The sequence below is a fragment of the Lipophrys pholis genome, assembly GCF_963383615.2.
Source record: "Lipophrys pholis genome assembly, chromosome: 1".
NCBI classification, from domain to species: Eukaryota; Metazoa; Chordata; class Actinopteri; order Blenniiformes; family Blenniidae; genus Lipophrys; species Lipophrys pholis.
Window position 1 is genome coordinate 6,472,373 of NC_137635.1, and position 104,722 is coordinate 6,577,094.

Sequence of the window (104,722 nt, forward strand, 5' to 3'; positions counted from 1 at the left end):
AGTGATCCATCTTTCTCTTCAGCCTGACATGCCACCACTCTTCCTCCCGCTGCTGACTTTGCGAGCTTATTTTTGATTATATTGCAGATATCTTTAAAACATATTGTAAAATAAATGATCCACTGTTAATGTAAATGCTTGAACTTAGTAGGCTTGTGACATAAATTAATTAGATGCAGACTCAACTACACACACAGTTGGGGAGCACTGCTGCATGAATAAATTTGCCTTGATGCAACTCAAAATGAGACAAGGCTCCTCTCAAATTATTTTGCTAGTCTGAAATATGAAAATACTGAAAACACACTTCCCCAAACAAACAATTAAAAGAGCTGCATTACTAAACTATTCCAATTTGTATGGGAAATCCATGTAATTATACATTTTATAAGGACATCAAAAGGTTTCATTATTAATTAAAATTGATATATATATTAGTAAGTAGTATAAATATTGATAATAATAATAATAATAATGTTTTAATGCATTTCTTTCATGAAATATATTTCTTATGTCTTTGTAAAGTTTTTCTGTATCTCTTTAATTTCTTTTATTTCTTTGTAAAGCACTGTGAATTGCCCTGTGTTTGAATGGTGCTCTATAAATAAATTTGCCTTGCATATATATATTTTTTATATCTTAATATATAAAGTAAATTAACCAGAAAGAAAGAAAGGAACGTGCAAGCGCAGCAGAAAGTTACGTGTCGTTTCGTGTGTCCCACTCTGACCTCAGGAAAACAGGAATGCACGCGGGTTTTCCCACTTCTTTACAGGCTCGTGCCTATAAGGCCTGGTTCCGTCTGACGTACCTGTTCCACTGCATTCTCACGCTAAGTTGCCGAGATGTCCACGGTCCCCGCGCGCCGTCCGCGCGCCGCCCACGCCTCCAGCCCTCCTGCATCTTTAACCGCACCTGCCAGGTGTTTTTTTTTCTTCCCAGACTCCTCCTCCTCCTTCTCTTCCTCCTCATCCCGCGTGTATAAAGCTTGCGGCAGCGGCAGGCCATCCGCAGACTAAAGCTGGATCAAGCAAAGTGTCACCGTCTTCATCTTCATCCTCATCCTCAACCATGGCTGAGCAACGCTACGTGCTGAGCGCGCGCATCGTGGGCAGAGTCCACAGAGACACGCCGAAACTCAAGGTAAGCCCATGCAAACATTTGATTTCCCTTTTCTTCCACGTTGCAATTAGTTTTTAAATCACTGCATTTATTTATTTATGTTGTTGTTGCACCTCCACAGATGTTCATGGTTTCTGTTCTGTGGTCCGATGAAGCAGAAGTGATTATCTACAGGTCCTTCAAGGATTTCAAGAAATTTCATGTAAGTAAAAAATAAACGTCCCAGAGGTTTTCTACACTAACTCATCCAAACCTAGTGCTGGATTTTACATGTTTGTTTTTTTTAACATTTATTTTTTCCCAACAGGGAGACCTGAAGAAGAGGTTCCCCAATCTGAATCCTTTCAAGAAGACTGACCGACTCCTCCCCAAGTTCAGGGGTAAGATTATTTCAGCTAGATGGCAGAGAGAGTAGAACATTTGAACCAATGTGCAATTATTAAAAAAACAAACCAAGAAACCCTCTCCTTCCTATCAATAATCTTGATTGTTGACATTTTTCCAGGGAAAGCCCGGAGGAGCAGCCTGCCACAGAAAGGCTCCAAGAAGTCCGTGAAGAGGATGAAGTTTTTGGAAAGCTACTGCGAGAAGCTGATGAAATGCGCCCCGAACGTGACCCAGAGCTCGGAGGTCACTCGCTTTTTCAACCCCAAAGATCAGGACATGCAGCCGGACTTCACCAAGAACAGGTGGGTTCCTGGTTCCTGCCGTGAGAGGGTGAGGGTCGTTCCTCGGCTGCGAGATTAACTCTAACTCGTTTCTCCAACAGCGTCGTGGTCCTACTGTCTGAAGATCTGTCCGACGGCATGGGAGGATCTGCCACCATCCAGCACGCCGGCAACGTCACACACCCGTTCATCACCCAGACGTACCGCTCCGTGGCGCCGTACGAGGCCAAGGACACTAAGAACCGCCCCTTTAAGGTCGCCATGGACGAGAAGGTGGACGTTCTGATCAAAGACCCCACAGGTGAGTCGACGACAAAAACGCCTCATTTTGTTTTTGTCAACAAGTGGGGATGGTTGTGCTTATTGACTTCGCTTCCTGTCCAGGTTGGTGGCTGGTGGAGAGCGAGGACAAGCGGCTGGCCTGGTTTCCAGCTCCGTACCTGGAGTTATGGGAAGGAGAGGAGGAGGATTGCAACGATGAAGTCATCCCACATGGAGGTGAGATGACGGTTTCAGTGCAGAAGTCTGTAAACATGTTGTCGTCGTTACAAACTCCAGGAGGCCCTGCTCTCTCCAGCCCATTTCAAACCTTTTCTCTCTCCGCTGTGACCGTCAGGTGCCCTCTATTGTGCCGTGAGAACTTTCGCCACGACGAAGACGGACGAGGTGGCCGTGTCCATCGGCTCCGTGGTCGAGGTCCTGAGGAAGTCTGACAACGGCTGGTGGCTCATCAGGTATCCTGCGCTTCATGTAATTAAATGTCGTAGAATGTACAGTTAATGACTGGTTTCAAGAACGTCTCCTTCCTTTTGCATTTCCTGTCTTTAGATTTAATGGCAAGGCTGGTTACATTCCGTCCATGTACCTGCAGCCGTACAACAACCCCAGGGCGGGAGTTTACGGCCTGCAGAAGAAGCTGCACAGCTCCACCCTCAACCTGGCCACCAGCAGCGGCTCCCAGTCTTTGTATTCACCCGGCGTCAGGGAAGAAAACGGCCCAGAAGACGTCTTCCCGTCGCCGTCCAGACTGGAGTCCGGCACCGTCGGGAATCTCCACAAGGCCCGGTCCCTGGACGTCCTGTCCGAGCCCTGGAAGCAGCCCCAGAAGAGCCGGGCGTCGCCCGCCCCCACCGCCACCAAGGGTGACTTGCGGAGGATGAGCAACATCAGCGCCGAGACCAGCTTCTCCGACTTCTCAATGAGCAGCGACGACTCAAGGAGCCCGACGGACTCGGCGCGACCCAGCCTCAGCTTCGTCAGCCGCAGCTTCAACAGCAGCACGGAGAGCACCGAGTCCGTGGCCTCCAGCGGCCAGACGGCGGCGGCTACGCCCAAGGTGCCGCCCAGACCCAAAACCGAAGAGATCCTGACCCGCTGCACCACCCTGACCCGCAAGGCGGCGCTGGCCACCAAGAGCCGGCTGCAGATTCCATCGGACGGCGTCCACGGCCGCTGAAGAGACGCTCTGCGGTCCGCGCTCTTCATCAGACTCTTGTTTCAAGAAATCCTTCAGCTCGACACTCGAATACAGTTTGTCTTTGTCTATTCTTTTATTGATTCTATTGATAAAAGGTCTGGACGGGACTGTTTGCTGAATACGGGAAGGAGGGGGGAAAAAAAAAACATTCCTCAAGATGTTTCATCCAATGCAGCTCCGTGTCCTCAGTTTTAATTTTTCACCCATGTTGAGATTATTTGTAGCTTCAGTGAAGCATTTTAAAGAGAACTGGGGGGAAACTAGAACGTGATGTGCACCTGTCTGCAAACGTACGTAATTCCTCTCAGCTTCCAGTTTCTTTTTTATTTTATTTTTTTTTAATTTATGGATTAAAACCTGTATTTGTTTATATTGGGAAGGCATTGGAACTTGCACCTTTTTTTAAACTTTGCTAGTTTGTCCGCTGGACATCTCCCTCTCCACGGCCAGATGACGGGATGAGGCAGTACTCCGGGTTTGACAACGCAATGCCAGCAAGGATAATAATTGATTTGGCAATTGTGCAATTAGTTCCCTGTAAAGCAAATGACCTTGTGGCCCTCTGCTAAACCACTTTGTGACGCAAAAACAACAAAGAATAAAGCCTTTGAGTGGCTGCGGTGCCATTAAGAAGGCGTTTTAATTAGCTGTTGATGTGGCGCATGGAAATGTTACGGGTGTGGCAAAAGAGGAATAATGTGCAAGTGTCCTTCCTAAATCTTTTTTTGAATTGTATTTTTATTTTTTTTAAGTCTACTTGTCTATAAAAATGTTCATATGTATCTTTTAATCTGTAAGCATTCACAATATATTTCCACAAGAAATTTGAAGGTCAATAAAGCCTAATTTGCACTTGAGCAACCGGGTGTCTGTCATTCATGGGGTTTACTGGGTGGCGTGTCTGTAGGTCCGCATCACTTTTCAAGTCTAACTACAAATGGCAGAGGGGAGTGGCATCCATCGCTTCTTTTTCCAAATCTGTCAAGGTGATTTAGCTTTGCATTCTGAAACGTGTCGTGTTGAAGCATATAGCGGCGGATAAAAGTCTGCACGTCTGTTCAGGATTGTTTTTTTTTGCTGCAGCTTACCTTTATGTGGTTCCACCCTGCTGCAAACGTTAAACTGAATCAACAAGCGTGTAAAAATACATGCACCATTAACCATAAAGGACCTACAACATTAACTCTTTCATCTGTCCAGTGCTGAAAAGATTGCATAGAGACGTTACAAACGCTCCTGCAGGAGTCACAGAAATCTCTTGCAATTTGTTTTGAAAGGGTAATTTCTTGTTAGTCATGCGTCTGAATGCCCTCTGGCTTGTTATTCTGTGCCGCAGCACCGAAATCATCTTAACTGGAAAGAAGACGAACGAATGAGAAAAATCCAGATTCTAATAAACATCGGCCTGTCTCTTTAAGAGAAATCTAAATGTGAATTATTTTTCTCTGCATGAGGTGAAATGCAATTTTAGAAAAAAGTCTGGAGGGAAGCAGTGCAGGTAGAAACGGGCAGCAGTGAAATGAATCCTGCAGCAAAACATTCGGTAAAATCTCCAGTGAAATAAACTTTATGTGCTGCCAGATATCAAGGAGGGTCAAAGGTCATTGAGAACCTCAAACGTAATGCTTTCAGAACAGATTTGAGGAATCTGATCTTAGATTAAGGTTTTGAAGGAGAAGCATGCAGAGGTTGTGAGCCACTGATCCACATCTAATGAAATCGTCCTATTTTACTCTGCAGTCGAGAAGCACCAATACCGATACCAAAACTGCACAGAGGGTAGTACTCGTACTTAATAGATGATGGTGTAATCATTAACTCCCTCAGTGCAGAAACATGTATTTTATGTTCTTTGGTGACCCTGAATTGCCCGTGAATGTGTTTGATTCTGTATGTCCGTTTTAACTGGGATGGACTTTTGACACTAATTCAGCTGAGATTAGATTTGGAGTCTGGAAACCAAAGTTGGAAAAGTAAAACAGAGAACGAATGGAGCTGCACACACTGCATACTTGGTGCAATTATTTTCTTAGTGAGAGTCGAATCCGCTGGCATGTAACGAAAGAAAGAGCCCTCTATTGTCAGAGATGTTATCTTAGAAAAGTGTAACGGAGAAGGCTGAAACACGACTTTCAGGACAGAACTGGTGTAGTTCCTCTCTGAAAAATAAAGTGTGTCGAGATAACGTTGGAGAGATCAGTTACAATACAAAGAGAGAAGAAAATAGTTGGCTGTTATCCAGAGGAGCGGAAACAAGTGTGCCTGTTTTGAGTTCCACAAAAGGTTTGTGTCAATAGCAACCGCATGACTGACTTCAAGCTGCAGAGATGCTTCGTGGAAGATATGAATGAAAAAGTTATCCAAAATATGATAGGACCAAAAACATCAACAAAGGAGTGAAATGTGACCAGGTGTCATCGTGAGATTCATTACTTTTCTAATTAATAAGAAAAAAGAAGTCAAATTTCTACCATTCTGTTGTTTCACTGGGGAGTCCTACAGTCGAATATAGTATTTACTGGGTTTGACAAAATTACACGATTTTCAGCACCAGTATTACATTATCAAGGTCGAGTTCATGTACAGTGGATTAACAAAATGAAAGAAGAAAATTGAAACGACAGAGAATAAAAACCAAACTCCACACACTTGTGAGCGCTGCCAGAGGTATTTTCCGCTCTGCGAGTACGTGTTGCTTCACTGAACTCAGGAATTTTCCAACGCTTTGTGACCGTCTCTTCACATAGGTTTGGAGTTAGTTTGGAGTGTCATCACCGGGAAAAAGTTAAATATGAATCCATCCCTGCCCTCTCCTCCTTCAAGTGGTGGATTTCCACAAAACAGTGACTCTAGTCAGCAGAAGGGGGCAATTCGGCGTTCTTGTCATGCTGCGTCAATTTGAGTAACCATCAAACAATCATTGCAGGGTTTGGCCCGGCATGGTTTTAAGGACAAATATGCAGAAGGATTTCTCTGTTTGATTTTAATACAGAAGTGTAGAGATTAACAGCAGAGATTACATTTCACACATTGAATGGATAAAGTTTCTCACTAAAGAGTCCCAATGCATTTCTAAAGTACAATTTAATAACTAAAATGTGAGTCTTATTTTTTTATTTTGAAAAACATTTTTACAGATCATGAAATTTAATTACATCACCATAACACATTTACAAGTCCCGAAACACATTTACATGTCAGAAAACAAATGAACAAAACACTAAACATTTTTACCAGCTGCGATACAAATTTATAAATATAATCTCTCCCGGAAGAGGAGGGGCACAAGTCTGGAAGTGACCCGGAAGTGATAACGGCAGCGCGTAAATCCGACTTGTGACAGAGCGATCAAGTCACGTCCATGTCCTGCAAACATTGTAGAGCCTGAGCATACAAACAACAAAACCGCGTTACTCGGTCCACATGTTGTCCACAAAACGGTCAAAACATCAGTCGGGCTCTTTCTATCTCGACCCATTAACGTCAAGAAGTCGGATTTACCTGATCCCGTTATCACTTCCGGGTCACGTCCGGGAAAAAAAAAAAAAAAGCTCAATTGTCATGAACGATCATGAGCTTCAAAAGCTCTTGCTCCTGCTCATCGGAAAATCCAGTACACATGTCAAAATACAACCATACAATACATTAGATTCCAAAAGTACAGTAAAAATGACACTTCCATCACTGGAAATGTGAATGGACACAAAATATAAAGTACAAAGTGGAAATTGATGACAATGCGGGAACAAAATTAAATACGATGCGATAGAGAAAGAAACTAACTTCCAAACACTTGTGAGCTGAGACAGAAATAGTCTTTACTCAACAAACGATCAACGTTGAAAAACAAGTACATGACAGAGAATTGAGTTAAATTAAATACACATGAGCTCTGACAGAACATGGGAATTTCCCAACACTTGATTGACCTACTGCCCTGACCGGCCCGCGAGCTGCTCGCTTATTAGTTAAGGAGTGGAACCATCAGGTCTCTTGTTCATTTCAGTACATCCTTGCTCTCTATTGCTGGTAGGTAACGATGGATGTTTTTTCGGGTTAAAAAGGGTGAAAATACAGTAATTTGGTGCTTTCGTCACGTTTCATCTCGGTGAATGACCAAAAGATGATAGGGTTTGTCATCTTTGTAACAGAACACAATACAGCATTTATATGAAAAGCTTTGACACAGAGCCGGTGTGACGAAACGCCAGCAGAGCTGCAAAGTTTCACTGACAGACTCTTTAAAATGTGAATGCATATCGTATGAAAGAGTGTCACATTACTGGGAGGGTTTGCCCTGCTTTGTTTATGCTGCTGGTTTCGTTTTTAGCATTGGTGTGTATGTGGGTGCATCTCTGTGCTTCAGAGTGAAATATCCCAACATAAAACAAAATAAAGGAAATTGTACAGAAATTAAAGAGCCAAACCAGCAAACTTTCTAAATTCTAAGTCATAATTTTTTCATTCATTAACTTTTCACATTTATGATTATTTGTGAATTTTGAATTACATTTCTACAATCCTTTTGCCACATCATGAAGTCCCAATGTCATACAATACAATGTGCAATTGAATGTGTTTTGGGAAATCAGAACCCATCATAATATTTTTAAAAACAGCTTTTCTATAAACAGTGTAATATCAAAGGTCAGTAAATGAAAAAAACAAGCGGTGAAAGGTGAGAACAGGCAAATTGGTGCCTTCGTCATGTGGCATTATCTTTGCATCGGTTTGGTGTGGCATGTCTTTATGACCTGAGAAACACAAGGCTGGGTTCAAATGTTGAACAAGCGGTGAGTAAACTTTTTGTAGCTGTGATGAAATGACAACACAGACTCACTGAAATCATGAATACGTCGCGGCAATTGCTGCCAAAAATAGAAAAGCTACATAAAAGGGTGTGAGACTCCTGAAAGAGTTTATTTCCTCCATTCCTTTTCGGTGGGGAGTTTGCATGTTCCCCCTGTGTGTGTTTCCTCCTAACACTCCACTTCTCTCCCACAGTCCAAAATCATGCATGTGAAGTTGACTGTAACCCTAAAGTGACCTTTAGACTGGCAACCTGTCAACACAATGTGTATAAAATAGTATTGGAAGATGGATGGATGGATGGATGGATGGACAAAATTGATAATATTAGTCTCACATGTAGTTACACTTTTACCGATGCATTTTTCACTTTTATGACCTTTTAAGATCAGTGGAAATTGCCACTATTATTTCCTAATTATTATAACAGAGAAGTTGTTCATTAAAACGGCACTGAATGAAACACAATGGTGTTTTATTAGCGGGTGTGGCGTTCTTAATAGTCCACCGAGCAGAGTGTGTACCCAATACGGTTGCTAAGGAATCTCACACACACACACACACACACACACACACACACACACACACACACACACACACACACACTCACACACACACACACACACACACACACACACACCCACACACACACACACACACACACACACACACACACACACACACACACACACACACACACACACACACACTAAGAAGGTCAGGAGGTTAGAAAAGAGGTGAGGCGTTGACTGTCAACCTTAATCCAATAGAAGATAGAACAAAAAATAAATAAATTCAAGAAACGATTTCAGCCAGCGGGCATTTCTTCTCCTGAAAGATATGAACCCCTGGAGGGGTGGATGGTCAGTCAGTCGGTGAAGAGGAGACAGTCTACCCACTGCACAGGTCTGACGAGAAAAGCCAGGATGAGCCAGACGCAAGGTTAAGGATTCAGTGAGGCAGGGCTGTGGGTGGAACTCCTCTTGGGTCATATAGTCCAGTGGTCTGAAAGCTTATTTTTGAGCTCTTATTCTTCTTCTGTCACAGTGCCCGAAGCCCAAGAACCGTCCAGGAACCATCCAGCAGGGTTCAGTGATTCCAGCCCTATGCACTTCCTTAATTAGAAATAATAATCAATCCTGGCTTGATGCACAAGGTGTCTGAGGCCTACTTCCTCTTCTGTCATTCATAAAGTCTTTGAATCTCTCCAGCAACAGCCACAGTGCCCCCTGCTGCCTGGAAAGTGAATTAGGAAAGAAAGACTTTCAGACGATGGGTCTGGTCTTCATGGCCGAGTAACGTCTACCACTCTGACCAGAGAATGGTAGACGTTGTGAAGGCCAGCATGATTCCAGCTCCAGGCCCCAGTGAAGGCCAGCATGATTCCAGTTCCAGGCCCCAGTGAAGGCCAGCATGATTCCAGTTCCAGGCCCCAGTGAAGGCCAGCATGATTCCAGCTCCAGGCCCCAGTGAAGGCCAGCATGATTCCAGTTCCAGGCCCCAGTGAAGGCCAGCATGATTCCAGTTCCAGGCCCCAGTGAAGGCCAGCATGATTCCAGTTCCAGGCCCCAGTGAAGGCCAGCATGATTCCAGCTCCAGGCCCCAGTGAAGGCCAGCATGATTCCAGCTCCAGGCAAATCAATGCACAATTGGAATATTTATCCACCTAAAAAAAATAAAATAAAAAAACTTCGACACAATCAACCATAACACATTGATCGTCAAACTGGAACAGTATAAGATCAGGCAAAGCAGTTCAAACAAATGGTGTTCACCTGGTACAGGAAATAAGGAGTTTTATATTTGATCACAAACACGGACATTCTAGTGGACAGACGACCCAGTTGGATTGTCGGATGACTCAACTACAAAACTACCAAGTCCCAGGAGAATATGGCGATATGAAGATTTTTTTTTTTCCTCTTCAGCACTGTTGAGAAAAAAGTCGAAATACAATGTCGAGAATAAAGTTTACCTTTTGAGATTACAAGACCCAACGCACTTTGAAAACCGTCCAAAAGGAGATAATTTCTCTTTGAACTCGCCAACACAGCGTAGTAATCAGCATTACGATGTTAAAGGGTCCGTGCGGAAAACAGTAATGAGCAGTAAAACTTCTGAGTGTTACTTTGGTTTGTTTGTTTGTTTTTCCCTTTGAGAGGACGTTAAAGTGTTAAATCTTCCTGCATTCATCTCACGTTTTAATGACAAATTCATTTGAGGGCACTACAAATGTGACCGGTCCGTCACGTACGCCCTCAGGTGAGGCCTGAAGTTGTCAACACATCACTTCTCGCCGCCCTGGCGCTCCAGCAGTAAAACACCGGCTCAGCCTTCAGCTGCCATACGACCGTGACGTCCGACGCGTCTAAATGTTATAGCTGAAATGTGAACCGTCTTGTATAATGACAGCTTGTGAAACCACTTGAAAGTAATGAGCTATTGAATAAAGAAAATCATAGCTTGCGCCAACAGCTTTAATTGCCGTTTGACAACGAGAGAATAAATAATTCAGTGTGTTTTCACTTCAGCACCTCGTCAGGGGATTCCCCCTGCTTTTCAACACAGGAGCAGTTATTGTGCATTTAAAGGGACAAACAATATGCGAGCGGCCGTTCAGCAACTTAGTCATTTCATTGACTAAAGAAGCTGTGAAAAAAAAAATAAAAATCTAATTTACCTACAGGTCAGTTTCTTTTTGCTGCTTACTGGAGGAAATGCCTTTGGTTCGAGTTTGTTTTCAGGAATCACTGTGAATCATTTGTTTACTTTTGGAGGCTAATCTATTGTCAGGGGCTATCTCCTTTACTGACAGTGATAAGGAAATAAAGTGGATTATAGCTCAGTAGCCAGCCCCGGATAGGAAGTTATCTATTACAACCCCATTGCCAACACACTTTTTACTGTCACCAGAGCAGTTTAATGGATGAACGAGAAAGTGTGTGTGTGTGCGTGTGCGTACGTGCGTGCGTGTGTGTGCTTGCATTCCTAAGTGCATGTGTGTGAGGGATTTACAGGAACCGGGAAACAAAGGCAGGTTTTAAAAGGTCTAATAAGTATTCTATTAGACAGCGATCAGTGTTCGCTGCCAAGTGGGAAGTTTCTCGTCTTGCACAGGTTAAAAAAAATGTGTGCAGATTATGCAACATGTGTCATTTTGCTCTTATGTCAGAATTGTTTTTAAGGGTTAAGAGTCAGCTATTCAGTTAATTAATGTCGCATGTTTCTTGTAGGAGTCACGGCCATTTGAAGTGATTCTTCCTGTTTTCAGCCGGTGTAATGATGGCTTTGAAAGCATGTAGGGGACAAAAACTGTAATTTTAGTTCCAGGTTAAATATGTGATGACTTGAAGTGTAATCAAAAAACACAAAACTGAAGTCAAGGTTTAAAACGCAGAGGATTTAGTCTGCACTAAGGAAATTAGTTCTCACGGTTAAAACTGAGTGGCAAATCTCAAGAAGACACAGCGCCACTACAATTACACCTTGCTGGCGTTTTGCAACAGAAGATATTGAAACTCCATTACCTCCCTGCATGATGACTTCTCCAGGTTCACTTCTCCGATATCAAAGTGGAAAGTTCGACAATGGTTTGGTTGTTGAGAGAAGGTCCGCCACATTCAAGAACGAAACCAGATTTTCATCCCCATCCTGCCAAACAAAATATTCATTTGTATTCACAAAATATATTCATCCTTCAGAAAAGAAACCTTTATAATTTTTCTATTCCTTTAAAAGAAGCCAGGATAAAAAATGGCTCCTCTCACAAGAACAGTGCAATATAGGAAAGAATAGTGCAATATGGCAATAGGTTGTTGCATAGTTGGTGGTTTGTGTCATTTGAGATGTGCAGAATATGATGGAACTGTTTGTCCAGGAGAGATTGGTCGAGCAATGAAGCACCCGTCATTGCGGGAGAGCTGGTCACAGTCCACCACGGGACAAAACACAGAAAGACACACAACCACACGTCTTCTGCCACAAATCATCATGAATGAATATTTTGAATTCATATGATTAAAAAACACTGAATGTAATTGTTTATGAAGATAAATGGAAGTTTTAAGATGTATCATAGTGTTTATTTATTTATTTATTCATTTATTTATTCATTCATTCATCAGCAAATTGTGCCCTGGAGTTACGTATGGTCCGCATAATGAAGGTTTAGGTCATTTGTGACCGGCAGTAAAAGAAGCCGGTCAGGCGGCATAGTTATTGATGAATGTTGGCCCATTCCTCTGTTTATTTACTTGACGGTAGTCACATTCACATCTGCAAGCCAATCATTGGGGTCACAAATTAGCTTTGAACACACACACACACACACACACACACACACACACACACACACACACACACACACACACACACACACACACACACACACACACACACACACACACACACACACACACACACACACACACACACACACATCTAACGCAAATTGAAAGAGCAAAATTCACGTGGTGGTATAAATGATGAGTCTGCAGGTGTCAGTATGTGAATGAAATGAATGGTGTTTTCTTTTCTTCTATGTATGTTTAACAGGCTGTACAACTATTGGCTCCTCGAGGAAAATAAAATTCACCTTGTCGAGATGAAATAGATCGACATACATCTATTGTGAATGTGACCCTATGCTTTCGTTTTTATCTATTCTTAATGATTGTCACTGTATTTATGTTCACTCACGTATGACACTGATGCCTTGAGCTCACTGAAAGCTGAACTCCAGTGGCCTCCAACCATGTGGCCTCCAGCCATGTGGTTGGAGGCGTCTCAACAGTGGCCCAGTTTTCATGAAGAGAGGAATGTGGCCATATTTCGTCAGCTTCCGACTGTCGCCTTCCTGGCTCCTGACCCAAGCTTTCTGGTATGCTAACCATGAGTAACTCCAGGGTGCAATTTTTGTGAGGGGGATGGGGCGTGGATCTACCCTGGAGGTCTCTTCATAGAGGCCGTCGTACCGGTTGCAGCGGACAGATTCTCATTTTTTTTTCTAAACTTTACATCAATTTTTAAATATGTATATTTTATTTGTCTTGCAGGAATTGTACAATGGCTGGGGTACAATAATAATAATAATAATAATAATAATAATAATAATAATAATAATAATAATAATAATAATAATAATAATGGCTTGACTGTGAAAATAAAGCGTTAATTTGAAAAAACCTGCATCTGTGGATTTATTGAACCTGTAAAGTCAATCACAGGATCCCAAACAATAATAGGATTTTCCAAACGTCCCCCTCACAGTAAATCAAATTTTCTCAAAGTTTATTCTCCTATTTTTGGTGGCCTGGGCATTTCCTAAAGATGGCTGTATATGCACTATAAATTTGGACATTCTCAACTAATACAGAGGCCAATCATAGAGACAATGTTCTGGGTCTGATTTAAAGGGCACATATTATTCCGTTTTTCAACAATTCCACATCAGTGGCAGAGGTCCAACAACATCATATTCAAAGTGTATTTCCCCCAAATCCAACCGTGGTCCTGAATTTCATCCCATCTAAAAGTCCCTCTAGTGGCTCTACTGAGAACAGGGTTAGGTGGACTAATCGCTACTACTAGATATAAATGCTGCCGTTCAACCAGTTTGAACCAGAATCTGACCCAGAAGAAAAAACTCCTGAAGATGTTAGTTTGGCTCCTGCCAACTGTATTATTATTATTATTATTATTATTATTATTATTATTATTATTATTATTATTATTATTATTATTATTATTATTATTATTATTATTATTATTCAGTAAGACAGTGCTGCACTACCTGGGGCAGTGGTTATTTCCCTAAATGACATCATGAAGGGATCATCTCTGGTTTGTCTGTATGAGCAAACATTCTCTAAAAAGTGGAGTGAACAAGTGATGACAGACTTTCTTCACCTCTGGGGCCTCACACTCGACGAGACTCTTCAGACACATGTCACAGTTAGAAAACCATTTGAAAGTGAACCAATTTGCATTATATAGGACCCTTTAACAAAAAAAAAAAAAAAAAAAAAAAGAAGAACCAGGTGACTTTTCTGTCCATGCTCTCCCTGTGTTGTTTCCTCCCACAGTCCTGAAAACACATACCAGAGGTTCACTTGTAGCAGTAGAAGACGGGAAGGCTTGTGACTGTCAGTGGACTGGTGACGTGTCCAGGGTGTAACCTGCCCTCACCTACAGTCACCTGTATAAACTCCACCAACAGACCTAGCAACCAGTGCAATGTGAGAAAATGCTCCGCTGCCAGAACCTGTTTTTTTGGTGTGTGTTTTTTCCCAGACATGGAAAACTCGACGCACACATACCAATCAGAGCAATACTTTCATCATCGGTCTGTGTTGTGCTCAGGTGCATTCATATTTTTATTTCTTTTTTTTTTATCTCCCAGCTGTGCCAAAGATCTGACTCATTAAAGATTCAGGACTCACCAATGCATAGTAACAATCCCTGCCAACAACCAACATGAGCGGGTGTGGTTTTGATGGACAGCTTGTCTTGTTGGGCAATAAATCTAGCTGCTTATTAAAAACAGGTGAGACGTGTGGGACGTGACAGAGGAAGAAACTGAAACCCTGCACTGCTGCAAAAAAGTCACCATGCAGCGCAGAGTGAACGTACTGCGTTACTGCATCTACGCAGTTTTATCTCTGCAAACAAATATATCTTCTGTCAGTCCTCTAAAGGTGACTTGATTTACCAGACTTAACTTTATGTTAAGAAACAAGGAGTAGGGACAAAAACCTGAGCAGTAATTTTGGCCAATTTGTTCCATAAAAGGACAGAAATACATGGATTTACAGTAAAGGACAATTCTTAAGGCGTCAACTGCAACTTTAAAACAGCCGATTTTATGGCTTCAACTCTTTCCTCAATTGATTTATTCAATTTAAAGCATGTGCTTAAAAAGAGTCACTTGGATTTATTTCTTTCACTTCCAAGTATTTTAGTGAAGAATTAGCAGTTAATATTTGCCAACATTTCATTCCTCCATGTCATTTTTGAGAATAGCTTTCAATTGAATAATTTCAGACTTATCAAAAACATACTTTACTAAAATACTTGAAAGTGAAAAAATTAAAAATCTAAGTGACTTTTTGAAAAACATACTAAATGAAATCATCTGTTGGAAAAATGTGTAAAAAAAAAAAAGTTTTTAAAAAGTACCAAAATGAAGCACATTTCAGGATTTTAAATTTAAAATTTGTCTAAACGGGGTCAATGTCCTACTGAATTTCTCATTCAGTCCTAATACTAATAAAGATTGTTAACAAAACATTCCTCCAGTGTGTCACTTGTTTTGCGGGTACTGTAAATAATTATGGTGTCATACCTTTTCATATCATATCAGATCAGTAAAATAAATTAGAGCAGAAGGAGCTTTTTAAAAAATACAATTTGGTAAAACATTCCAGTCCTCATACGAGAGGTTTGAAGTTAGTAATGCACCAGATATGGTAACTTCACTTTTGAAGTGACTTTTTTTTTTTCTTTCTCCTCTTGTGCTTCCCTACTTATTATATTTCTCAGAAATTTGAGGGAATGCTTGTAAAACATACCTGGACCCAATCGTTAAACTACAAAAAAGAGCAATTAGAATAATAAATGAGGCTGGATTCTGGGAATCGACAAATCGACTCTTTATAAAATCCAAACAATTAAAATTTATGAATTTAGTTCAGTTGAAACTGCTGGAAATTATGTTTTGTGCGGTAAACGGGAACCTTCTCTGGAGCATCCAATCCTTCTTCAAATTAAGAAGAGGACAATGTAATTTAAGAGGTTCGCTTCAGTTTGAAATATGCAAAATAAGAACCAATATCAAACAAAGGTGTGTTTCAGTTGTTTGTTGTGAAATTATGGAAGTTAATCCATTCTCTGTTAAAATTCAAAAAAATCACTAAAATGTGATATGATTAATACGTATCAGTTATGTGAATAGTCAGTGCAGTACATTTCGTTAATTGAAAAAAAAGGTTATAGATGAAAGTGAGCATAGTGGCAAAAGTTTGTTTGTTTATTGTTGGGGAGTTGATGTGATGTACAGGGTGGGCTGCAAAAAAAAAGCATTGCTTCTGCCCAAACCCTTTTTTTTGGTTGTGTTCTTTAAGGGAATATACAATTGTTAAATGTAAACAACCAAAATAAAACTTCATTTCATTTCACTACTGTGATGGTTCAGTGATCTTTTGTTATTTTGAGATTCTAACTCTTGTCTGTCGTTTCAGCCTCCTTGACGCCGTGCCTGATTGCTGCTCGCTGCCCTGATGTGTTTCACCCGAGTGTGTGATTGTCTGCACCCGGTGCCGGGGGCACGTATATAAGGCTTGACTTTGGTTGCTCTTGTTGGTCGCTCGTTGTTTCTGGCTTCCTGCGTGGGAAGCGTCTGTCTGTGTTTTAGACGTTCCAGCACCCGTTCATGACTCTCTTTGTCGTTTGTGGTTGTTGGGATAAAGAGGAGCTTCTGCTCCACGTGACTGGCAGCGCTGGTCCTCCTCTGAGCCGAACCTGACGACTCCTTAGCTATTTAGAAGTTTCTTCTTTTTTAATTCATCTTTTTAATTTATGCAATTATTTGCACTTCAACCAAAGTTAGGAGTGTGCATACTTTCACCTGGCCTCGGGGAGAACTCCAAAATGAGCAGAAAAACACGGCAGCAGTGCAGTTTTCTGAAGATTCAAATAACAAACGTTCAGTTGAAAACAACACAGACATTCCTGCTTGCGTACGTAGCTGCCACATTGACGGTGTATGCATTCTGTACATACTGTGTCCTAATGAAACGCTAGAGCAATTCCAATCTGTGCTTCATGAAAACAACTCTGCTGCTCCAGCGCCGGGAAGATTTCACAAAACAGATTCTGAATGGGTTGTTGTTGATTACCTAAGGTGCTGTCTCTCTGGTTGGTGCCAGTTCAACCTGTTCAAAAGGCCTATAAGCAGTGACCATTCTCAGTTATGCTGGTCTGTGGTAATCTTTCTGCACTAGGAGAAAATACTTGTTTTAAAGGTTAAACAAGGTTTCTGTTATTGGAAAACAAGGACAGATCTGAACAAACATGTCTTCTGTTATATAACAAATTGGTGTATTCTTAAGATTAAGAAAAAAAAAAAAAAAAGTGACACCCTCCTCTTTAAGTGAGGAGGGTAATGTTGATGGGGTGACTATGAACAAGTGCTGCCCTCTAACGACTGACTGGAGGTTCTGCATGCTGAATCTCTACATTTGAACAAAAGTGCATGTTAAGACCTCAAGTGATGAGAGGCTTTTTTTTTTTTTATATATGAAGACGTTTGAATAATATGTGTGAATAAACCCCTTTCTACTACATCTCTTCATCAATGCCCAGCTCAGAGGGTCTTTGAATCAGCAGCTATTGATTTAATATTTTTATGAAATCCAAATATTGTGTGTTTAAAAAAAAAAAAGTGCAGTGCAGAAACATGTATGAATTATAGTTAACATCAATGTTCAGTGTTTCCACAGCAAAATTATTACTTTCTCTAAAGCCATAAATTAGCATTTTGTAATAGTTTTAAATACAAACAAAAGGCCTGTCTCATCATGAAGCATAAAGTAACGTACATCCTCCTACATGTTGACACTGCTTTCAGATGTGATTTCACGTCAACCCTTCTTTTTTATCCTTCCTTCTGTCGACCAATTGAAGCGTCTCTCCATCGATTGTTTAGATCGTTGATCTTTTTCTTCACTTCTCATCCACCATATGTTGTTCTCGTTTCTGCTTTTCATTTTCACTCTTTTCAATCAATTTCCTCTAATGTTTCATCCCGTGCTCGATCTAATCCTCGCCTCGTTATATCTTCTCTTTGCAGGAGCAATTTCATTTCCCCGCAGCTGCTAAATTTATCTTATCTCTTTTAGATTTGGAGGAGACTTTTTTTTTTCCTTGTTTGGGTGAAATGTGACACGAAGGAGCATTGAAACTGGAAGTAGAAATTTACTCTGATTCAACATGCACCTGATCACTTCTGTCAAATGAAGATGAGCGACAGTCATTTCATCTCTAGTTGAACTTTCACAGCGATATCAGCGGGAATGATTGATAATCAGATTAAATAGTACGCCTGCATTTAATTACTTTAGTACGTTGTTTAAACAAAAACTACAAGACATGATACCTAAACGTCATGATTTTATTTTATTTGAGCAACTCTGAGTTTTCTGTAGTTTCCCTCCATAATCTAAAAAACATTCATTGAAGGTTATCTGGTCACTTTTTACTCTTCACTTTGCAGAAAAAAGCTGATTATTTCAGAGACAGACGTACTGGATGACCATGACTCATTAAGTTTATATTTTTATTGTTTTGCATCTGCGTCACCAGATGAGTGATCCCATTTACTGATTCATCTTTAAGGAAGTGACCCTTGTGAACAAATCCGAGTCACACTGATCATTATTGCCTTTTTCAAAAGAACCCCAGGGTCATTTGCAGAGAATTGATTGCGTCCACACAGTTCCTCATCGGCACACAACAAACCAGAGCAGTAGAGGAGGACGTAACAGGGTCAAACGCAATAGTTGATATTTTAGGCGTAAATTAAGCAATAAAACTGAAAAGTAAGTTTCTGTGTTACTGTCCTTCTCCAATAACGTAGATCCAGCTCTTTAGAATCAAACAAATGTTTATGCATTATAATAAAGTGCAATGTGTCAGCAGCATTAGAAGCAGCTGTGATGAGCTGTGAAGCGTCTGGAAATAAATCCTGCAGTATGAACAGCATAGGACGTGCTGACGTTCACTCCGAAACGGATCGAAACGGCGACGTTCATTCAAAGTTCCAGCTGCTGATTCCACTGTTGTCGTCCTTTCGCACGAAATGGAACCAACGTTTCGAGCGTCTGTGCCACTTGGCCGCCGTGTTTTCTGCTGCTCTGGTGAAAGACGTCTTTCACACCCACTGGACTCGAAAGGGGAATCGATTCAGCAAATAATTAGAAGAAATTGAGACACTGGGAACCGGTTCTCAACAAGAGCCGGTTTTCGATTCCCAACCCGAGATGGAACTGTATAAAAAAAGCATGAATATATTTATTTTAAATGTATATTTTTTAGTATTATGCACTGCACACTTAAGACTTTGTCTTTGGACACATGGAAAAGAAGCAGTCACATGTTTTTACAACTTTAATTCAATAATGGCCATCATCTCATTATTTAATAAAATAATGACGTGTAAACATGAAGTCATTCGATAAATAGATGTAAATACATGTTTAATCTCATAGGGATCATTCACATGTAAACATATGCAAAAGGTGACACTTGTAGTCGTTTCACAGCTTGTTCTCTACCGGCCAATCAAACACGACGCTGTTCAGACACAAACACTCTGAGCGACTGAAGTCAGTGGAGGCAAATTTGTAAATGAAAGTAGCGGAACAATTCCTGACCCATTTTACAAGGCGGCTGTTCTGGTCGACAGTGAGGCACTAGTCCGATTCCGCGGCGTGGGTTTCTGGCGGGATCCTCTCTATGGACTCTGTGGAGGAGCCCTGAGAGCGGCGGGACTCGTCCACCACCGACTGCATCAGGGGCAGGTAGACATCGTCCATGTTCGGCAGTACGAACACTTTCTGGAGAGGATTGAGAAGTCAAAACGAAAAGCTGAGAAAAAGGAAGTGGCGAACAGCCAATAGTGGGCAAAAAAAAGAGAGGAAAAATGCTGCAAAACGTGTCCAGGTTTGTTGATGTTTATAAATGTTTATATATGCTCATAGTTATTAATGACTGAAAATATAATAGCTTGAAAAAAGCACACTCTTAAGTCTTTTTGACGGATTATTGTGTTGGTGAGAATCTACCTGAGGTTGGGTTTAGTTTTCACTAAACTCAGACGAACTGTCATTTCAAGTAAACCAGCCCCAAAACACAGTCATTTTGTAAAAGAGACTAATTTAGCATCTACTTGTAATTTGTTTTCAAATATGTTAAAGGAATCATATTCTACAGAATCCATTTCCTAAAGGTTCTCCAGCAGTACTAATCGTCCCCATACCTGGACTGATGCCCCAGAAGTGAAGACAGTCTGTCCTCTCTCTCCCTGGCTTGTTTCAGGTTTTAAAAAGTGTGTTGCTCCAACCAGCCAATCAGAAATCAAACCCTATATAGTGTCATCAGGGGTTTAGCCAATCACAATCAAGGTAGGCCCTCCCTTTGACTCCTCCCACAATTAGGCAGCTCTGCTCTGGCACATGGCATGACGAGAGGAAGTACTTCCTCCTCTTCCCAAGCTGGGCATGTGTGGGCGGAGCCAGTCCAGCTCACACAGACACAGCACATTCTGAATGCAGCTCCTATGATCCAATATTCAAATGAGGAAAATCAAGGAGGAGCGAGAAACTTTGAATACTGAAGGTTTCTGGACCGACCAGACCAGGAGGAGGAGATAGAACGATGGAGAACATGACTTCTTTGTGATAAGTGTCATCTTAATATGTGCTCTCTTGTCACTATTTGTTTAAAACTACAATAATTTTCATCACTGAGGTCTCTCTCAATCAATAAAAGGCAGGATTGTCGTAAAATGCTTCATTAAAGCACTAATTTAACTTTAGTTAACGCTGGCTGAAACTGAAGAATAATGAAGAGCCCCACCTGAGAAATTCCCCACCAGCCACAACAGGAAAAAGGACTACACCCTCCACAGCAGAGACAATGATTTTAGGTTTTCTCCTTCACCTGGAACTCATCCTGCAGCTTCTTCTCAATCCACTCGGTCACGTGGCAGAAGGTCACCTCCCTCTCTCCCAGCTTGGGCCGGACGTGCAGGTCGAGCTTTGGCGGCAAGCAGAAGCTGTACCTACACGGACATGAACCAAATCAAACCGAACCGGTTTCTAATTGGACGTATTTAAACCCCCCCTGGGGCTCGGAGCACACTCAGTGCTCCGCTAAAAATACCGCAGGAATAAATACATGCTGTTCTGGCAGGAGGCGTTACAGTGAGTCACAAGACAAGCCAACGATGAGGGGGGGGGGGTTGAATTTGGAGGACTGTTTGCCTGGTGGCGGGACTTCTTCAGTTTTCATACCATATCCTGTCCGTCGGTGGCGGCGGGATGTTGACGACCAGGTTCCCTGACAGCTCCTGAACCTCCACAGTGAGCAGCAGGGGCGTGTTGGACATCTCCTCAAACTTCTTCTTGATGAACTCGTTCTCTGTCGCCTTCTGGAAGTACTTGGATTTGGTGATTTTGTCCACGAATCTCAGAATTTTCCTCCCGGTCTTCGCACCCCCGGCCCTGCGGAGGATTATCGGGGAGGGAAAAGCAGAGGTTTGAAGCATTTTTAATAAGAGCAGAACAATTTGTCAGCGGATTTGTGAATCAGCCGCTGAAGTGGGGAGAAAGTCACGAGAGATGTAAATGGAGGCAACAGACATCTGGAGCGTCGGCCTGGTTTATAAATGAGCGTTCGTTCACAAGACCGAAGGTGTGAATTGTCTCTCTTTTTTCTTTTTCTTTTTTACTTTACTGTTTGTCCACTGAGACATTGTTTCATGTCTTCGTGTGAATTAAAACTATTTCAAATGGAGGTATTTACCCTTCGGGTGCTGGCATCGACCCTTTCTCCCCGACCGGACCCTGAGGTTCAGAGAGAAGCAGCTCCTCTTCATCAGATGACCCGGCGCTGGAGGACTCTTCATCACTGTCTGCTAACACACTGAGGACAGGCCTGCAGCTGCTTCGATGCACAAAAACACAAGGCTGCTTATTCTGGAAGAAATAAAGCATCTTTCCCCCTAATTTGTTCACCTTCTATTCCTCATATAGTAAAAGTAAATGTGCGGGGAGGAAATATAAGACCTGGTACTTAGCTTTAGATGATGAACAAATACAGCAAATGTGAAGCTTTTCCTAGAGTTTAATCCCTGCCACTGTGGGTTAAAGGTCCATGATGACTAATGTCATGAACGGCTGTGTGTGTGTGTGTGTGTGTGTGTGTGTGTGTGTGTGTGTGTGTGTGTGTGTGTGTGTGTGTGTGTGTGTGTGTGTGTGTGTGTGTGTGTGTGTGTGTGTGTGTGTGTGTGTGTGTGTGTGTGTGTGTGTGTGTGCGCGCGGTGTGTGTGTGTTAAAGGCAAGTCGAGTTTATTTCTATAGCACTGTTCAGACACAAGGCTCAGTGCTTTACGCAGAACTTAAATTTATACATTAAAGGGGTCATATTCTATCGCTTTTCTAGACTTTCACATGGTCTCGTTGGTCTGAATATGTTGTATTTAAAAAGTTTATGTCCCCAAATACAGCTCCTCCTTGATTTTCCTCCATTTCAATATTGGATCATAGGAGCTGCATTCAGAATCTGCTGTGTCTGTGTGAGCTGGACTGGCCCCGCCCACACATGGCCATCTTGGGAAGAGGAGGAAGTGTGTGTGTGTGTGTGTGTGTGTGTGTGTGTGTGTGTGTGTGTGTGTGTGTGTGTGTGTGTGTGTGTGTGTGTGTGTGTGTGTGGAACCGACCGTAGGCTGCCGCTGCCGCTGCCGCCGTCGGTCCAGCAGTGCACCGCGTCCTGCCCGCTCTCTTTGCCCAGCCTGGACAGGTTGAACTTGGTCTGCAGGCTCATCTGCAGGTTCCCGGTGTAGACCAACTGCAGCTCCATCCACAGGCCTGTAGGGGGTGCCACAAAAAGGTCAAACACCAGACAACCAAGATGACGACAAAGCTATTAAACGCCACATGCAGACTAATCAGGGCACATGCTGTTCAATAGGAACAACTCACTGGAAATTACATTTATAATAAATTGGGAGATTATAGAGGGAAACGCTGAAACCAGGTTCATTTGTAGGGGGAAGGTTGTGTAACAATGTGAGCAGAGGGACAGGAACAACCATGAGGTCACACACCTACACACACCTACACACACACACCTACACACACACACACACACACACACACACACACACACACACACACACACACACACACACACACACACACACACACACACATATATATGGATATGCCTAAATGTTGAAGGCCAAACCGTAACAGCTGCCCAGCTCAATGAGATTACAAGACCCTGATTTGATGCAAAAGGGTTAGGGTCAGAGCTTCTATTCAGTCGCCGTGTTTTAATACTTGCGGTTGCAGTTTGTTTTGGTCCGGTGCCCTCTGCACTCACCCCTGCTGTTGACCTCGGGCCTGGATGTAGCTGTGATCTGTGGCATGGAGCAGCCCATATCCAGATCAGTCAGTGTCAGTTCGTTCATAAAGTAAGGCAGCTGCAGAGCGTAGAGCACAACAATGTAACTGCAAAGCAAAGTGTGTTCATGGTTCAGCTTCATGTTGGCTCAGTAATTTTAACCGAACTTGCACTCACCCTGATTTTGCTGAGCTTCTTCTGAATTTTGCGGGACACGGCGTCAGCCCAGCACTTCTCCCGCAAGAAATCCCAGAAGATTCGACCAATTAATGCGTTAATCCACGAAGTCTGACTCATCCCAGCGAGCTCCGTTAGATCACAGGTGCACTGAACAAAAAAAAAAAAAAAAGAAGAAGTGAGGGGCAATTAAAGTCCACGCTTATCTCTTTGAGAGCAGAAGTGAAGATTAATGAAATTTCAGTCCAGGCTTGAGATGATTTGACGGCAATTAGCTTTATCTGACTTACGCTTCCCCGGGTGGTGGGGCTCGGCTCCGTGCTGGAGGCTCCAGGACTGGAGAGGGGGGTCGACTCCTCAGCGGCCAGCAGGCGAGCCATGTAGCTGGGATAGTCCAGCACAGAAGGAGCCTTGGTAGCACCGAACGAGGCTGCAGAGACGCAGGGGGCGACGGGTGGCGACGGGGCGTCGTCGTCACTGCTGCCCACTCTGCTGGAGCTTCTGCTGCTCGGGACCTGGACCTGGACCGGGACCTGGACCGGTACTAGGACCGGGACTGGGACCTGGACCTGGCCTGGAGCTCTCTGTCCCGGTTCACCTGGACAAATACGGGAAACAGCAACTAATTTGAAAAATCTACAATCAAAACTTCCTGTGTTATTCAATGTGTGACTAAATATTCTTCTTGCTTTCAAGGATCTTAAAAAAAAAAGTATTTTGCAAACAGTTGGCTTTACAAATTGTAAATCAACTGTTTAATACAATTGTTTCTTCAGATTTCAATCATCCAATCCAACAAACAGTGTTGATGCTCATCCCACAAATGCTTGTTCTTTACAAATGTAAAGGAGAAATTATCAAGCTTTCAGTTTTATTGCCAAGAACCATTGAGACACTACAAAATATGTGCTCCTAAATAAAATGTTCCTCATTGATTAATGCATAATTTAACAATTATCGACCCAAAAATTGGATGATACGATTATATTTGTGTTCAGAAGTTCTGTCCTGCACCAATCCAAAGCCAACAGAGATCTTTGATCCACGCTGGTCAACAACGAACCTCATCGTTCTATTTTTCCCCCGTTTGATCCATTCAGTGTAAAAATAGATTAAGTGATGCATATATATCTTTCTGAGTTGTTATACGCCAGCCGGATTCTCTGCAGGTTGTAAGCATCTGCCAAATGTTCCGATGCGTGACTACCTAAAGCTGCCTTTATCCGAAGCTAAGCATCCAGCCCTGTCCTCTGTATACTGGGATATGAAACCACTAACAGCGGCTCTTCAGAAAGACAAATACTTAGTATGATCTCGAAATGTCAGTTATCTCTCATAAATAGTAGAATAATCAGCTTCACTCATCAGGAGGTTTTTTCAGAGTGTGCCAGATAAAGAGAATTATTAAGTAAGAAATATAAAGGAATTAGAGATCCAGAGGGAATTACATATTTGTTCCTCCGCCTGATTAATTTTCTCACAAACAAGGCTGGTGTCTCTGATAGTGCTTGTATATTTCTGAAGCGTTTGCACTGTTGCTTCCCTGAACAACAGTGAGACTGTGTTCCTTTGAAAGGGATTGGCTTTGTAATGCAAAGAACTGGAGCATGTAATCCATAATCCACACACACACACACACACACACACACACACACACACACACACACACACACACACACACACACACACACACACACACACACACACACACACACACACACACACACACACACACACACACACACATACATACATAGCATTTGTATAGATGCCTTCCAATCTCTAATGCATTAATAACGTTTCTCATACGCAATCTGGACATGCATCTGCCAGGCTGCTGTCTGTCTCTCTCCGTTTCCCTCGGGGTGTGTGTGGAGGCCGAAGTCAAGTGATGAAACCACTCTTCTTTTTCTCGTCCTGTGCGGCCAAAGAGGTGAAGAACGTAGGGAGGGTCTGTCGTCTGCTTGGAGGAACTTTCCTTCTGACTGGCTTCCTCCGGGCCTCCCTCTTCTTCCTGGGGTTCTGCCAGTTGGATGCAGATGGGGTACTTTGGGTTCCACAGCCTCTTCCGTGCTAACACAGGCGGCAGCAGGAAGACCTTCGGAGAACAGCGTTTAGTCACATCGAAATTCATGTTGTATGTCATCAATTTATAAACAACAGAATATTTCCTGCAACTGGTTCGACTAGTGACATTTGAAATCACACTAACACTTCAAGTCAGTTGAAAAGATTTTCGCTTAAAGATGTATGAGAAGCGAGCCCCGGCAGAACGCTTTACACAACAACGATTTCGAGTGAAAACACAAAACGTTCATTGTGTTTTGGGTGTTTGTCTACACAACATGAAAATACCACTTTTTGAAAATGATGTGAACGCCGGAAACGCCGCTACTGTTCATGCGACCCACGAACTAGCTGTGCTGCACGTCCATGAATAAATGGACAACAACAACAACGGTGTATCCTGTGTAGTTTCATCACAAAACAAACAACAGCACCCACTAGTGGCCCAACATGGAAACTAAAGCACTTTCAGGGTTTCGGCCATTTCCATTTAAAGTAGTCATGTTCTCCAGCTTTTCATCTCCTCCTCCTGGTCTGGTTGGTCCAGAGACCTTGTATTCAAATTTTCTCGCTCCTCCTTGATTTTCCTCCATTTGAATATTGGATCATAGGAGCTGCATTCAGAATCTGCTGTGTCTGTGTGAGCTGGACTGGCTCCGCCCACACATGCCCATCTTGGGAAGAGGAGGAAGTTCTTCCTCTCGTGGTGCCATGTGCCAGAGCAGAGCTGCCTAAATGTGGGAGGAGTCAAAGGGAGGAGCCTACCTTGATTGGGATTGGCTAAACCCCCGATGACACTATATAGGGTTTGATTTCTGATTGGCTGGTTGGAGTAACACACTTTTTAAAACCTGAAACAAGCCAGGGAGAGAGAGGGCAGACTGTCTTCACTTCTAGGTAAATTAGTACTGCTGGAGAACCTTTACAAAGTGATGTTTGCAGAATGTGACCCCTTTACATTAACTTCGTTTTTTAAAACATTTTTGTGGAAACGGCAAACTTTTTCAAAACACAAAAATAATGCGTTTTCACTTTAATGTTGTCTCGTGAACAGGGCCTAAATGTTTGTTTGCAGAATGTTCTGAATCCTTTTAGTGCTACAATCATACAAACATTACGGTTTATTGTCACATGTCAAAGACTCAGTAGATCATCTTGAGATACGTTCTGACAAAAACAGAGGCTTCTTCTAACTTTTCATAATAATGTGATAGTCCAATAACATTTTCACTCATACAGCCATATTGTTCACATACTTTACTCTTTGCGAGCAAAAAGCAGCGCGACTTGACAAACGTGGCCTCGTGGACTCTCTCGCCGAATGTGGCCCGGCGGCTGATGTTGGTGCGCGGAGTGTCCAGGCGGAGAGAGGAGCCCTCCAGGGTGGCGTACACAGAGTGAGTCAAAGCCGGGTGGCAGGTTTCTGGGTCGTAGTCGTGGATCTCATTCATCCAACCCTGCGAATACAGAAGGTTTGATCTGAGTCAGCAGCTGCATCTCTGAGGCTTCAAGCAAAGAGTGAACGCCGAACCTGAAACTGGTTCGGCCTAAGAACGTTGTGTGAAATCGACTGAAAACCAGAATGAACAGTTTTTAATCACAATCGTACAATTAGTTTCCCATATGAACTGTGTCTGTCCACACGAAACCACTAAAAACACTGCAGTCAATGAAAACAAGTAATAAAAACAGAAAAGACGACTGTATTTCTTGATTCTATAGCAGCCACACGAAACCATGTGAAGTTCTGTGCAACAACTTGGTATCATGATCATAAAAGTATGGCTCAGTGACTTCTCCGAACCTCGACTGTTGCCTGGTAGAACGACAACGACCGGCAATGCCACGCTGTATGAAACAAACACATCGGTCTCCTCACACAATCACAGCTCTGACTTTCCCACCAAAACCGACTCGATAACCAGACTAAGGAATTATCTCAATAATGGTCAGAAAAGTACATCTTTAGCACTCTCAGCCCAGACAACCTGCCTCTCTGGTGGACAAATTACAGCTTATTGCCCCTGTTTTCCCTCAGTAATTGGCTCTGGACCTGACAGTGTGGCTGCCCTCTCTGGTTCCCCTTTGTCAAGCTCAGCCAGCGAGAGAGCGGTAATTACTGGTACAGCTCCAACAGCGCTCCTCATTGGAAGTTTTAATTGCACTCTGGACACCTCACATCTTGCAGACATTCAGAGTAGCTAAAGAGACCTATAGACCTGATTTTAAATGAGCATGGTGGAAACAATGAGTTAAATTTGAGATATATTTATATCTAAAGAGCCATATGTGAGTAGTATATTATACACATCAGGGAAACTAGTAGCAGGTTGGATCTTCTGAACTGATTGCATTTAACAAAGTGCTGAAAATGTTTTGACCAAGGAATCACATGACGACGGTAGCCGGAGCCACTGAAAATCCACCTTCTTGAGAACAGCTGCCAAGGTGGAACTTTTAGAAAACTGTGGACAACTGTTTGAAAATACTCGGGACTCTGCTTCCTTATAGACGTTGGAAACGCTGCTACTGCACATGTGCACCACTGTAAATAGTTCTCCTGCACACGCTCAGTAGACCGACAATAATAACAACAAAGTTTCCTCCAGAGTGTCGTGACTCCCAGTCCATATTCTCCTGGGACGTGGTAGTTTTATTTTGACAGTCACAGTAATAACAATCCAACTTGGTCGTCTGTCGACCAAAATGTTAATTTTTGTAACATATTGTTCTTTTGGCACAAATGGGTGTGGTTTTATTCCAAAAACAACCAACAGCACCCACTAGTGGCCCTACAGGAAAACTATATTGTTTTCAGCGTTTTAGTGTGGAGGACATTGTTTTCAAAACATTATTGTGTGAACACGAATCTTTCCCGAAACAAAAACACCAAAACGACATGTTTTTACTTGAAATGTTGTCGCCTGAACGGCTCCCAAATCAACATGCCTACATTGAGTTGAAGTTGACTAATGAACTGTTTTCTTCTTAGTGTTGAAGTAGATGTTGAGTGATGTGGCCTTCAAATAGTGATTTAAAAAAAACTAAAGTTCTCTTTACAGTCATGATTTTGCAAATATACAATCGTAGGCCTATTCTTTTATGGTGATGGACTTTGTCGCTGTTCATCCTGGCAGTAGGTACGTGTGTCTCCTGCCATCACATCATCCCTTGTTTATGTCTGTTTTCCTTCAGGAACTTTAATTCAGCATGACATATGCAAAGCCTGTGACTTCAAACATGTGAACGGCCTTCTGTCTCCCAGAGGGCTGAAAATGAAAACACATGTGGACTGATAAGAAGACTGTAACCTTTTTCAAATTAACACATGTAGCGAGAACGAATGTGGCATTTCAGATATGTTTCCCCACATTATCTCTGTTTGAGGTTTGACTGCTGCCCTTTTGTTAATATTTCTCTGCTTCTTCTTCTGCTACCAGCTGTTTCACCATGATACAGGTGGTGTAAGTGACTTCATTGACATTTTCTTTTGCCAATTTTTGAGGATATCATATTGATTGTTTAACCTGCTTTAATTTCCAGACTAATTTATGGACTTTTACTGGTTAACTAGCTTCGTGGATATTTTGAGGGCGATACCCACTTTTGTCACTAGGGGGTCAGTAATGGCTCTTTTACTTTAGGAAACTGGCTGTTATCCTGGCAAACAAGGAAGAAAACCAGCCAGACAGGCAGTATTGTAAAAGAGTGACCCAATACTGAGACAATTTTCTGTATTCCTTCTGTGTTATTTTGTTTGAGTAAATGTACTCACATCTGGAGGAACATGGTCATCATTGTGTGCAGGTAACATCTGCTTTCCACATCCGTCATAAACTCAGTGATTTCTCTGAATCATCACAATCGATCGGAACAAAAATCACAAAATAAGCAGTTTTTAAAGAATATAATTGGGGACTAGATTGAGGGACTATTTTCCTGTTGGCTCATTGCAGCACCTAAAAAGTCAATTTTGCAGATGTTTTAATGAAGAATCTGTGATAATGTGTAAATATCAGAGTGAAAGTGAGTCAGCTGAACATAAGGTGATATTTCAGTTCATAATGACTCATCCCTTTACCTTCAGGACATCAGGCTGAGTGTTGTCGCTGCCACCCGTCAGAATCCCCCCCCCCAGGAGCGTAGGTGCAGGTAGGTGAGCCGGATCGGAGCAGCTGGACCTGGAGGAACCCATCCTGATGAGCAACAGCCCAAGCAAAAACCCCAGCGCTAGTCCTAGAGCCAGGCCTGAGAAGTATGAACTGAGAGGTAGGATGAAGTAGCCATAAGAAAGTACCGCCACGCAGAACAAACTCATTTGTGGCAGAGGGTGAGGGGGCTGAGGCAGTGGGGGGGCCCTCACCAGGGGCTCCGGCCGGGCTTGAGAACCCACTGACATTCTTGTCTGTCTGCGTGTTTCGACCGCTAACACTTTTATCACGTCACCATCCGTACAGATCTCCAAATCCTCGTCCTTGCGATGTTGCCGGTGATGGTGCACAGGGCAGGGGGTCCTCCCAGGAGGTCTTACCGGCGGCCAATCAAACACAGGCAAGGCGTCCACATCAGTTTTCCGAGTGTTTCTCACCGGAGAGTCTGAAAGAGCCGTGTCTGTGCTGCTGTCTCGTCCCAGACCTCTGGAGCTGCTCTGGTGCGTCTTGCACTGGTGTTTCGGGCTGCCGCCACTCTCCTCTCTCATGATCTTACTGAACATGCTGCTCAGGGGTTCGTGCACGGCCTCCGAGAGCTTCCTCTTAGTGTCCTCCAGCTCCATTTTGAAGAAACCCCCCTTGGGACCCTCTCCACTTGGCGAGAGGGAGCTTGGAGATGGGGGAGCCGTGCGGGAGTCCCCATTGCTGCACATCTTCTGCTGGGTGAGTTGCTTCCATAGGTGGAGGTTGAGGCGGGAGTCTGATTTAGACTGCGACACCTCGGGCTCGGAGCGGGAGAGCTCCGTGGAGATGGACTTCACAAGGCTCAGGAAAGGCTTGGGTCTGAGGGAGGTGCCCTCCTTTGGTTCCAGCTCTGTGGAGAGAGACTTGACCAGGCTTGCCAGAGGGCGGCGGGTCGGTGAAGACGGGCCAGGAGAAAGGAAGCTGGGGCCTGCAGTGGAGCAGTTCCCCAGGGAACTCGGGGACGAGGGCGAAAGCGGGACGTGGAAACTTTGGGACTGCAGTCCTCCGTCCTCGTCCTCGGAGAGCTGCCTCTGCTTAGGCAGTGAAATGGAGGGGTTGTCCTCATCGTTGTCGAGGGAGAAGATGAGCTCGTTGTCATCGAGACTGTCCCACTCTCCCTCTGTCCCTGTCAGCTGGATCACAATCCCACGGGGAAGATGGCGTTTTGTCCCGCCGACTGGCGAGAGACTGCGAGGCTCCTGGGGAGACGGACCTCTTGCTTTGTCCTCATTCTTTTGCAATGCATGTGTTCCACTCTCTGCCATTTCCTGACTTTACATCTCCAAGCCGAGGCACCTGTGTGTCACTAAAAGAGAGAAAAACATAAAGCACGCGGTCAGCAACATTCTCAAGCCTCGAAGGCGGAACTAACAAAATCTGTCAGGTGATGAGCTGCGGAGAGAAAGAGAGGAAGGAAATCTTCTCCATTCTTGAGCCTCATGTTCACTCCAACTGCTTACTGGAGCCAAATGTGCATTAATGTGAGAAAGTTATGTAGAAATCTGCATTAATCTGAAGACTAGTGAGCCTGAATCACAACCAAGCCAGCGCCTCTCACACTGAGTGAGCTTTGGAGGCATGCAAAAATAGACAAGAGTTTCTCGCCCAGATGTTTCACGAACCAGGGTGGCTTGGGCTCAGATCTGACGTCTTTCAGGCTTATTAGGTATCTTAAAAAAAAGAAAGAAAAGAATTCTGTTATGAAATCAAAAGGCATTGTTCGTGACAGGAATGTATTTTTCACAGGAAACTCGTGCATCACTGCGCTCATTTGTCAATGTAGTGTCGAGCAACTCTCATCCCAGAGGAAACGAGTCTGCCAGCCTCATCCCCCAAACAGCAGACTGTCAGCTGCAAGAACCAGACCCACAAGGCTCTCTGAAGTCTCCTTGAGCTGCTTAAAGCAGAACTTATGTAACCTGGAGATGAATACTGAGGGGAGTTCAAAGATGCTCTCTGTCATACCCTCCCCCCCCCCCCCCCCCCCCCCCCCCACACCCCACACCCCATCAGCTTGTGTGTTCCCACATTAATCGACTGCCACCTACTGACTTGTCAAAATGACACCAATGAGAATCCAGCAGAGCTGAAGTGTCATCAGCAGTTCTGGGCACCGGCCCGAAGCACACAAGCCTTTTATTTGCCGTCTCTCTGGGTCAAGCGCCCTGCTCTTCATGCAGGTCGAACCCCGACCTCTCACTGGTCACATTTACGTAACTGCATTACAACGCTGTGTGGCACAAATGCAACCAATTCCACAGCAGCTGGTGGATTCTGACTAATCTGCTCTTGACAAAAATGGAGTGTGGGGAGATAAAACTAACAGACACACAGGCAGCCAGGCGGCACCAGAGCCTCCTCACAGCTCTTTCACAGGGGTGGGAGGAAGGAGCAGAAGCTGCAAGGTGCCAAATGCGCTCAAATATGCATTAGATGAGATAAGCTACCAGCAGCGTTCAGTCCAAGCTGATTGTACCGTGTTCCTGTGACAGGGTTGCTTTATTGTCATTTCTGTTGGAAGACTGCGCTGTAAGAACTCCAGATGCTCCTGGATTTTATTCTTGCGCTAATCCATATGTTCTCCTAAATCTATCACTGCAGCCACAAGTCGGCTTTGTGCATGAGGTCGTGTAAAGACATATGAGGGAAATTATTTCTGATAGTAGAGTTGATAAGTCGAGTTCACAGTGACACAATGCTGAGATTGAGGTAGTTTAATGTTTGCTATGGATTCCACTCATTTCTGTTTAACATGTTTATGCGAAGACATTGGTAAATAGCACACAATCTCCACATATCTCCATCTATCCATCCTTCTGTCCATCCGTTTATTCATCCATCCATCGATGCACACCCCCATCCTTTTAAACTGTATGAATTCATCTATAGTACCATCTATAGTACCATCTATAGTACCATCTATAGTACCAACCATTTAATTCTAATGAAGAGGTGTTGCATGAGAAAAACATGTGAGCTGTGGCTTCCTGTTAACTGTGTGTGTGTGTGTGTGTGTGTGTGTGTGTGTGTGTGTGTGTGTGTGTGTGTGTGTGTGTGTGTGTGTGTGTGTGTGTGTGTGTGTGTGATCAGACACGAACAGTAACAATCTGAGATTAACATTAATTCTGGGGTTTTACTGTCAAATCTGACAAATCGCACAGTCGGATTAGTGGCTCAGCCAACATTTGGAGGAGTGTGTTTCTCCACAGCCCAGTGTTGATTGTAGTTATTAGTCACATCAGAATTTTAATTTAGCTTAAAAGTCAAACGCAGCTGAAAGACAAACAGACGAGGCCTGAAAGTGGAAAAAACCCACGCGTGCATCATGAATACAAAACCTTACTATAGCCATGCGGCGGGAGTACTGAACACTACACCACCACATGTGACAATGTTTGTAACTTCAAAATCTAATTCATCGCTTTCTGTCACAAAATAAACATCTTCAAACCTCAAATAGCCAATCATTGTGAATTACAACCAAAATCTTTGAGTTGCAATAAAGTCCAAAGGTGATTTTGATGTAAAGCAGAGGTCTGCAAGTTTTATGACCAAAATAAAGACGTTTTCAAGATTTTCCACCAAATAAAATTTGTCTCGAGCTGCAAAACATGATCATTATTTTAAAAAAATATATATAGATATATGTACAAAAAATTTGGTTGCAACAATGAAGTGTCATAGGTGCAATTCAGATTAATTTTAATACATTTTTAGCTGTTGTGGCCATTTTTATAGCTTTTTTTATTGGATTTTCTTGCTTTAGCCATTTTATACATGTTGAGTATTTTTGGTAGTTTTTTACTTTTAGGAATTTTTATCTTTGATTTATTTTTCATTTTTCTTCTTTCTTCCCTTTCTTTTTTTTTTTATCATCAGTCTTTTTTTCTCTTTTTCTTTTCTGACAGCTATCTTACCTTATTCAGTAAACGAGGCATCTGTCCTGGAAGGAAACAAAACAATACAACACAGGCAGTGGATAGAAACATGGGACAATAATTCAAGTCAGTATTTTATCTCCTCTTCCCTGTCGGTCTGTCACATCCAACACACTGAATCCACACAAACTGCATTGTGCCTCAAGTGATGTTTTTTTTTTTTTTTTGAGGAAAAAAAACTAAGTAAACTCTCACAGCAACAACAAAGGATGGGAGAAAGCAGGAATTCAACTTACCGAGAATCTTGTATTTGTGGTTGTGAAATCTGCAAAACGCAGCTTCTTCTGCGAGCGCTCGCTCCGTGAGATCTCTCTTTCTCTCTCTCTCTCTCTTGCGCTCTCTCGCTCTCTCGCTCTCTCTCTCTCTCTCTCTCTCCTCATCCAGATGTGTGACGCGGCCATGATAATCCAGATTAAGGTTCTTGCAGGACCAACATACGTGCAAACGAAGTCAGCCACACTGATCTGCAGTCAGAGTGTAAACACCGTCTTACTGCACAGAACTGGGAGGGAATTCAAGCTCAGCCTCTCTCAGGGTATTATAGGTTATTCTCTATTCTCTTTTTAAACTCCATCTTAATGGGATCCATTTATTAAGCAGAGAAAGGGCTGTGTGCTTGGAGGTGTCCCTGCGATGGAGGAAGAATGGAGGAAGGGAATGTGAGTGTAGATTTGCTGCTGTCCTCCTTTCTGGCCTAAATAAACCACACCAAGCCCCAGAAAGGACGAGGAACTGGCTGAGCAGAGGGACGAGAGACAACAACCCCCATCCATCACCGACTGCCTGGCCTGAAAGAGACGCTCAGGACCTCCAATGAGTACATACAGCCTGCACATTTCAATCTTTTCTCCTTTAGTAGCCTTGATTAAGCTTCTTATTGTATTTACATCACATTTGGTGTCGAGTTATCGATAAAGTTAAATCGTCTCTTTCCACTTTGACCCAAGAAAAACGATGATAATAATCCATTTAAGACCAAAGTTTCCTCTGGTGGCAACTTGTAGCAGAATACTCTTTCTTACAACTCCAGTTATTTAAAAGTGGTTTATTGATGGTCACAATCAGTCTCATGTGTAATGGTCATCAAGTGTTTCACAGTCTGCGATAAAATTCTGCTTCTTCCACCTCCATCAACTAACTAACCAATAGAAACGCAGTATGAAGAGACAGACTGGAGCTAAACCCAAATAGATGCTTTCAGGCTGCAATGGTGAAAAGTGTTGAAAAAAATAATAGACGTGAAATATAAACAAAACCCTTTCTGGGATTTCTCTGAAGACACATAATCGCCACGAGGGCGAAGCTCCATTCATGTTTCACTTGATTGTTTGTCATGGATGGACGGCGAACGCTTAGGACGTTTTATTGTTGCTCAATCACGTCGACTCACGGTGATATTTCTCTCCATTTCTTATATTTACGCACAAACGCAGCTATGAGTCTCCACTAACGATGATTCCTGAAAACTCTGGCCGCAGTGGAGATTTAGAAAAACTCACAATTGTCACAATTCAGTTTTTTTTTTTCCAGGACTCTGATTGGCTATCATGGCTTCATCCTTCTCGTTACACTGCCCCCTACAGGTTTGACTGTTCATAGCAGCTCTGAGCCAAGTGTATATGCAGATTATTATTTCTAGAAACGTAGATGGGGAAATATCTGTTTTTGTAAAAACCGTGTAAACGTGGCCTGAGGTGAACGCTTTTGTTATTTGTTATCCGAGCAAAATAAACGACTTTTAGAGAACATGGGTTTTGAGCGTCTGATCCCAGCAGTTCTGTGTCTGAGGTCTTAACACTGAGGGTCACCTCCGGGTCGTGGTGGAAGGAGGAGATCATCATCATGGAACAGCCTGCAAATCTGCTGCCACTGTGTCATGGCACCGCGTCAACACTCTGCAAAATCTCTGAGGAAAGATTTTGCCAAGACCCTCGTTTTTAATTCACTCTTCACTGATGGATGCTGTGATGATTAGTCGTTCGGCACGGCAGGAGGCGTCAGCTCAGTGTCGGTCACCCAAAACCATCCATGGTACATGGATGTTGAATACAGATGAAACTAAAAATCAAACTATGGGATTGAAAGACCTGCTGCTAACGAGAAGGATTCCTCCAATAGTTAAAGATCCTAAACTGGCTCAGAATCACAGCAAACCTCCTCACAGTCTTACATAGAAGTACAGACGTAGAAAATCCTTTGAAATAACTAAAAGTCCTGATTTAATTTATTTTCAGAAGTCTGTAAAAACATAAATACAGGTTCTGAAATATACACAAGTGATAATAACATGTTCATTTTAATGAAATTGGACCTTTATTTGCTGTGGTAGAATGTTTGTATTTGATAAATAGTTGATCAAATTCACACTTATATGTTAAATCCTAAAAATGTTAGTGCAATTTCCACTCATATGATTGTCATACGATATAATGTGTTATAAAAATACTCTCTCTGTCTATATACATATATAGATATATATCTATATATCTATATATGCATTTTTATCCTTAATAGGACTTTTTAGGCGCACTGGGGCATTAAATATGTCAAAATATAAAAAGAAACAACCTGAACTAATTATGTTATTATTGGAAGTGAAACAGAACTGTTTTCACAATTGAAACCAATTCTAGAAATCCTGCACAACATTTTCTGAATATGCAGCACATTAATTAACTTAGATGGTTTAGGCCTCGTTTACACGACGACGTCTCAAGTGGAAACACATTGTGTTTGCATGGCAACGTTTTGAAATTCATGTCCGTTTACACGGAAACGGCAGAAACACTGAAAATGTTGTCTTTTTCATGTTGGGCCACTAGAGGGTGCTGTTGCTTGGTTTTGTAATGAAGCCACATGTGCAGAGAACAATAGCTTATAAACATTGACAATGGCGAGTACACAGTCAACTCTAAAACTACCAAGTCCCAGGAGAAAATAAACTGGGAGTCGAGACACGGAGGTAAACGTTGTTACTGTTCTGAACTTCAACGTAAGTCCAGATTTCTTTATGAATGTCCTCAAAGTCAGTGAAATCAACTTTCTCCATTATTTCAAAGCTAAAAACACAAAGTCCAGCTATGGTAAATTAGTGTAAGTCCTGCTAATTGACCTTTTTTGAGGCAACAGTTTAACTTTACATTGAATTACTCAACAACACCTGCATTTTGCGTAAACAGTTACTTCCTTCAGTAAATCACTCACTGCTGCGCTTTTTATGTAACTATTGAAAAGTATTATCTGCATTGGGAAAAGCCTGTAATATATCCACAGCTGATTGGACTTTATAAAACTACCTTTAGACCAGAGACGTCAAGCATTAAGCAAATAGTTAACATTTCAATTAACAGATTTTTCAACAAATCCCTTAAGAGCAGCAACAACAACAACAACAACACTGAGACCCGAGCTGAGATTTCAGTGACATTGAGAATGTGGTCACGTAACTAAAATCTTCCTTCTATAAGAATAATTCCTCTTCCTATTGTAATGGTTGATGCTGTTATCACCTTCAATCTCCAGACTTCTCCATCTTGCTGTTTTGCTTTAATATCCTCTTTTCATCACAATGACATTCCCGCTGTTTTTTCACAGACTATATTTAGCGTGCAGCTATGAAGGGCTTCCAGTTTAACACGTCTCCACAGCATATGGTATTATGATAATGACACAGCCATTACTGCAGTACACGGGTTTGTGAAATTAACTGAGCGCTTTGGCCTGGAGGGCTTCCTTCAATAACCCCCACCCCCACAACCCCACCCCCATGTCTGTGTGAATGACTGCAAGCATGTGTGCACCGGCCCCTCCAAGCCCCTGACACACACACACACACACACACACACACACACACACACACACACACACACACGCTCGAAATACAAACCCTGACTTTGCTCTGACCTTAAAACCTAAAACTTAGTGATTTAGCTCACGAGGGAGTTTGATCGCCGTCCTAAAGGGGGAATCATGAGTCACCATGGGTTTGGTGCACGACCTGGTGGGCGCTCTCACCAATACACACACACACACACACACACACACACACACACACACAACTTGCCATATGTTGACACGTGCAGCGGTTCAAAAATAGATCGGGACCAGAAGCGGTGCTGAGGCTCAGAGGCTCCGCCGCTTGTTTTTGCAAGTTGTTGTGTCTCAACGTGAGCACATGCAAGCCGTCAGCAGTCCGTACACACACACACATGCACAACCACACACTGCACACTGTCTGTTCCGTTGGAAAGGGTTTCTACAGCCACCCAAACTGGAGACGTCTTGAAGGTTGTCATTTCCGTTCCGTCAACTAGAAGGACTGCTGGAATCGCTGCAACTAAAGCTGGAAATGGAGCCCGTCAATGACCAGTTCCTGGAATTTCACCCAATCCACGGCGTCAACATCAGACTGGACCACTCGGGGACCCAGGCCACCCGCGTGGAGAGCTTCGCTAATGGGGTTTGCTTCAGCAAAGACCCCCTGAAGCCCGGAGAGATATTCCTCATAGAGATCGAAGACAAAGAGCTGGGCTGGTGTGGACACCTCCGGGTCGGCCTGACATCCCGAGACCCCCGGAGCCTAGAGGCGGTGCCTGAATACTCCATCCCGGACCTGACCGACTCGGGGGACAGCTGGGTATTTGCCATCACTCGAAACCACAATAAGATCATTGAGAGCGAGGAGGCTCCAGGAGCCGAGGACGGAGCGGCTGGAGGACGGAGACTTGGGGGAGGAGAGGCAGAAGATGGAGGAGGTGAGGGAGGAACCAACATGAAGCCGAAGACTTTCTTCACCGACACTCACCTGTACATAGAGAATTTTCGGATCCCCAGAGACAAGCTGGTGGGTCGCAGCCGGCCTGGGCGCTTCAGTCACATTCTGGACGACTTGTACAAAACCAACGCTCTGCCTCCCATGGCCAGGCGGAGCAGGATCGGAGTTCTGTTTGTGCCCAAAGGCCCCGAACTGGGCGACATGCACATCGTCATCAACGGGGAGGACATGGGCGCCTCGGCCAAGGGGATCCCCACCATCCAGCCTCTGTACGCTGTGGTGGACGTCTTCGCCGCGACCAAGTGCGTCCGAATCGTCCAGGTGGAGTATGGATGTGAGTTTTGGAGCTTTGCATCATTCTTGTGGGGCTTCAGATTCACTTTATCTCTTTCAGATTCCCAATCATTTTCTATCTCTTTACAATCGTCCCGTGTCTCACTGGAATGTTTTCTACAGTTCGGGTGAAGCTTTGCGATCAAGGGTTTCATTGAAGAGTTAATAGAAGAGTTAATCTCCTTCTATTCCTGCTGTCTTTCTCATCCTCGGCGTCTTTGTCGTCCCTCCTCTGTCTGTTCAGTTGCGTCCCTGCAGACGTTGTGCAGGAAGGCCATTCAGAAGCACATAGTCCACAGGATGGCCATTGATTGGCTGGCGCTGCCCGAGGCTCTCAAGCACTACTGCAAGTATGAATGAAAAATTGCCAGCCTGTAATGGACTCGAACACCTTTTCTGGTTTCACTCTCTGAGAAATGTTCTCGCACGGCAGGAGTCACATTGTGATTCGCTGGTGAAAGAAATCAGGTCGGCGCTGATGCCATCGTCTCAAAATGTCACGGAAAACTGAAATAAACCAACAGCACTTGTGACAATCTGCCTGTTTATTAGGTTTCCATTCATGCTGGTTTCTCTGTTTGTTAGTCGGATGAATAAATACCTTAGCAGCTGGCATTGCATTGGACGCCTCACTGAAGGTTTTTACACACAGAATATGATCTGCTGATCTCATCACACTGATACCTTTTTATAAAGATGGTACATAACGGACATTGAGTTCAGAAATAGAACAGCTATTATTATATTGTGAAGCAGCCATAAGTTCTAGTAAATTCTGTGAAGCATGTTTTTGATCCGCTCCTGTTTCTGCTCTGCACCAGTTTATTTCACATTTTGTCTCATAATAGAAAACAAATTGTAACAGCAAAGATGGGAAAATGCTGCACAAGAACATATTCACACTTTGGAATTCATGCTGCCATCAAGGAGACAGTAAATCAGTTGTTTTGTTGTTGTAGTATCATGAACTGTATTTTCTTGTTCGATTCATCATTTCTCATTGAAAAGTAAGAAGCCTGGATGATGCCCAGTGACTTCTGCACAGAGTGTAAAAAAAAAAGTATGAAAACAGTCAATAATAAGAATGTAAAACAATAGCAACTCTTTTATGACTTGATGTAGATTTTTTTTTTTAAAGTTATTAACACAAAATAAAAGTACTTGAAAACTAGATATCTCCTTAGATCAGATGCTACTCCTACTTATTGAAAGAAAAATCTATAATTTACACAAAACTAATTCGATTTACAACTTATAAATACAAAAAAATCTTTTCAGAACAAATAACTTTTTGATAATATTCTAAGAATACGCCAACACATCCGAGGCTGCACAAACCTGACCACTTTCAAATCTCTCATCAAGTTCTTCCTGTTCAAATCAGCTTTTGACAAAAAAAAACCTGGAACCCCTGGAAGACCTGGCTTCACTGGACTCTGTAAAAAGTTGTTTAGTGACTGTTTTGAATAATAGTCTTAATTTCAACTGATGGGCTTTTTTTTTTTTTTTATCAATGTTTCTTTGACAGTTTACTTATATGTTTTATGTGCCTGTTTTGTCTTAAACTTCAATTTTCTGCTACCTATCTTGGCCAGGACACTCTTGAAAAAGTGGTGATTTAAATTTTTACTCTCAACAAGGTTTGACTGGTAAAATAAAAAAAAATGTATAAACTATACTAATTAATCTTTTTATATTTCATTCTTCTTCTTCTTCTTCTTCTTCTTCTTCTTCTTCTTCTTCTTCTTCTTCTTCTTCTTCTTCTTCTTATTATTATTATTATTATTATTATTATTATTATTATTATTATTATTATTATTATTATTATAAGTGTTCCTTCAGTAAGTGTTGGCGGGTGTCTCGATGAAAACGCTCTGCTGGTCGGACACTGACATCTAGCGGCGGCGGGTGGAACAGCGGGAGGCGGAGCTCCGTTAAACCTGCAGGAGAATCAGACCGACCGACCATCTGAGACACAAACAGCCTGATCAACCTTTATTTTCTCCTTCAGCGGATCTGAAATCACACCTCGACATGTCTTTCTGCCAGTTTTTTGGCGGCGAGATCTACAAGGATCATTTTAAACCAGGTGAGCGAGCTGGATGTTCTTCACAGCACAGAGGTGATATAACTGGATTATAGAGGACGGAAATAACATTTCGTTCTTACAGTTTGAACCAGATTGTGAAAACGCGATTATTATAAGAGAATAGCGTGTTATATATATTGTGAAAATCACCAAATAGTAAAACGCTAACCTTTCATAATGATGGCGTGCAGGAGAGGTCACGTGATGTGACATTACATATGTCAGCTGTAAAAGTAACTGCAGAAATAATAGTTTCATCTTATAGTGAAAATAAATCGTTGAACTGTGTAGTGGTGGTTTGCATGAGTTTATATTCCTCGGTTTAGTGATTAAATGAAATCGTTAATGATGACCGTGGCTTTAATTGAACATGTTTTAGACTATTGGAATTGATATGATCCAGATCTTTATGTTGATATAAAACTTGTTTCACGTGTAAATGCAGATTTCATTAGGTTCAGTCTAAAAACAGACATCAACAACAGAAAAGTCAGTGACTTCTACACTGGAGAGTTGTATCTCTAAATCTGAGGTTTATTTTTGTTTGCAGACCTCTAGGGTTATGAAGAACAACCAAAATGAAAAATTAAATGGCCATGTTAGTCAGGTGAGTCAAACATGTGGCCTACAGCTCCGTCAATCCCTGCTGAAGTCCAGTGGGTGTGACCCTGCAAAAAGCGTTAAAATAACTCCAATTGGTCTATTCCTGGTTTATTATTATTCCTCCTTTTTAAGTGAGAGGAGCAGAAATAACACAAAAGAGCCTTGAAGGCTCAGCGATGGAGCAGAACTCGAAATCCACCTTAAAATAGCCTCAGTGGCAATGAAGCAGCATCTGAAACTCTTGGTGCAAAGGAGCTGAAGGCCGCAGAAACGGTGTCGTTTGCCTTCAGATTTTTCACCCAAATAAAGCTCAAATAAAATTTTTCCTTTTTGCTTTTTACTTTCACTTTTTATATAAAATATCTTCTTTCGTTTTTTGGTATTTTTTCTTCTTTTTTTCTCTTCTAAAGGAATAAAAATTTTAAAAAAGAGGTGGGAAAAAAGAGAAAAGAACTTCTTTACACTGAAGTAAAGGAATACAATTGGTGTGGTCATGTTTAACTGATAGTCACGTGATCATTTCGCTGGTTAATTCCGGATCAGACTGAACCAGACTGGATCCACACGCTGGTTCAAGAGTGTCCTGATTGGTTGCACCGTTCCAATACTAAAACGTAGTTCATCTTTCAGACAGTCGCCATCACAGAAGAGTCGGCTGAACTTGTTGTACCAAACTTTTCTGTCCCTCTCAGGAATGTACGTTTGCTCCAAGTGTAACCACCCGCTCTTCTCCAGTCGCTCCAAGTTCGCACACTCGTCTCCGTGGCCGGCGTTCACCGACACCATCAGGGAGGACAGCGTGACCAAGATGATGGAGACGCTCACTGCCTTCAAGGTCGGAGCCGCACGCACTGTTAATCCCTCGGGGAGCAGTAACCCCGTGACCAGTGTGAGTCAGGGACTCTAAAGTCTTGTGCGCTCGCAGGTCCTGTGTGGAAAGTGTGGGAACGGGCTGGGCCACGAGTTCGTGACCGACGGCCCCGAGGAGGGAACGTCTCGCTTCTGAATCTTCAGCCACTCGCTCAAGTTTGTCCCCAATAAAGGTCGGATGATCACGTCTTTGAAGGATTCAGTGGAAACCCCTCAGCCGTTTCACTTAGAAAAACCTTTAGATTAAACAAACAACAACGATATAATCCGATGTGGGAAACCAAAGACGACAGTTGAAAGGAAAACTAAAAATCCAGAACCAGACTTAGAGTAAGAAAAACTGAAATAAATGAACAGCAGACAGTGAAAGACTCGACATGGAAAGTTAGTGACCTGCTTATGGATGAATGAAGAGGTGAGACGCATCAATATCGTCTCTGACATCGTAAACCGAAAGCAGCTTAACTCGGAAAATGTCCAGCGTTAACAACAGACGGTGCACATAGTCGTGTGTCAGCAGTTTTATTGAATAAATGTTCGCTGAAATTAGAAATGTCCACAGTAAGACGGACCGATTTTTGAATTAGGAGGCTGAAGAAAAACACATTTTGTTGCGTAAACAAGTTAAAAAAAAAACTTTAAAAAGGCCATTTCAAGAGATTTATTCACACCGGAGCCAGATTGAAATGTTTGTACTCGATAGTCAGATTTGTTAGTTTAAAACTACAATATTTAATATTTTATTACTATAATTTATTTACAATTTTTCCATTTATTTGGACGGGACACATTAATGAACAGACCATCTCTTCATGAGGTTACTGTAAATATGCCGGATTTAGCACAAGGCTAATTTCCATCCCACATAAAACCACACAAACATATAAAAACATATAAAGACAATACGGTGAAAATATTCTTCCTGAGAACCTACCATAAAGTGCAAATATTAAAATGCTTACTCAGCAGTCTGACATAAAGTGAGGAGCCATTTAAAAAAAATAAAAAAATTAAGTGTATAATTGTCCTAATAATCCTAATATCTTGTACTGTTTTTTAAACCCAACAAAGGTGGAGAGAAAGTATTCCAGTTTCTGCAAACTTTAACAGATAAGTCATTTGGGGCAAAAGAGGACTTTCTACATTTTATTTCACAATAATTCCAAACTTAAAAAAAAAAAATAAGAGCTGATAAATAAAGAGTCTTGCTCTGATTCCACACTAACCGGCAGGATATCCAGTTTTTTATCTGTCCAGTAGGAAAATGTCAGATTGAATAGTAACGTTACAGAACGTTTTACTTTCTGCACCTTTAATCAAGTAAGCAGTTTGTTTGTTTTTTAAGATTCCTCAAGCGTTTTCATAACTGTGTCATTCCGTGTTTTCATTCTTTCCTGCGTTCCAGGCAAGGACAAGCAGTAGAGAGCGGGCGAGGAGTCTTCAGTCCAGTGTCTAGCCGCCCGGCGGCCAGGCGGGTCAGAGGGTGACGTGGGCGGGGCTAAAGCCCCGGGGGGGTCGTCCTGCCCGCTGAAGAGCCTGACCGGCCTGCGACCCGCCGACCAGACCTCACCTCTGCAAAACCGTCCTTTTAAAACCTCTCCTGTACCTCCTCCATGACGGTTGTAGATCATCGTCCATACCGGGGAGCGGGAGATTCTCGCCTCGGTAGCAGCGTTTGGACACTTGCAACCTTTTGCTGCTATTTGTTTCCCCCACATTGTTTGTTTACAACATGAAATCGCTGCTCATGTGTGACGTACGCAAACTCTACTCTCCAGAAAGTACTGTATGATTTAACTGAGATCTATGCACTTCCAGTTGAGGTCGGCAGATTGCTGCTTTCTACTTTTAATCATAGCAAAGACACTCCATTAAACAGCTTATTTTAACACTCACCTGCTAAACTTCATGTCTCGTTGTTTGATAATAAGCATTTTAACGTTAATTTGTGAAATAGCGAACTTCAGGTTAATAGTTAACATTTTAATTTATCTTACACTGTTGATGTCCTGTTGCTCAAATTAATGGGAAATATATTTCCTTTTCACGGCTCTACTTTTTTATTTGGCGTATTACAATAAAAAATAATGGTTCATATGTGAAGGGGAGATTTGTTATTAATACTTTTTAAAGAAAATACAGACGAAGTGGCTCTTTTATCAAACAGTTAGCAGGCTATGGTTGCTTCAGTGATAAAAGTGAAAGCCTCACAAACTCATATTTTATGAACAATAACACATAAACAGATGTTTCACATATGACCCCCAGGAAACCAACCGCTAGGTTTTTTTGGGGTTTTTTTTGTATGTTTTACTTTGACCTCCCTGACCAATCTGATTTCATGTGAGAATAGCTGACAGCACCAGAATCAACCACTAGATGGCGACACCATCGTGCAGGATTCACATCAGTGTTCTTTTTGTTTTTTTAAGAGTTTTGATTAAGTTGTGTTGCTATCAGGTGGCCCCGGCTGCAGGTGGCCCCGGCTGCAGGCTGGTGGCCCCGGCTGCAGGCTGGTGGCCCCGGCTGCAGGTGGCCCTGGCTGCAGGCAGGTGGCCCCGGCTGCAGGCTGGTGGCCCCGGGCTCTGGAAGTTGACAGAGATCCTGAGGTTGAGAGGAGCAGCCCTGCAGCCTGGTAGAGAGGCTGAAGGCTATCATTACAAGAAGCACACACACACACACACACACACACACACACACACACACACACACACACACGCTGCACATGGTTTTAGTCCTCTCACCACACGAACATTCAGTTTGAACTATATTTTCCCTCAAAACATCATTTCTTGTAGTGAAAAGTCTCCCAGGGTCGTCAGAACACTGGGAGATACTGTGGACGTCCTCAGTGATCTGGATTTCCTCTTCCTCCAGTTATACTTCCTCTTCCTCCAGTTATACTTCCTCTTCCTCCAGTTATACTTCCTCCAGTTATACTTCCTCCAGTTATACTTCTTCTTCCTCAAGTTATACTTCCTCTTCCTCCAGTTAGACTTCCTCTTCCTCCCGTTAGATTTCTGGCGGTACCAGAGTGACTCCAATTCCTTCCACTGAGGTTGTCACTGAGTGCTTTTCCTCTTGCGTTGTTCTGGCAGAACGACACTCGGAGGCTCGTTCTTTAAACGTCACCTTGTTTATCTGCTGGATGTTTTTTCACCCGAGCTGCAGTTCTTAGCACCGGTGGTCCTGCCAGTTTAGCGGAGGCTGCGCTGCGCTCGGCCCGTCGCGCTGCACAGATTAGAACCAAGTAAACACACGGAGACGAGAATGTGATTTCCGTCCGAGATAACAGGAAGTCTGTAGCTGTTTGGATTTTCTCCATAACTTCATGACATCTGATGCTTTCCAGTTGTAAAATATTACAAGTCATGGGATCCTAACATGTCAGTTAAATTATTATTTTTGCTGCAATTTCTCACTACAGTTTCACACAAACCACCTCAGAGACTCCTGGTTTGTTTCAGCTCGACGCTGAGGGTTCGAACAAAAACTGAACTTTCGTTTCAGTTTGGTGAAAATAAAACTGAGTCGTGTCGTAGTCTGGAAGCTAAAAGGACAGGATTACATGCAAACTTCCACCTTGCGTGTTCTATAAATAGAAAAAGTGTGTTCAATACCAAGTTTACTTGGAATAAAAGTTCATTCAGTTTTCTTTTAACCTTCAGTGTCTTTATTTTCCTGCATTAAGGTGACAGTGTGAGGATAAGAGGACTCGTCAATTACTGATCTGCTGATTCGTAAAAGCAGATACCAGGGTTGAGACGTCGTAATAATTGACTGCGACAAGCTTGTACCCTACTGATTGATTAGTTGAGTAATTCAATGAGCAGGATTCTTTCAATTTTTTAATTTAAGGTTAAGTAAACAACAAAAACAACAATGAACTTGTGTTCCTGTTTCCTCAGCAGCTTCACTCTGCTTCACTTAAGAGGTTGAATAAACGTCCTGTATGATGTCTAGTAGTGCCAGAAACGTTACCATAGTTCCCTGCGTTAACACCATGCTCTCTAATTTGCATGTGCAACTTTGCAGTTGTGTTTCTCAAATAAAGTGAATTTTCGAGCTCCACTGATTCACTATTGACGACGAGTCGACCAATGATTGTCATTAGTCCCAAACCGTAATAGAAACCAGCCAATGCCGTTCCTCCATTCAGGGTAAAGGCTGGTTTATTTGTCATTTTGCGTGTTACATTCGAAACAAAATGTGTAATCTGGACCAGAGCATACTAGTGAAGATTAAATCCAACAACAATAATTGCCTCCCCCCCCCCCCAAAAAAAAAGAAAAGTAAATTTTTACTTTGAGCTTTTTAAACCTTCAGTCTTGCTAAAAGGGAAACACGTTTTAATGGACCCATTAATGTAAAACATGGCAGGTTCAAAAACCCCTGAGGTAAAATCTCAGCAGTTTAGTTTAGCATCTCATCGTTTTATTCACTGAACTGAGGAAAACAAGAACAACAACGTCATCTTACGTCTCAACGTTCAACCTTACTTAACTTCATGATTCTGCCTGACCAAACACGTCTGGATCATATTAACGTGACGCCGTCAACATCCAGACAATTATCTTCTGCTAATAAAAATAAATTGAAGTCCTTTAATGTTCTTCTCTTCTTCAAAGTCGAAAGATAGAAACTTTGTGGTGGCAGAGTTTCACGGCACTCATTCCCCCGACGGCCCAGAGTCTACAGGAGGAATTAGTCTGAACCGCAGATACGTTGACGACCGTGCGTGTCTGAACAGCGAGCGTCAAACCGTTTGCTGCTAAACTCTTTGTGAGCTTCCTGTGTCACATTTCATCTCTGCATCACTGTCATTACCTTTTGTTCAGCAAGAAATATTTCTGTAACTTTACTGAATGCCGTGTTTCACCGCTGGGCATCGTTTTCTGAACTTTACTTGAACGGGTAAAAACTTGTTGTGTTGCAGAAGCTCTGCATCAACATGGCTGCTCTGGACTCAGGGTAGAAACGTACGGTGGCCCAGAAGGTTTCAACACAACAGCAGCGTGCAGCGCCCAGAAGATCGTGCTTTGTTTCTGGGGGACGGTATTTTGTGGCGGACACAATAACCAAACGATGGCCGGCAGAACACAAACATAACGTTGTGACCATCTCAACAACACGACGACATTAATCACGATCATCGAGCAGAAGCGTTTCATTAAACTCTGTGGTAATCATGATGGTCCGTCCAGATATAATGTCCTCCGGACGCGAAACCTTCCGACCGCTGCACACTTCTGTCTTGACTTTTTCCTGTTGTGGCTTTTACTGTTGTGTTGTAGCTTTTACTGTTGTGTGACCCTTCCAGGCCACCGTAGAAACGAGCTCAGGTATAAGTTACCTAATAAAAGTAAAGGTGATTCAAGCAGCAGCTGGAATCTTCGGTCATTAGAAGCTGTGTTCTACTTGTTAGAGCAGTTTGTTTATTATTATTATTATTATTATTATTATTATTATTATTATTATTATTATTATTATTATTATTGCTAATAATGATAATAATGAGGTGAGTTCGATCCCACGTTTCACACCACATGTTGAAGAATCCTTGAGGAAAAGTACCTGAAGTCTTAATACTCATGAAATCAGAAAGTGAAGGTTTGTTTTTTTTCTCCATATTTTCACTGTGCAAACATGTTTTCCAGCTTAAGAAGAAGTCCGACCCCGACATCGCATTGTGGGAGCAAACTAAAGCCAAATTAGAGTATTTATAGAAAGAACATGCTGCGGTGTTCCTACTTAACTTTCCTCATTTTCTAGAAGGTGAGTGGAAAAACCTGCGTCTCACCAATTTTCATAAGTGGATAAATCCCAGCGATTACTTCTGAATAGGCAATGTTTCACATTTACGGTTTGTGTTGCCTTGAGCTCCTGATCAGATCAGATAATTAGTGAAAATGGTCCCATCAGTCATCAGGAGCCCTGAGCCAAACAAACAGGTGGGTGACATCACGGTTATTAGGGCGCATTAGAGCGGCTCGCCGAGCCAAAACACACACAAACACAAAGACGTGCGTGCTCACACAGATACTAGTGGGACAGTGAATCACAAGTGACTCAGTCCAGGTAAAGAGTTCCATCCAGCAGTAATTCCCGTAAAGCCGACGACAACACACTAACTCACCGGGTATCAAGCTGCGCTACAGGAATGTCAAAATGACAGGACTGAATCTCACTGAGCAGCAGTCACAATGGTTTTTATGTTGAATCCTTTCTGCAAAACATCATCAAGTCTTGAATAGGTTGTCTTAGAATATGGGAGATCCCGTTCCCTAAAGCTGATTGAAAGTATTTACTGTCTGCATTCAGTATTCAGTATTCATTTACATACACAACAATAGACATTGGCATTCAGCCAAAGATAGAGATGATCTATAGAGATAGATCTATAGGGTTCAGCGCTCTCCCAGTTGCAGCACACCTGATTGCAATGAAGGTTGGTTCTCGTTATTGGGCGTTTTCACAACCTTGGTGATGACGTCATCATTAGATTCAGGTATGCTGAAGCAGGGAGAGAGCTAAAACATGCAGGACACCGGTCCTCCAGGACCGGGTTTGGACACCCCGATCTATGGGATCTCACTGGATGAGGAATATCTGAAAGACTGAAAACACGACGATGACTGCAGTAAATTTGACATAATTTCTTACATGTGAGACTCAATGGAGGATTCTGCAGAATATCTCCAGACATTTGCAGTTACTTGCAGTTTCCCTGTTTGAGTTGTAGAGCCTTGAAAACGTGTCGTTTCAAATCAGCTTTTTGTTTTTATCAGTCTTATATGATACACAAATATCTCTTCATTTACGTCGGAGGACCATATTTCCATTTCCAAAAATTTGCCTCTATATTCTTAAATGATGCACAAAATTGACTAAATATTACCTTTTTAAAATTATTCTATTTAAAATATACTGCATGAAGAGAAAGTTCCTTTTTCTAACAAGGTGCTACATTCAGAGATGAATCAATATTCAGCAATTAAAGCTTAAATGGCTGAAATTATCTCTTTTCTCACAAGTGGCATAAAAATAAATCTCAAAGATCTTCGTAATAGCAAACAACAACAGCAACAAATATGACTCTAAACTCCAAATCCACCTTTATGAAATAATGTATTTTTTACTGGTTTATCCATGACGTTTGAAATGAAAACCCATCTTAAATTCTGCAAAGCTAGCACGCCAGACCAGCTCCCAGCTCCGTCGCCATGGAAACGGACACAACTTTTATATTTTCCCTTGAAGTCGTCGCAGTACAGTCGCACTGCAGCAACAAACAGCTAAAGTACCTGCTTATAAGTCATTTGAAAAACATTGAAAACCATTTATTGCGTTCAGAAAATTCCCCTTGTTGTTGTTTTGTTTGTTTTGTTTTTTTCAGAAGATTGTTTTATCCCTGCAACATTTTCCAATAAGTGATTCTTATTCTGTCCAGTTTTCATCGTGTTTTCATCTTCTTCAGTAACAACATTGATTCCCTCCAAATTCTTCTCCACATATATGTGTGTGTCGGATTAAAAGATGAAACTGTGGAACAAAGATTTAAGAGTCTCTTTTTCTCCGGACGACGTTCAGTGAAAGGAGCCCCTGGTACTCCAGGAGGAGATGAAGGCCGTCCTCCGCCGCCGTGGAATTCCAGCGTTCTGGCAGAGTGAGTCCTCGCTCCACAGCGGCAGTAAATTTGTCTGAAAAAGTGAAACCACCTGAGTGAGAAGAGACAAAAGTGTTTTTCGTGACCCCGTCCTGCCGGGCGACGACTGTGTGGCGAGGTGTTTAAATAAAGCGCCGGCGGCAAACGGTGCCGACCGGCGGGGAGCGAACCAGCCGGCCGGAGGAGCCGGGAGTCACTCCGCCTCCGGGCCTCCACCGGACCTCCACCATCCATCTTGATGTGCTGACGCGTCGAGTCCGTTGACCGCGGCGGCCAGCGAACCCTGGATGCCGCTCATGTCCCCCCATACATCAACCCCCCGGATCCACGGCATCGAACCGTTGCTCTACAACTGAGTGGACGCAAACAGCGAGGTATGGACACCGTTCACCTCCAGGTGGGGTTTGTATTCCCAAAGTGAAGGAGCTTTACTGACTCGTTGCTTCTCTGGTTCTGTGGAGTTGCTCTATGTAGTTTCCTGCTGCGCGGAACTGGAACACTTGATTCTGTCTGCAACCTGCAGCTTCGGAGCCGCGTGTGGCTCTTTAGTCCTTCTGTAATGGCTCCCTGAAGCTTTGAGGAAAATAGACATGAATAAACTTGTTTCTCCTTATTTACACGACAGTCATTTAAAAAAAAAAAAAAAAAAAAAGAAGCTTGGTTCCAAAAGGCTTTAAGAAAATAACAAAAAAATTTAAAAATAGCAAAAAACCACCATAAATGGTGAAAAATGCTGAAACAGCTTTGGGGAAAACATGTACAACTGCTTCAGAGAAAGACAAAATGATTAAAAAGAGCAAACATGGTTTAAAAAAAATTTTTAAAACAAAGGATGAAACCATTATAATCACGTCCAAAAACAAAATGAAAATGTTCTGTGATGAAACGTTTCTCATCCTAAATGTAATTCAAACTTCATGAATGCAAATTGTCATACTTATTATCAAAACATGAAACTTTTAAAGCCTCATTTCAAAGGTAAACGTGTTTTGCAGCTCGACTTTATTTGGTGGAAAGAAAAGTGGCTGTTTTGGTTATAAAGGTGTGTGTGTGTGTGTGTGTGTGTGTGTGTGTGTGTGTGTGTGTGTGTGTGTGTGTGTGTGTGTGTGTGTGTGTGTGTGTGTGTGTGTGTGTGTGTGTGTGTGTGTGGTTTCACTCAATAAAACCCAGAGAGCATCCACTAGTGGCCTGGCATACTAACTACATCCTTTCCAGTGTTTCTGTCATTGCAGTGTAAGTGGATGTTTTTAAAACGTTGACGTGTAAACGTGAAACTTTTATGAAACGAAAATGCAAAAATTATGCATTTTCACCTGAAACGTTGTCAACGAGGCATTAGTTCTCCCTGTGCATATTTATTCAGATACACCAGCTTTCTCCCATGGTCCTAAAGACATGCATGTAACTCACATAACAAGTCTAAATCGACGGATTGTTTTTCCACTGATTGTCAGCTGGGATCACACAGATTAAAAAAACAAAAAAAACCCTAACCTTTCAGAATCACCCAGTGGACATGAAGTTGACACAGAAGTTCTTCTCAGCTCGTCTGGTCTGAATCCGAGTCTCAACAATCGCCGGCGTCGGATTCGCCTGCTGAGCTGCGTCTTCGCTGGATCCGTCCCGACGGCAGGGAAACGTCGTGTGCGAGGCCCGTCTCGCCGTTATCGCAGTCCGGGAGCGAGATAACGGAGAAACACGGCTTCAAAGCAGCAACGCAACTATTTAATCTGATGCATGTTTATCTGTGTGTGCGTGTGTGTGTGTGTGTGTGTGTGTGTGTGTGTGTGTGTGTGTGTGTGTGTGTGTGGGTGTGTGTGTGTGTGTTTGGATTCGACGGGTCGGCGAAGGGATGGCTGCACGCGAGAACTCACACACACAGACACACAGACACACAGACACACACACACACACACACACACACACACACACACACACACACACACACACACACACACACACACACACACACACACACGTGTCGTCTCTAATCCTCACGTTTTACAAGGTGGTCTTGACACTTACTGAGTCACAGCTGTCAGATAACGTATCACTGAATCGCTGCTGTGGAGTCGCTCTGAGGTCATTCTGAGTCCCTGATGACGTCACCCCCCCAGCTTTATGGCCTCTTTGTTCACTGGGTTTAATTATACAACAAACGTCTTTGGATAAGTAGAAATACTAAGAGGAAAATCATTCCGTGATTTAAAAAGCATGATGAAGCAGAAGGACACTCCCTCTGTTAACATCCGTCCCAGTAGAAGCTGTTAGAACATCTTTTATTCGGTTTTCTGTTTGTTAAAAGTCTCTTTCTCGTTTATTCATTTCCGTTGCTCCTTGTTTGTCATGTCATTCTTGTCATTCCGGTTCTCAGTATGCTTCAGGCTTCACTTCACAGCGGCTCGGTTCATGTTTGGTTTGGATGTTTTTGTTGTGTTGATGTTATGTTTTGTGGATTTTATGCTTCACATTTGGACTTTGTTCTGTTTTGTCCTGCATGTCGCTCTGCTCCTGATGTGTTTCAGCTCAGCGGACCTTTGATTGCTGCTCCCTGGTTCTTATTAAACCGACAGATGTACGTGTGTGTTTGTTACACGACAACAATTCCAAGTGAAAAACGGCTCAGTTTAAATCCTTCTGCTCCGTTTCAGCTATACTGAGAAGAACAGAGCAGATTTCTGGGTTCAGAATCAACTTTATCACCTCGATTCTATCTCAGCAACTGAAAGGGATCAAATATAAATACGTACTTTTTTGATCAATTTGACAATTTTTCTCACAGTCCAGTCTCAGGTTAGAGAGAACCGTCCTGTTGTATCCTGCTATCAGCTTCCAGCTTTATCGTCTCATTAAGACATAAAGTTGAGGATCATGTACTCATAAAGCGAGTCAGGAGATCACGTACATCTGTGTACTTCATCGTCAGACGTCCAACTTGTTTTTAACATGTTTGCAGTAATCATTAGAGTTAATTGACAGATATTTGTCTGAGAAATACTTTTCTTTTCAGAAGCACCAGACAAAATATAAAATAACAATCTGTGAGAAAACACACTTTAACTGTTACTTATTGAGAAACTTCTACTGTAAACATATAAATTCCAGGAGTAACTGCATGATTCTTCATGTGCCGGTTGTAACATTTTCTAATTCGAGAAGTCAGATATGAGGAGATAAGCTGACGAGACAAAACAACTGTGCTGGTTGTTTTGTCTCGTCCTCCATTGTGACTGAGCAGGCCTGTGGGCGGAGCCTAGCAGTGGGATCATGGAGCATCAGCATGTCATTATGGCTTTCCCTCTCGAATCCTATTGCACATAAAGACCACTTGTAACGGAGTGTAAATATCAGTCTTAGTGTGAAAAGAAAAAAGTTTGGACTAAGTAGGAACAATTGGAGTTGGGATCAGTAAACACCAGCTTACTGACAGCAGCCACTGTGTGATAAAGCCTGGAGGTGATAAGATCATCGTTTCCCTGGTTAACGACTCCACCTGAACCCGGTAATCACTTTTTACGATTGCCCTTTGATTTCCTCGTGGCGCACGGCGAGGCGACCGTCATGTGCAGGCACGCCGTTCCTCCTGCGCTCCTTCTGCTCAGAACATTTTTCGAGCTCAAAGCCGCACCCATGTGATCGAGCTGCCATGCTGCCGTGGTCTATACTTAACACAGCTCGCCACAGAGCTCTGCCCTGCAGTTACACACACACACACACACACACGCACGCACGCACGCACGCACGCGCGCACGCACACGCACACGCACACGCACACACACACATTCCTGCAGTTTTCTCTGCTGATTGAGATTAACTGCCAGTCAACTTGTGGTTGTTTTTGTTTTTGTTTTGTTTGGTGTAGTTTTTCACCCTCCAATGTTTAGTTGACTGTTTTGAAGGCTGGTTTATGTTTCAGGTGTCGACTGTGACCATAATGGCTGCTCAGCAAATCGAGTATTTATTTATTTATTTATTTATTTATTTAGTTATTTATTTATTTATTTATTTATCTCGGACTTTTGATTTTAGCTTCTGTTTTCACGCCTCGTGGTTTTTTTGTTTGTTTGTTATTTTTCCAGGTTTACTTGGATTTCAGTGTAACCCTTCATGTGGCGAGTAATCAGATACAATCACTCCCAACTTTTTCTTGTTTCTTCAAAAGTAACTAACATGATGTGAGAGTAACGTAACTTGTTTTCGGATCAGAAAGGACATCAGGACACAGCATGTACTTCTGACCAGTGATATCACCACTTTTTCCAGTAACGAGTAATCTTAAGCGTTACTATTATCCAAACTAGTAATCACATTAAAGCAGCTGCTGAATGTAACTAATGAAGTAACTTGTAATCCAGCTCAGCGGTCCCCGAACACCGGTGGACCGGTACCGGTCTGTGGATCATCTGATACTGGGGACGCCAAGACAGAGGAAACATTTTTATTTTGAAAATTTACATTTTAGATATCTGTTTGTCTGCATTGAGTTTTATTTTGAAAATCACTTAGGTCAGAGCCACACTTTAATGCGTTTCCTGCCACTTCCTGCTGGTCTGTGGAAAAATGATGTCGCTTAAAACTTTAAGTGAAAAAGGATTGGGGACCACTGATCTAGCTTAGTCACTTTTACAAACAAGTAATCAGTAATGGAACTACGTTACTCTTCAAAGGGGTAATCAGATTACTCTTCAAGGTCGCACCACGAGGCAAATGAGAAGGCTGTAATTCTGTAAAGTTATAAATACACATAACCGACAGATGTACTTTCAAGTTTTCATTATTAGATAGTTTAAAATCATAAATATCACTTTTTTAAAGGACGAGTACAAGTACAAGTACGAATACTAACCTCCAGCTACTTGCCGGTACCGAGTACTGATAGAAGTACTAATTTACATGGCATTAAGCTCAATTCATACGTCACATATTACTTCCCCGGTTGTATCCGGGTACAAGTACCCCATGCAGTATCAGATATTGTTATGTGTATTTCCACTTGTATTTACTTAACACTGTAATCTGATGGAGCTGTAATCTGTTGCACCGCCGCAGATTTCCTCTCGTCATCTCCAGATGTTAACCAACACCTTCCTGAATGAAGTGGGTTCAGGAGGATCTATACTCTCAGTGTTTCAGCATTAATATGTGTTTTCTAACTAATACTGCAAAGCCTCCCTGAACTTTACCGACTGACTCGTCCGTTAATCTGCTCCAACCTTTAATGATGGAGTATGAGGGTGGAGGTGGAAGTTCCAGGGTTGTGTGTGTGTGTGTGTGTGTGTGTGTGTGTGTGTGTGTGTGTGTGTGTGTGTGTGTGTGTGTGTGTGTGTGTGTGTGTGTGTGTGTGTGTGTGTGTGTGTGTGTGTGTGTGTCAGTCGAGGCTCGTTCCCTGCAGGTGTTAGAACCAAACGCTCCTCAGCAGCTTGTCTCATGTATTGTGTCTTCAGTGAAGCTGCTCTATGGAGGCACAATGCCTTGTATTCTCATGGGAGACCAAACCTACAACGCCCAGCGGGGGAAGTCTGATGTTTTCACTTTGACCTGCGACTGTGAAACACAAAACATGACAGCTTTTGAAAAGAGACACAAAGGAAGATGTCAGAGAAAATATATACACACTTTACGGCAAAATAAAACCACTGCCATTTACCTTTTTCTGCTTAGTTGAATGTTAAACTTTCTACAGCGTGTTAGTGTTTCAACACACTGTAAAACTAGAAAAATTGTGTAATGTAGAAGTGTACAGTTTTTATATTTAAGTTAATTTCACATAGTAACTTATTATATTAAAAACTAAAAATTAGCAATAACTTCATGTATTGAAGTACGTTACTGCCAATGTGTTAAAAAAAATTGTAAAAGTAACTTTTTCCAGTAACTTCATGAACTTTCAAAGTGACTTACTGTGTCAAAGTCAGTTCTATTTTTTTCTTTTTAAATAAGTTGGATTTGTTGGGTTTCTCTCTGTTACCTACAATTGACTGTATTGTATGCGGTGCTATATAAGTAAAGTTGAATTGAATTGAATTAAATTGAGTAGCTGTGTAAAAGTATGACCACAAAAGGTTTTTAAAAAGAATATGTAAAAGCAGCTTACTTTTAACAGTAAATCACTTTTAAATATCTCACCTCCTGAGGAAATGTTTGGGTCATTCACTCTCACTCAGGGACTCTGAATGTTACCGTGAGTTTCTTACAGTGTAATTTAATCCAAGCTGAAGATGCTTCTGGGAAATCCCTCACATCCCTCGATCACTTTTATTAAACGACTGCATCCACTCTTGGGAAAGATGAGGTGAACTGAGCAGAGCTCCAGTCAGCCTCCTTTAAACCCCGGAGCCAAACGGCACAGATCTCCATTCGCTAAGCAGCCCAGAGCGAATCCACATTATTGACCAGTGTGACGGCCGAGTGGCACCTCTCCGATTGTTTTCCAGCATCACGGCAGATCAATGCGGTGGAGCGCTGCCAGAGTACAGAAGGGTAAATGATGTCTTCTCTGTTTAGAGACTGGCTGAAATTGACATCCTGCCAGGTTGGCGGAGGCGCAGGTCGATGGATATTGTCGTCCCCTTCGGATTCATCATCCTCATGGACGCACTGCCATGTAGTACCCTGCTCAGATTTCAGCTTGTACGGTGAAGATGCCGATAATCTGTGATTCATACTGCCACGCGTAATGTCACAAACTATTTTTGGAAAACTGATTTGGTCAGGATGGGTTTGATACTCGGAGTATTACGTCCAGATCAGCAGGGTGACTAAGTTGGGGTTTTTTTTTTATGGAAATACCACTAACTTTACCATAACGTGTCGAAGTAATACTGTGAACAATACACCTGAAAGTATCCAGACCTTCTAGTCTCTGGGTGTTGAAGCGGCTCTGTCTGACGGTTTTACCTTCCAGAAGGTTTATTCTGCGTGCCATTATTAATCTTCAGTGTCAAGTGGGGGAAAAAAAAAAAAAAAACCTTTAGAAAACATTCCTTGATTCTGGTGAACTCATTCCAAAACTCGATTTGGCACATTTAGTCCTCATCACTTTCCAATGTACAAACCTGACAGCGAAGTCGCTGGAAGATATTCACAGACTTTTCATTGGCTCATTCAAAAAGACAATAAAAGTCCCATAAAGCACTGGAATAGCTCTCACATTCTCCAGGTTGAGCAAACTCTAACGTCAACATGTCTTTTAGTTCTCCATTTAAATGTTACCAGCTGACACGAGGTGATCACAAAGAGCAGCTGCTTCACTCTGAAGATACACGGATTTATTGGCAGAAGATTCATCTTTGCTTTTTCAACCGGATGAAATGAAGATTTGTCTTTAATTCACCTTTGAATGAGCTCTTCAGCTCTTCCTTAGCTTCACAGGGAATTTCTTCAGGGAGCATGTGAACGCTCAACCTGATTGGATAGAATCAGCCAATCAGGAGAGCAAGTAAAACCCAATGAAAAAAAACCTTGATTGTGCGTGTATGTAGATAGTTGCACAAATAAAAATATATATTTTTGAACACATAATGGAATAAAGTATTTTTTTCTTCTTTTTTTAGATTTTCATTAAGAGGCAGGGCAGAGCAACACAGCATCATCTCACATCCACAAGTTAGATAAAACTGTACCTTTGAGATGCTTTACAGTTTAACAAACAAGCAAAATAATAATAATAATAATAATAATAATAATAATTTTGAAAATTTTGATAAATTGTGAGGGAAACATTGCACCTCCTTTGGTAATTTTAGTATTTTTTTGTGGCCCAAAAGAAAGACTTTGGGGGTCACCAGAGAGTCGGGGGTTCATGTTCTGTCTGGTTTTTTGTCTCTTGTTTGAGGCTGCTTGTCTCCCTCCCTGGTGTCTGATTGCTGATCCTCACCCTGATGTCTTTCACCTGTGCCTCAGTGAGTGATTGTCGTCACCTGGTGGTTTGGGTATAAATCGGGCCTCTGGTCCGTCTGTGTTTGGCTGCGTTTCCTGTGCTGATTGTTTCCTTCGCTCCAGAGAACTTTGGGTTTCTTTTTGAACCATAAAGTTTCAGGAGTCCTCGTTGAGCCGTTAGAAATGTTAAACATGTTTCACGATGAGAGATTTTGTGGAAACAAATGTTCTCGTGTAATTTCATAGCGTAATCACGGAGTCAGCCACCATGACAGAATCCATCAGAATCTGAAAGTTTTGCAGTTTAGAGTCCGAATTGTCATGAAAAAGTGTCTTTGGTTATCTGACTTCTAAAACCAAATCATTTCTATTGATCCAAAGTTCAGCCTTTCACATTCCGAATGACCAAAAGAGCTTTTATTAGCCTATTTCCACATCACGTCCATTCGCAGCATTAGAAAGTTGATTTGTGAGGAAAGCGGTGGTGGTCTGCTTTACGGCAGGTTTCCCATACTTTACAATTGTCTTGCTGGTTTACTTCCAGGGAGGAAGCCGGGAACACCTGTCTGTCCCGAGTGTGAAGGAATGGGGAGGTTAAATGTTCATGTCATGGCTGGCACCACGGGGGTGTGTGGTCAGTGTGGCGGGCAGACAGCAGGTGGACGCCGGCCTCACTGCCTGCTGGAAAGTGGAAGTGGTGACTTACTTTTTAAATGCATTGTCTACGTTAGAGAGTAAATATCTTGAGTTTTCTACTTCTTATATTCTGAAAATGTCTTTCAACCTCTACGGAGGATCCAGAAATAGAAAAGATCAGAGCAGCTGACTGAAGCAGTTATTGATCAGAAGTTGACAAATTCCAGTGTGATCAGGTTAAATCAATATTTGTTGAAAATCAACGCATCCTGTTTTCATTTCAATTGAAACTAAATTGGTCTAATTGTGTTTCATGTTGAGTCCATTGAAATGATCAAGTACAGTACACTTCAGAAACTGTGCTTTTTTTTATTATTTAAGTAAAGATATTATTTTTAAGTAAAAAAAGTAAAGAGTTTAAGTACTCTACTATCGCTTGCAAAACACGTTTGTGCCACAAGATGGTGTATTGAGTTAAATACACAGAGAGAAAACACAAAATATAGTGAAAGTTGTGGGTTTTTTATATTTGATGAGCAGGTTTACGTCTTTTACCCAACTGGACTTTATTAGAACCAAAGCAAGATTAAAATAGGCTTAACTTTGACAATCAGAAACTGAAGTAAAAATTGTTGTTTGTATTATCACTAAGTGACTCAACACTGCCACCTAATGTATGAAAACAGTAGGACTTCCATTTTACGGAGTGTGTTTTTAAAAAAGGAAACGAAAGGAAACTGTATCCTTGGTCAACAATCAAAAACTAATGTCCACCTCAGATAATTTTACCTGCTTCCCAGGGAATTCTTGACATTTATCGTAGCCAAACATCAAGTGTCTGAAATGATGTGGCTCCTCTTTTCTCCTGGAGCGGAAGCATCGGGCTGCTAATGATTTCCCCTGTTGTTTTTAGTGTGGCACGAGCTGAGGATGGAAGGGGCGTGCGTTTGGTAAACAGGGCGTGGATTTGGCGGACAGATTTGGGGGGGGGGGGTTCGGTCAGGGAGTCGCGGTAAGGGAACGCACGGAGAGCGCATGGAGAGGAGAGCGCACGGAGAGCGCACGGAGCTCAATATTTACAGACAGATACTGGCTGGGACTTTGCTCGGGTTGTTAAAGGACAGAAAATGTTTCCTTTATGATTTAATGAGGCGCTGACGCATCCGAGAGGACACGGAGGAAGAAGAACACCAGCGGAGGAAACATGTGGAGCGCGGCGATGCGCGCCGCGCAGTTTTTACGCCACTTGTTGTGGCACCGACGCGCTGCCCGTGAAAGTGCTCCCAGTCCGAGTAACTTTTAAAAACAGACAGTGGCGTGAAGTTACTTGATATGGCACGTTTCCTGCGTTGTGTCCTGAGGATTGCGACCCATGGGATGTAGTAAATGGAGAGTTGCGTTCAACTTTGGACACCTGAAGGTGCAGTCCAAGCTGTCCGTCTTCTTTACCATGATCATCCTCTTCACGTACCTGTTTTATTGCCTCAACGGATTCTGTGACTCCCTGCCCAGGCCCGTGTATGACCAACAAAGTCATCTTCACAGCAAGATCATCCTAAATGATGGACAGGACGCGGAGCCGCTCGGCGCATTTAACGCGTCCTCGGTCTCGGTGGTGCGCCAACATTTGTCGGACTTGTCAAGCAACGACGCTCCTTCCAACATTTCCATCGCCAATACTTTTGGCAGTAAAAAGTTCCCCCAGGCCATCATCATCGGGGTGAAGAAAGGTGGCACTCGGGCTCTGCTGGAGTTCCTGCGGATCCATCCGGACGTGAGAGCTGTGGGCGCAGAGCCGCACTTCTTCGACCGCTTCTACGAGAAGGGACTGGAATGGTATCGGTAGGAATGCACCTTTCAATATGTTTCAAATATATTTATTCATTAAGTACTTATCTATTTGACCGCTGTAATCCACGAAACAAAATGTTTTGCCAAATCAAACTTTGCCGTGATGCGAGTCAAACGAAATAAGAAATAAAGCCGAAAACAGCGGCACGAGATCAGAGGTTCCTTAACTATCATTTAAACTTAATTCCACAAAACATAAAAAAATAGATAAATGTACCATTTAATCTTCCCAAATTAGTCAAAGATAATTACTGAATTAAAAAGTCATCTAAAGCCATTTAGATTGTCATGATATGTGGCTACTTACAATAACAATATATTAAAAGCCTGAGCAGTAGTGTGTCCATAAAAGGTCATACAGGAGCTTTAAACTCATAAAAAATAATAAAAACAGGTCAAGCAGTATCGATATTATCCTCTGGATTAGTTGAGATTGCCTATGAATTTGCTGTGTCATGGAAACTTTGTAAGATATGGCTTTTATCTCCAGTGAGGCTGTTTTAGTGCAGCTTGTCTTCCAGGCGGATGATGTGGTCGCAGGACTGCAGGCTTCAGATTTTACTTCCCTCTGAGTGATTTCAGACATCTATATTAATCAATTCTAAAACTGAGATGTGATCAGTTTTACTTTTTTGATCCGGTCCAGGTTGAGGGAACATTTGAATTTAAAGCGTCAGGCTGGATTTTCCAAAGAGTCAGACTCTCTCCTGTGCAGGCGGATCCGGACACACTCCTCCTGTACTGGTGCATTTCTCGCCTCTCTTCATTAATATCTCTCAGCACCAATGAGACTCTGCTGATAGCTTCCAAGGATGCCAGCGTTTTCAGTCCCCTGCCAATAAATTGCTGTTTATTGAGCTGACGTGCTGCTTCCCGAGTGTTGGTGTGGCTCCCCTGAGAGCTTCCCTCTCTCCTGATCACTCAGGGAGGATGGAGGAGGGTTGTTTGGATCACAGAGGCCTGATTGTGCCTTCATGGTCAGGTGGCCCAGGCTTAGATAATCCTTTATATCCTTACAAATAACATATTCCCTTTTTTTAAAGTCAATGAAATAGACAATTACTGATCCATTTTTGAATTGAATGCAAGTTGTGGAAGCATTTTTTTAGCAGATGAAACCTCCTCATGGCTGCTGCTGACAGTAGAGAGGGTGAGGGAGGGGCCGGGAGGCTCTTATAGGGGAAGAATGAGGATCTGCAGGGAAAATGACAGTTTGATGAAGAGATGTGGAGAAAATAGAGGCGATCATGGAGGTGTGGCGGAAAAAAAATGTAGGGAGAGAGAAAAAGATGTAGGGGGGAGATCAATACGGCCGGGTAATGATCAGTTCAGTGCAAGGCTCAGGTGGAGGAGCGCTAAGTGACACCAGAGATCTAAGCCTGTGTGCACGTGTTGGTTTACTTTCTTATTACCTGCACAGCCTTCAGGAAGTGCAGAAAGCTGGGGGTTCGCCGCCTGCACACAGGCTGCTTTACAAATAGCTGTTGCACCAAACACAAATCTCAGGTAAAATGAAGTTACTTGGTCAGATGAAAGTTTGAAAGTTTCAAACTGAGTGAATAATTACTGATCCTAGAGCCAGCTCTCGCTCAGAGGAGCGTGTTTCCTTTATTTCTAATGCACATCTTTACAGTCTTTTTATCAATCAGAAGTGCTAAATTGTTGATAAAGGTGATAAACTGGAGAACTGGAATGAGACCATATGCTAATAATATATCGTTTTAACTCAAAGATCGATTTGTTCTTATCTGACTAAGATTAGATATCCTCTCAGTGATCATTCTGTTAGATTTTAAGTTGACAGTAATACATGATCAAGAAATGTCAAGTCACAGCTCATAACAACAACATATTTCACCTTTTTTTGGGAAAGAAAAGCTTAAGCTTGTAAGCTGCTGTGAGCAGTTCCCAACCCGGGACAGGAGAAGCCCTAAAGGCCGCAACACATTGCGGTGTTTCGGCCTTCCTAGATGAGAGGTAACAATCGAGGTGCCGATATCTTTGGGCTTGGCTCTGAATCGGTGATCCTACGTCGACCAAAGACAACCTGCGATAAAGTTCTGACAGTGTCAGAAATGTAGGGTGATCGTAACGGCTGCTGCGACCTGCAGCAACTATCTAAACTACGTCCAAATCCATATAAAGTCAATTTTGATCCACTTTGATTGTCCATCTAAACGATAAAGTGAGACTTTTAATACGTTGCATTAAGTTTTTATTTTATTTTATTTTATTTCATTTCATTTCATTTCATTTTCCATCCATCCATTTTCTCCCCCTTATCCGTTTCCCCGGGTGGCGGGGGTGTCAGTCTGAGCACCGTCACCCAGATCACATTGCACCCATTAAGAACCTTCCTGCAGGTGGTGAGCCCACGGAAAGGTGGCGCCCGGCGTGGGATATGAACCCTCTACCTTGAGATTAAGAGTCTCATGCTCTATTTATTTTATTTTATTTTATTTTATTTTATTTTATTTTATTTTATTTTATTTTATTTTATTCAAGTCTTTTTTTGTATGTCGCATTAAGTCTTTCTCATAAGTCACTGTTCATCTTAAAACATCCCGACAGTCGTCACGTTCATTTAGTTTATTTCATTTACACATCGTGTGTTTTCTTCGAAAATGAAAAGCGTAAAATCTAGTAGATGTGAAAAGTACTTAAAACTTCCTTTGCTAAATTAACATCTCAAGTTGTCCTCTCTCTCTCTCTCCGAGCCTCCACGTCTAGATTCTCCTTCTTCTCCTTTTTGTGGATTTCGACGAGGCTCCGTTCATGTTTATGTTTTTGTGTTATTCTTGTGTAATGACGTCGATTCTGATTGTACAATTTATTAGAATCGTGGTTAGCTGTGAAGGTATAAGATCGTTTGACCTTCCCAAGTTCCTTTTAGTGCTCCGTGTTGACAGGAAACTGACCTTACCTTGTACTCTTTAAACACAGACATGACGTAAAACACCCCTCCCCCCCTTTTTTTGTTGTCTTTTGAAGGTACAATGAACCGTGTGTTTTTGCTGGGTACTAATCCGCCGACAGCTCTTGTCAACACTGTGAGAATTGAACCGGCGTAATGACAAGTCAGGCATTAACACGGACAGCTCAGGGACGTTCAGAGTGCCGGAGACATATTAGGCCCCCGGCTGCTGTTAAACAAGACTTTATGAAGCATTAGTCAACGCCCCCGCCCAGCATCCACACACCCCCTCATCTCATCGTCTGCACCTCCACCTCCACTGCAGCAGCATGAGGGAAGCTTATTGTGCCCAAGGGCACTTCTGTCCTCTGGCTGATGGACCAGCAACCAGACTTATGCTTCGTTTACATTTCATAAGAGACAAATAAAAGCTCAAAGCAATAATTTCCAGTCGGAGGTGCTTGTATACCTGCTTGTACAGTTACCGGCACCAAGAGTCAGTTCCTGGGCCAAACATGAATGATGATTTCATTTTAAAGACATTGTTCCCTCGTGGATTTGAGCATTCAGTGGTGCTTAAAATGGCTAATAGATATTATCTCAGTCCAAAATCCAAGTAAGTCGATTAGAAAAACAAATACTTGAATAGAGAAAGAGCTTAAACAGCTTTAATTTTTTTTGCACAATATAAAAAACGAAGGATTTGTTTTAAACCGCAAAGTGAGAAATCAAAACAAGTAGCTTGAATTCAATTATGAGCTGATTTCATTAGTAATGTATTAAACGTGTACGACTAAATGCTCAGCGTGAAAAAAGCTAAAACAGCCACTTGTTTTTATTTAATTTAACTAATAGTAGTTAACAGTAATATCATACTCGTTTAGCAGACAAATGAATGCAGTACTTGTAAACTGATGTATTATAAAATAGTGTTTAGATCGGTTGTTTATTTCAATCACTTTCTTTTTTCCCTCTATAATTCAGAACATTTCATCCATATTTATTTACAAGTATTGATTCACATTATCGTCCCTCATAGCCGCTCTCTACACAAATAGATAATCATGCCCTTTCCCTCGTCTCTTGTCTTGTCTTTTTAAATATAATCTACCCCTCCATAAGATATTATTCATTTAGTGTAATTACACGGTGAGCTCCCAGTGATTCACATATATCAGTTTGAAACGGAGCCGTAGAACGTGGAGCCAAACTAAATCATGTGAAAGTAACTGGCCTGGAAAGTATCACTTAAACATTTATTTTTCTGACAGAGCTCTTCATATCAAAGTGTGTGTTGGGGGGGGGGGGGGGGGGGGGGGGGGGGGTCCTCTGTCTTCAGCTGGTAACCAAGTAAAACACATGGACATCCTTAAAGGAAGCATTTGGCAAATTGTTTGAGAAAAAAATGCTTATATGTGGAAAAACCTTGGCTCTGCCACGTCCTGGAAACGATGGTGTGGTTTTGTGGTGGAGAATGAGGGTTCAGACAGCCTTGGTGTTCGGGAGAGAGTGTGTGTGTGTGTGTGTGTGTGTGTGTGTGTGTGTGTGTGTGTGTGTGTGTGTGTGTGTGTGTGTGTGTGTGTGTGTGTGTGTGTGTGTGTGTGTGTGTGTGTGTGTGTGTGAGCCGAGTTTCAGTCGCACAGCTTCAGATCCACCTGAAGTCCCTCCACCTATACACACTATAAATATCTCGCAAGATATAAATGTCATTTCCCATATCGATCGGCTAAAACTGGGTCCTCTTCTATTGATCCCCCCCCCCCACCACCACCCCCACCCCCCTCTGGCTTTATCACGCTGTTGCAGCAGAAATGAATTAACTTGTGAATATTCCATCTTGTTGACAAGGAGCTGTTACTCCGCCGTTCAGGTTCACTCACACGGTGCCATGTAAATTCACTGGACCTGTTCTCCCTTCAGAGCCTCTTTCTCATCACGTCTCCTCAGAGCTGGACGTCCAAACCGAGACAGGAAGGCCCAGGTTTTATTTCCTGTTAGATTCGCCTGCCGATCGCTGGGGGACAGACTCCCTCTGGGCTCGCGTTCCTGCATGTTGCACAAAGCTTGTTTTCGGCGGGGAGAAGAAAACGTATCGATAAAAAGAAAGTAGAAAAACTGTTTACCTTCACAAACTGATTCACATACAATCACTTTCTGCCTGCAAAGGGATTCCTGTCAGAATTAATGCAACATGTAAATCAGGCAGTGGAAAAAAAAAAATCATAAAGGAGTAATCAAACAAGACTTGATCAATAGATATGGATTTTTATTGAAAAAAAGAAGCAACTCGGTCATCAGTTTTTTGACGGGCCGCCGCTGCCGGACCCTTCCCCTCCCCGTGGACCGTCCCGCCAGAAGTAATAGAAGCAGGATGACTGATGAGAGGCGAACAATGAGGGGATGAAGCTCATCGCATTTCAGTCACAGTGATCGAAGGAGAAAGTTTTAACTTCTGGGTTTAGGATCGAGACGCTCGGACGGTGGAACTCTCAGCAGAAGCTGCTGAGGCTCTCCCCTCCGCCGCCGCCGCCGCCACCAAAACACTGAAATATCCTGGTTAGAACCGACAGATCAGACGGCGAGGCAGCGAGAGATCTAAGATCGGGATGACGGACGAGCTGCCATGTGTAATGGATGACAGCATAATAATCCTCCGTCATCCACCTTCTCTTCTCCACATCATTTCCTTTTATTTCCGCCCAACCTCTGGCTTTGTTCTTCCTCTGCACTGCGTCATTAATTATCTGGGAAACGAGGGAAGATGGAGGGGAAGAAAGGAAAGAAAGGACGGGAAGGAGCTCTGTTGTGTGGTTTTCTTGTGAAAGGGGGGAAATGAAAGAGGAGCAGGAGAAACAACGATAACGACGCGATAATTGATTCATGGTGAGAGTCATCAGAGTCTGGCAGGTGGTGGATTTACCATCGTTACACTCCTTCAAAACAAGAGCGCTTTGCAACCTTCTCGTGAATATTTGTAAATTGTGAGAAATACTGGGATCAGTTTGTTCTGATAGATTAATTTACAAAGCTCGACGGGCCTTTTCTCAACTGGCTTGACTTTTATTTAGACTTTATCTCATAGTTTATGTGTTAACTGATGGTGAATCTCTAAATGTGGGTTCAGGACATCAGTTCACTCATGTTCACATAACGTTCAGCAGCGATTGGTCTCCGATGCATATTTAGAAACTGTGCTTCGAAACCCAGAGCACCGAGACAAAACCAGCAGCAAAGCTCAAACCATAAAAACTTTGATGTTTTCGCAGTTTGTCAAAGAGTTTGTTCTTAACAACATAAAGTTGTTTCTCTGAATTTTAAGGTCCTGTAACGTATCAAACTAGTTAAATATCCCAAATAATTTCAAGTCAAGCCCTTTATTCGTCACACACAACAATCATACACAGTATAATGTGCAGTGAAATGTTTTATGTATAAATTCCCCACTGAAACAACTTTTGGGACGGAAGAATGAAAATACAACTGTAGAACACAACAATAATGAAAATGGCACACTATATGACATTAATAATAATGAAAAAGAAAATGGAGGCACACGAAATATAGAAGATAAATAGATAAATACGGGTGGAGAAGTGTTTAATCGTGCAAATACAACGTCGATACAATTTGTATTTTTGTATATTGTATGATGTGTATTTTTGTAGGTTCAGCAGGCGGACAGCCTGAGGGAAGACAAGTTTTTAAATCATATGTCATTTCTTTGATATTTTAACTCCTCAGTATCATCGGGAGTGCATCACCAGGAGAAAGGTAGTTTGCTTGTCATTCGGCTTTAAACTGTATTTTTCGGGTAGTCGGTGACGTCTGCGCTGGTTATGAGAGGAAATTAGGTGAATTAAGCCTGAAACTCTGGCGCGGAGCCCAACAGTGGAACATCAGACGAGACTCGGCAATGGGAGGAAACCTGGAAAGCAGCGGCGGCGGCGGCGGCGGCTCTCACATCGTGTCCATCCAAACTCCTCTTGGATGTTTGAAGTGATTGTGGATGAAGTCAAGGTCTTGTAGGGGATCTGATGGATGGCACTAATAGCAGACGGCTGCGTGGACGGCTTCCAGTCGAAGGAGCTGGGCCTCGGCCAGCCGCTGATTTCCGCTTTTCGGCTTTTCAGCTTAGGACACTGGGAACAATGAGCTGAGAAACCACGAGGACGGAGGCTGAAACTGCTGGGAAACGGGTTCTCAGGATCAGACGCTATCGAACGCTGCTATTGGCCACGATTTGGGGAGCTGCCAGACGAGCAAAGGTCCATATTGAGTCGATTACAGCGTTGCTGAGGCGTGTGTGTGTGTGTGTGTGTGTGTGTGTGTGTGTGTGTGTGTGCGTGTGTGTGTGTGTGTGTGTGTGTGTGTGTGGCACATGTGCACGTACTCATATGAAGGAGCTGTTTAATTAGTGGAAGCAGGGTTGTGTGCTCAGTCAGCGGGGAGGGTAAACATTTCAACATGGACATGTTGTCACATGTTTAATATTTAACAGAAGCGACGGCCCTGAGAGGCCACAGAGTAAAATCCACACGAACACACAGAAGAAGAGTTTCACAAATAATTGCAAATCGTTGATGTGTTGAAAATATACGTACTAGAGTGAAATCATTTGTTTTTCAAGTCAGATACATTATTTGTTCTGAAGACATTAAAGACGTTTTATTACAGTCAGATAACAAACATGCTGGCCAACAATAAGACGCATAAATTAATTGACTGCATTTAAAATAAAATCTCTTTCCACACACTTTCCCAACACGATCGTCTCACTTCCCGCCTCATTATGTAGCGGCGGTCGGCGCATGATGACATCACTGAGGTTAGGACGCATGAGACAGGAAGCGTCCCTCGTCTTCACCACGCAGATCCATCCGTCCCTCCCTGCCTCTTCCCTCCATCCTGTCGGAGGGAAGGGGTGAAGCAGGGCGGGACCCCCGGAGGCTCCGGACTGCTGGGAGATAAAGCCACACAAGTAGGCCACTGTGGGCCCCGGCAGGAACAGCGCTGCAGATTTTCCCATTTGATAAGTCTGAAGGGGGGGTAACCAGTGGCAGTAACACACACACACACACACACACACACACACACACACACACACACACACACACACACACACACACACACACACACACTCTCTTAGCGACTTTAGACTCACACAAGAGGCTGTACTTTGCTACAAGGGGTCATCACACCCACGAGGTTTGTGAGATTGTTTGTATTTGTCCGTTGACGTTCGGTCATCGTGCAAAAGACAGAAGGGTTTGTGTTATTTTCCGTTTTTTCAAAGTGACATTAAGGTCACGTCCTATCAATTTAAGAGACTGTCAGAATAGTGTTAACCCTTACAACACTGTGGTCGCCCCCTACAACTGACCTCTGGCTTAGCCGAAGGTAAATTTTGAAAATGCACATTAGATCCAAAGCCAATTGTGATCATAACATTTTCACGTCATAAAATAAACTCTAAAGTTACACTTGCTCATTTCCTATCCGGGAATATTAACAAACTTCTGAGCAAGCAAGACGAAGGAAAATCTGTAGGATTTTTATCTCCGTGAGAAAATCGTGTTACAGAGTGCGACAATGCAATGAACGGTTATTGCAATTCCCCTCCAGGCCACAGGTGTCACTGTTGAGATATGCAGTGAGCTTGGTTGTTGTGTTGTTTGCTGTTAGAATTAAATAATTGAAAAAAAAAACATGAAACATATTAAAAAACACTCAAAGAGTAATGCAATTACGTCTTAAAAACAACATCAACTTGTTTGCCTTTGATATTTTAACTACATATTGTTTTATTATAGAAAGGCCTTGGTAAAACCCCCTGCCAAACCTATAGCCGTGTCTCAGTCGTTATACTTTCTCTAAAAAAGAACTTTTGGGCATTGCATAAGTCAGAGATGTAATGTGAAACACATGCATCGAGCCACTTTGCAGCTTCGCTCCATGCAGCTTTTAAATTCACACATATGTCGACACGGCGGAGCGCAGCGAGCCGCCGCCTCCTCCTCCTCCTTCTCCTCCTCCTCCTCCTCCGTCAGCCGGGCAGCGTCTCAGAGGAAACTCTGACCACTTTTCACTCACTTACTGCTCTCAGGCCTCGAGATGTGTCTATTAACTATTACGCCTCCAAGTCTTTTTTATTTTTTTTTTCCCCTCAGCGAGACGCATTCTTCTGCTCTTTCCTACCGACCTACCCCAGTGATGCAAACCTCCTCGGTAAAAATACTCATGGCCGCCCTGGCGTGTCAGACAGACGGTAACCTTCGGAGAGTGTAACAGTCTACCACACACACACGCACACACACACACACACACACACACACACACACACACACACACACACACACACACACACACACACACACACACACACACACACACACACACACACACACACACACACACACACAGTGAAGAAAGACACTGCGATTTGCAGACTTGAAAAGTAATGAAAATGCTAAATTCAGGTTTGAGGAAAAGACATGAGATAATAATACGTAAGCCGAGAGCTAAGATATATATAAAATAGTTTAATTGTAAATGTCACTACAGTTACTACTAGCTTTTTTTTTTTTACGTCTCAGAGTTCAAAGCTAACATGGAAGTAATTTGTTAATAGTAATTCAATCTACCCATTAGTGTTTTACTGCTTTTAGTTTCAAGTGAAAATATTTCACTATGTTGTGGTTGAATCCAGCTGCGCTGCTCACAACAAGAACCTAATACCAGTTTGAACATCATCAATGTGTAAACATCGTAAGTGGGTTCTACTATTGCATCTTGTTTAACAGTAAAACATGTATTAAATTGTACTCTGTGGTATAAAAAGAGCTTCTAAGCTGTTCATGAAAACCTTTTAAAGTCAAACACAAGAAAATAGTCTCTAACTGTGAAAACATTTTCTTTAAAAAGCTTCTTCAGCCCGGTCGTTTCATCCTGATCTACTCATGGAATTAATGTCCTGCAAAAACGCTGTGTTTTCAGCGAAAAGTCCAGGGATTGTTACTAAATGAAAAATGTTTAGATCTGAAGAAACAAGGAAAGGCTGGAAGAGACCCTCAGTGGAAACCAGATACTCTGAAATCATTTCTTGAAATCTCCTGAGTTTTATCTCTGAGTTTAAATGTGTTAAAATAGCGCACTGAGATAATTAGTTTTACTGGTTTTGGCGTGAAGACATTGGATTTTATGCTCAAGTACAGTTGGATTTATGTTAAAGTTGAAACTTTTTCATGACTTTTGTGTGTGGGGTGCTTAAATAAACACATGAGGTATATGTAGAATTTTGTTTTAACTTTATATTTTATTATTGAATAAACCACATGACATTTATGTAAAAGTTCACATTAACTTTATGTGTATTAATGAATTGAACACATGAAGGTAATTTACTTAAACTAATTTAATAAAAAAATAAATTATTATATTAACTGTACATGATGAAACCCTTGTATTTAACATGATTAACCTATGTGGTGGAATTAAATTGAACCTTTACATGTAACTAAAATACATAAATTCCACATTATTGCCATAATGGTTTTTTGAGTTGCACCTGCCAACCAGAAACATACATTTCTCACTCCCAAAAATGTTGAATTTTCTGCATAACTGGCAAGAAAGAGGATAGAAGTGATGTAACGGTCGGACTCCAACAGAATCAAAGACGAGCACTGCTTCATTTCCCCTTTTATCGAGTCGCTCAGCGTCTCTGCTGACTTCTAATCAGCCCACAGAACCTCCTCAGCCCTGTGTTTGCAGACGGTAATGACAAACCTCTGCCTCCACGCAGCAGCTTTTACAGATCTCTGAACACACGCACACACACACACACACACACACACACACACACACACACACACACACACACACACACACAGACACACACACACACACACACACACACACACACACACACACACAGTATGTGTCCGAGGATGCTCGTGAGTTTTAGACTAAGAGAGGTGAGGTGAGGAGGATTGGAGGCGCTGCAGGGAGGAAACCAAACGTGCAGAAGAGAGAAATCTGCTGGTGATGACATGTCGTATCACATGATCTCTGTGATCTCGCTCGTTGAATCACGACCGCTTGGCCCAAAGGTTCAGGGTAGAAGCCTCCGTTTCCAAGGCTGCTGCGGATTAGGAGGGTTAGGAGGGGGGCTTCAAGCCCACACACACACACACACACACACACACACACACACACACACACACACACACACACGCAAGCACGCAGAGACTAAAGCTTCATTGCTCCCAGATGTGGATCCGTCCTGTGGAGGGCATGTTCAGATGGTTACTGCGTGTGTGTGTGTGCGTGTGCGTGTGTGTGTGTGTGTGTGTGTGTGTGTGTGTGTGTGTGTGTGTGTGTGTGTGTGTGTGTGTGTGTGTTTCAAATGGCAAAGGCAGCAACAGGCCTTGTGCACAAACACAAATAGAAATGACGGGTAGATGTCCCATCTGTTTACAGTACATGCAGGTGCCACTTTTTATATTTTAAAAACTAAACTACTTCATTCATTTGGCTGCACAACAAAAAAGTTTAGGCTTTTTTAGTTGTTTTTTTATTTTATTTTGAAATAAATACCGGTCAGATTGCAACAAAGGGTTAGTCCAGCCTGTGTTCTATTGGCAGATAAATCCATTGTTTTATGTGTGAAACTGACAAAATGTGCATTAAAAAGATTTGTCTTCAGGAGAACATATGTGTGGCAGAGAGGCGATGAAGCCCTGATGGGAATCAGGTGCGCTGCCTCACCTCTCTGCACATAAAGGAGGAGCCGCCCGGACAGGCTGGAGTGAACAGACAAGACATGCAAACGAGCCTGAGAGAGGCAGCAGTGTCTGGTGTTTTAATTTACTTTAATAAAGTAATGGTTTTGGAAACTCCTGACTCCGCGCCTCTGTGGGGGAACCCGACGGTGACGGGCCTTACTGGCTCCCCGTCAAGCCCACAGAGTGCAGAGGAGCGGCTGGCATCCCGCGTGTCCGAGCAGCTCCTGTTTTATCTCCTTCTCCTTGGTTCTTCTGTGTTCTCCCTTCCTATATATATTTTTTTATTTTTGTCCCCAAAAATATTTTATAAAAATTTTTCTTTAAATGTTTTTTTTTATTTTCAGATACATTTTTTTCACATGAGAACAATGAAAATATTAAGCTTTCTCACCATTGGATGCAAACATTAACTTGATGCCATTGTCAATGAGTCAAAAAAAAAAAAAAAAAGGAAGTGAGTGGTTCGGCAAACCCAGGTTTTACCAAGCCAGAGTGTAGAGCGGGTGGCTTGGCTTCATTTTAAACTCCATTCCACAAATTCTGTACCCTCGTCTCATGGAAAATATTTTTTTTTTGAGGAATAATTACCTTTTATGCTGTAAAAATATCAGATCCAGGTTCTGGTATTAACTCAGTTTTGACCAAACATGTCATCAGCTCAACGTGACTGGTGGAGGCGGGATGGAAAGAACAGTTTAGGTAGTCTGTGTGTGCTTCCTGCACACGAAAAACCCTCGCTTTCCTCCCGCTTTGGAGGTCAGCGCCCGCCGCCCTCATACATTCAAGCGATAAACAGAAGCCTGCAGTCCTTTAAACGGGCTCTAATAAACCTCGGCCCACCCACGCTCGACACGGCGCCTGGACACATTCGCATGCAGATAAATCTGTGTTCTCCTGAACCGAACCGCAGTCCTGCTCCAGATGCTGACAGCGAAGGTGTGAGGAAAACAAACAGCAGGCTGGAAGGTTTCTCCCTCTGAGAGATTTTCTCTGATGGTTTGTCACAGCGCCAGAGTCGACCAGAGATTAGACGCTCCTGAACAGTGACTCACGTTCATCAAGGACGGCGAAGCTGCTGTTTGCCTCCCGTCTGCTCGTACCTCGTCTCCTGAACTTCCCCAACTACCAGATCTTCTTGTCGCTGCGTTAACCTCCACGGGTTCTCTCTCTCTGAGGAGTTTGCTTCTTCTCCTTGTGCTTTACCTGGTTTCTTCTCACAGTCCCACAATGTGCCATTTACGGTCGTTGTCATGGAAACCAAAGACAACCTGCGATAAAATTTTGACAGCGTCCCGAATTTGTAGTGATGGCTGCTGCGTCAACTAACTAACCAATAGAAACACAGTATGAAGGGACGTACCGATCAGTACTAAACCCAAATAGATGCTTTGCGGATGTGAATAAATCCATTTTGATTTCTCTCCAAACACATAAACGGCACATCGATGAGGCTCCGTTCATGTTCCGCTGGTTTCTTTTTACGCCGACTCGCGTACATCGTAGGCTGCGTTTAATCTGCACACAGTAAACTCGTGCCCACAGTTCTAAGATTCAGATTCATCCGCTGTCACAATCCCATTCGTTTGATAACTTCCTCCACCAACAAGCTCATAAAGAAATCCACGCAAAACCCTCACATGAAAACACGAGTATGTGATATTGCACATTTCATGAATAATTTCCATTAAACCCCAACTTCATTAAACATCTATTTCAACCTAAACGTCAAGCAGCCACAGGAAAACACCACAGCAGGCCGGGCATGTCCTCCTTCAGCAATGTGCTCATTGTTGTTTGTGTGTTTTTTTTTTTGTTTTTTTTTTTTACATTTCCCTCAAATTTGCTGCCAGATTTTTCCAGACTCCCGTCTGTTAGATTAAAGCAGGGAAAAACTGCTGGTGAAAGAAGCCTGTGATAGTGATATATTAAGGGTCTGTGGCACATCGCAGTCAAAGGTATGCTAATTAAAGGATGCAACTCTCCCTTTTTCCCTTTGGAAGAACTCTTTAATTGCTCACGCATGTTCTCTGGTGGGCTTCGAGAGTCCGTGTGGGAAACGCTCCCCAGACGTAGATCCACCAAAACAACTTTTAGTACAGAATGCTCTCAGATCGATGACATATTTAGTTATCTATGGGACAGATTTCCTCTCCAACTGTCAAACTTTCCAAGGATCAAAGAGGAAACACTCGAGCTCGAGCCATAAAAAAAAGCTATATTCCCTCTCACATCGTCAGAACCTTGTAAGATAGTTTAAGAGTTTTACTTAGTAAGTCAGAAGCCACAGAAACAATTGTTTTCCTTAGCGTTTCTCCCTCTGGTATTTGCAGTATTTTCGTTGTGCCTCAGCCCTGCGATCCAGCCCAGAGATTTCTCATGAACGCTGTGAAGTTGTGTATTTGGTGTTGCCCCGTCGTAACCCGACGCCGGGAGACGTGCCGGACGAGGAGCCGTGTGTTTGTTGGACGAGAGAGAGAGAAAAATGGAGTCAGCTCCATCCGCCGCACAGCAGAAGCCCCGTAAGCCCTTCACTTACAGACCAACCACGAAGTCTTCGACCCGAACCGCCACCACATGCCTGCCGAGGAGGGAAGGGAAGGGAAGCATGGAAATTAGCTGAGGGATCCTTCACACTGGCATTATTCACTGCTTCAGATGTCTACAGAACAAACTGAGCCTGTGATTTTGGATCTCCGTTTCTCTGTTGTTTTTACAGGAGAGGAAAATTGGCGGAATTATTTTTTTCACGGCGGAGGTTATTAGATCCCATTTCAGCGTTACGGCAGCATTTGAAGGAAGCAAACGACACGAGACAAATAGGTTTTCCTTTCCCTCCCATTTCCCTCAATTTATATACAGTCTGCTCTGGCACGTTGTCGGGACTCTCAGTCAAAACGCCGACTTCTTCTGCGCCGGGGCTGCTGAACTCTCGGAGGTACCTACCTACCGTACGGCGTGGTTTCAGCCTCTGAGTCATCTAAGTAGGGCTGAAGATCAAGAGGAAGAGTGCAGCTCAGAAAAACCTCAAACACTGATGATAATAACAAACGGGGAGCCAATGGCAACAACCAAGACTGAGCCAAAACATATGGTGTGTCTCTGGATCCTCGACCTCAGGAAGGCATCACTAATTAGACTAGTCATTAAATTAAAGGCCAATTTTAGTTAAAAAATCACCAGGATCTAATTTGTCATTAAACTGATTTTTCTTTTTGGACCTGGGGACGAAGCCAAAAGTTTCACAAATATCTGAATTTGTTTTTCTTTCCTGTGTGACGTTTTCTTTTTTCGCCAACTCTAGATGTTTGCAGTGAAGCTTTTATTTCAATTCTTAACCTTACTTTAGTTTTGTCATAGTAAAAAAAGGCACATGTGTATCATAAAAAGTCATGACAGACAAATTATGTTTCAGCAGCTTCAGTTTTTAGGGTGAAGTAAATCAAAAACCTTCCAAACGTCATATCTGATTACATTTAAATCCCAATGAAAAACAGCAAAACAAACATCAATATAGACATATATATATTAGCTTGTGTGTGTTTGTGCGTGTTTGAGTCTTTGTGTTACGAGTTCCTGCGGTTCTTTTCCACTGCTGAAAGCACATTACTTGTAAACACTGCTGCTGGAGGTGGATGCAGTAGAAGTACTGCAACCCCATGTTGCCCGTCATTTGTTTTGAAAGGGGTTTTCTGGTGGTGCCACATCGACTCAGAGGTTTCTGGTCTAACTGGCTAAACTCATTGTATTTTTCACTTTGGCTCTTTCTGGGTTTGTTCCCCTGAAGTGTGTGCATTTAACTACCATGATATTTGTGTTTTTTTTGTTTGTTTTTCCTTCGGTTCCTCCAAGCTAAATACTATGCCTTAACACCGCCTACTCACCGTAAACACAATGATGCTGCGCCTTGACGTAAAGCTTAATTACTGTTGCTGGTATAGAAATCTGCACATGGCAGATTAAGAAGCACAGTATATATTACTGGTTGTTTATGTAATGCAAATATATATAATTCAGTTCCAGTTTCTAATAGTTATGATTGTGTTTTTCCTGGATGAGTTGTAATTAATATTGCTGTTATGCCATCCAAACATTACCATAAATAAATCTGAATTTCGAAAGAAGAGAAAAAAATGTGGGAGTTGAGCCGTCACAAAGAGATTGTAGTAAGTAAGTGTTTATGTGTAAGTGACATAAACTCCCAGTGTTCTGTCCATCATGCTTTGACTGTTATTTGGATATTTGGCAAACAGTTGACAAAGAAAGTCCTTGATTGGCCCAGATAGTAGATCAGCTTCTCTGTGTTGCGCGATATCAAGTTTACTGTTTTTAAAGGCAGGAACCTTCAGTACATCGGGTCCTACATGCATTATGGTTGCCTACACGTAGACTGTAAATCCATCTTGTGAAATTATTCATATCAGTAAAAAATAATAAATAATAATAAATAATAATAAATCAGTATAAAATAAGAAGGTATTATGTATGGTCAGACCCTGCAGACACAAGCTCTGGCATCATTTGTTCATTAAGAAGCTTGTAGCTATTGGAAATGCTCTTTTTGACCGCAACAGATTGAGTTATAAATGAACTCAATCACTTAAAGCTGCTTGTACGTTCACAGACCGAAATGCATCTTAACATATAACCGCTGAAGGCTTTAGAAGGTTTGGAGCCATTATCTATCAAACACGAGTGAAAACAGTAAACCTTGTTTTGACAAATGAATCCTACATTATTTACATTATATGACAATGAGGTTTTTTTTGTTTTTTTTCGTACAGCATAGAGAAAAGAACCAGTTTAAATAGCAGTGCCAGTCGGGGCAGTGGGCATGAGATCGTTCAGGAGAACGAGAGGAAATGACTTCTCTGAGGTTATTGTACCTTGTGGTTTTCCGACAGTAGCCACTCGCAGACTCTTTCCCAGTCGTGGTCACTCCGTCAATGCCAGCGGCTAATGTCATGTTTATCTCCCTCTAATCACAGATTTAGCTTTCTAATTACGATGTGAAATCAAAAAGCCTTCAAGGCAAGTAAGGCATTGTTGGAGGAATGTCCTGGGATTACGAAGGGTTTGTCTTTTTTTTGTCTGTAATATAGAACACATGTTTGGTATCGTCTATAAAGTCTTTCCTCTTTCTCTCACGTCATTAAGGAACCTGATGCCTCGGACTCTGGAGGGTCAGATCACCATGGAGAAGACGCCGAGCTACTTCATCACTAAAGAAGCCCCTCGCCGCGTCTTCTCCATGAGCCGCCACGTCAAGCTCATCGTGGTGGTCCGGGACCCCGTGACGCGGGCCGTTTCCGACTACACTCAGACCCTGTCCAAATCGCCAGGGCTGCCGTCCTTCCAGAACCTGGCCTTCCGCAACACCACCACGGGCCTCATCGACACGTCCTGGAGCGCCGTCCGCATCGGCATCTACGCCAAGCACCTGGAGAACTGGCTGCGCTACTTCCCCGCCTCGCGCTTCCTGTTCGTCAGCGGCGAGCGCCTGGTGTCGGACCCGGCGGGGGAGATGGGCCGGGTCCAGGACTTCCTCGGGATCAAGCGCGTGGTCACCGACAAGCACTTCTACTTCAACCAGACCAAAGGGTTCCCCTGCCTGAAGAAGCCCGAGGGGAGCAGCAGGCCGCGCTGCCTGGGGAAGTCGAAGGGCCGGCCCCACCCACGCATCCCCAGCGAGGTGCTGCTCAGGCTCAGGGACTTCTACAGACCCTTCAATCTCAAGTTCTACCAAATGACTGGCCACAACTTTGGATGGGACTGAATCACGGCTCACCAAAGCTCTGAAAAACTGTCAGTAAGACTCATTTGTTTTTACCAAGAACCAAAACCAAAACAGGGATATTGTGTCTTTTATTGTGTCACCAAAGCTTCTCGAGTGCAAAAAAAAAAAGAAAAAGCCTTTCTTTGATTTCTTAAGCTGTCATAATGGAAGCCAACACATACACCCACCTTCCCCAGGGTTAGCAGCGACCGCAAGCTTTAAATTTTGAGCCACTTTTGCAAGAAAAACTAAACAAAAGCACAAGCCAAACCGAGGAGAGCTGCTTATTTGCTTAAAGCCGGAACTCGGACTGCCAAGTGACAGAAGTGAGTTAGGACCTCTTTGCCGTCTGAGACGCTTAATAGCAACAACTTTTACATTGAGAAAAGCACCAGAAACAAGGCAGTGCTGCGCGGCGGTGTCACCCAGAGCTACGTCCAAAAGAAAAGGGGGAAACAAGCCTTGACATGCAGACACAGCTACAATAAAACCAAATGACAAATAAGCTGTGGGTAAATGAGATGAGATGTTTATGCTGCAGGAGTTTTACTTCTCATTTATTTTTCTGACAGTTAAAGGTACAGCAAAGATGGGATTCCCGACACCGATGCAAACAACAGGTTCAGAACTGCAAAACACAGTCAAGTACAAGCTGTAAATTTGCTGTTATTTATGTGTTTTTATTGCAATGCCTCCATATTTACGGGTCTTAAAGGGACGATGCTTCTGTCACCCTGTGATTGTTTAACGTCAGCCAATTGACAGCCAGTCTTCAAAACGCCACTCACATACAACTGTATAGTTCTGAAAGTCTAATTTATAAGATGACAAGCTGGTGTTGAGATGTTTTTTCCGAAACTTTTTGTATTTGAAATTCTGCTGGGAATTCTGACTAAATCTTTTATTCGAAAACTTTGTTTTGGGATCTTCTCTGTTTGTGCTGCATTCAGTTTATCTCTGTTTTCTTTTTCCAAACAAAACCACATCCCCGCTGCCAGGGATACAACATGCACATGTTCGACAGATGACCTGATTTTTGTTGATTGTTTGTTTGTTTTTCCTGAAAGGGACCAACTAGACATGGTGTAGGATCATAAAAGACAACAGATAATAACCTTTTTGCTGATATATCACAGTCACAGTTACCACACAGAGCCAAAAACCTCCCAGCAAGTAACAGTTACACAACCAGAAGAACTAGTTATTACAGCTGTGGTGCTCATGTGCAGCATCAGCGTTTGAAGGAGCATTTTCAAAAAGTTCCAACTTGGGTGCCGTTTTTAAAAAAAAAAGTAGCATTCAGCGACTCCGAGCACCAAAAAACCAAACCAAAGTTTTGTGTTTTCACTTGAAAACGTAAATGCAGCCTTAGTGGAAAACCTGACATTGATTTATAGTTCATGGAAATTATAAAGAATGTATGTTTGACATGTTTCTATCAGGCCATGCTCTGTTTAGTTGTTTCTATAATCTTAGTGTTGATGGTGTAGCCTTGAAAGTCAACCGTATGTGATAATTTATCACATAAACACCCAAATTTCTCTCATCACAGCTGGACGAACCTGTTTTACTCTGCTTCTGTGACATTTTCAAACCTGTAAACAGCCTCTCTTAGAATAGTTTGGACTATTTTAAGTTGGGTAACGATCAGGGAAAGTTCCTATCCCTTCAGCAAACTCAAAATATAAGCGTGAAAACTCACTGTCAGTGTGTCGATGAGCTAAAAGCAGATGAACGTGCATAATCTGACAGATTGAACCTGTGTCCTGCCGACCTGCACAAACACCCAGTGGAATTTATTATTATTATTTATTTATTTATTCATTGATTTAGTTATTTATTTCCTTCACCAACAAAAGTTGGGCCGTTTATATTACCAACTTTTTGCAAAAACTACTTGCCCGAATTGCATGATTTGTCATCATCCAAGGACCAATTGATTAGATTTTGGGACGTTAGCGACTAACCATTTCTGCATAAATCACATAAAACTGCAAAAATATTTTCTCGTGCAAAGTGGTTGAGCGAGGCACCTCATGGAGATCAAAGGAGATCAGCGTCTGTTGCCATGGAGACGCTCCCTGTTCAGTGTTTCACACAGAGACGTAGCTACCTGACCTACCTATTTAGCATTGATATGAGCTAACGGCTAACATGCTAGTGATGCTAACTCGGTTCCGCAAACAAATCTGCGCTCTACCGAGTGTAGCTCTAGTTATAGAGGTGTTTTTCCTCTGATCAGACTGAAACATTTGAGGGAAACTCTTTATTTTGCTCTGTAAAGCCTCTGGACCTCTTGTTGTAAAAGTAGAAATCCGGGGTTGCTAGTTTGCCGCCTCGGCTTGTTTTGTGTTATTCTTTGACTTCAGTGTTGTGACACAGAGTTTAAACGCACTAATGGAGCAGCATGCAGAACATATAACCATCACTGTAGCGACAGATGTGGGCAGCATTTCACATTGGACCGCACTCGGACATTTTCATCAACAGTTGTGGCTAACTTTGATTTGCTCTGAAAAGAAGAAAAAAAAGGACCGAAAACCAAGTGTAGTGTTTCAATGGGGAACCCAGAAATCCCACCTGCCGGCATCTGAAGATCAGCAGGACTTTTCTTGTTGTTCTAATGTGTCCTGCATCATTTTGGACGGATTCTTCTGGAATACAGCGTTAAACACACCAAGGGGCTTGAACACAATATACAAAACTTTTTTTTTTTTTTTTTTATGTACATTGGCAAATTTCTACACCAAAACTTTTAACCTTAAGTGAGAGATCGGTCACTTCTTTCTCATGCGCTTTCTAGTCAAAGTGCACAGAGGCTGAGTAAAGTTGGGCTCACAGAGGTCAAGAGGCCGCAGGAATCCAGGTCTATATTGGACATGAAAACAGGACAGTGGCCTTTCTGATGTGTAAGCAATCAATCCCGCCGGCTGATTGGAGCCCTTTTGGGGACGGCAATCTTTGACCTCTTCGCTCCCCCCTTGACCTGTGAGCCTGGTCGCCATAAACTGCTGACCGCTACGGCCGCGATGCTTAATGGAGTCGCCCTGCATGAGCTATGAGCCTGGACGCATGCTCTCACACACACACAAACACACAGGCAGACAACAGCCCCCTCCCTCATCCATTAATACTGCTCTCTCAACCTCTGGGACCTCCACTGAAGGGAGATGCTGCGGATCAATACCTGCCTATTTAGTTTATAGGTGGCGGGATGTGTGCTTATAGGTACCATGTTCCACTGTCACTTTGATTTAACTTTGAGGTCGAGCACGGGGTCGCTATCATACATTTGTAAAATATTATTTAACACCTGATATATCTTCCATGCTCCTCTGATCGATACGGGGCCTAAACACAAATATCGGGGGGGTGTTATGCATCACATGAATGCCGGATAAGGCTATGACGTTAATCTTTTCTGCCTCTGCGACATTAATGTATTTCCTTTTTTGTGCGCTTGTTGACGTCGTTATTTAATTTAAGCTCATGTCACTTGGGACATAACTTTAGTCTAGTTTTCATAAAGAAACGGTCCAATGTTTTAATTTGGTTTGGTTCAGTGGAAATGCAACAGAAAGGGTGAACTGTCCTCGGAATCATTCCTGTACTCAGTAAATCGAATAACTGTTGAAAGGCACTTTAACTTTGCCCTAACCCTTCAAAAAGAGAAAATCAAATACAACAAAAAAATACATCACAGTCAGAAATACGGAATTGTCTCGTCCTTAAGGCGCAACGTTTGAAGTGAAACTGCATAATTTTTTGCGTTTACGCTGAAAACAACGTAGTTATCATGTATGACCACTAGTGGGTGCTGTTGGTTGTTTTTGAGATGAAATCACACATGTGCAAAGAGCAGGGAGCGTTTTCTATACGTTGCACTGTCCAAGGTGAAAACGATTTTTTTTAGAAATTGTGTCTTCAGTGGCTCTCAGCACTATTTCCATGTGAACATACCCTCAAAACACAACGAACATTTTTGCATTTTCACTTGAAATCGTTGTTGCGTAAACAGGGTTTAATTATAATGCGTTTATTCACTTTCTGAACAGTTTTAGCTCAGATAAACAGGGTTCAGGGTTCAGCTGCTTCATGCAGCTTCTCAGTCAGCTAGACGACATTAAAAGCTGCAGAGCTTAACCGTTTGAAAGGATGGTTGGAATTCTCACAAATATCAATCTGTCCAAGTATGGAGTTTTGACATTGGATGTAAGGCAGGGAAAGTCCTGGACAGACAAACTCACACACACACACACACACACCTGAACATCCCAGGAAAATGTTCTTAAATGTCTTCAGACTGTGAGAGGAAACCAGAGCCAGGACGGGAATCAGCACATCCCCAGTTTGACGAAAACGTCTGAGATCCTGTCGTCCAGGTTTGAATCGTGTGTTTGTGATTCCTGTTTGTGCTGGACTCCGTCTCCCCTTCAACTCTCTTCTCCTTCCAGGTGATTGTCTGACTCCGCCTCCAGGTCACCTGAGGGTTGCTCGCCTGCTCTCTAAGCTCGTGTATAAATGTTTTGTCCACAGTCTTGTTTGTGCCGGTTTTCCTCTGTTGTCAGCCACAGCATCAAGAGTCGTGTTCCACTTCTGATTGTTTAGTGTTTCGTGACCTCGCCTGTTCCTGACCACATCCTTGGATTTGCTTTGTGTGCACCTCTGCCTGATTGGACTGACTTCCTCTCGCTGATTTCTGCCTGTCGGATTTCCTGAATAAACTGTTTAACCTTTCATCTTGTGTAAGCTGGGCTCTGGGATCCTCATCTGAATCGTGTCGCAGGTGGAAACTGAGGAAGGTGAGTGTTTCATGTGGTGTAGACAGTATCAGCTGCAACAAGGATTATATTCACCAAAATAAAAGTATGTTGTAAAGGCCCATTTAAAAGGCAACGATTTCAAGTGGAAATGCAAAACTTCAGTTGCACTTTTGGTGTCCGTTTGCATCACGATGCCCAGAGCCACTGAAAAAACTACTTTTGGAAAACAGTTTCCGAGGTGGAACTTTTTGAAAATACTTGAGCTCTGTCATTGTAATGAGCTTTTCATTGAAAAGGTTGAAAAATGTTCATATGCACTGGGGCTCATTTACACAACTTTTTTTTAAAGTGACAATGCATCGTATTTGCATTTCTATCTCAGAAAAGTTTCGCGTTTACACAACAACATTTTCAAGACGATGTGTGTTGACATGAAAATGGCAAAAATGCTGAAATCTATGTTTTCATGTTGGGCCACAAGTGGGAGCTGTTGTTTGTTTTTGGAATGAAACCACACACGTGCAGAGAACAATACGCAATAAACATTAACAATGGTAGTACACAGACATTGGTAAAGACATGATGAAGTTGGATTGATATTGATATAAAACTACCAAGTCCCAGGAGAATATGAATCGGGAGTCATGACACTGGAGGCCACCGTGTTTGTTATTGTTCATCTACTCACTCATGTACAGGAGCAGCGTTTCGAAAATGTTGCAGTGTGAACAGGACTTAATACTCATGTTGAGTTCCCAGAGGACACCAGCACATGACCACAGAACATGCAAACTCCACTCACAGACGTCCCCACACTTTTGGTTGAACTGGGGAAATAGTGTGAAGAGACAGCTGCGTTTCCAGCAGGGACATTTGGCGAGGATCGGTTACTTCAGTTACTTTTTTTTCCTCAATCTTGCTTTTCAGTAAACATCAGCCAGGTGGGTGGTGTTCCATTTCCCGCCCCGCATACCCTCCAGTGATCGAATGTCCTCAAGTCACACAACCCCATTCATGGGTGAGGAGTGTGTGAAGGAGCCCAGCCAGCTATGTCGTCGGGTTTCCCTCTGCTGAAAAGTTTCCTTTATGTCTGCCTCTGCACCAGAGAGCCCTGAGACCTGAGATCGCAGCAAATCTCTCATTCATCAGCTGACTGAAGGTATTGATATGCAAACAAGATGGTTCAGCTCCAGGTCTGCAGAGCAGGACTTTGTCCCAAAGAGGGGCCCGGCTCCATCCCTGATACATTTCTCTCATAATGCCGCCTCCTGTCAATGGTCCATGTGAGCGTCTGGCTCCACTGAGGATCCAAACACACACGGATTAGGACAAACCCGGATATCGGGACGGATGGACCAATGTCTCCCCTCCAGGGCTTTACACCCTTCATGAAAGTGACTGGTGACCCTTGTTGAGGAGGTCAAGTGTCCCACTCAGGCTCTTTGAAGGTTGATTGCCAGTCTGCCAGTCTGCTTGCGGGGCACAGCAGGGATTCATCCAGACATAAAAGGGGAAGGCTCACTACGGCGCAACATCCTCCAGGTCCTCACAGACCTTGTCGCAATACTTACTGGATGTGGAAATTCACTCAATTCTTTCGACGTTTGGTTAAATTTCACCATCCGTTTTGAAATCTATTGTGCCTGCTATGTTTTTATTGGGCCCTCGTGTTGGTGTAGTGGTCAGCAGGCTCGCCACACAGCGATGTGATCCCTGGTTTGGTTCTGGACTGTGGGAGACAACGGGAGAAAACCAACTCAACTCGACAAAGAAACTTCCTCGAGCTTGTATTTGTGAAGCTGTGAGGGGAAACGTACTGGAGAATGTGAAAAACTCCAGCCACCTGGACCGACCCAGACTGGGATCGTTGTCGCTTTGCAGCCTGGCGGAAACGATTTCTACTGAAATCTCAAAAACGTTGTTGTGTTTTGGGAGTGTGTTTACCCGACAACTGTGCTCAGAGCCACTGAAAACACAACTTTTTAGTTCTTCTACTGATGCGGAGTAAATGGATGTTTACAACAAGGTTTCCTATGGTGTGTCATGACTCACAGTTCACATTCTCTTGAAACCTAGTAGTTTTATAATAATAACAATAATCGTCATCATCATCATCATCATCATCATAATAATGCATTAAATTTGGAGGCACCTTTCAGGTCACCTTACAGAAAATAAGAGTGTAGAACATCAGCGTTTAGAGTCACTTTGTCTTCTGTCCATACGAATGTCCGGTTACTCGTCATTGTCAATATTTAAAGCGTACTGTTGCCATAAGACATGTGTGTGTTTTCATTAGATAAACAACCAACAGCACCCACTAGTGGCCCAACATGCTGCCTGCATCGTTTCCCGTGTTTCTGGAGTTTCCGTGTAAATGGACGTCGTTTTCGAAGCGTTGCCATGTAAACGCAAATCTTTTCCGAAACGCAAAAATAAGTCTCTCCAATACGCATGAATTCTGTGTACATTTTGATAAAAGTCCAAGCGCGGGTAAAATGGAGCCATGGCTGTCTTCGGTGAAAAGTTGGTAAACCACCTTGTTTGTGACCAAATTCTCAAGCTTCCCTTAAATACTCCTTAAACTAAAAACAAGCCTATTCTGTTTGCACGGCACAACACACACACACACACACACACACACACACTGACCGGCCACTGTCCACATTCCCCTCAAATTAGCCAAACAATGTTCTCTCCTCATTCCTGACGTTAACTTGAGCAACTGGTCACTGCTTTCTCCACACTGCGCTCTGCAGCGACGGGGAGAGGACCGTCTCTCTGGCCCGTCCACAGGTCAGAGGTCAAAGTGCATCCCACCAGGGTCACGTGTGGTCATTTGACCCCCTCCGACGTGTCGGGTTATTCTCAATCTGATGAGTAAAAAGTGATTAATCTGTAGCCGTCTTCCTGTAATGGACTCGTTTACTCTGGATGATTGAGCCAAATTGGTCATTATTTGCTATGACATCATTATGTATGACCAGATTGTGTCTGGGTTTGGTGATCAGTGAAAATAAGAATAGATTTAATGAAAGAACTGCCTGCCAGAGGGATTTCTTAGTGTTGGCTGGGTGTATGTCCTGCTGGTCATTTGATAGAGGAGTCATCTGTTGCCCTTTGACCTCAAAGCACGAAAGTGCATGGATGAGGGAGAGTCTGCTGTCGGCCACACATACCTGAGTGTGACACCTCAACTTTACAGCTCTGCTCACCAACAGTCTACATTCAAACACTGTGACGTAAATTACTGAATGGTCTTTCTTTTGTTTTTCCATTGATAGCAGTGATCAGAAAGCCAGAGAGCCACTCGAAACCCCTGAGCTTAACAGATTCAACAGTTACAAGCTGACAGACTTTGTATTTGGGCTCGCTGTGCTTTTCAAAAACTCTTTTCTACTGTTAACAAAGCCCTGAAATGTCAAGTGCATGTGAAAGCCCTGCATCGACCCAGATTTTGGAGTGAGGCAAAAGGGTACAAGGGTTACAGTATGGTTACGTGTGTGGTTTCATTACGAAAACAACCAACAGCATCTACTAGTGGCCTGGCATGGTAACTACATCGTTTTCAGTATTTCTACCACTTCCGTGTAAATGAACATTGTTTCTTAAATGTTGACGCGTAGACACAAAAACTTTCTGACACGAAAACAATAAAACAATGCACTTTCACTTAAAACACTGTCGTGTCCACAGGGCCTAAGATTGTAAATTAGGACGGTTTGATATGTTAAAATACCAATAATCACAACCAGATACAATTAATCTTTATTTCAGACTCTTGGGTTCATATAAAAACAGAAAGAAAGAAAAAACAGTGAACACCAAACACACCAAACACAAGCAACAATAAAATAAAAAATTAAAACCCATTTATGCACTGCCAAGTCCAGGCGTGTCATTTTTCGTAAAACTATGACTAAGCTGTGGGTTGAGAGCAGTGTGGCTGTAGAAATTTAAACATTATGTTGTAATATATGAATAACACTCCATGCTACATTTTGTTTCTCGTAGTGAAAGTGCTGTATAACTAACGTCAGGTTGATAAAGTGGGACTTCCTCCTCCATCCCCTCCATAACTGATTCATGGACCCAGCGTACTTGTAGACTGTGATCTGCTCCTTCTATCAAAAGTTTTCTAATAATCTGGTGAAAGTACAGGAACCAGTCGTTGTGACTGAGCTGGACGTCTGGTCTGTCAGTGAGAAGGGGCTGTGTAATCTCACTTCTACAACGCTATAAAATCTCAATCTGGAAATTCCATAAGATCAAAACGTGTCATTCCAGCCTCCTCGATCCTCCTGCTGTCTGGTTAACATGACTGCCTGAATCAAAGCCAAATCATACAGCCCGTGATTGGTTTAATATGAGGCTCTCTCCACTTTGATGAGCAACCTTCAAATTAGGAGTAGAAGCTCAGGTCTTGGCTCCCGATGCTGCATTCCATCTTCAGAGCAGAGAAAATTTGCACCCATGTTTCCTCTCTAATTAGCAGATCAAGGGAGGAGCGAAGACATGGACCATACGTTAATGACAAGTCCCTGGGAGTCAATTCAAGTTCCTGTGTTACGCGCTCCTAAATGCTATTTTCCATTTTAAAATGGCCTCCTGATGACAGTCACTTTAATGAATGGACTCTGGTATCGATCTGACCATATGTTCAGCCTGGTTTTGTGTCGACTCACATTCGGGAGGTTTTCAGAGGAAGAAGAAAGGAAATGATAGAAAATGTAAAAGATGAAGTGAGCGAGGCTGTTTGGATGACAAGTTGTCTCATATTTGGAAAAAAGACGCACAGAGAAGATAGAAAGCGTAGCTGACAAGTCGCCCCCGGGGAGGATCATTAACTCATGAAGAAGCCGACCCCACGGTGGGTATGGTGACCTTTGACTTTTAGAGGGAGTGTCAAGCTGCTAAAACAGGCAAATTGTGAAAGACAAGTTAGTTTGTTTAACTGGAAGTTTTGATGTCTTTTAATTGAAAATGGTTCATTGAATAATACTTATATATAATAATATATATTGGAAAATATCAATTTTAAACACATTACCGTACTTGTATTCACAGTTTCTAGGGTGCCAAATTATACAATATTATTTACTAAATCTTTGTTATGTGAAACATTTGTGGATGAATTTGTGAAAGTTATCTAAATAATCGCAGTTTACGCAAATCACATGATACGGAAAAAACATTTACAATTTTTTTTTCTATTTTATTTTATTTTAACAAGGGAAATATAACAACATTTTTATGTAAAGCTAAAAAAAAAAAAAAAAAAAAAAAAGTAAACAGCCTGATCCAAATTTAGCAGAAATACCTCAAATTAACTAAATGGGGTATGTTTTATTGAGTTCACTTACACTTTAAATGTCTTTATACGGCCGTACAAGCTGAACAAATATGAGCTTTTTACAGTTTATGTAAGAGCTGAGTCTGACCAGACGTCCTCTGCTCCACTTTACTTTACTCTCCTATAGTTAGTGTTCATTAGCCTGCTGTGTCAGTGTGTAACTGTGTGTGAACGACCTGCTATTACACAGCTGTTTCTGGATCCTGCAGCATGAGCTCACACAAATGAGAAGTTTACTTCACAGACAACACTGGAGTTTGTTTAGTGTTTTTTTTTTCCCCCCTCCAGTCTGCATTACGGAGCAAAATTCACTGGCGCCTTCAGTGCCGACTGCTCAAACTTGTGCGTCTCCTCTGGAACTCGCCGCTCCTATGTGGCAGCTCCTATGTGAGTGTGTCTGTTTGGTTTTCTTCTGTTTCCTGCACATCCTTGAACATCAAATGGAAATGTTGAGCTTGAATGAGACTGTTTCGCTGTCTGGAACTTAAAGTTGCAAATTCGATTCATGAATCAGTCCCAGGCGGTTGGCAAAGACTGTAAACACACACACACACACACACACACACACACACACACACACACACACACACACACACACACACACACACACACACACACACACACACACACACACACACACACACACACACACACACACACACACACACACACAGATACAGACCTCCCATTCCCAAGCCTAATGCTACACTTCCCTCCCATCCTTAGTTTTTTTCCTTCTGCAGCAAAAAGGTAAATTAGATGCCGTTCCACGTAACAGATGTCTGGGGAGTCAAGTCTCCTCTTGTACGCTGGCGTGTCTCTCTGAAGGCTCTTTCACATCAGATGGAGTTTCCTCTCACTCACGTCTTCAGGGACCTGATCGTCTTTCAGCCACATGAGGGACGACGAGGAGAGTAAAAACAGAAACGCATGGCCATATGCTGACAAAACAATAACAGTTTTTATTACATCCCACCCTCAGTCAATCAGATTGATGGTCAGTTTGCTAATATGTTGTTTTTCTTTCTGCCTGAGAGCAGTTAGTGAAAGTGTTTAGGTTCACATATAAATAACGCTCTTGAATCCCAAATAATCTGATATTTCAAAGGTTTACCTATGTAAATTGTATTGGTACAGTTTTTTTTACGATGATCTCCCTTGATCTCCTCCATGAGGTTCCTCTCCCATCCGCTTTGTATGGGACACTTTTTCACAGTTTTTTGGGATTCATTTAGAAACAGTTCACCATTAACGTCCCAAAATCTTGTCGATTGGTCTTTGGATGATGACAACTCATCCCTGAACATTTCATGTAATTCGGAAGAGTAGTTATAGCGAAAAGTAGGTAAAATACAAACATACAAACCAATGAATAATTCAATAATTCAATACATTCTTTATTTGTGATTATGTATGTCTAATGTCTGTGTAACATTAATGTTACTTAACTATTTACAGTAGGTGATGCTCATATGGTGCTGGGGTGGCGGCCATATTGGTACTAGAGGAACAAAGCAGTGGCACTCACATTATGATCTGTGCCTTCTATATTAGGAAAACCAATAATTAACAGATAAATACATGAATCTATCACCACCGATCCTTTATGTTTAAAATATCCATTGCACTAACAATCACACAAATTAATATTTTTCATAATCTTGTATTTTTGTGTGTAGATAACATTGAACATAATGGTAACAGTGTTAGTAAGATAAAATGAAAATGCATGAATTTGTCCAGTGACGTGTTCAAACAGCACAAAGTGGGACAAAATTAGTTGTGATATTGTGCATGTAGTCACAGTCTTTGTATGCATCACAAAAACTTCTTGTGAAAATAGTTAGAAAAAACATTGTTTATGGACATTGTTTAATGTTTCAGGAGTACCAACATGGGAGGATCATGCCTCATATCTGAACTGTGATCCGGTTATTATTGAATCAGTAGCGCAAGATCATTTTAACTTGTCTACATTGTTGATACTTTATAGAAGAGGAGAAAGGCAGTCAGTATTTAGACTCTTTAAACACTATTTTAAGGTGTCGAGTTGCTTCACAAGTTTTATTGCACAGTAAACATGAAGTCTGCTTCTTTTGTTTAAAATGTGAGCACAAAGGAAACCAGAGTTTCGGATGCTTCTGCACACGAGCACGGACTGTCTGTCACTACCTTATATGCCCCTGAAATCTAATGTGAAAGCTCGTGCAAATAAGGAGCACTAAAGGCAGGATCTGCCCTGCTCCGCCTGTTAGTGGCTTAACCTCATATTTTCACCCTAATCCATCAAGTCAGCACTCTTCGGGTGGGCCCCGCTTTCATGATTTTGGAAAACCCAAGTACATATGAGAGAAAGTAGAAATTCCCATCACGTCCCACCACAGCCCCGCAGCTTCAGACTGCTAAGCTTCTAGCAAGTCATTTCATTTTTTGCAGTTTTTCCTCTTTGTGTGTGGAATTTTAGCCCACCTTTACCCACTGCATGAGCCAAGGGCCTCCTAGATCCTTAGATGTAATATTGAAGATCAATAAAGTAAACCACCTTATTAAATTTACAGCTTCTTAAATCCTTTGCACCCTTTAAAGGACTACATTAACTCCTATTTCACTTCCAACACACTCACAATAATCAACTTACAGACACACTTTTATACTTGGCAAAATGACTAAACTGGAAGTTAAATGCACATTTATAATTTAATGAACATGTAAACAAACTATATACATATTTCTTAAAGTCAAACACATGTGCTTTCAGGGTTTGAACTGAAAAAAACTAAAAGACTACACACTCACATCAGCCTTAAATTATTGGACCAGAAGAATTTTGCATGTGCGACAAAGTTATACCCATTTTTAATATGATTTTGAAGCTATTCAGCAGCCATCTTGGATTTTCAGTGAAATGCTTCCTTCACTTGGAGTGTTTACCCCTGAAAAACATAGAGTAGCACCAATGTTATTGCTTCATCACAATAACCAAAAACGTTATAGCTGATTAGGTTATTTTCAAAGTTTGGTGGTCATTCAGTCAGTGGCCATCTTGGATTTTCGGTGAAATCCATTCAGTCAGCGGCCATCTTGGACATTGGACTTTCCATGTCATGATTTTATTGGTACCTTTGAATTGCTCACCCCTGAAAACCATTCACTAGGACCTAAAATCATGTTTCTATCTTGACTATTAAATAAGTTATGGTTGGTTGAGTAATTTCAAAGCTGGAAGCCATCTTGGATTTCTGGCAATTAAAAAAATTTCCACAAGATATAGTTACTTCTCTACAATGGTAAAATGCCCTGATAGCCTTTTTAGTCTTACTCACGCTATCGTTTGCAGCCGCCTCTTTTGACAATTATTTTAAAAAAAATCAAATTTTTTGACTGTGAGTTCAAATATTATCTGTCAGCATGCAGAGAGATCATCAGACTTTATCATCTGCACTGATTACCAAAACAACCTGGAGACTGTATTTTTTTTGTGTTTACTGTTGGCAGCCAGGCTACAGTTAATTCCGCCGATGGAGGCAGGAAGAGGAACAATATCACATCTCATCCCTCCGGGGCCCGACAGAGGACCAGCTCACCTCCCAGAGTCCCATTATTTAATATCAGAGCGCTTTACTGAGCGGCTGCGAGGAGGTCAGAGATTTATGGACAGTGCTCAATAAGGAGCCTGTCACACGCCGGAGAGAAGAGTCCCTATAGAGACGTTCGGCTCCAGAACAGGCCGGTGCAGCTTCAGACAGGGCAGACGCTGAAATGGCGACAGAAAAAAACAAGAGTCGGCACAGAAGCATGAGAGGAGGGCGAGCGGAATGAAAAAAGAAGGAATAAAGAAAGAAGGACTGAGTCCAGCGACCGGGTCCGGCCTTCAGCACCGGTGAGAGAAATGAGACAAGAGGTCCCAAGAAAAATAGAAAATCGCAGGCCACACACATTTTCCGTTTTTCTCTTCCCCTCTCAGACTCGGAGCATAAAAAAATATCTAACTACAAACAGATGTGGCGATCAGTCACGACTGAAACCGCCGGTGAAAATAATTTCAATGCACTGACAATCTAGTTACAATTACACCTCAGCTACTGTAAAATATTGAGTAGTTTTCTGACCGTGATAGTCGTTTACTGCCGTCGCCCCACATACGTTGGTCTGACGCAGGAATTCAGACATCACAGTGGTTTTGGGGAAATCAGACAAAAACATAGATTAATCTGAAATATAGTTATTTATGGAAATGTTAAACATCCATAATGCAATTTTCTTGCTGGACACGCTGCAGTGAAATGCCAAACATTAAATTATCAGTGTCTGAAATATCAATTTATAAAACAGTGGAATGAAGTGAGGGAATATAGTCAAAGGAAAGAACAGTGGGTGATTATGGACAGAAGTACAGGCAATGTTTGTTAAACTAGAATCCTGTCAAAATAATGTAAAAAAAAATCAATAAATCACACAACAGAAAATTACTATCACACCGAGGAAAATACATCTTTACACAAATATATCTAGTGTTGAAGTAATAAATATTTGTTGAAATTACAAGACTTTTCCCCCTGGAACATGAATAATTTAATTAATGTGAGACAATATTTTTAAAATTCATCCACATGACAAATAAAGAAAAATCTTGTTTTCTTAGCTGTGTTTCATTCAGTGTTTCAAAATAATACAATACCGTCAGCATCACCAAGCCTTACAGACAGATATAACGAATATATAGACTAAATTAAGTTCACTTTGCTTGGATTTTATTTTTCATGCTGAAAAGAAATTATTTCCCTTATTTTTTGCAGTAAATCTAATAGAATATGTTTATCAGTGTAGGCGTGGGCGTGTGAGGTTTTCCATTCTTCTCAGAGGAAATGTGACTGGAGGCTTTAAGGAGAAACTCTTGGGAACTAAAAAATAAAATTTAATCTCACCTTAAATACAAAACCACCACTTTTACAACCAGACTCAAGCAATCCATGCTATTAAAAAATAAAGAAAGCCTAAGCCATACATCCTATTCAGGCCACCATAATGTGTCCCACATGCTATAAAGTGTTGGTCTGAGACCGAGCCACTTCACCGTCACTGAGATCAATGGGCGAACCGTAATCCTCCCCAACCCCCACCCGCCCAGCAAACACTCCAACCTGGCCGATCCGACACACTCCGGTGTGTGAGGCCGACACTAACACACAGGTAATAGAGCACATCGTAACCAGCGCATGACCGACACATCAACACTTGATCAATAGGCGGCGAAAGGAACAGGTAATATGATATTGATGAACCCTCAATTACAAGGATGTCGCAGGGTTTTATGTGTGCGTGGTTCCTCCACAGCCAGCCATGCACGCCCGAGTTAATATATCTTTTCACAACACAAATGTATCTCTGGTCGGTCTGACATGCCTCTGCATGCACATCAGCCGCTCCCCAGGGTGCCGCTCACAGGGTTTGCTCATCAGATGCGGTGGAGCAGCCATGATGCCGAACGGAAATCAATTACACGCTGACTATGTTGTTAATATCTGGACGACGGCGGTATTTACTCAAGAAGGGCCGCATGTTTACACACATATATGAGATGGTATTTGGTTATTTTATCCACGGCAGTCTGAAGCTACTCTTGCTTCACACTGCATGTCATCGGATTAGTATGTGTCGATTCTCGCGTTGAGCGGCGAGAAATCCATTTAGATGGGATCATGCTCACGTGTAGTTTAGGTATCTTGAGGCCAGAGTGGAATACCGGGAGGCCGACGCTGGTGGTCTAAAGAATAACGTCACTGACAGCGAGGGGGAAAACGACTTAGAGGTCAAACTAAATGTCCCAAAAAGAGGCAAACGCCAGTTTGCTTATCCAAATATAGCAGGTTCATTAAAACAGTCCAGCTGTAGAAGAAAGACGGAGCTGTGAGCAGGCATGGAGGAGCGTATCATTTAACCAAATGCAGAAAAGAAGTGGAGGCGGTGGCAGAACTGCTGCGCGGAAACACGAGAACAACCTGCAGCCCACATGGTCGTCGACCAATTAGAAACCCGCCGGCTTCTCAGACTCAATCAGGGCTGAATCAGTGACATGCAGGTCGTATCCGGAGGACAAACAACCACACACCAGAGTGTGCACTTGTCCTGATGGAGACATTAGGATTCCCTCCGAGCTGCAGGTCTAAACCAACCTGTCACCTCCGGGCCTGGCGGCTGATCTAAGGACAGACATGTCGCTGCATCCAGGGACGAGGGTTAGGATCAGGCCCCGCCCACCCAGGAAGTGAACGCACCCGCTTCACTCTCGCCAGCTGCTCGGTGGACGTCTCCTAATCAAGCTTAAATGTCTTTTCACATTTGTGTAAACAGTCAAAGAGCTTTACACTGATTAGAATCACTACCTGTAAACTCGAGGTTGAATCTCAGTGAGACTACTACACGTCCCGAAATTCAAAATGCAGCTGGTGTGGCAGTTTTTTGTTTTTTTTGTTTTTTTATTGTTGACTGGTACAATATGTCAGCATAAATCAACTTCTGGCAAGCAGCTATTCAACCACATTTTTCACGGTAATATAAGACAAGTATACAAAGCGACTCAGCAGTCAAGGTCTTGAGGTTTCATAGAATGTGACAATACCCTGAAACGCATCCATTCCTCCATCATATCCAGCTTTTTAGAGTCACGGGACACTGCAGCCGAACCCAGCTGGGTCACCAGTTTATCACGGAGCAAACTCACATTCACACCTACATGCAATTTAAGAGTCACTAATTAACCTCAAACACACGAGTACCCAGAGAAAACCTTATACACACATGGGAATGTGCAAAGTCCCCTCAGAAAGGCCCTCCAACCCAGAATCCATGATCTTCTTGCCGTGAGGCGACCGTGCTGACCACTACACCCTCACTGAAAGCCTGTCCAGCAGAGGAAATAAAGCCGTCTCCCATACACCACGTTTTGAACAAAAATCAAAGATAATTAAGAGGATATTTCAAAACCACAGATTGAATTTATCCGATGGACATTTTGAATTTATATTCTTTTTGATCAGCCGATCCGCCCAGCACAGGAATTATATTATTTTCTCCTTTCAAAGACGAGCAGACCGAGCGCTCGCAAATCATGAAAACCCTCCAATTACAGTTCAGACGGGAACACACACTTAGAAACATGGAGGGTGAATCATCTCTCTCTCTGTGTGCGAGCAGACTGTTGCTATTGGATCTAAAACACACACATGTTGCATATAGACGGGAAGAGCGCAGAAATTAGATTAGTGCCGGGAAAGTTCTAAGAAAACATTTTTATAAACGTTTGTTTACGACACTTACAGTACATATTGAGTTAGAAAGAAAACAAAATGCTGGCTGTCAGAAATGTGGACATTAAATATAATCAGAATATTGAGGGAAGGGGTTTGGAACCTTTATGGCCAGAAGAGCCGTTTTTGTGATTTTCCACTAAATCAAATTTAACTGGAGCTACAAAACACGTTTAACCTTTAAAGTGAGGTTAATGCAGCTTATAAATTCCATATACAGTTTTGATGTCGGAACATAATCTGTGTCTTGTGTTGCATTTATGATGTTTCAATTACAATTTTGGTTTTTAAACATTTCATTACATTAAATTTGTTTTTTGGACCAGATTTTAGTGGTTTAAAGCTTCTTTCTCAGATAGGCTCTTTAAAGCAGTTTTGTGTCTTTCCCCCCGTTTTGGAGCTTTCCTGTATTTTTAAGTCATATTAGAGGTTTTTTTTTTAAAGGTTTCACCAGACTTGGGGGGCCTATATGTGTGGAGTTTGCATGTTCTCTCTTTACACCCCTATACGAGGGTTCCACTTTCTTTCCACAGTCTAAAAACATGCACTGCGTTCTAAAGGCTTCACACAGTTGGACGACAGTAACAGTAAGTTCAATCAATTTCAGGTATGTTGGGCCAAGAAACACTGTTGTATTTTTTTTCCCTGCAAATAACAAATAAAATTATGTTGTTTTGTATATGTATGGAAAAACAACTGGAGGAATATGGAAAAGTACATTCAGTTTTTGCATGTGTGTCTGTGTGATGTGAGACGCAGTCTTCAATGACCAAACTGCAAACCCAGGATAAAATGACAAAACCAAATGTTTCCTTGTCTCCTTGAAAACCTCATGTACTTGGATGTATTTGAATAATCTCAGCCTTTTTTATATTTTTAATGACATTTTTTTTCCTAAAAATCAACAAGAAAGTCACTTTTTATCCTCATCAACTGGATCAATGTGTCTTCAGTTTTAGATTCCTGGCGCTCTTCCTCTATTTGTTTCCTTCTGCTTCTCAGCAGGTCCTTCACTGCTTAATTCTCACAGACTCCTTGTAGTCCCATTATTTTACAGATTTTTCTGAGTATGACAGTTTTACCCCCTTTTTCTTTTTTTAATGAAAAGAGAAGTTAACCTTTGTTATGCTGCTGCTGGTGGCCCACTACCCCGAGTGAAGCTTCTTCACTCTCCATCGCTCTGTGTCTTCACTCTCTACACCACAGCAATGAACTTCTGGGGAAGCTTGGCTGTTCACAGTCACTAACCCCCCCCCCCCGCCTCTGCTGGTCTGGACTGGCTGCCGAGGCTCTGCTAATGCGCCGCAGTACATGATGGCCCTGAGAACGATGGGGCCATAATTCGTTCCATTCCTTTTTATTAAAGCCATAGCCACACTGTTATTAGTGCTTGGTGAAGAGTTGCTCTGTAACAGCGTGATGTCTTCCATATGCGATGTTACTGCCGTCCCGGGGAGAGAGAGAGGACTGGAGGAGACAGATGAGGTGGAGACTTTTTCCCTCTAATGGCAGAGTTGGGTTCGGAGGAGGCCTGAATGACATCCAATGGGATATGGGATCAGCGTGCCACGGCTTGCACTCACAGCCTGCTAATGCACCACAGCAATGAGCCACTTATTACGGCCTTTCCTGCCGTGGCATTGTACGAGCCAACCTGCTGCATGGCAGCGACGTGCCACACTGACATCTGCTCATGCTGCAGCAATTTTAGCTGTGGAGAATGTCACAATGACTCAGATCAGAGATACAGAAACTCTTGATTGACTGATAAATGTGACACATTAATTTGAGAAACAAAGAAGCCTGATGTATATGATATCTATATGGATTAAATGTTCCAAACATTGATCTCTTAACTGAGGGTTTCCGGGATTTGTGTTCTTATTATGTCCTTTAAGAAGCTGAGACAACACACACTGATCAAAAATGACTATTATTCATGGAGATGTAACTCGTCACCTCACTCATGCTCACCTCCACCTTATTATCCAATCAGCAGCGAGCAAGCGGCAGGCATGACCACAGACATCTCTATAGACAGACAACACATAGAGATTTTGAAATACATTGAGCATTCAAATAAACTTTTATACTTTTAACAACTTAAAAAAAAGTATTTTAATCACTATTTGATGTTCTTTTAACTCTTTATTTATTCAACTGTTTATTATGGGCATGTATTTATTAATATTTTTCACTGGGCTACAGAGATACTCAAAGTAATGACTAACTATGCATGTTTAAAGTTTGACGGGATGAAGTCTAGGGGTCCGCATTCTCGTCTCAGAAGGTTTCCAAAGCTGTGGGTTTCTGCATGAAGCTTTCATGTTCTCTTTGTGCATACACCCAGTACTTGCTCACAATATCTAGAGTGTTTGTCTATGGAGTACGCTGCCTGAACTGGATGAAGGTTTTTAATCCCCCGATCCAGCACTGATAGAACAAACAGCAGGCCAAGCAAAGGTCACTAAAATAAACAGCGAAACAAAACATGTCCTGAATAAAATGTTGAATGCTCCTTTTGCTTTACCACTTTAGAAAATACCTACTGTGTTGTTTTTAATGACTTCCGACTGCCGCATTACAGAAACACACTGCACTGACGGCTGCAGGGAAAAGCAGGAGGGAGCCTGTAACGACCTCAACCTCCGGGAGGAAGCTGCAGTTCATGCCGATGTTCAGAGTTTGTCTCAACTTGTTTCAATCAATAAGAATCTGAGCGCTGCAAATCCCTGGCACTAATAAATCAAAGGGCAAAAAATTCCAGTGTGTTTATTCTGCTTTTCGGAAAAAATAAATAAATAAATAAAAATGAATCATCCAAAGATCTCTTTGGAAAGTCTTACAAGTCCAATAATAACCCATAATAACTTTAATATTCCAAACAATTTGCTCTCCTCCAGACTTAATGTCACTATTTTTACAGGCTCTCACGATATTATTGTGCAGGATAGAATCTTGATGTTTTGCGCAAAGCATCTGACCCAAACGCCGTAAAATCAGCACCTCATCGCGTCGACGCTGAAATCATCAAACAATCAGCTCATAAAATGACATTACTTGGTCCTGCGTTTCACCATTTTCAGGGGAAACGCTCCAGAATATAATGATTTCATTGTTCGGTGAAACACAGGCGGAAAAGAAATGAACGCTTTGTTTCGTATATCACTCAGGAATAATTGAAGTAATGTGTTTCGGGAGGGAAAAAATGCTTCAGAGATTTTTATTTTTCGAGGTCAAATCCGGAGGAAGATATTTCTGTCCGGGGTTGTCAGAGGGGAACTACCATAACAGTGGATGTCATGAAGACATTTGTGATAGACTGAGGCAGCAGGACGGCCTTTGATGTAGCTGAAATACAACTCAGGGTCTTTCCATGGTTTAAGATGATGAATGAATGAGCATCACTCTGGGTAACATTAATCTGACAGTGGCAGTATATCAGGTGGAACTTTTCATCCTACGGTGAGCAGAAACTTTGGGCCGAGTGAGACTCCACACTGGAGACACCCTCGCCACAAATCACAGGACTTGCACCCTCTCAGTTACAAAACAAAAGATGGGCGAAGAAATACCTCGGAGTTATTTTTCCAGATACAGATCGGCGAAGTTGGTTCGTCTGCCTTTCTGGTCTTGGCTGAACGTGTTCAACAGCTTTACAATCAATCGATCTACGATTTACTACAGACGTTCACCGTCTTCCGAGGCTGAATCGCATTGATCTACTGATTATTATTCAGCCAGTAAAGTTGGCATTTGCCGGTGGAAAGTTACATGAACTACTAGGGAGATTTTCTCGAACCCCGGTAGATTCATTCATACTAAAGTCAGGATGAATTGAGGCGTATGCACTGCTATAATGAGGTCAAATTTAACAAAAACTGCCACCACAACTAATATCACTTCCTGGAAACTCTTAAAAACTCTTCTTTATGCATTGCTTTCCTCCCTGTCTTTCCTTCCATAATCATAAGTGGTGATAAATTGTCCAAAGGTGTGAATGTGATTGTGGTCGTCTGTTTCTCTGTGTTTGATGGGCCGGTGATCTGTCCAGGGTGGTGCTGGCCCTCGCCCCGAGTGACCTGGGGTGTTTCATGCCCTGCAGCACATACGATGGATTGCTTCACTGTAGATGTGACTGTCTGCCTCTCTGTGCTTTATCGTGTTGTGGACTAGCAACCTGGGAGTCACTACATGGTCAGCTGATTGTCTCAGTGGATGAATCAGACTCACAGGATGATCATCTGGAGCTTGAATGTATTAATATTATTGAGATATTATTTATTATGCCTCCTAGGATCCAAAGTCCATAAAAAGCATAACGCTTTTGTGCTGTTTAGAACCTGATGCATACGCATATGGAAGCTGATACTAACAGGACACTCTGATGATCACGTCTGACAAACGTAATGCACATTGAACGTTAAACAGTAATGCTTTTGCTCAGGCAGTTCCTAAATCATCCTCCATGGTTGTTGAGAGATGTTGGAGGAACTCGGCAGAACAAATCCTTGAAAACACTGTGAATCCGGACTGAGGCAATCGCAGCACAAGCCAGACGGCAGGATGATGGCAGTACCTGTTTAATGTAAACAAGCTCAGCGGCAGGATCCGTTATTACAGAATATGATCATTTGGATTCTCTTGTAGGTGTTTCATTTCGGACATGTTTTCATTCTGAAAACGTCTCCTTCTGTTTCTCCCTCATTTACTTAAATTTTTTTTGACATAAATGATATGTTTCCAAATGTATGTGTCATGAGGTTTTTAATCCACACATCAAGGAGGCTCTAAATCAGCCAACAGCACATCAGAAAGGAAGTAACAGCAGAAGCACGAGAAACGCCACCGTGTTCCTCCCATTACCTCATGATGGAGCCTCCATGATGGCAGCTGATGTCATGCACGCACACACGCCACTGGTTTCTTTCCCCGGGGGGGGGGGGCTGACTGACTTTCAGCAGAGTGTTATTAACATTGCTTAAGGTTTCCTCACTGGACATGTGTGTGAGGAGACAGGGTGCATTGTTGTAGCCCAGCTGGAGTCGATGGCTGTGAGCATGCCCAGCGGCAGTCACACAGGTGGCAGGGAAATTACAGCGTACACATACTTGTAGTTTGGACGTCTTCCACTCGGGGAAGCCAATAAAGACTGCGCAGGCTGCTGCCAAGAACTGCAAAAGCTATAGTTGGATGTAAAAGCGTGGGCGATGCCAAGACATTGCTCACCGTGTGCCATACAATATGTTTTAATGGTCGGATTCAATAAAATAATATGGATTGGTTTCATTAGATCCTTACAGAATGTCTCATTCAGGAGTTGGTTCAGTGCAGCCCAGGTTTTTAAACAAAAACATTATTGTCTCAGCATTCCGTGCTCTCGTATGTATGTGTGCATGCTTGTGTGGGAGCTACACCGACCAAAATACTACAATTTTTTGTATATACACTTTGTGCACAGCTAATTACAGCACAGTAAAAGCGAACGTTGCATACCATCTGGATACAGTATAAACACCAGTTCCTGAAACGCTGCTGGACCATCTTGGCTCGGTGGTGCCTTCACTTCCTCCTCGCTTCTCCTGTTTTATACAGGATGTGCACTTCAACCATAAATCTCCTGTCTGGTGCCATCGCTGAGGTCCACCAGACCGCTGGGGCAGGAAATGTAATACCACAATATAAAAGTATTTTAGAACAAAAAGTTTATACCAGTCTGGGGGCTGCATCCAAGTGGCTCCCATCAACATGTTTTAATCTGACATCAGTTTTTCTACGACTAATACATTGACATGTGAGGCGTAGTTGTAGATTGCAGGTGTATGAGTGAGGTGTGTAGCGCTCTTGCCCCACAGTAAGAACATAATTAGTTCAGGTTAATTCGTGGGAGCCTTTTCTGCGTGGAGTTTGCATGTTCTCCCTTTGCATGTGTGGGTTCTCTCCTGGTGATCCCTTTTCCTCCTACAGTCCAAAAACACACCTCTGGGTAAACTGTTTGCTCTAAATAGGCTGTTGGTGTGAAAGTCTCCCTTTGTTTAATTAGAGATTTCATACATGACAGATAAGAACAATGGTTTAATCTTCACCCAATCTCTAAATTCTTCAGGGATGGTTTTTGTATTGATCAATAGAAGTTCAGAAATAAAGTTTTATTGAGAAATCTAATCCGGCCACAGAGCACCAAACACAATAAAGTATTTCTTTACAATGGCAAATAAGTGAAAAGGCATGATTATTTTAGCTCAACTGAAGGTTTACTTCTGTTTTAAGATTGGAATAGCTGACCAAACACACACACACACACACACACACACACACACACACACACACACACACACACACACACACACACACACACACACACACACGCGCGCACGCATAGGGACAACCCAAATTAATAGTTGTGGAGAGGTCTGACAGCTGCAGGCCCTCCAGGGAGCAGAACCAATCAAAGCAGAATTCCTCCAGTGTGTGTGTGTGTGTGTGTGTGTGTGTGTGTGTGTGTGTGTGTGTGTGTGTGTGTGTGTGTGTGTGTGTGTGTGTGTACAGTAGACCCTGCTCAGCTCTGTGTATGAAGCCATTCTTTCAGTGGCAGCAAGCGAGGCCTTATCTGACTGCTTATGATACACACATTTAAATGATTTATTCAGATTGCTGAATGTTGAGTCAACGTGTGATTGATGACAGCTTAACAGGAGCCATGAATTCATTAGGAATAAATCATTAAACCAAAAGTAAGTTTTATTTGATTTATCTGATGATGCTTTTCGGTGGCACTGTGATTAATGGACTCACAAACTGTGGCAAGAAAAACCTAATGAAATTAAAGCTGCAAGCAGCCTTGATCGGGACTTCGCACTCTGGACTCTAGCCCATCGGGTCGGCCCAATCATGGCCTCTGGCCCCCTCAAATATTGATCAAATATACATTTTGAAGGTTTTAACAAAAAAGGACTTTGATTTTGAAAAATGTGGGGGACTTTTATTTTGAAAGCCAACTAAACTCTAATGTGGCTCGTGGCATATAGGCCACCACCTAACCCAAACCCTATCCCTAATTTCTCTGGTGCTTCGATGAAGCAAAGCAAGCCACTTTCAGCTCGGGTTGGTCCTGTAACCCTAACCCTAGGGTGGAGAAAAGTGGGCGGGACCCAGCTAATTAGCTAGTGATCCGTAACCCCAGTCAGTAAAAGTTGTTATAATTGCAAATGTTAGCTGATGTTACCATTATTACTATTAATATTGTTGTTATCATCACTATTATTATAGTAGTAGAAGTCGAGGTTTGTGTTGAGGGTCACATAAAAAATTACTCTTGAAAAAAGTAAGAGTAAAACCAAAAAAGGACTCGCAAAACCAACAATCGAATTATTTACACACTGAGACAGAAATACAGGAGAGATTTACAGTTTGTCACTTTTTAAATTCCATAATTGTTGTTTCAGTGCTGCTTTGGTTTCTGTTCTCATTTCATCCATTTATTGTTTTTTATTGTGCTCTGTTGCATTCGAAGTATAAAAACTGCTATATAAATGAACTTATTGGTACTATTGTTGTAATTTTTGTTCTAATACACCAGTTAGATGCCAAATTAACCAAATAAATGAATTCACTGACCAATCAGTGAGAAAAGTGATGGGATGAGGAAATTCCTCTGATGTATGTTGCATCAGAAAGTCTGTTTCTGATTCTGTTTCTTTAAAGGAGACATATCATGCTTTTAAATCCTTCCTTTTTACATATAAATCATACAGTTGTGGTCTATACAACGCGGAACTGCAATGCTTGGGTCTGAATTCCTCATTATTAGAGCTCCACAGGCCCCTTTTCAACCCCTTTTCTGATGTGCTTCTGAGAGCAACTCGTTTTGGGGCGGTCTCTTCAAATGCAAATGAGACACTTCATACCCCTCCTCCTCTCCAGGTTGCAGAGGTGACACTCGGTTCAACGCCACCCTGTTCGGCCATCTTTGTAGTTTGATAGAACAGATACAATTATCTAGCGGCGCAGAAACTTTATATTCACACATTATTTACAAAATGTCAACAACGGAAGATTTGTCCATCCAGCCATACATGTTGGAGCCAGAGTCGGACCCGGCGGAGCGAGATGAAAATGACGATGATGCACCTACAGAACAACGTCTTCATATGGATGTAACGCAATGGTGTGTTACTATATTTACACTAACTTCTCCATCCATGCCCACTACTACAATACTGCCTGTATTACAACGACTATTTAACACAGAAGTTACATTATAATCTAAAACGAGCACACAGCGCTAACATATGAAGACGGTGCAACTGCTAATGCTAACAAAACAATGACAGGGACGTCTTATCATCACACTTTTTAGCGTTATATACAGCTGACCGAAGTGCTCTGTTCGTCGTCTCCATAGATAGAAGGAACTGACCGCTCAATCAGACGAAGTCTTTCGGCAAATCCTTCTTTATACTGGCGGAGGTTGCTGAAGCAGTCGTCCTTAAAGTGATTCGCGCACACAAAAATGACCTTACCCACAGATGTGGGTACATTTCTGTGAAAAATAAAACTCAACCAGGCACTTCGAAAAGGTTCTGATGCTGGGAGACGGTGTAACGAAGCTTGTGGGTTACTACATCCAACAACCGAACATTTCGACTTATCCTCTCGTAACTTCGGCACCCTTAGGTTGGACTACAAAAACGCAGCGAGAAACAAAAATGGCGGATTGCTCGAAATGTCGATGTCCTAATTTGGCAGTTCCGCTGAGAATACTGTGACGTCATTGTTCAAAAAACGTAATAGAGAATAGAAAAATCGAAACCGATCGCAAAATATGACCAAAACAGAATATAAAGATATCAACGGAGCACCTGAAGAGACTACTTTGAACTTTTCTGTACTTCTAAACACTCTAAATATACAACAAAATGCATTTAAGGGCTAAAAAAGTGGATTTAGCATGATATGTCCCCTTTAAGTAAGTGATCAGAGGTGAAGAACACTCCTCCACTAAATCCTCCACTCTTCTAGTCGCAGTATTATCAGACATCATACCTGACATTCTTAATGTGACCTAATGCATCTGAAGATAGTTCTGAAATGGGCCTGACATTCCTGATATTCCTGGAACATCTTTTTGGCTCCAATGAATCTTCAAGAAGATCACGAATCACCTGTACTGGTGAAGTTTGTAACTGAGCGTGTGGATTAGTAGTGATGTGTGTTGATGTGCTCTACAGAGTGAGCATTCGCTCCCTGCAGCATCCTCCTCTCTGATCAACTCCATAGAATTTCTCTGAATGCTGAGCGATCTGGAGTGTGTGAACTGTTCAGTAGCTGCTGGTAGAATAACTGGGGGGGGGGGGGAATTATATGTTTTTAAACTCAGTTGCGGACCTGACTTGTTCTACGCCCTGGGTGAACACCTGCCTCCACCAGACACACCTGAGACGGTGATTCTCATGTCCTCTGGTGCTCGGTGCGTCCTGGTGGCTGGATACGTCTCTCACAGCAAAATACACA

The 104,722-nt window shown here is 42.4% G+C and overlaps 5 protein-coding genes across 7 annotated transcripts; 4 read left to right on the plus strand and 1 right to left on the minus strand.

The window, feature by feature from the left end:
* The first annotated feature begins 1,016 nt into the window (after positions 1-1,016).
* LOC308106782 (NADPH oxidase organizer 1-like) lies at positions 1,017-4,681 on the plus strand. Its single transcript, XM_080458731.1, has 8 exons — positions 1,017-1,143; positions 1,244-1,324; positions 1,430-1,502; positions 1,628-1,811; positions 1,892-2,091; positions 2,175-2,288; positions 2,407-2,524; positions 2,619-4,681. Exons 1-8 carry the CDS (start codon positions 1,072-1,074, stop codon positions 3,244-3,246), a joined length of 1,470 nt encoding a protein of 489 aa, XP_080314857.1. The 5' UTR covers positions 1,017-1,071; the 3' UTR covers positions 3,247-4,681.
* A 14,552-nt stretch (positions 4,682-19,233) lies between these two features.
* tex2l (testis expressed 2, like) lies at positions 19,234-33,957 on the minus strand. Of its 2 annotated transcripts, none has more exons than XM_080485157.1 (12): positions 33,853-33,957; positions 29,585-30,984; positions 26,760-26,960; positions 25,246-25,534; positions 23,727-24,034; positions 23,437-23,586; positions 23,239-23,275; positions 22,574-22,721; positions 21,658-21,798; positions 21,147-21,356; positions 20,794-20,914; positions 19,234-19,688 (listed from the first exon to the last, which is right to left on the minus strand). In XM_080485157.1, exons 2-12 carry the CDS (start codon positions 30,941-30,943, stop codon positions 19,545-19,547), a joined length of 3,108 nt encoding a protein of 1,035 aa, XP_080341283.1. In that variant the 5' UTR covers positions 30,944-30,984; positions 33,853-33,957; the 3' UTR covers positions 19,234-19,544. The 2 variants fall into 2 exon arrangements, with proteins under 2 accessions (XP_080341283.1, XP_080341282.1); XM_080485156.1 differs by having other exon boundaries at positions 23,239-23,338.
* A 3,770-nt stretch (positions 33,958-37,727) lies between these two features.
* Positions 37,728-39,342, plus strand: neurl2 (neuralized E3 ubiquitin protein ligase 2). The gene is made up of 2 exons (XM_080467108.1): positions 37,728-38,724; positions 38,968-39,342. Exons 1-2 carry the CDS (start codon positions 37,965-37,967, stop codon positions 39,081-39,083), a joined length of 876 nt encoding a protein of 291 aa, XP_080323234.1. The 5' UTR covers positions 37,728-37,964; the 3' UTR covers positions 39,084-39,342.
* Positions 39,343-40,633: 1,291 nt separating this feature from the next.
* On the plus strand, positions 40,634-45,939 carry msrb1b (methionine sulfoxide reductase B1b). The gene is made up of 4 exons (XM_080487731.1): positions 40,634-40,812; positions 42,108-42,250; positions 42,341-42,458; positions 43,691-45,939. Exons 1-4 carry the CDS (start codon positions 40,758-40,760, stop codon positions 43,705-43,707), a joined length of 333 nt encoding a protein of 110 aa, XP_080343857.1. The 5' UTR covers positions 40,634-40,757; the 3' UTR covers positions 43,708-45,939.
* A 13,513-nt stretch (positions 45,940-59,452) lies between these two features.
* On the plus strand, positions 59,453-78,703 carry LOC308119095 (heparan sulfate glucosamine 3-O-sulfotransferase 6-like). 2 transcript variants are annotated; one of them, XM_080478926.1, is made up of 2 exons: positions 59,453-60,307; positions 77,168-78,703. In XM_080478926.1, the coding sequence occupies exons 1-2, from the start codon at positions 59,838-59,840 to the stop codon at positions 77,784-77,786; spliced, it is 1,089 nt and encodes a 362-aa protein (XP_080335052.1). In that variant the 5' UTR covers positions 59,453-59,837; the 3' UTR covers positions 77,787-78,703. The 2 variants fall into 2 exon arrangements, with proteins under 2 accessions (XP_080335052.1, XP_080335053.1); XM_080478927.1 differs by having other exon boundaries at positions 59,472-60,301; positions 77,168-78,701.
* The last annotated feature ends 26,019 nt before the right edge of the window (positions 78,704-104,722 follow it).

Excerpts from the sequence above, each read along its gene's own strand:
- LOC308106782 (XM_080458731.1), top strand. The coding sequence starts at position 1,072 with ATGGCTGAGCAACGCTACGTGCTGAGCGCGCGCATCGTGGGCAGAGTC. Across the intron at positions 1,144-1,243 it reads GAGACACGCCGAAACTCAAG|ATGTTCATGGTTTCTGTTCT; the intron begins GTAAGCCCATGC and ends GCACCTCCACAG. Across the intron at positions 1,503-1,627 it reads ACTCCTCCCCAAGTTCAGGG|GGAAAGCCCGGAGGAGCAGC; the intron begins GTAAGATTATTT and ends ACATTTTTCCAG.
- neurl2 (XM_080467108.1), top strand. The coding sequence starts at position 37,965 with ATGGAGCCCGTCAATGACCAGTTCCTGGAATTTCACCCAATCCACGGC. Across the intron at positions 38,725-38,967 it reads CGTCCAGGTGGAGTATGGAT|TTGCGTCCCTGCAGACGTTG; the intron begins GTGAGTTTTGGA and ends CTGTCTGTTCAG.
- tex2l (XM_080485156.1), bottom strand. The coding sequence starts at position 30,943 with ATGGCAGAGAGTGGAACACATGCATTGCAAAAGAATGAGGACAAAGCA. Across the intron at positions 21,799-22,573 it reads AGCGGCAGCGGCAGCCTACG|CAGCTGCAGGCCTGTCCTCA; the intron begins GTCGGTTCCACA and ends TGTGCATCGAAG. Across the intron at positions 20,915-21,146 it reads CCACCGACGGACAGGATATG|GTACAGCTTCTGCTTGCCGC; the intron begins GTATGAAAACTG and ends ATGTCCGTGTAG.
- LOC308119095 (XM_080478926.1), top strand. The coding sequence starts at position 59,838 with ATGGGATGTAGTAAATGGAGAGTTGCGTTCAACTTTGGACACCTGAAG. Across the intron at positions 60,308-77,167 it reads AAGGGACTGGAATGGTATCG|GAACCTGATGCCTCGGACTC; the intron begins GTAGGAATGCAC and ends CACGTCATTAAG.